This window comes from Centroberyx affinis, unplaced genomic scaffold (genome assembly GCF_046629955.1).
Source record: "Centroberyx affinis isolate AG114_WGS23_722 - 3 ecotype Tasmania unplaced genomic scaffold, CSIRO-AGI_Caff_v1 ptg000866l_1, whole genome shotgun sequence".
NCBI classification, from domain to species: domain Eukaryota; kingdom Metazoa; phylum Chordata; class Actinopteri; order Beryciformes; family Berycidae; genus Centroberyx; species Centroberyx affinis.
Window position 1 is genome coordinate 31818 of NW_027279460.1, and position 144179 is coordinate 175996.

Sequence of the window (144179 nt, forward strand, 5' to 3'; positions counted from 1 at the left end):
CACCAGGGGTCCTTGAGGGGGTTCCAGGGGGTCCCCAGCAAACTGATGAATTGTTAAACTTCATCATTAACACAGTTAGAGAATGTAGAAGAATGACTAATTTGATCATAGTTATCTCTTCAATATGGATAGTCATGGATATCTGGACATAATCATATCTGACAATAAAAATATTCTCAGATTTAGGTCTGAGAGACAAAATCTCATCAAATGGGGGTCTGTGGCTCTAGTGTGGACTGAATTAGGGTCCTTGATATGAAAAATGTTGGCCTTTAGGAACACACTGAAATAGAATAAAATGGGTATTTATAAGACAGTAGACACTATGTAGTGAAGGAAGGAAAATAATGATGTGACTGTCATTTCCTATGTTGCTTGTTGTTGCTGTGTTGCCCCATCCCCTGTTTCTCCCTCTATGCAGTTGTCTATAATAACATTAAATAAAAATGTTAAATATAATGTAAAAAAAAAAAAAAGAAAAACGACTTTGTTTAGTCAACTGTATTTTGCACAGTTGCATTGAAACAAAGGTTGCTTATTTAAGCATTAATTGGCGGTGTAGTGAGGAGTCAGCTGTCTTTCAAATCAGCTGAGCCAGGTAAATGTGATAAATGATTATTATAGATCACACACTTTTCAATCATATCGGCTTAATCACACCACTTCACAACAAATCTGATTTATGCCATCATTGTTATATTTAATGCGCATTTGCAAACACGGTAAAAACATGTATACAAGTCTAACACTACAGAGACATTACAAAAATGTGCTTACAAAAATGTAACCATGCAAATAACCAAACATAATACACTGACAGTATGTACTGAACATATCCCCCCCATACACACACACACACACACACACACACACGCACCTGTTCCAGGATAGAAATAAATACACATTAAAAAGAGAGAAGCATGTGGACGCCATCAATCCATATCAGTCCCTCAAAAAAAGTATTCATCCCAACACATTTTTGCACTTGGTAAAAAAAACAGCTTCAAATGCAGAACTGTTTTGTTTTTGGTCTGAGAATAAAAGCATCACTATCAAACTCCAAATCATATTCTGGACATTTCAGTGAGGCTGCACAATTCAAATCACAGACATATCAAGGTTGTATCATTTGGGCTAAATTGTCCGCTTCTAAATATGAAAAAAAATAACAAGTTCAACATCTGAAATCATATGAGAGCCAGTCTTATTTGTTGTAATTAGGGGTTTTCACTGGTCTTTTTTTCAAAATTTCTTGGTAACAAACCCAATATCAGGTCTATTTATTTGTACATTCACATAAGTGTCAGGCTGAAAAAAGGGAGTACTTTGCATAACTCTAAAATCCCAAACAAGAGCATTCTGATTAGTTTCTGAACTTCAAGCCATTGCATTTCGCCTACTGCTGTTGAGGCCAATAGTGAGTGTTATAAAGGGCACAAAATACCGCAGAGGGAAGCAATCTATAGTGCAAAGCATGCAAGCCAGTATGTTGCTTCTTACTCTCCCTCTGCATTAACTGAAGGAGTTTACATTGGAACACCTCGCCTCCCAGGTATGAAGCAGTTCATGTGGTGAGGAAAGAGAAACAAATCCAAATACCTTGTTTTTACTAAATTTACTCAAGAAATATAGAATTGCAGTCACTCTGTAAACTGAAAAGTACCACAACCCCCAACCTAATTTAAATTATTTGATTGTTGTTGTTTTTTTTATTTTTTTTAGGTCTGAACTACAAAGTACTCCTTTCTATCAAACTCAACAGAATCTCCTGAAATTTGTGTGAAGTTCCTTTTAAATAAGAGTAAAACTCTTGATGGGAGAAGTGTCAGTTGGCAGGTTTTTTGTTTGTTTCAAAAAAATGATCTTTTCAGATTTCATACACAGATTCATGTTTTCCTTTCAAACTTGTTGCAATTCTGCCTTTCTTGCCAAGACATCTAATATCAAGTGTCATCTCAGTAAGACAAAGGATAGTAAAAAATACAAAAACAAAAAATAGCAAATATCTCATAACATGATAAAAGTCCTAAAGTCCTGTCAGTCCTGAGTTGAAAATTAATGGTTGGAATATTTATCACTGATCCATCATCTCAGTCCATTCATTTCCGTTCAGTCAGAGAAGAAGACACATCAAGCCTTTTTCAGATGCTTTGCAGATAGTGTTCAATAAGGACTAGCTGATAATTCATATTTTCAAGATTGCTTTTCTGATAAAAAGGGCCACATATGAAAAATGTATTTGAGTTCTGAGTGTAAAGTCAGAATTCTTAGAATAAAGTCAGAATTATGGGATTAAAGTCAGAACTCAGAATTGTGACTTTAATCTCAGAATTCTTACTTTAAACTCAGAATTTTGACTTTTTCTCAGAATTCTTTCTTTATTCTCAGAATTTTTACTTTTTTCCTCAGAATTCTGACTTTAAACTCAGAATTTTTACATTTTCTCAGAATTCTTACTTCTCAGAATTTTGACTGTTTTTCTCAGAATTCTGACTTTAAACTGAGAATTCTAACTTTATTCTCAGAATCTCTGTTCACCCTGCACCTTATAATCTCAATGTGATGTATGGAAGAGACCCAATCTTGACTCATTCTGGCAAGAAAGAACTGCAGCAATTCTGACAGAGAACCATTAAAAGACCAAGGGAAAGTCTGGCATGAAATGTCGAGCAATGTTTTACTCTTGGGACAATTTAGAAGCATTTCACTTATAGATAAAGAGACAAAAAAAAACACCTACAAGTGCATTTTGAAATCCTTTAGTACTTCTTTGAGCGACTGTATCATCCATTTTAAAAGAACTGTATCATTACATTGGTTTAAAGTAAACAGAGCTTCCACACACAACTCTCACCAAAAAGACTACTGTATATTTCAATAGTGTGTACTGACTTGGGTGGTCAAGTGAGAACCAATTTGATCGTTTCACATTCAAAAAAGGAACTCGATGGCAGAAAAAGCAGACAGGGCAATTCATGATGTAGCTTTTAATGGCGCGTCCAGTTTCTAAAGGAGTGTTTATAAAAAGAACAGGCAGATTACAAAAAAATCTACTTAGATGTATTGCCCTGCAAATAGTGTCTGTTACCATTGAAGCATACATATGAAGGATCATATTTCACCCTGTTCATATGACATGTGTGTAGCATTTCATCACGTACACACACAGAATGCCTTCATATGAGGATGCATTAAACAATTAAAAATAAGCAAAAGTATCATTAACATATTTTCAGCCTTTAAACAGTTTGCAGAAATGACTTCTTGTCAGTTTCCGGACTGCGATAACACACAGCCAACATGTTATGAGCTTGTGAATAGATATTTCGGCAGTGATAAAGTTTACAAATATACATTTACATTCAAATTATAACCTAGACATATTCAAGCTATGACCGGTTTGCCACATAGATCATGTGATGTGTGCGCAATAAAATATAAATTAAGAAAAACAGATTTCCAATTAAACCCAGACCTGCTCCCAGTGTGAAACAGGGTTTAGAATGATTTTAGAAGCTGCATCACTTTTGTGTCGTTCATTCACACTACTTCTTCAGCTTGTTTTGTCACTGCGCTCATATGCTTTTGTTTTAATACTGTTAACAACACCTAGTTCCACCTCTAATGTTGTGCTCCCTTAATGCCATTTCTTGTGTTCATCTTAGCTTCCATACTTCTTGTAAAGAGAATTTTGCACAAGTGGTTTGACTGGGCGACTGCATTACACATTCCTATTCAGCAGTAAATGCAAGAAGCATATTAGCAATCATGATAAAATATATGCTGGGGGGCTAAGTACTGGTCAGTCTCCATGATACTTATGACTAAGGTGTAAACAGAGGAATACGCATCGAAAGAGCGACCATTAGATCTACCGAACCACCGAGGTGCCAGTAAATGAGAGAATTCGCTCTCTCTCGGCTGTATGCAGTTGCGATCATTTTACTGTGGCAGGCATATCTTTATTCATACTCTTAAAGGTCCCATATTCTACACTTTTCAGTGTTTTATTTTCTATCTTGAGGTCCATTAAAAGCTGTGTGTGTGGTGTCATGTACCAAAAACACTCTCAATCCATTTTTACACCTTCATTTTCCAGCATCTCTCTGAGCATTACCAAGAACAGGCTGTTTCTGTCGCTGTGTCTTTAAAGCTCATTAATATTAATGATCCCTCTGTTCTGATTGGCTAACCGTTTCGAGAGTGAAACGTGAGACGCCGCAGCCAGGCGGCTACAGGTAGGGAAAACTCTCCGGTAATAAACAATGACAACCGCTCAACCGCTTTGAAAAAAACACTTTGTTAGTCTATTATTTCTTACAAAAATGATAATGAGCGAACCTTTGTGACGCCACAAAGTTACAGAAGTCCAAACGGCTCGTTTAGAGGCTCGCTTTTCTAATATGGATTGTGTGGATTTAGTCGCCGACCGTGCGTTTTGATACTTTCACCATGTTTAGATAGACCATCCAACTCCTTTATCATCACAGAGGCAAGGGGAATCCTGCTTTACATGATATGGGACCTTTAATGTAAAATATGAACCAGAGAACCGCCTTGGGAACAGAACTGGCAACACATCATCACATCGATGTAACACTGGTCACATATTCCAGCGAACAATTAACCTTTAAACAAAGCACATGTGAATCCTTTGGCCAGGGTGAGCACAAGCGTTCAGTGTTAACCGAGGGTCGGAGAAAAATCTTTGTGAAACTTCCAATGACATTCCTTTCTTTCAATATTAATTATTCTGGTGCAGGTAATATGAATTTACTAGGAACTTAAATCAGGGGACAAAAGGCTTTCCAGACGTCCAAAAAATAATGCTGCTTATGGATACTCAATTCACTTAGCAATTTTACCGCTTCATTTACAGTAAATAGAAGGTCATTGAATGATCACAATATTCAACAGGCCAGTACTTCCACTTCATGTTTGTTTTCATCAAGACAGAAAATTCACCCAGAAATACTGTCTCCTCTGTCGCACATCATTATTAAACAGATAAGGCATAAACATTCCTTACATAAAAAAAAGTTTCAAATTCTAATATTTAAAAAAAAAAGATCCTAAAAGAACGAACATGCACTATTGCTCGATCCAATTCGACGTTTGCTCAATCTGATTAAATAATCGGTAGCAGTTAAGATTTCGGTTTACTTCTCGGCTCCGTTTTTGAAGATCTCAAGCATGTTTTGACGGTTTAATGGCAAATTAAGATGGGTAGTATAGGATTAATGTAGCTCCCTCTCCCTCAGATGTTCAGTGCAAACATCGATAGTGTGTGAGCACAGAAACTCTGTCTCCATGGGAGAGATGGCTGTGAGAGAAGGAGTTCGCCTTTTACTGTAATGCATCGAGAAGCAAGTGGCGTCTCCTCCTCCCTTCCAATAGCAAGGGTCGCACAGGATACCAGTTTCCATGGTAGTCCCCACTGATCGAACATCATACATCGAGTTAAAAAGAAGTATGCTGGGTTCCCCCCCCCCCGCCCCCACCAACAAGTCCGTCCAAGCTCTTCGTGGATCAAGTCCCTCCATCACACACATTTGACATTAAATGTTTTTTGAGCTCCCACCTACCAAATCTGAGCAGAGGAGGCAGGGGGAAATGAGTGAGCTGGTTACGAGTTGTCCTGCAGCTCTTTGGCCTTGGTCAAGATGGTGTGGACATCTGAGATGGGGTAGTCCTACAAGAACAGCAGAGAGATCAGATGAGCATGCAGACAATATAACCTCATGCAACGATTCCAGGTTTATGCTAAGATTGGCAAGCAGCTCTATGAAAACGTTCAAGGATTCAGTCATCTTTTGGACACCCTAGATTGGATTAGCATTAAACTGTGTCTATTCCGAGCAGAGGCACACACATGGACAGCTAAACATCTAACAAAGTGGAACAAAAAAATCTTTAAATTTCAAAGTTATTGTTAGCTGGGTATATTTTCCTCATGCTACTAAATGTTAGCAGTGGATTCCTGTAAGATGTCAGCAAAGGTGAGTCAAGAGTAGGTAGTCATAGTGTAAAATACTTAAATATTTGCATTGGATAATTGGAAATAAATGTTACATTTGTTCTAATAACATTTGTTGAATTTTAAGTTTATAATATACAACATATCCCACACTTCCCATTGCTGGAAAGACTTTACAGAATGATGTTTATCATGTTCAGGCGGTGCTGTTTGTCCACCATTTGTCCTCAACCAGTCCATCCTCCACCCGATTATATATATATAGATCAACACTGATTTTTGAGTTTGATTATGATATTGTTTATTTTTTGTTTTGGGTCGACATATTCTCCTACAGCTGGCTGCATGGTGGCGACATTTTCTACTGCTTCAGACTGCGTTCTTGGCTATTTTCTGATAAAAAAAAAAGCTATTTTTTTCTATTGTTATGTTATGTCATGTTATGGTATGAAAGCACGCCTTACCTGCAGTAACCTCATATTGATCGTGAAGTCTCCCGCCAGTAAGTGGTCGCGGATTAGTCTGTGAACAGAAGAAGCCCACGGCAATCATGATTGAAAATGACACGGCGGAGCTTTCTCCACTGCGGGCAAGTTAAAGGAGGACAAGGGGGAAAGCCTCACATGAGCATGGCGCAGCAGACCAGGATGAGGAAGTGGAAGCGGTCCTGGTCGGAAAACAAGGTGTCCCAGATGCGGATGACGTCCGGCAGGAGGAACTCCTGGGACAGCAACAGGGTCAGCCAGCGGAATGTGAAATACTGGGGTTTGATATTCTGCTCTTGCTGTTTGGAGAGAAAAAAACAGAAAGAGAATTAAAGAAATAGCCATATCAATGCAATGTTTTTTTGTTTTAGATGAAAGCAGTAAATGGGGATTTCGGGGTTTACTGCCATTTCTTGGTCCAGTTCCCATGTCTTTTATGGTTCATTAACAGTGAAAAAATGTTTTCTATTATATGAACACTTAGTATAAACTCTATAAAAACTATGATTAGCCTAATGCGTATAAATCACTATTAAGATTCACACTTCCTAGCAAGAAAGGTAAAATTAGAGTCAATTTGAAGAAAGTTCAGGAAACCACTTGGCTCAGTTTGCCATGTGTTCTGCACTTTCAGCTGCCAGGCTAGTAAGAAAGCATTTAAAGCAATATTCCACATTCCGCTTTTAAGACAATAAAGCAGTAATTGGTCACTTGTCAGTTGTCACTAAGTGGAGTATTGCTTTAAAAACTTGAGCGGAGTAAATGAGCCAAGAGTGAGCTGGATCTGGGCATCAAGACCTCAGCCTCCAGGTTTCTTACCAACTTGAGATAGAGCTCCATGTCCTTGTCTTTGAGCATGGAGTAGACGCTCTCCATCTTGTAGGTGATGCCGCACTGGGAGTCGTCCAGGCTCTTGATGAAGTTGTCTCTGTTCTCCGACATCAGGTTGGTGAAACAGAAGAACGTGTCCGCTTCAGCGTGCTCTGAAAGATCAACAGGCGAGCAGCACAGAGAGGAAAACATCCATCCTTATCAGAAGGGGCTTACATCAGTCTCCTCAAAATTCAACTGAAGTTGCAAAAAGTTTATTTTCCATGAACGCTGCCCGTCAAAAGTTTGGGGACACCTCATTTTTCTTTATTTTTACTATTTTCCACACTTTAGAATAACAGTAAAGACATCAAAACTATGAAATAACACAAATAGAATTATGCAGCGACCAGAAAAGTGTTAAAGAAATCAAAACTATCTTATATTTTAGATTCTTTAAAGTAGCCGCCCTTTGCTTTGATGGAAAGGCAAAGGCTTTGGAAAGAAATTCATACATAGGATCAACTTCACTATTTATATTTGTCTAAGAAACTAATTTCAAACTTTAAACATAAGACCTTTAAATCAAAATGGCTTTAAGAGAATGAAAAACATAGTATATTCAATCAGGTGTCCCAAACTTTTGACTGGTAGTGTATGTCAAACTCTTCAAACGTCTATTTGAATATAACCTGAAATCCTTTTCTATGGTTGATGGTTAATGCAGATGTAAGTTTCTGTCCGTCTGTGCATCTTTAGTGCAAATTGCATTTTAGGAACATTTAGAAATCACATCCAATGTATCTTGAATTCAGCAGAAAAAGTAGCGGGGAACAAGTTATCTTGCACCTTTCCATTGGTCGTTTGGGTCCGTGGCAAAGGTGTAGTAAATTGGCCCGACTATTTCGTTCATGCCCTGTACGTAGGCGATCCCGGGGTTGAGTTTGGCATAGATGAAGAGGATGCGCTCCACCACCTCCCAGTGCGCTTCGCTCCCGTTGGGCAGCACCTCGTATTCATTAGACGGATACAGGTTCAAAGCCTTTCCAGGGGAGCTGACCTGGGGAGGGGACAGGAGAGGAAGAGGAGGGGATGAACTGAAATAATGCAAAAGTGGAATCTTGGTGGGATACAACAATTAAATTCACAACATTTCTTAAGATGACCTTTTGTTTGACTTTTGCAGATGAGTAACAATCTTGTTAAGTCAGTCTCTCTTCACTGGCTCCCTATAAATGCACATATTGAATTTGAAGCCCTACTTCTACCTTAAAAGTAGGGATGGGACTAAATATTTAACCACTCAAACAGCTTGTTAATTCATATTTTTACCTCATTATTTGGATATGTGATCTTTGTTCTCTGCAAAATATTTTGTGATAAACTCAACATTTGTTAAAAGTGCTTTATTAATACATTGACTGAGCTATAGCCATTGACCTACATTAATGTTGGTGTTGGGGAAACACAGTATGGGAACATATAAAAATCACAACATTCCATACCGCCACGAGATTAATAACCACACCAAACTCAGTAGACACACCGCTCTGCTAACTCACCACTGCTTGGACACCAACAAAGAAGTGATTATACACCACAGAGGAAGAGCGCAGCAAGACGGTAAGGTTTAGACAGCGATTTGTATCGGATATTTTCACCTACGTTAGGTAAAGACAAACACAAGCAATGAGTCTGTGATCTGCTATGTGTTTTCCTATTGTCCTGAGTTCTTGGTATCTGAAATTAGAAAAAAATCCCTTCTGGAACACGGGCTTGTTCCACATCAAAATAAGCAGGAAGGAGACGTTTTTAAGGAGGAATTTAGCAGGTAAACACAGGTGGACATTTTTAAGGAGGAACTGAAAGACGCAGGAGAACAATAATCTGAATTAATGAGTTACATATCCAAAAAAGTGCTTAAAAGCTTAAATATAAGATCATTACAATAGATGCTAATGATAATAAATCAAAAACAGAGATAAAAACACATACTCCCAGATTAAACAAGGAAAAGACAACATCGCCGCTTGTGGCTATATTTTCTATTTTAGTTCTGTGTCAATTTATTTTATTTTATTTCCTTGTCATTTTTGCCTTTTGTTTCTCTCATTGCATTTTCCTTCTCATTGGGTTTTGCTGTCATTTCGTTTTTTTATCATTATAACTATGAGTCATTTGGAAGGAATTAGTGTTATGCATAATCGGTCCCTCTAATTAAAACACATAAATGGGACCCCACCCAAGTCTGAAAGCCCATGAGGAGACAACTAACAAATCCATGCTTCATTAATTCAAACGGGCAACTCTCTCTCCATCTTTCTCCCTCTTTCTCTCACACACTTTTTTTACCACAAACGAATAACACAAATGAACAAGCAGCACCATGAAGTGATGCAGTTATGAAAACGATGCTCGTGACCGCTGACAGAAAGAGAGAAAAGAAGGACAGAGAGAGAGAGAGAGAGAGAGAGAGACAGCAGCTGGATCATGTGGTTCTACACTCTGAGTTATGAACAGTTTCAACACAACCAAGTTTCTACTATGGAAGAAACAGGTTGCTCAGGAATTGTTTTTCTTTGCGGAGCTGGTTTGGAGTGATGGTGATGAGTTATTCTTCATTTGTCCTTGGGTTTGGTTTCATTTTGAAATGTTCTGTACTGACAGACAATGCCTACAACACTTGCAGCAATTAGGCACCGTTTTTCATAAAGCCAACTATTTCTATCAGCAAATAAATCTTTCACAATAACGTTTTAAATAGTAATTACCGTCTTGGTGAAATGCTTCAGTAAATATGGCAATGATAAAATGAAGCTAGACCTGAGATGGAGTGACAAAACGCATGAGAAGACGTGAGTGGAAATCAAACAAAAGACATCACCATATCCACCTAAGGCTATATCACTAACAAAGCCAGGAGTCCTTGTAGTGGCCGTGACCGGGTGTGGTTCGAGTCACACTGCCAATTCTGCATTGCGTTGGTCTCATTTCACTTGGCAGGAGCCTGTCTTTATCAGTGGAACCCTGCTTTCAGCTGTTCCCAACCTGTACGCTCAGTGTGGTTTTGTTGTGTCAGGCAGGCGGCCAACAGTCTCGCGCCCAGGAACGTCACACTGTGGCTTTCACATGTCACATGCTAAGCTGAGTACAATCATACTGGGCAACAGTATTGATACACAATTGATACACAATTAGACGCTTACATTAGTGACTCCGCTGCGGTTCCGATTGACAGTTTGTGCTTTAAGCGTGGTCTGTTCCACTCGCCGACGCAACGTCTCATAATCATTCTGAGGGTCCAGGATCAGTTGGCAAGGGTATTCTGTAGGACGCTGGAAGAAAGCCATGTCTGGGTACAGCCGCCTGGAAACATGCAAACACACATTTATCAAGTTATTTATTTGTTTTACCTATTTATTTATTACACTGTTTATTTGTTTGGCTATTGTTATCAGTTTGAAACCAAGTCATTTTCTTAATGAATGGCAGGAAGAATCTTGTTGACACACTCTGTTCCCTGTTTTTAGGCAGAAAGGATCAAGAGCAAATGATCACAGACCTTGAATAGCAAAAGAAAATTCCTACCTGACATCCTTATCAATCTGTAGCAGAACCTCATTATCTTTGAAGTAGGTATTCCACCTGCTGTCTGGGTTTGGATTTAGAGGCTGAAAATCAATAGAAGAAGAGCAGACCAAATTATTTGGAAGTTTTAAGCTTTGGGAGTTCCAAAATGCTTTTGGAGAAGATAAAAAATACTAAAATTTTTGACCATTTACATAAAGCCCAATTAGAGACTATGGTGGTAATAATTATATAATTACTAATACAAAATGGTCGAGCCAGATATAGGTGAGCCAAAGCAGTGTTTCCACATATTACCACTGATTGCTAAACTTCAAAGACCTCAAGGTGATGACTCCTCATCAACATGGAGTTAAGGGGTTCCATTTTATTTTGTGCCAGAAATATGTTAAAAGAAAGGTCATCTCTGCAAACCACTTCCAAAATGATGATGTGTACTTTCAGTGGGAGAGGAAAAGGCCCTTCAGTAGGTGGACCAATGTGCTACAAATGTATCCACAAGAAACCATATAATATTGTGGCATCTGTAGTAAATACACAACTCCTTCGTAAAGTAAGTAAAGGTGAACTTCCCAGGTAATTATTGTCACTTTGAGTGTGACTACTCATGTATAGAAGTGGGATCCACAAGGGTATAGAGTAGCCACCTAGGTGTAAACAGACACCGGCTACTAGGCTGCTGTCAATATACGTAAGTTCTGGGTCTTTCAAAAATCCAAAAAGACCTACAGTATATTTACACCATAATTTAGTGCAAATCTTAACTACAGCTGATTGATTTGCAACAAATAATGGTGTATAGGTCTTTTTGTTTTGGAACTCTAAAGAACAGGTCCCCATTGACTTCAGTTGTTTTGGAGAAGGCTGCTACCAAGTTGTGCTGGCAACCTCCCTGTGTGTTATATGGACTGACAAATTTCACCTGTGTTTCATTTGGCATGAGGGGGAGTAGATGATGACAGAATTTTCATTTTTGGGTGAACTATTCCTTTAAATTCCTTGAAAGGGGAACATGTCAGCCCACTCCATTTAACACCACAGACAAGGTAATACAGTAATCAACTTGTTTGCAAGGTAAACAACAGAGATGCCTATTCTGCTTTTTACCAATGGACCGTTTTCATAGCAGCCAGTTTGATGTGTCATAGCAGGGTAAACACAGGTGGAACTAATAACATTAATGATGGTTCCATTCCATTTAGGTGTTCCGGTGCCATTCCACAATACCAGGGCCTTGGCACTGGAACACCTAAATGGAATAGAACCATCATTAATGTTTTAGTTACACCGGTGCTTACCTGCTATGACATCAAAATGGCTGCTGTGAAAAGGGTCTATTGATCACCAGATAAAATGAATGAATCTTTAAGACTAATCCAGTAAGGACAGGCTGACTGAGACGCTTTCTGCTTGCTTCTGAACTGAATGAAAGCAGCCATTTTGAATAGCCAAACTGCTCATTCAGCATAAAGTCTTCTGACTTTTGTCACTTTTATTGAGATGTTATTTGTGCTTCAACAATGAAGAAATTGGTGTTGCAAAGTTCTGAACTTCACCTGCTAAATTATCATAATGAGCATGAGCATAAATTTACATATGCATAGTAGTATGGTCGCAATGATGGTGACATTTTTTCAGTGCAGGAAGAGGGAACTGTACAGCATTATCTGGTCATTTTGTGGTAGGCACAGTGTGTCCCATTATTGAATCGGGGCCTGAGCTTAGTTAATCACTGCTGCGGAAAGAGAAAACCAGAACAAAAGAGAGTTGACTCACATGGTCCTCCATAGTCACATCTTCTCTGGAAAGGCCCAAGTTGGCTTTGGCAATACCGGGCTGGATAATCATCTCTTTTAGGAACTGTGAATACACCTCCCTTTGGAGAAAAAGGGGGAAAAAATGGGAAATGGAAGTGAAAATCTGCAACCATATACAGTACATATTGAAAATGCTATTGAAATCTTGGAAATATTGGACAGTACAATCTAATAATGGGAAAAAAAAAAAAAAGAAAAAAAAAAGTAATCATTGTAACAGCATCTCCTAATACAGTCAGCTTCTATTTACCTCTGCTTTTTGAGAAAAGAGTCCCATAATGTCTGATCGAGAGGTAGATAATTAAGAAGGATCTGAAAAGAGGGCAGAACAATCAGTCGTTAAGGTGAAAGCACTGATCAGAACATTTTGCAAATCTACATAACCAAAAGTGCAACACCATAAACTTCATGTCCAATATGAGAAGCTGGAAGGCAGCTTAAAACCCCGATCTATACCACTATGACATTGTATGGCTTTATGGAAATCTTGAAAGGTTAAGTACTTATTTCTATATTAGTACTTTTTATAATATCATTTCTATATTTGTAGAGAGCTTTTGCCAAACACAAAAAAGACAAGAAATCTCCATGAATGGGAAATGAAATGGATGGAAGCTGTTAACCAGTTGTACTATAAACTGTAGCAGCTACTCAGTATTAGGCATAGGCAATATCAAAAATTTTATATCACAATACTGTCCCACCAAAATATCGCGATATACAATATTATTGCGGTTTTTTTTTTGGTTACATCAAATTTCTAGGCTATAATAATAACTATTATTAACAGCCTAGAAATTCAATCTTACTTTTCAAGCATTGGAGGAAACAACAGCCATTTGGAGATATTCCATATCGCAGGAAATATCACGCTATTCACAAAATATTGTGACATTCGATAATATTGCGTATCGGCCTGTTAGCTTTAGGTTGTAACCCTACTTCACTGAACATGGGTGGAGCCTCTTGCAATGCCCTGAGTTTGCAAACACGCCATCAGCTAATCATGGTGTGACGCAATGGAAGATGTCTTCAGCAGATCACCTTGGTCCAGCAGTGTTGAACTTTAGAGGGCTTAGCTTATGGTCATAGAAAGTAGGGTTACAAATGCAACCATTGTTCTATTTGACAAAGGCCGTTCCCTCTGACGTTCCTCACCGGTGAATTGAACAGCTTGAGAATTGTGCTTCATCAACCCTTCATCAACTTGACCACCAGGAATCGGCCTGAACGGCTGATCGTGACGTTGGTTCTTGAAATAACCCAACACCAACGTGATTTCACTCAACTGAACATCACCCTTCATCTTGATGTAGATTGGGAACCATGTCACCAAGTGCATGGACACAAGACCCAAAGAAGCCTTCGCTCCGCCTGAGCCCAGACTAGTAATTTGGCATGAGTGATGAGAAGCAAGTCTTCAATCAATCACTTGAGTGTCACCGTCAGGGCAAACATTCAAGATCCAGTGAGAGGACATCACCTAGAGCAGTGGTTCTCAACCTTTTTCATATCAAGGACCCTAATTTAGTCCACATTAGAGCCACGGACCCCCATTTGATGAGGTTTTGTCTCTCAGACCCAAAATAATCATTCTTCTACATTCGCTAATTCTGTAAACTTCTTGTAAATGAAGAAATGCTGAAGTTTAACAATTGATACATTTTCTGGGGACCCCCTGGAACCCCCTCAAGGACCCATGGTGGACCCCGGACCCACGTTGAGAACCACTGACCTAGAAGACAGCATATATGGTTGACGGACTCTTGAATGATAGAATTGACGGCTGTTGGCTAAAAATTAAAACCCAGATATCTGATGGCCCCCCTGACATTGATGTGGCAGTGGGTAACTGTCCCTTGTACTGGTTAATTGCCTGATGAGGGGGGGGGGCATCCTGGTGGCTCAGCTGGGTAACGCGCATGCCATGTAACCAGGACATCCTGGGTTTGAATCCGGCCTAGGACCTTTGTCCAATCATCCCCCTCTCTCTCCCTCAATCTTTCCTGTCTCTCTCTACTTTAGACTTTTAAAAAAAATTGCCTGATGAGAGGAAGATCTTGATGCCAAGTAAAGATTCAATAGCTTGGGCAGGCAGGAAACTTCCCAACATTATCGATACAGAATGGAAAACCATGTCTGCCTGATGTCTGTTCATCCCCTCGTGCCCCATTAAGTCATCTGAGCACTGAAGTGACAAACAGTTACTGGAGCCTGTGACGTGGATGGGTGAGATAAACTGTTTAGAGCTGCTGTCTCTGAATAGGAATTCCTCCAGTAAGGGTTTTCACATGACACAGCATCAGCAATTAAAGGTGGAACCAAAATAAAGTACACTGTGTCTGATACAAGAAATCCAAATGAATACAGGGGGAAACACCATTAGCAAGGTTTCTTAAGACTCACAAGTTTGGTTGAGAGTCTTAAGAGAGTAATATCTAAGGCAATAGCTAGGTCACACTGGATGAGTTTTACACTGATATGGGGTCCTGCAGATAATCCTGTACTGTAGAACTACTACTGGGTTCAAAACTCAACCAGTAAGAGCCAGATAAGATGTTTCCAAATGTGTCTGGTTTCATCAGTCCCAAGTCTGGGTGGACTGGTGTGGCGTGAAGCAGCCCAAGACTCGCCAAGACTGAAATCTAACAGCAAACCCTGGACATCAGAAATGGAGAAAAGGCTTTTTGAAATGAGACAGGAGCGTGACTCTTTATACCGCATCAGTAGTCTTGTGGTGCCAGACTTCCTTGAACCTGAGTGATTTTGTGAGATTTGTGAATTTTGAGACAACTACTACTTGTCTACAGACACGTTGATGAGAAGTGGAGTGCGATACACGAGATACATGTGACACTTGTTAGTGAAACCATACCGAGACGTGGGCAACTTACTTTCCAGCAAAGCGCGCGGATACCTCCTTCAAACGGGATTCCTGAGTTGAAGAGAGAAAAGATGCTCAAAGAAAAAATAAAAACACAAGCTCATTTTATCAGAACAAGAATGTCACGGTGTGAAACTTACCACTGAAGCACAGCTCCCGGAGTGCCTTCAAGTCTATGCTTTCTTCACTCAAGGCCACTTTGAATTCTTGTATTCTGAAATAAGAATCAAGCTGAGGTTAGAACCGATTATGTTATTGCATCAGAGCTCAGGGACAAAATGCTACTTACAATAACCTAGGGGTCACATTATGATAATGTTGTAATCTAATTTTTAAGTTCCCTCCACTTCAGCACTGCTGAGTAATGTGAGCAGCAGGGGATTTCACCATTTATACCTTCCCAGGGATCAACTTAGATTTTTCTGCTGTCAGTATTGCAAATAATAAGCTTGGTATCGACCATATTTCCCTCCTTTACCTGACCTGCCAAAAGCTTTTATGAACACACATAAAAATGGCAATTCAACCATTGTAGATGTGACATTTTAGACTTAATATGACAAAATGTAATGCATGTATCTGTCCGATCTTATGGCACTAGTCAAGGCATCACATCCAAAACTCCAATTTGGTCATAAGCCACAACACAATAAATGCCATGGAGTACAGATGAGATGGAAAATGGTAAGCTTTTTTGGAAGAGTTCATTAAAAAAACATCTGTGAATCTGGGGCTGTCCGACTTGTAAAGGCACTGACTTGCCTTACTCTCTACACAGATTTGCTTCATGTTTCTTGCAAAACATATGAAAGCATTATGAAAGTGACAATGTCCAATGTCTATGATGTCACTGATTTACTACAGATTTACTACAGCAATAAAGTAATTTTGTTGTTGCTCACTTGATGACATTTGATTGGATTTTTCATGTCACTTTTGGCATTCCTTATGAAGTGTACCCAGTATTGTTAAAATGGTCACAAATGGCACTGACTGCAGTGATGAGTTAGTAGGAAGTAGTGAACGATGTGTTAATTATTAGTGTAATGTTATTTTAATCAGATATAAACATGATGACAATTAAACAGAAAGCTACAGAAAATATCCTCTTCTAAAATTTCTTAACTAGATTCTATCGAAATGAACTACTAATCAAAAAAGAACAAGTGAAAACTAGCTTAGTGGTAGCTTCAAGCTCACCACCTGTTTTGTCTGTGAAGCTGACCAATATAACAGCTTACGCATCAGACCCAAGTATATTTATACATATATGATTCCAAGCAATGGGTATCACACAAATGACAAGAATCAAGACGAGCCACGGCAGCCTGCTTAGGCCTATAAATGAAATTAGTCCCAGAGGGGGTGAATGTTCAAAATAAAGCATCAACAAACTCTGTCTCTCCTTTCACACACACACACACACTCAGAAGGGTTAGATGCATACATAGACAAAGCTCCCCTTGAATGTCTCTCCACAGTTACTTCAGGCCTAACCGCCACTGATTGATGTGATTTTAACAAGGGGACAACTGGGTGCGCCGAAATTCACAAGCACAGCCATAGAAAAATATCCAAGAGAATTGAGTAGGAGAAGCCTGTAGTGTAATGGATAGGATCTGTGTCACACCAATTCCTTTCTCTTCTCTCGTGCCCGCCCTGTTCATTATGGCTTTCCTTGAAACTGCAAAATATCCAAAAGGTTGCATTACTCAAAGCTTTTTTTTTTTTTTATGTAATGTGTTCACTAGATACCATCCCTCAGTCATAGATCATTAACTGTTTACAGAAGAGCAAAGCACCTTTTCCTGGCTTTATTGTTAAAGCTTAACTTTAATTGCCTGTTGAGTAGAGGGAGTAATTCAGGGGATTCTGAACAGGCAAGCTCAAAAAGTTGATTCACATGTCTGGGCAACGCAACGTTTTAAATCCAGGCCTAGCTGTCATCCCAGTGGAGCTGACTATGTGACATAATGATTGGTTTAAAGAGTTTTCAAATTGGCAAACTGGATTATCCAAATTCCGCAAAACACCGATCCAAACACTGAACACAAACTGACCAATCTCCAACCAACCTCACACAATGCCAATGTTCGACTCCCAGAAACGGTCTAAAGCTTAGGAAGAGGGTATAATGCGACCCTTGAACCTGAGGAGCAGATTGAGGGTTTTAGTTAGGATCAGAGAAAGAGACTTGGAGTGTATGAAGTCATTGTTACTAAGTTACTAAGCTGGTGCAGCCATTGACAGTGTATGAGATACTCATGATGACAATTAGAGATATTATCTCAGCACCCTAAAATCCCACTCATATCTCACACAAGTTGAACCCCCCCCCATATGCTGCGCTTTCTCACAGCTCATTGCCTTGGTAACACAGATTACATTTGAAACACACTGAATAGCCAAAAAGAGGACAAAGTAGCCAGCTCCATGCGGCCCCAGGGAAAGTATTCTGATGAGAAATCTTTATTTTGGCGTCTTTCCATGCATTCTTAGACTTTCATTCCATTCAAAACAAGTGTCTTAATTATGAAAATTGAGTATTTTATGGTTTATCTTCAAATTTGATGAGTTGTAGTGTTGAAGACTGAGCATTGGTCGCCTATATAGAAACAGAATACTTTGCAGCTAAAATAACTATAAAATAAAGGCTATCGCCTATGCATTCAATGTATTTTAGTTAGCTCTTAGAATGTGTCACAATTAACAAGGTGTAGAGCATATTAGGTTTTGTACACAAAAAGAGAAAAACACCAGACGCCTGATATTACAAATATATACAGAGGAGCAGAAGCTAATTATATAGAAAATCAATGAAAAGACACCCAAAACGCCCTTCCCTGGTGTCTTTAAGGCTTAAAGGACCATACACAGTTACTATGGCCTATAGCTTATTTGTCATTAGCTAAGTTGACGTTAGGGCGGCTGTTTAATTAAGCAAATAACACGTCACATCTTTGTTTCCCCCCTTGCACTGACAGAAAAACACATCAATACTGTCAGCAAATACAGGTAGTTAGTGGACGGTGGTCAGGACTTGAGGAAGTATAGATGTGTCAGCTGATGTGCTAACGCTGAGCTAGCTTACTTTACACGAACAAGTTGATGTGTTAGCTTGCAAAGCACCCTGGAGGCTCACTGTCTTTAACTTTAAATGTTACGTTTAAACCCCTGTCAATCCAGTTTGCATGTACCACGCATATGTTTCTGTAATTCCCCGCAATACTGTCCCACTCACGTTTGGCTAGCTAACGCAATTTGCTGTGGCTCCCGGTGCTGCTGCTAATAGCTAAGGCACTGAAGTTGACGTTACTTTTGCAATGAGGTTGATAGCTGACAGAATAAATGATGTACCATCATTTTTTGCAACCTCATGCATCAACCAGCCCATGCAAGAATACATCTTTAGATTTGTCTCACCTGTTTCTGTACGAAGTAGACATGTCTGGGCAATGCCGTGCTGTTTTCCTTTTAACTGGAACCAAAGAGGAACGAAATGGCTAGAGGGAAACCCTGCGATCACTTCCGTTTTCACAACAAAACTGGTTGGGGCAGACCACGCCACTTGTGTTTTGTTTTGAGTGTCAAAAGCTGGGTCCAGTGTGCTTCATTTTGCGTTGGGAGTTTTAAATTACGTGGGAAAACAACTTTGTTTAGCATAATGTTCCACAAATTTGCAGTGACGTTGTTTGACTTGCTAATCAGCTAAAACAAACGCAAATGATAACTGCATTGTCCCAATATTGACCCAAATGTCTGGTCCAACGTTGGCCCACTAGACAAAATTACTTTTAATTCAGTTTCCTTTATATATAAATAATGTGTTCAATTCTGTGGCCACTTGTTTCATACATGAATGAAAACAACTTGTTTACATTTATGTTCATCTTTAAAAGATCCTCTTGTCCTTCACAACTGCAGAGGTTATTCTGCTGTGCAACTTTCAAGGTTCTCTTATTGCTTTGGCAAAGAGTTTGGTGCCCCTAGGCTTTATTCATCCCTGGGTGAAATTATTTGAGTCAAAATTTCTCAAGTTCAAATTAAAAAGGGCAAGAAGTGGGAAATATATTAGTAGAGTAGAATAATATCCAACGTAACAGTGCAAAATACAAATAAAATAATAATAGAAAATTCAATTCTAAAAAATACAGTAAAAGGCAAGGTTAATAAAAGGTTAAAATAAGGATAAAGTGACCAGTGTGACATTGGATAATGTAATACTATTGCACAACCATGAAGTCAGCAAAAATACACATTGCCCATAAGCAGGTGATTTTTGCAGTCAAAGTGCCCTCTACCTCCGACAGAAAGGAGAGGATAGTTGTATAACTTATAACACCACAGGGAGGAAGGATTTCCTGTGGCGCTCATGTGGTGCACTTCATGGTTATCTGTCTATTGCTGAGCTTGCTCCTCTGTCCCACCAGCGTGTCGTGGAGGGGGGTGGGGGGGGGGTGGGAGTCACGACGGCAAGGGTGTCGAGCTCCACTCCCAGAACAGAGCGGGGCCCTCCGGATAAGTTTGTTGATTCTGCTGGAGTCAGCGGCTTTTAGGCTACTGCCCCAGCACACAATTCCTGAAAAAAATCTGCTGCTGCTACTTTGGAATATGCACTATTAATAATATGCACTTTTATAGCATACATTGTTGCATCTTATTTATGAACCTCACCAGTAGTCAAGTATATCTTTTAGTCTCATTTCTCATTTAGTCACTCTTCTTCTTAGTCATCATAGCCTCTTGTGTTCTTATCTGTTGTGTTTTAATGTATCTTGTTATCTGTGTTTTAATGCATCGTGGCTGCTATGACAATTCAGTTCAGTGTTATCTGTCAGTAATTCATGTCTGAATGCCAGCGGGTGTGTTTTGTATTCAGGGGGCCCGTGTTAGGGTCCCCCCTGTCTGAAGTGGCCTGGATCTGGTATCTGAAGCCCCTGGATGCGGAAGATTGAGAAATACCAACTAGATATATGATGAATCTCAAATCCACGAATGCCAAGTCAATACTTATGTCCTGTGGAGAACAATCTATCCTAATTTGCAGTGAAGACACACAGCTGTTCATTCTCCCAGATAATTCAAATGCCTCTGTTCTAGACCAGTGGTTCTCAACCTTTTTCATATCATGGACCCCTAATTTAGACCCCCATTTGATGAGATTTAGTCTCTCTGACCCAAATCTGAGAATATTTTTATTGTCAGATATGATTTTGTCCAGAATTCCATGACTATCTGTATTGTAGGTAGAGAGATAACAGTGAAACTATGATCAAAACAGTCATTCTTCTACATTCTCTAATTGTGTTCACTTCTCGTAAATGAAACAGTGCTGAAGTTTAACAATTCATCCATTTGCTGGGGACCCCCTGGAACCCCCTCAAGGACCCCTGGTGGTCCCCGGACCCCAGGTTGAGAACCACTGCTATAGACGATTGCACTGTTTGGACATGATGCATCATTCTCGCAATGATCAAATCTTGGGGCTCCCCGTTTGTTCTCCATCCTCCATCCTCACATTCTGTTGTTTTAGTATCATACACTCAGCCATTAGATATTAGATATTATGTCAACTGCATCATGGAGGACACAAGAACACATTTTGAGGAAGACCCATGGTTGGACTCTTCTTGATAGGGGTGGTCCCAAAAAATTTGATGATCAGTTTAATTAAAAAAAAAAAAGAAAAGACTGCCACCCTCCCAAAATGCATGCATGAAGTCGCGGGACTGGAGACTTTAAATTGCCCATGGGTATGAATGTGAGTGCAGCCCAGGATGACTCGTATTTGCTGGGGCGTCAGCCAATGGGAAGCCTAATAAGGAAGAATATGTTTGCACCATGCCAAAAGCCACCTCATGTGTTTATTTTATTTATCTTTAGAACAGTAAGTTCATGGCACACTTCAGTAAAAGCTGTGCCACTGTTGTTATCACATTCACAACGCCATCCAAACACATTAACCCTATCACAGCTTATCACACTGAACGCAAACAGGGGAGAACATAAGATGTGAAACCAGCAGAAAAGGCACAACCTGCTGGGTACAGGATGAAATGCAGTAAAAAAATCAAAAATCATTTGCACTTGATTTGCAGTCATCCCATTTTAATAGACATTAAAATAAAAAAAATACATTCACATTCACAAAGAAATCTGTGCACACACAATCACATGAGTACAAGAAAATGTCCATAAAACTAAAAATCGATGACAAACATGAGCATAAACCCAAAATTACATAGTAGAGCTAATGTTAGTCATATTGTAATGCATTGCAAGTTACAACATATGAGACATTATTTATAGGCTAATTTAATAATTACAGAGAAACCATGTCAGAAAAGGCACATAGTAACTGTGTTTGGGACATTGCACTGAAATGGTGTTGCTGTGTTCACCTTATGAGATACGGCAAGCCAACTTGGACATAACTCATAAATATGTAGCACATGATCATTCCACAGGAGGCTCCACAGTAACCAGTACTGGTTGAGGCTAAACTCATGTATCCCAAACCTCACAGCAGAGATGGGGACTCGAGTCGCATGACTTGGACTCAAGTCCGACTCGAGTCACAATATTAATTGTTTGAGACTTGACTTGATGGATGAAGAGAAGACTTGAGACTTGACTTGACTTGTACTTTGATGACTTGAAAAGGTTTCTAAAGTCTTGACTTGACATCTTGTGTTTGTGTAAATGACTCATGATGCTCTTACCAAGTTGTTATCCTATTAAAACCATATTGCATTGAAAAGTCCTAGATATTTAGTTTTCTTTAAGATATTAAATTGATACTGGACTCTTGATTTGTTCTGACTTGACTTGCTGCTCTACATTTAGACTTGAGACTTGACATTAATGACATGGACTTGACTTGAGACTTGACTTGGTAATCTACATTTAGACTTGATACTTGACTTGTGCCTCAAGAATTGAGACTGACTTGGGACTCGAGCAAAGTGGACTTGGTCACACCTCTGCCTCACAGTGATGTGGTTTTTCCTCTGGAACATTTTCACCGGACCAGAAAATCACCAAGAGTTTCTAAGTTCATGTCATTCATTTGAAGAAAATTACAAGTAGGCCTGGTATATCTTTGACTTGATTTCCTACAGAGGAATCATATGGCAATTTCATTCTTTATTTTGTTATGAATGTAGCTCATCCTTTCAAAGTGCTATCACTAAAGAAGACTATGTTTCGTTCTTTTTTTCCAACTGTTCACAACATTTCTGTCTCTAGTCAGTCTTCAGTTAGCTCCTTGTTATTTATTTTTATGCAGTAAGTAAATGTGGATGTCCATGGTAGGGGTCTCTACGAACCAGTAATCCCTTAAAATAATCTTACATTTTCATTTACATTAATTCATCCCTTAATTCATGCAAAATCCCCTTAAAATTAATGGAGGAGATCCCATAGAATTCTCCTTAAACACCCCCTTAATCTTGGTTCCTTACTTTCTAATTTAGGGAAAAATGCAGGGAGGCAGGAACTTTTCCATTTATTTCTACTTAATAACCCTGTAAACCTGCACAAAAGGCATGAATAAATCTCTTATAAACCCATACATACATAATTAATACATACATAATTAATAGGGATTATTAGGAAAAAATGCATTTGGTCTTCAGAGCTTTACTCCCAGAAAAGAGAAAGAGAGAGAGAGAGGGGTAGATGTGTGTTTAATGTTTGGGTATTTTCATCTATACTGATGAACATACAATACTTTGGTGCCTTTATATCAGGGTGCCAGGTGTATATCTATTATATACAGTTGAAATTAATTCAAATTCATCTTATTTAGCCCCTCTTTAGGATGTGGTACAGTTTTGTCATTATATCTATTTGCAGTATTTCCCCTGTTGTTCCTGGCATGTTGTGCATACTCAGCTTTGCAGTGTTCTTAAATGAGCCGCATTTGCAGCCTCTGTGCTGTTTGATGGTTTTGGATGGTCCGGGATTCAGGTGACTTCTGTGAGACTTAAGGACGGAAAGCCAGCATGCTGCCCTCTGCTGGACATACATTCAAACTGGACAGAGACAGACATCAGACATCAAATGACAAAACTGGTACAGAGACCCTAACCTAACCCCAACCCAGGAAAAATGGAAAAGTAACAAAATGATTAGTGGATTAGAGTGGAATAATGCCGATGAAGCTTCCTTAACCTCAACACAACATTCCTGTCTCTGATGCTTTCTCGGTTTGATTGAAGATGTAAATGCTCCTATATTCCTCCTGCCTGAATCCATCCATCACTGTGTGTCTAATTAATGTCTTTGCCTCTCTTCCACTTGGCACTCATGCAGGCTAATTATGTCGGTGCAGAGCAGAGATAAACAGATGCCTGCTAGATACTCACCTTCCCCCCCCCTGCAGCCACACTGCATGCCACGCTGCCTGCATGCACATAGTGATGAATACATATATGTGAGGTATGTATGGCCTGCTGTCTGGCTGTGTCCCAATGCACTGAATGGGAGGTCCTCTGAGTTGCTGATATGTCCCTGCACCAAAGTGACCAAGATGAGTTTTTGTACTTTCATTGTATTTGGCAAATAAAGTGATTCTGGTCTTCAGATGACACTGAGAGGGGAATTTCTGTCATCCTAGACTCAAGTAAAGAGCCATAGAGTTGGAATACAGTGTAACAGGCTACTGGTTGTGCCACAGTACAGCAGACTATTTGCATAGGCAGTGAGTATAGAAAGATAGTAAAAGTGTAGGGTTGGTTAAGCCAGAGGAATTAATTTGATCTGAGGATAAGTTTGAAAAATTTCTGTACACTAACTAGTAACAACAACAACAATAACAACAATTATTATTATTATTGTTATATATATGTTATTATTTTACCAATAGCACTTATGAATATGATTACAACAATATGAAGTATAATATAAATATATGGGGAGGAAGGGACTGGAGCAGAGGAGGAGGAGTAGGAGAAGTAACGTTAGGAGAAGTAGGAGAAGGAGGAGGAGTCTGTTTGTTGACATCGGGCGAAAACGAAAATCAGATGAGTGAAGACTGGTGATAAAAATTCAATTAATCGCCCTCATCAAGACACCTAGCCTTGGCGAAAGCTAAGGTACAGCACTGACTGATGAGCTCTGCACTCCTACACCGCTGACCACTCTGTTCAGTCTACATTTCCACACAGAGCTGCTAGCTAGCCCCACTAGCTAACCTAATAGCAGGGAAAGTCATCGTTAGCTGCAAGCTAATTTATACGATGATAAGCACGGATGGAACTGTATCGGCAAGTTAAGGCTTAACTTAGAAGAACAAGTGGTGGTCTTCATTATTCTAGGTTGTTGCGAGTGAGTAGGCTAACGGCAACTGTCGGTTTACAAGCAGCTAGCCAGCGACAGTGTTGTTAAAGTAATTTATTCTACAGTCTAACGTTAGCTAGCTAGCTTGCTAAGTTAATAACAGTGCTGTCTCCCTCAGAATTGACTGCTCTTTGTGGCTAGCTACCAAACTAGTAATACCAACCTAAAGACAGAGCTAGCTACGTTGCTAACTTCAGCTTTTCTGCAGGTCTGATTCAGTATAATTAACAGATATATTTGCTACAATACTTTGAAAGCGCTGTGTTATGAAGTCTGAAACACGTTGTAAAGTAGCTAACGTTAGTTGCTAACAGTAGCCATCCATAGGCATGACAGCTAACTTAGCTAAGTATGCAAAGCTCATTCTGCGATGTTTGCAAAGTGTTGATCACCAAACTGTAAATTCAGGGTCTGTTTACAACGCTGTAGACCGTTTTGACAATAGCATGTTGATCGGTTTATTTGGTAAAGGTGGCATAGTAAGGGTTTGTAGATACATAAGTTAATTGTCATTTCTCACAGTGTCTGTAATCTTATTTCACCTTATTTATGAAGTGCTTTTCATTTCTTTCATTCCGAATTCAAAAATTCTGCACTTAGCCTTCTGTGCATTCAGTTACATTTTATTTCTTTTTATTTAATCAGAGCATGTCACATTGACATTTACAACTCTTTCAGGTGAGCTCACCTGATGCAAAACGTTTCACATAAAAACATTACTCATTAACCTAAAACATTCACAAACAACAACAATGAACTGAATGTAACAGAGAGCTGAAAAGTGGACCACAAACTTATGGAAGTATTCATTAAAACAATCATTGTGTCTTGTCCACTCTATTATTCACAGTTCTCAAAGATATGTTCTTGAAATCGTCAATTCCAAGTAGATGAGTATGCTGTTGATTCCACTAGAAGCAGCTTCTTGTGAAAAGAAGTGAGACCTAGCGGCTTCAGTGGGGTCTTGACCCTTGTGTGAAGCCGCTGCTCCCTGCCTGCCTAACCTGTGTGAGTTTGTCAATGCGTGCCCCCCCCCCCCTCCCCCCTCCCCTAAGGTCACCTGCACTGCCCTGTGTTTGATCTGAGCCAGAGACGGAGAGGCTAACATGGCAGCCAAAGCAGGAGACAACCCTGACAGCCTCATGACTCTGGCCACAGCCTTCTGTCTGAGGAACCTCAGGAAGACCATGTGCTACCAGGGATACAGGAACAAGCTCTGCCTGCGCTCCGACATCTTCCTCCCCAGCGAGATCTGCGACAAGTTGGTCAATACGTACGTGATAGAAGTCGTCCCGTTCCCTTTTTTATGTTCACCTAATGTTTAATCCTTAATCCTCGCTCCTTGTCCAATTGCCTGTACTTTAGGAATTCCGGCTGATTTTTATCCCCTTTACGATGAACAGATATATGGAGCTGGTCCACACAGACAGTAACTTTGAACCACAAGAGAGCTTCTTCCAGCTATTCTCAGACCCCCGGAGCACCAGGCTGACCCGGGTGCAGCTGAGAGAGGACTTTGTGCGCGACAGGGATCTGGAAGCCATCAGAAAACAGGTGAGACGCCGCATGTCGTTAAATCATAGGCTACCTGCACAGTCAGGCAACGACTCCTTTTTGCTTCTAACACATCCACAAACAAGGAAAGTAGATCTGGGTGATAGCGTTTCATTCTATGCTTTTTTCAAGAAGTAATTGTCCCAAATTACAACTTTTGATATCCGGACCTGGGAAGAAATGTCAGTTGTTAAAGGTGTTCCCCAACATTAATATGTTAAATATGGTATTTTGTATTGAGATTCACAAAACAAGCCTTTATGTTCCTTCTGTCTTAAATCTCTTCCTTAACAAAATAAAAGCACAAACATTTATTTAGCAATTATTAAAATTTTTTAGAAACACTGGTTAAAGTAGTGGTTGGATACCTGACACCTGACACCATAGTAATGCAGGATTTTCCCTTGCAAAGGAATCGTCAACACCTTGGAGCTGGGGGGGGGGGGGGGATTTGGTGTTTTGGTGTTTTGTTACCAGCTATTGGCACTTACGGAAATTAGTTACTAGCATTAGTTAGTGTCAGTCCCGTCCAACTTAAAATGTGTACATTCATTGTCAATGGGTTCCTTTTTCTTCCTGAAATTAATTGATGAATGGACTGAAAGTATGTGACATCATATTTTAGAGATAGGTGCAACCCACCGATTTCTGGCTATTAAAGTATGAATAAAGTTTATAATTTGTCACATTTATCTCACTCTAACAGTAATATTAAAATATTAATATCTGATAATAAAATCTCTTCAAAGCTTCCTCTCAAAGACAGATTGTCTCCACCACTCCTCACACACACGATCACAGAATATAATCTGGATGCTGCTATGGCAGACAGACATGTAAAATACAAGCAGATGCTGATAGAAATAACCTTACATCACCATGATAAAATGAATCATATCATGGAGAGAATTAACTGATGGTGAGCTTGGGAACACAGCTATGTGATAGTTGTGGAAATTGTGCACATTTTTAATTTGTGTAGACAAGAGGAACTTCCTCAGTAGGGCTGCAACTAACGATTATTTTCATTGTCGATTAATCTGTCGATTATTTTCTCGATTAATCAATTAGTTGTTTGGTCTATAAAATGTCAGAAAATGGTGAAAAATGTGGATCAGTGTTTCCCAAAGCCCAAGATGACGTCCTCAAATGTCTTGTTTTGTCCACAACCCAAAGATATTCAGTTTACTGTCATAGAGGAGTAAAGAAACCAGAAAATATTCACATTTAAGAAGCTGGAATCAGAGAAGTTTGACTTTATTTTTCTTAAAAAATTACTCAGACCGATTAATCAATTATCAAAATAGTTGGCGATTAATTTAATAGTTGACAACTAATCGATTCATCGTTGCAGCTCTATTCCTCAGAAACAAAAATTTTAAAGATGTGTGATTGTGCATAAGCAAGTTTCAAATGTATTGTTGAATGAGGTGGCAATGATGAAAATAGTGTTTCACTTCAAAATGCCCACACTAGCAAATCAGAGCATCACTCGCGCTCTGCCTCATTCATGCAGTGCCTGTCTTACTGTGCACTGTCAGCAGGCAGGACCGTCACATGCACTGGCGTGCATTTAGTCTGTTAGATCCGAGCTCTGAAAATTGCAGTAATAGATTGCTCTCAATAAATAATGACTTATTTGGGCCAATAAAGTGGCCAATAATATTACACAAATATACAAGGACAGACACTGAATTTTATGGTACCAGCACTAAGCAAGTGGTTAGTTTTGCTTGTTATTTATTTATTTTACAATTTTTAAAGAGGAAAGCCTTTGTGCTAGTCCTATTGGAACAGGTAACTTAATTTCCGGTGTATACTCTTCTGTTCAGGATAATGTAATGCAGTCTCTAAGATCATATTCCTCTTATTACGTCTCACTTAGTGTTTTTTTAGGCTGTGTTGACAGCCATAAGTTGCATGTGGAGCAGCAACAGTAATATGTCCTGTGTGCACAAATGTTTGTAATCAGGCTGCTGCTGAGAATAATTATTTGTGAAAATGATTGACATTGTAATGGTAGGTTAATACATCAATCTCGTTTATGTCAAAGCTGTATGCACCAGCTGTTGAAGGATAATCCAGTCATCCATCCTTGGATCATTTTTTAAGTGAAGGCCAAAGTGTGACATTGGGGTCAAAATCTCAAAATGATATGCTCAGGGCTGCGCAGTAACTATTCACTTTGTCCATTCTACCAGGACCTGATTGAGCTCCACCTCACCTACTGCAACAATCTGACGGCGCGCAGCCTGAAAACACTGACCTGCTTCCGCGAGACCTTGGTCTCTCTTTGCCTCTTCGGCAGCAAACAGATCTTCTACAGGATCGGCGGCGCCCCGCTCGCCTGCAACGAAGACAACGAGGAAGACGAGGAGGAGAGCCCCGTCTCTAGGCAAGCGCTAGAGAGAGACTTCAACTTCCAGGGGTTCAACCGCCTCCGGTTGCTCAACCTGGGCGGGCTGCCTGACGAGATGGATGCCGAGACCCTGCTCAAACCCCTGCAGTCCCTCACCTCGCTAGATCTGTCCGGCGTGCAATTGCTAAGAACATCTTTTCTGACCCAGTGGAAAGACAGACTGGCCTCTCTTGTTCTCTACAATGTGGACCTGTCAGAGGAGCTGGTCAATACTGTGGTGGAGCTGGGGAACCTCAGGTAAGGTCGGAAAGGAGATGTTCATTCTTGTGCTTCCGCCTCTTAATTATGGTCAGTATGCTCTTAATTCATTTCTTGGTACCACCATCCTCGTCTGTATTGCCAGTCGAGGGTTCCCGCTCTCATTGCCTTGACTTGTTTGGGTCTGTTGGGTCCCTATTCTGTAACGAAGCATTTTGCACACTCAGGGGGGCTCATGTTTAGACAACATAAGCGTACAACATGAAAAAGATATTACCTGGGTGTTTCCTATAATGGCTAGTTCTGCAACAATAACTGCATAACTACCATACTGTGGTATTCGAAGGCTTTCCATGTCTTGGGAATGTACCTCCATTACAGCTGTTTCCTTTTCATTTTATTCCTAGTTTCCTCATTTTTGTAGGTAAATATTAACACCAGCTGAATATTACCACATGAATTTAATCCAGTTTAATCATGAATGTTGTTTTGTTCTTCATCATTCTGTCTGCCACACTCCATTGAGACTCCTTTGCAAATTGCGCCATCAGCGATTTGGCAGCCTACCTCGTTGCGAAGTGGAGCAGGTGATAGGCTCAGCCCAAACAGAGGGTCTAGTTAGACAACGTTCAATCATAGAGTGTCAATAGACTTAATTGTGAGGCCAATCGGAAATACAGACAAAAGTCAACAGAAGCCAATTGCCTAAAAAGTTTTGTCCTAATTATTTTATTTTTCATGAACATTTCACTGTCACCATCGGCATATTAGAGCAGAATTTTGGACGGAATCTGGAAACACAAAATGAGAATACGGCTTATGCAGATTCTCCTCTTTATATAAATAGGGATAGTTATGGTTCGCAAAATCCTGCTGTACATACAGCTAATGTTAGAATGTAATATAGCATAATTAAAGTATATACACAAAAAGAATGATTGTTATAGTTTATAGTTTTGGGCCAAGTAACCTGAACCCTAAAGCCCCTTTCACACATAGAACCCGCAAGATTTCCGTGTTGACTTTTCCGGCATCGCTAGTGGTTTCCCGTGTTCACACTATTAACTATCCGTAAAGGTTTTGCGTAGAATGCCTTCACAAGAGACATGACGGTCCCCGATAGGTGAGGCAAGGCCAGAAGTTGCGTCGGAGTCTGTGACATTTTTGAAAACCAAAAGTCGCAGAATGGAATACACCACCCCAGAGTCTCTTGCGATTGATTCGATCGCTTTACGTGAAAGCGTAAAAGACTGACGTAACTTTTTGCTTGCTTGACCTGGGAATCTTATGGCTTTTTTTCACCCTAGTGTTGCAAAGGAAGAATTCCGGCAATTTCACTAGGTCTTGAGGAGGGAAATTGCCAGAGCAACTTTTGCGGAATATCAACTCCGGCTTACACATGACCCCAACATGATACATTTCTGGAAGATTTCTGGGCAAAGCTGCATGTGTGCTCAAATCAAAAAAGTTAACACAAATACCAGTTCCTTCAAACTACTGCCGTCTTATGTTAATAGAAGCAGTGTCTCCATTAATATGCAAATTATAATTTGGCGTCCTCCTCCAACAAGCCATTTGAAACCAGGAAAACTCCTGAATTAGCATCCAGTATTACACCTAAATCTCTTGCTTCTTCCTTTACCTAGACCATGGTTGAGGTGGGCAATGACTATTTCTGATTTGGTTTCAAAAAGTTGGAAATTCCGTGGCTGCCAGCACTTAAAGAGCAAATCAACACTAGATCACATAAGGCAGAACATATTTGCACTGCTCTCTATGGGTTGAAACGTCCACACCTCATCACTGATTGGGGTATGACCAGAAGTGTAATATGCTTGAAAGTCTCAGGTACCACTAGGTTGTATAGGCAGGTATAACTGTATGTATTGGCAGAAGAGTGATATAATATGTTGTGGATGACATGTTCAAGTGGAGGCATGTAAATGAAGAATAAGATGGGGCCTAAAATTGATCCCTGCGGGACCCCATTTGCAATGTCTGTTGAGAATGGGGATGAGTTGCCTATGGTGAATGAAGGCATTCTGTTGGAAAGGTAGGAGCTGAACTATTGAAGAGCTATGCTAAAACAAGCTCTGAAGTGCTGTGAAGTGCTCTAAATGCAGTTTGGAATTTCTAAAACATATTATTTTGACTAAAAATAATAAAATATCTTATTTTAAATGGCAGTTGGGGGCAGTTAAGTGGCACAAAGGGGTCCAGACTAGGCTTCTTCTCTTGTTTAGAACTGGAAGGGAAAATGCCAGAGGCCAGGTATTAAGAGAGGTAGATAATAGGTGAATCATTGACTGAATGAAATTCTCTTTAAGAACCTCAGTAGGGACAACATCTAGGGGACGGGTGTAGGACTTCTGTAAACTGAAGAACCCTTTTTGATGAAGAAGAAGAAGAAGAGTGGACAGTCCACTCGCCTCTAGCATTTCTTATTTACTCAGACAGTGTAAGCAGAGAGGGAGACCAGAGCAGGGAAGTAAGTAAGTTGAGAGTAAGTTCTTGCAGTATTTGATCCTAGGGCAGCAGTGATACACACGTGGCTCCATAGGCCACATAGTGGTAAAAATTCTTCACAGTTTTCTGGGGAGGCATCAGTGCTAAGAGTAGAAGGAGTTTATAACCTTGAAACAGACTCTAGTGTTGTGGCAGTTCTTTGAAATAAGGCCAGAGAAACATCTATAACTACAAAAAAATCCTTAACCACCTGACACTTGAACATGAATTCCTTCATTCTAGGACACTTGCAGTTTATTAGTCTTCTCGTTACGGCACCAGTTTTCATATTATGTGATTGTTCTCTTTCCAGTCCTCTTGCATTTCAGTGAATCTTAGTAGGAGTTAGGTGTGACTACGTTTGGCTTGAAAGTATGTAGAGGCGGTATAAATATACATGGTGGGATTTATTCAAGTATACAAGGGTCTAAAAGATAAAACATCATCCATGGTTTTCCCTGGGTTGCATGCACACAGTCAGAATTTTGGTGTCAGTGATCAATAGATAGGTTGTACTCCACAACTTTCTCTAAGGTGGGTAGGTAAAATCTGTCCCAGAACCTAAACAAAACAGAGCAGAAGTGACAACAATGTCTCAGCAGGTTCAGTCGCATTTTATGGAACAGTTCAACATGCACCTTTGGTGATCACATTGGCCTTGTTGCAGCAAATGTCACGTGATCCTAAGCAGGGCTGTAGCCAAACTGAAATTCTGAGTGAGTTCCCAAGATCCCAAACCTTGGGGGAGGAAGTTATGAGATTGGTTTGGATACGCTTCTGTTTTAATTTACCTTGTGTTTGTGTTTGTCACTTGACAATCTTAGGGGGTGGCCACACTGATCCATTGTGTGTATGTTCACTTCAGTTCATTTTCAATGAGAGCTGTCCGTTGTCCAGACAGAACTGATGATGCGTCCGTCTCAGTCAGATTTCAATCCATTTTGACGGACAGAAAGTGTTTCTGGACCGACAGAGTTATCACAATCCATTTAGCCAATCAGAGGCATTCCTACGTTCTTTTTGGAAAAAATAGCTGGAGCAGTTTATTCAGGAGATTAGTAAAATTCCACAATACTTATTAATGGCATCCAAAAGCTCATGCAGCAGCTTACAAGAGTATGAAATGTAAACCTTAAATGCAATACTTTTTCAACATGAAATCAAAATGTTTGTAACATCGTATGTGAATATGTTCGTCAGATAGATGCTTTACAGTAGCCAAATGAGCCCTGAAGTTTTGGATGATTATTTGTTGAACATTTATGAATATTTAGCTTCTTAACAAAGGCAGTTTCACTGGTGTCGCCTCCTTTTGCTGGTCAGCCACTTCAGGCTGCTGTTATCATGTGGGAGAAAAAGTGATATTTTTTCCACTCAGCCCCAGAGTTTTGGTATTTGGTGTTGGTCAAAAAAAATTCCTATGCAGGCAAAACCCTAGCTTCATCTTCCTCCCACTGTAGTTTCAAGATCAGCATTTACAACCGACACCACTGAATCCTTAGACCATTATGTTACTATCCAAATATTTATTAAGTTCCCATTATGTGCCACCAAATTATTTGAAAAGAATGACATTGCTAGGGGCTGTTTCACACTGTCAATAACATAATCCAATGCATTCTCCAGGCATCTTGATATCTCCCGGGAGAGCAGGCGCACCTCTAAGTTTAAGATGACCAGGAAGATCCTCACGGCCATCGTACAGCGTCTGGTCAATCTGGTGTCACTGGACATCTCAGGTCACATTATGCTGGACAACTGCACAGTGCCACACTTTGAAGATGCCATGGGGCGTCCCAGGTGAGCAACCAACCTGAGATCGTACACTGGATACGGAAAAAGACTATAATTCAGAATCTTTGGAAGTTTCATGTGGATGGATTCTTTAACAAGCCACATGTTTTTCACTTTCAGCATTGAGCCTTGCAAGAGCAGCATCTATCCTTTCCAGGAGCTGAAGAGGCCCCTACAGTTCCTGGGTTTATATGACACCACCCTTTGTAATGTGACACACATCCCGGCATATAAGGTAATGGTTCATCAGCAAGTGTGAAAATTCAAGATTCAGTATTTTATTGATTTGTGACGGTCAAGACGGTATCATAAACACTGCTCATTATACAGTTTACTTTACATAGTCAATCATCTGAGGGTTAAGAATTCAAGAGTTAAACTAGTTAAACTTGTTCAACTAGTAAACTTGCTACCTGCTTCTTCACTTGTCATTGTGGGACATGTAACCTTCAGCAGGAGAAAGTTAGACTGGTAACTGGTGACACTTCTCCGCTGGTACGGTTAGCTTAGCTGTTAGCATTTATGCATGGTGCTTTGGAAGTTTGTCCTTGGTAGGCCTCTGTAGTGCAGTGGCTTTGCTGTGTCTTATTTACAAATGTTTTGTTTTGTTGACAATTGTCACTTCAAAAAGTAAGAACCATTCAGAGGAATTTGGACTGTGATTTTGCTGGATTATTTCAATTTGGATTATCTGAATGGAATGCTGGCTGGATTTCATATCATACATTGTTTGGCACGGAACGCGTTGATGCTCGACACTACAAGAAAAATCAGGATACCAGGCAGGATAGAGCTATCGGTGCTTGGTCCTGCCGATCTTACTTGGGAATGTCCCATTGAATGTTAATGGCAGTTGTATGCTTTGGATTTTGTGGAATTGTGTTGAGTGTGGAGTCGAGGTGTTGTGACATACCTTTGTCAGTCTTGTTTTTGTATTGATTTGATGGATGAAAAGATGAATAACAATGATAATGTAACTGTTATAGATGGTTTTGCTATGTGATGATGCACATGAAATACATAGCTAGTAGTGTGATTTGCCACTTCCTTGAAGATGAAAGTAAACACATTTGTCTTGTTTTTTAGTTTCGCACTGTTTGATGAAATACCATGCAGCAGTGTATCGGTTTATCTTTGTCTTGGTTTTTGTTTATCCCCAGTTACCGAAGGGTACTATGGCAATTAAAAAAAAAGTGCATTTCATAATTAAAATGGAATGATTAAAAAACCAATCATGTATGCATACATGCAGGTCAAGACATGCAGGTCAGGTGAATTGAAGGCTCTAAATTGCCCATAGGTGTGTTTGTGTGTAGTATGGTATGATGTATATGCTGTAGTACATAATGTAGTATACGATGTATAGTATGTATATGGTGTAGTGAACAGTGTATATGAAGTATGTATATGACCTAGTATAGGATGTGTATGATGTGTATATATGATGTAGTATAGCAGTGGTTCTCAACGTGGGGTCCGGGGACCACCAGGGGTCCTTGAGGGAGTTCCAGGGGGTCCCCAGTAAATTGATGAATTGTTAAACTTCACCATTATTTCATTTAAGTTAACACAATTAGAGCATGTATACAGAATGACTGTTTTGATCATAGTTTCTCTGTTATCTCTCTACCTACAATACAGATAGTCATGGAATCCTGGACAAAATCAAATCTAACAATACAAACATCCTCAGTTTTGGGTCCGGGAGACAAAATCTCATCGGGGGTCTGTAGCTCTAATGTGGACTAAATTAGGCGTCCTTGATATGAAAATGGTTGAGAATCACTGTAGTATAGTATATGATGGTATGTTAAGCCCTTCGAGACGTACTGTGAGTTATATTTATGTGTTGCGGGTTTTTTTCCCAGGTGACCGGCTCCAAGAACGAAGACCAGGTCCTGAACGCGATTGAGGCTTACACCGAGTTTCGCCCCGAGCTCGCCCACAGAGCCATCAACCAGCTGTTCGACATCGCCAGGATACAACACTGCAGCCAGCTGCTCCGAGCTCTGCAGGTAAGGATGCTTTACAAAGTTCCGCTGCTCTTTGGAGAGATGGGTACCTACGACTTTTTAATAAATATTTGGGCTGTAGTTCTTATTCATTCTACTCCTCATATCCGTCCTATAACCCTTCTGTCCTTCTCTCAGCTTGTGATAGCGGCTCTGAAGTGCCACAAATACGACAAGAGCATCCAGGTGACGGGCAGCGCCGCCCTTTTCTACCTGACCAACACCGAGTACCGCAGCGACCAGAGCGTGCGGCTGCGCAGGGAAGTCATCCAGGTGGTGCTGAACGGAATGGAGCAGTACCAGGAGGTCACTGTAAGTCTTAATCCACGGCCTCATCCCCATCTTAGAGAAAGGACAGAAAAAAAATCGACTTGTTCAATAAATTTTTTACCAGCAAGGCCATTTAAAGGGATGAAACAAGGAGGAATACTTGATGGACTGACATACACAACCAGCAACCAATGAAAAACTTGATTTCCTGCATTTACTATTCAAAGGTCAACACTAGCAGTTAAATTGTAAAGGCTCACGGTATATCAAAATGACAAGTCTTAACATAAACATATAACATAACATAAACAGCAGATAATCAGTTACACTACTACCACTACATTACTGCTACACCCACCGCTCAAATTTTAGCCTCTTGCGATTTGGAAATAATTTTTGATGATGCCAAAATATATATACAGTACTGTGCAAAAGTCTTAGGCACATGTAAAAGAAAAAAAATAAAGTGAAGATGCTTTCAAAAATAATTAAATGAAAAGTTTCTAAATATCAAAAAATTTACAATAAAGAGCAGTCTATTGACACACTAATGCAGAAAAAAATGAATAAACATCTAAGACAAAATTCATATAAAAACTCTTGGGTGCCTAAGAGTTTTGCACAGTACTGTATAAACAAAAAATTAGCCTGATATCATATTCAATATAGGCAACCTCAAATTATAGCAATTGAAATCAAATAAAATGAAGTACAGGCCTATTGAATGAACAATGCAATTGTAACACCTGTTGCCTCTTAGCAGTTTCTCCAAATGCAGGTCCTGGACTCCATAAGGGAAACAACCAATCAGAGATATCAAAAATAGTCATCTTTATTCACAATTAGTGCAACATTTTAGAAGGCAAGAGGCAAGTTGAATGTAGAGAAGAAATTACAGGGAAAGCTTCACCCAGCAGCTCATTGTATCCTGATGTAAATTTCCGTTCCTTCAATACACAGGGCTTGACGTTCCCCTTAAGATGTCCAAGTAAGCAAGGTGGAAAAACAGAACCCAGACTATCTTTGGGAGTGCTTCAGTGCCTTTGGCTCGCAGAGTGTCCCAATAGACCCGACTGGTTGAAATGCAGCAGGACTGCAGAAAGACTAACGTTTGAAAAAGACTAGCATTTGAAACCCTACAACTGACTGAGACTAAAGTTGACTAAAGCAGTGACTCCCACACCTGTGTGGACAACAGAATAAAAACACATTTGGAAATGATAGGATAGGATACAGCTATACACCAGGCACAAAGTATTCAAAATGCATCACATTTTCCCTTGTTTAACCCATGGCATATGTTAGTTCTCTGTTATGCTTTTAAGGCTGGGTATTGGCAAGGACCTCACGATACGTATCACGATACATGGGTCACGATACGATACGTATCACGATACATGGGTCACGATACGATTGTATCACGATACATTGTGATACGATACATATTGCGATACATTGCAATACTCCTACTACTACATAATTTACTGAAAATTTAAAATTAGAGCTGAAAATACAACTTGCTGTGTACCACCTGGGTAGTCTAATATGTACATCACATTATATTGATAACTCAGCGGACAAACTGAGTCAAAACTATTTAATTCAAAGGGATTTGAGGGAAATTTAAGGACATTTTAAACCCGTTTAAAACATGAATAATTTAATTTTTTTTAATGTATCGATACGAGGGGCTGGAAAATTGATACATCTTCCTGTATCCCGCTCTTGTTTTTCCCCACGCTAGGTCCAGAGGAACTGCTGCTTGACGCTGTGCAACTTCAGCATTCCCGAGGAGCTGGAGTTCCAGTACAGTCGGGTCAACCTGCTGCTGCTGAAAATCCTGGAGCCGGCCAGGCAAGACGAGTCGATCCAGCGAATCGCCGTGCACCTCTGCAACGCCTTGGTCTGCCAGGTGGACAACCATCACAAGGAAGCCGTGGGGAAGATGGGTTTCGTCAAGGTAGGGATAACATCAAAGGCCAGGGGATTTTTTTTTTTATTCTTACCCGTGTACACATTTTCACACTGGTACCTATTCTGTTTCTTATGCCAAGAGCTGAACTGATTTGTTATGTCTGAAGTTTGGATAAATCCCTTTGTCATCTTTTTCTTCTTCTCTCAGACAATGCTGAATTTGATTCAGAAGAAGCTACAGGACAGAATGGTGAGTCTTGAGTTTTATCCTTCCTGGATCTTTGCATCTGTCAAAATGTGGTAGATTTACAGTTGTTTATGGAACGGCCCAAGGCATCTGTTATTCTGCTGACTCAGCGAAATCTCCGTTTCCATGCAGTGTGACCAGGTGATGGAGTTTTCCTGGAGCGCCCTGTGGAACATCACCGACGAGACGCCCGACAACTGTCAGATGTTCCTCAACTGTCGGGGCATGAGCCTCTTTCTGGAGTGTCTACAAGTTAGTACACAGATATAATAATTTGTACCAGATTGAATATGATATCTTTGGACTATTAAGGCAGTAATTTCCGGACAGACTTGTAGATTCAGATTTGACATTTCTTGTACAAATTATGCACCTGTATTGCTGTCCCATGTAATTTTTCAACATTACGATCCCCTGAGAATCCTCTCACTGCCAAATTTGTCTGGGATAGCCAAGTCGGGGCTACATCTGATCATATAAATCATAAGCTCCGGAAGTTGATGAAGTTGATGCCTATGTATGAATTTCTTTCCAAAGCCTTTGCCTTTCCATCAAGGCAAAGGGCAGCTACTTTAAAGAATCTAAAATATAAGATAGTTTTGATTTGTTTAACACTTTTTTGGTCACTGCATAATTCCATTTGTGTTATTTCATCGTTTTTGTGTCTTTACTGTTATTCTAAAATGTGGAAAATAGGAAAAATAAAGAAAAATGTGGTGTTTGACGGGCAGTGGATGTAAATGTAATAAAACTTCAGACTGTCATAGGACCAGTTTCTGAGTCTTAAACACTGAGAAGCACTACCAGATTGTTGCAAAAACCTAAGAATAACAAGGTGTCAGAAAATAACACGAGCACCATCTCTTGTACTTCATATCTTTTCCGCGACCGTCTCTCTCTCTGTAGGAGTTTCCAGACAAGCAAGAGCTCCACCGGAACATGCTGGGGCTTCTGGGAAATGTTGCCGAGGTCAAAGCTCTGAGGCCACAACTGCTCACCCCACAGTTCATCTCTGTGTTCAGGTTAGAAAATTGGTTTCCGGGATCTTCTTGAAAGCAGGCTTACTCCAAAGGTCAATGTGAGCTTGTATATTTTTCAAAGTGAGATGATATCCAAACCCTGTATCATGCTGATTGACCTAAGACAGATGGTAAAATTAATTAAAGGTTAAAAGTTGCTAGTAAATCTTGGAACTATGATGATTCTTAGAATTAGGCTTGGACGATATCCAAAAAGTTATATCGCGATACTGTCGCGATACTGTTTTTTTTTTTGGGAGGGGGTTATTTATATTCTATTTCTTCCAAATTATAAAATTATATCAGATTTCTAGGCTATAATAATACTAACAATTATCATTATTATTAACAACCTACCACTAGTCGATTATAGGTTTATAAGTTTAAAAGCTTGTATAATTGGGATCTAAGCAACACATGGTGCCATGGCCGGGAGGGGTGGGGAACGTTTTTGGGAGGGGGTGGGGGGGTATTCGATATCACAGGAAATAATAATATTCGATAATATGGAATATCGGCCCAAGCCTAATGTCTCAGAAAACACACAGCGGAGAAAAAGCTACTGGCCGTTTGGCCCAGTAGTGCGGTGTAAAGAAAGTGTCAGCAAGACTAAAGAATTACAAAAAACAGCCTCAGGTCCTGCATAGTGACTACTTACAAGAGTATTAAAGGAGGAGGTTCACTTACAGTTTTATTATCTCATATCTTTGGCAGTAACCTGCTCGACAGTAAGGCAGATGGGATCGAGGTCTCCTACAACGCGTGCGGGGTCCTGTCACACATCATGTTCGACGGGCCGGAGGTTTGGTCCATGGAGGACCCGCGAAGAGACACGGTGATGGACAAGATGTGGGACGCCATCCAAAGCTGGGACGTCAGCTCTCGCCGGAACATAAACTACAGGTGATGACGACCATATCAGCCATGACACCTGACTGTGAATTGTAAATAGATAGAACGTTGGTATCGAAAATGTGAGTATTACAATACATAAAACGAACATAAATAACAATTTCCACCAGTAGAAATTAATCAATTCAACTGCTAATATAATAACTGCTGGATAATGTTAACCAGCAATTCTTACTTCATATGGGGTGTACCATATTTTGACTGATAACTACTTACTAAATAATATATAGTTATTACATTATTGGTCAATACTGTTATTACACAACACCTCTTATGATAAGCTTGGCAATTTATTACTTTTTTTTTATTTATTTTTTTTTTATTTAGCACAAAAGAGTAATTCAAACAAAATATCCATAATGTATACCAACATCGTAAAGAGCATGTGCAACGAAGACCAAAGAAACCCGAGGGGCTTATGGAGTGTCTCCCAGTCTCTAACAATCATACATAATTACAATATAGTGTAATAAAACCCCCAAAAAGTTTAAAAAATTAACAAGTTTAATTACATTTCCAACCCATTTAGAAAGACTTACATTTTGACCAATTGTAATATTATTCGGTACCTAATCAGTTGCTGCATGCTTGTTCAGGTAGATCTAAAGTGTCAGTGTGGGGACAGTGAAAATAAAATTCTCAACATTGACGCAAGAGATACATTTAACTCCTAATAAAAACCAGATCCAGGTCAAGGTGAGGTCAGCAGCATATGTGGAGCCTTAGCTGTGCAGCACACCTGTCACTGAGGCGTCGTCTTTTTGAATTTTTAAATTGCGTCTCTCTCTCCTCAGGTCATTCGAGCCTATCCTCCGACTGTTGCCCCAGGGCATCTCCCCTGTCAGTCAGCACTGGGCTACATGGGCTCTCTTCAACCTAGTATCAGTTTACGGTGAGTATTCGGTACATTGTGGAGTGCCTTTGCCAGAACATTTATTGTTTTCGGCACTTGTATCCTCTGAGGCGCTGCTGAGTCAGCACCAAAACCAGTAATCTGTGGTAATGTCACTAACTTTTGATGGTACGCACTCATGGGTTGCTCATATTGTACTTTCTATTACATACACCAGCAGAGAGGTCAAACATATACTAAGCAGATGGAAAAAAAAAAAGATAAATACATATATTGCTCATTGTCTGTATTGTAATATTCAAGTAAGTAGTAATAAAGACACCAGAAAAAATGTGTTAATTAATGTGTTAAAGTGACAGCAGCTAAATATTGAAAAATGAAAGTGAAATATAAACAATTTAAAGATAAATTTAATTGATTTTGTCAGAAAAGTTGTTTTGAATATAATAATGTAATAATGTAGTTTCTAAATTGATCCATCCCCTTCATGTTTAATATCTTGCCACACAACAATTGATGAGTTATGCACTGATACTGAAGAAAGTCAGGGAAAGCGCTGTTTTAGTTTAAAAATGCAATGAATCCACGCGCATATCTTACCATGGGCCATCACCTGTTTAAATAATCTGAAGAAATTAAGAAAGAAATGTTAATATAAAGATGGATACATATGCATGGGTCAGAGGTGTCCATTATGGGGTCTGCAATTGACCAGTCACATAAAGTGTGTGGTGTGATTTGGGGAAGAAACATGCATCATGTTTGACAGTCATCCATTCAAATTATTTTGCATAGTTGCAAGGGCATTTGACTCATTTTGTTTAGCATAAATCTTCTATCCCTAGCCTCTGTCATAGATTAAATACACATCTCTTTAAGGTGCACATTGCTCTCATCTCTTCCCATACCACGTCTTCTACCTACATTTAGTTCACATTTACTTCCTAATAAGTCCTTCTTTTCTAGTTCCTAGCATTGCATTTTCTCTTGCAGTTGTTCTTCACCAGGCTGCTCATGATTGTGCGATTCACACATGCTGTCTTTCTTTACTGCTGCAGTTACTGTAAATGCTTAAATTGTAATCGTAATATATGCAATAATATACAGGAACATTGTTCTACTTTTCTATCTTCAGCGAGCAAGTATTGTCCCTTGCTGATAAAGGAAGGAGGAATCACCCTGTTGGAGAAGGTTCTGGAACTGGATAGCTCTCAAGAGGAGACCAAGGACATGGCAAGGTAGGACCAAACTTTTGTTAGCGTAGGTCTTCTTTACAAACACTTAATGACACATTTGCAACAGAAGCTTTTACCATATACAAAAATAACTCTGTAGAAAATACCAAAAAAAAGGTAGACTATGATTTTAGATTTTTCCGGTTATTTTTAACCTGGGCCTTATTTTCCTAGTTCCTAGTTTTTGCCATCTTGACTGTTGATTATGATCAAAATTTCATCACTTACTTCACTGTAGAGCTGCAGGAAGCGCTGCTCTCCAATAAACACCCATAGGGCCTATGTGAACTGCAACAGTCAAACCCCAAAAGCACATTTTTGTAAGAAATGCTTCTCTTCACATTTTATAAATCAACATAATTGGTGTGAATATTTTAGGTTACTTTTGTTGCTGTCTGGCTGAATTCCAAGGGGAGATTACTCAAGTGACTGGTGGTGGGGTCATACATTTGCTAAAAAAGACAACTACACAACATATTTGATTTAATGAAATAAAAAGGTAATTACATATTTGGGCAAAGGTGTACAATTAAACTAAAATATGTTTTAAATTAAAAGTATTCCTTTGGCCTTCATTAAATTAAATTCATATATTAAAAAAAATTAGATCATGATAATTGCCTCAGGCAAAAATAGCTTAATTTCGCAATCAACTATGAAAAGTTCTACAGAAAAAACTACCCTGGGGAGTAAGGGAGGAGGTTAGGATGATCACCCCAGCTGGTTGGAGCTACAGAAACAACCCATGCCAATGTGATATGTACAACAAGTGTGGAATGTGTGTGTGGCAAACTCTGCAAAGACCCACGTGATCCGAAGATCCACCAGACCAGGATGAAATGCTTGAATGGGAGCAAATAGCCGAGGACCGTCCCATGGTGAGACCCAGAAAGATCCAGGCCTGGAGCAACGTACGCACTACAGCTGGTGAGACCCAGAAAGATCCAGGCCTGGAGCAACGTACGCACTACAGCTAAATACGGTCGTCACCCCTCATTGGAGTACTTAATCCTGTAAAGTTCACACACAGTTCGAAACTCACACGAATTTGAGAGCGGATTCGGTTAGTTCCGAGTAGCGTGAACCAGAACCGGACTGGACAACCGGTCGGTAAGGCGCGACACCCGTTACGTTACGCAACATTCTCGTCGTTAATTTGAAAGAGACGGAGGTAAGTGTTGCGAGACATTCTCAAATTCTCTATCCACTCTGTTTCCTCAACATCGTGTTTGCTCCTACCAGTTCTGCGGTCTTGGGGCGAGTCGAATGTTGCGTCCACAGAGAGCGCGTCGCTTAAAAGTATCAAGGTCATGCGGCGGGAAAAGGAGAATACTGTGAAAATTGGTATCACACCTTTATATCAGACCATTTCTTTTTCTCTTATTTTTTATTTTTATAAAGCATTAACTGCTGCTGTGACATGTTGTCACTCAACAAAGTTTTTTTTTCGTTGGTGATGCCCGAACTGAGGCCACTGAGAAATTTCTTGCACATGCACATCAGTGTTCATTCAGGGCGTTTCATGAACCATCTATGGTTAATTGTGGGAGTTAGATAGAGCTCAGAGGGTTATTGTGCTGATTACGATGCAGCACCACAGCAGAGTAATTTATTTATTTATTTTTTCAGTTTCAGAGTTTTGTCGATCGAGGCGGGACGAATTGTACGCAGGAAAATCCCTGAGTAAACGTTGGTTATAACTATGGTTACAGACATTATTTACAGCCATCGTGAGATCGGAGGAGCAAAGTGACTCCCTTTACCCACACAAACAGTCTAGTTACTTTGCTTTTCTCTGCTCCAATGTGTACCATACACAGAATTCATTCTCACTCAAGTTTGGTTGTCACTTCCAAATTCTGGCAGTGTGTACATAGCCAGTAAGACCTGGACCCAGGGCCCCAAACAGAGTAACGGACCATCACTGGCCTCCAGCCAGCTGTCAGAAAGGGTGGCTCCAGTTCACCAAGAATTCAGTTGAGAACAAAGGGCGATGCAGACCCAAGACTTCAGACAAATGTTGGCAGCCAGTGCCAGCCTTGCTGCCAAGTCGGTTTGGTACACAGTGGAGAACAGAGCGACCAGAACCTCCCATGTGTTGAACCGAAGTAGGCGAGAGAGGAAGAGTTATGTTCTGCCTCAGCTGGCTCAGCCTGAAGAAGAAGCTTAAACTTGGAAGAGTGATGTAGGAAAAAGGGGAGAGAGTGAGTGAGAGACTGTGAAGCAGCCAGTGCCCATTTGGTTTGACCAAACAGCTGCTTCTATAGAAACACGGTAGACAACTTCCTTGTTCCAAATAGGAGAGTCACCATCACTTCCATTGAAATCTATAGTGTATGTAATTTTTGAAAGATGTAAGATCGAATGGCCTTATACAGTACAATGGGGCAGAGCAATCAACCAAGCACAATTTTTTTTTTTAAGCAAGCCACTTTGTAGATACTAGTGGCTGCTTCTATAAGTCTGTCGGGTGCATGTCGTCTTTTTTGGGGGGCAAAGTTTTCCCATCAAGTTTGGCTGTCATCGTCCAATCTCAATTGGGATTGGCCAGCATGCACCGGGTTGGCTGTCAATCAGCCAATTTAAATGCCTTGTTGTTGTTGGCTGCTTGAGAGATGGGAGGGAATTAGTGACACTAAAGTTTCTGGTAGACTGAAGTTTAGGGAAACCAAAGTGAAACCTAAAATTCTACAATTTGCTCCAACCTTGCATGTGTTTGTAACGATACAGTAACCTGACACTTTTTAGTTATCGGAGATGAGTAAAACTACCCAACACTCAGAGAGTTAACATGAGTGCAGTGCGAAGACAATTGCCCCAGCTCACCATTGGATTCCACTGGACACACTGCTTTCACTGTGGGTAGGGACAAGTAATTAATCCATAATCCACGATAGCCCTTGATATATTGAAGTTAAAGTTAAAGCACAATTAAGGTGCGTTGTCTGCAGCTTTTTGTTAAGTCATTACAAACTGAATTCCAGTGTAGTGATAAATTAGCAGAGTTTAGATTTGTAACTCCAATCTTCTGAGACTGAGGGTTTGGTCTACATGCTGTAATGTACTATTTGCATTAATCTACCTAACTTGTAGTCATCTGCTTAATACCTATATATCAACAACAACTCATTATTATTCAACCGGTTATTATGTTGAAAAGACGTGTTTTAATCGCTTTGTGGTTCAGCCGTTGCCCTGTATGTGTGTATTGGAGAATAGCGCTCCTGGTTATCTGAAGCTACATCATGCTCTACAGTGAAGTAAGTGATGACATTTTTAACACATGATGGCAAAAACTAGGAAAATATGGTCCAGGTTGAAAATAACCAGAATTATCCTTTAAGACGGCATTGTGTAAATAAGGAAAAGAAAATAATTCACAAAAATCGTATTTAATTATTAGATATTACTTAAGTTAATATTTATTGAATAGATAATTAAATAAAAATAATACTTAAATGGTGTTCTTCCACTAAGCAATGTAAATCTTAAACAGTACCCAAACAAAATGATTCCCAAGCAACACGTAAGTAACAGTGGTGATTTTGGGTTGGCATATTAATATTTGTAATTAACTTTTTACGTGGTCACAGTTGTGTTTATATGTTATAATATTAATAACTGTAATGCAGTGACAGGTGTGCTTTTATCAGGTTTTTTACATTTGAATGTGCCAATTTGTTTTATTCATATTTGACTCTTTGGTAATTCTAAATACATATTTTAGTAAGTAATTTCTATGGCACCCATACTTAAATAACCTCATAGTGATGAGTACAGAGCTAGAATGTACTTTCCAAATACCTGAGCTCGCTGTGTAGAACCCCCCCCCATGTATCTAAACTGTAAATTAAGGACTGAAGTGTTTTTTTTCCAATGTTTTCCCAGGAAAGTAATGGAGCAGTGTGAAAACTTCAAGGAAGACCCCATGGAAATTAATCTCGGACAAGAGGTAAACCAGGGACAAAGAGGTTGACATCACAAGAAGCAATCTTTCCCAGCAAACATCAAGCAAACCAACATAAGGCCCTTTCTACTATCATCACCACAAGGGTCAATTGTGTGCATTTTTTCTTTTTTTGTAGAGCAGAACTGTGTCTCTGGCCTCCTTCAAGGCGATTTGGACAGAACCTTAATATGTGACACTTAGGAGTTAAGATGTGGTGCATGGTGTTTTTGTGAGGGTGCTTACTTTTTGCTGCACATAAGCATCTCTTCAGTCGGGAGTGTGTGGGGGTGGGTGACTGTGTATTTCTGTGTGTGTGTGTGTGTGTGTGTGTGTGGGTGTGTGTATCAAAGAGTTAATGACAGAACAAAATATCTGGAGTGATGCTCGATTCTCAATGAAAGGAAACTAAAACGGATGCTTTCCTTGGCTCACTACCATTTAACTGTGTAATATTGGATCAAAGGCTAAATGCTATTTATATGCACCATCGTCAGAGGTTTCAGCCACTCCAACATGCTCTCTCAGAATTGGTTATGCTTCTGGTCAGGATGTGCAGGGCACTGAGCTGTGGACAGTTGTACAGTGAAAATTAGCCATTATCTGTGGAGGCTGTAGTGGAGCATCGCGATGATGCTGACGGGAGGGAAGTCTTCCCAGATCTTGTGGCACAATGATGAACCTCTTTGTTATATATGTAAATATTCCATGTCTTGTCTCATCCTTTTACTGTGTGTATGTTTTATAATATAACTGTAAACACTCATGATTTCTCTCTGTATTTAAATTTGTTTAGGTTTGACTGACACGTGGTCAGTGCTAAGAAACTATATACAGAATACCCAATTATGTAAATGTAGTCTAGCAACCCTAGATACTCGTGGTTCTTTAAAGGATAATTTTGATTTAGTTCAACCTTGCCTCAGTTTTTTCGATTATCTGGCATTGCACCTTTTGATTCTGTTGGAAATCTTGTTACTGGAAGCAGTATTGAGCTTGAGCTTGGATAGCTGCTCCAGGCGTTGATGCGTAACAGTGAGAGAAATCACTTCAAAAACACCCAAAACATGTTAAAATTGAGACACTGACTTTACTGACAGATGCCTGAAAATACACATTAAAACTGATCACAAACTGAGCCTTCTTCATACCATTAGTTCTTACAAGCCTTGGGCTCTTCTGCCAAACTTCTGTGCTTCCCAGTAGCTGCTACTGTGCATACATGGGGAGTGTGGTTCTATCTCACCCTAGTTAGCAAGAATGCCATGGATCCCTTTCAGACTGAACTGAAATCCTGTGTTTTTACAGGAATTGCCTTTGTTCTGAATAGGTCTGTGGCTCAAAATCCTGGAATATCGGTCCAATCTTCCTAGGCATTGGCACAGTAATTTCTTGGACTTGGGTCAGTCTGAATACATCTCACAGCAACCAATGAACATCCAAAATCCAATCGGTTGTAGTGTTTCTAATTTTGTTTGACTTTAAACTTTTTAATTGTTAGAAGTGGCAGGATGCTGAAATCGGAGAACTTCTCCTCGTTCATGCGGAAGAGGAGATTTGTAAGGAAATTTCTGGAACGCTGCAGTCTATAGTAATAAAGCGGGGAAGCCACAATACAAAATCCCAGGTGCATAGCAAATTCAGCTGGCTTAAAAAGAGATTCAGTGCAGTGCACGACAACAATAACAACAACAAGAGAAGTGGGAGAATAAAAACTACTGGCAAAATATGAAAAAAAGGATCAGATCGAAATAATAAAGTTCACCTGCCATTTTTACAAATTCAGTGTAAACAAGGAGGTGACGTTACAGAAGTGATCATAGGACAGAAAGTGGTCTGACGTAACCAAAATCCATGGATTTGGTCAGTGTGTCTGAATAGGACCTTTCCAAGGGGCTGATCAACAAACCAGGAATCCAGGAAAATTCCAGGATTTCAGTCTAAAAGAGGTATAAATAACATTTGCTGAATATCTGCCTCATTCTGAGAATGGGGAAGAAGCATTTGACTTTGATGGCCAGTCATATGAATATGAGCTGAAACGGGCAAATGAAGAGCTCCAGTAAAAGGAGGAGAGACTGGACAACGAGAGGCAGCAGGCTGAGGGAGAAGTGGCTGCTGGTGGAGACTGGTGGTGTTCCCATGGCCAATTTATTCCCACAGTGGAGGAAGTCTTATGGTGTAACCTGCTGCCCCCGGACATCAAGGGTCTGGATGTGTCCAGCAATGAAACGACAGAAATGACAGAATGATGTGTCACCAACTCAGAAGGTTTGCCACCCCTCGTCTAAAGAGCCGTCTTGAAGATCCTAACATTTCCCCAACCCCAAAATAATCTGGGAGGCAGACCAAATGGATTGTACTGGACAACTGGCTATTGAGTAAGTAATTTGCCAAATAATTATCTACCCCGTTGCTTTGCAGAACAAATGATTTTCTTTTGGTCTGTTACTTTATCTCCTTTGCATCAACGATCCATTGTCTTTGTCTTTACTTGGTGGATGCAGAGTTGTGGCCTACTGGTTGGTGCTGGGCACTGAAGGGGGGACAAGTCTGTCGGGGCAACAGACGGGTGCAGCTAAATTGCATTGGTCAGTCTATCAGACACAAATGCCCCTATGCCCCTGGTGAAAAGTAGGGTACTGAACTGGCCATCTGCTATTGGCTGATCTTTAGTGCCAGGTGCTGTCACCACCTGTTGTACTCTATAGAAGGTGACATCGCCTGGCACCAAAGACCAGCCAATAGCAGATTGCCAGTGCAGTACCCTACTTTTCACCATTAGATGTCAGGCTTCACCACAGATTTGGGTTTTGGGTTCAGTTACTCTATAACATCTTGGACAATGACCGCACAAAATTCATTTAATAGCCAGCCAGCCAAAGTATGTGAATCAGTGTATTAAGTTGCTAGCTCACTTAGATATTTTGTTGGGAGAGATCACAACCTTGAATCACACAGTTTGCTGTGACTGCTGTAAATGCTGGAACATAGAGTGCAATTTATGGTATGCATTCATACCATACCACCTTAAGTAGTTCAGCATTCTTAAATGTCTGTCCATGGATGGGTAACAACACCGGGAGCGTCCTGAAGCAGTATCCAGTGTTTTGCAAGCTCAACAGTGCGTCCAGTAGCAAAGTCTCTATCAGAAATGTAAAGTATGATGCCAGATGATGAAAAAAAATTCTGTCTAGGTTGAAAAAAACAATTGTCCTTTAACAATACCCAATGGCCCATCATCTTTACTGGTTGGTCAACATGCTGCTAAAGTGGTTGTTTCACTTAAATCTAACACTTTTGTCTTGAACAATTGATGGGAGAAAGATATTATGGTGCATTCACATGGATGTTTAAAGTTGGAACTGGGATGATCTGTTAGGGGAGCAATGTCTGGTTCCAATAACAAGGTTTGAACATCAGAAGGGAGTGTGGACTTTTGGACTGTGAATACAAAGAAAGCGAGTTTGATCCCCACCTCTGCTGAAGGTTTTGCTAACATTTTAACTAATGCTAAAGCTATCCCACCCCTTACCCCAACCTTAACTAACTCATTCATCTTGACTCAACTTGACTCAACCGTTTTCTACCCCTAACCAAAGCCGAACTCTGATCTTATGATGACCCTACTAACTGGTTTCTTTGCTGATGTTTTTCACCGCACGGTGCTCTTAGCATGTTCTGGCAGTCGTGTGTTTCGGAGATTAGAGGCCATCAACATCACTTGAGAAAGTGTCCATTTGTCTTGGTGAGGATGTTGGGCAAATGAAGCTGTGACTGGAATCTGACTATATAATAATATCCATTACAGGAGTTTTATAATTAGAGGATAATGGTAATCATAATTCCAAAAATGGAAGTTGAGCACACAAAAATGGATTCACATTGAAAGAATAAAGTAAGGTAGGTCTCTAATTGTCTTTCATTTTTTTTTTATTTTGCCTTGTATCAGTGAGTGGGAAAATTATTCAAATGTACCTTTTTACATTTTCACCTTTTTATTTGCATGATTGACCCCCACCTCGTTATCTGACCTTGATCCTGATTTTAACCTGATTTTAATTCGTAGCATACATATTAAGTAATATCAGACTGATTATTATAAGAATTTATATTGTATGAATGTCTGGTCTTTTCAAGAAAAATTCAATGAATGCTTTTATTAAAATATAATAGATTTTTTTTTTTTTTATATTGGTGGTTGTATGCTTTATAATGATCACCAAATAGAGATACCCATCATTTTTAATTCACCACCACATCACGTCTCCAGCCCAGTGAGGATATTAACATAATACTAAATTTTGCTAGAAATTACAGCCGTTTTTGCAGTTGTCTGCCTATGATATGTAACCATATTAGTCCTAGTTCCTAGTTCTGATTAAATGAAAATATAAAAAAAAATCAACATCTGTAATGTATATTCATTTGATCAAATTACTTAATTTAGCATTAGCATTAATTTTGAATCCACAAAGACAAATATCTTAAATACATTCCAGATGTTTTTTTTCAGCATTAAAAGTAGTACAAAAATCAAATAAATTGCAAAGTAGAGTGTATTCTATTCTCTATACTCTATTTACAGTAGTGACTAGTACTGAATAAAGCCAAGCGGTTTTCTGCTGAACAGGATGCAGTGGTTTTATTTTTTGCAGTGCGCTGGCTGACATGAACTAAGATTTCTACACAGCAGATGTGGTGATCTGAAAATGTAATCTAGGAACCTGTTTTCTCACTATTCCGCTAACAGAGTAATACAATGTTGTCACTGGCACTGTCTTGGCACTAGAGTGAAATTTCAATTATGCTGGAAGAAGTATTAATAATAGGTCAGTTCTTTGTTTTTGATGCAATTACTTTGAGTTTGAGAATCAGATGCAGAAGAAGTAGTAGTTGAGAATAGATGCAATGCAAATAGATGCAAATTCTCAAAACATCTGTTTCCATTGTAGTTTTGTTGGACTATGACAAAAGCCTTATGTCTGAATGACTTCAGACAGAAAATACTACTACAACACTGATACTTCATGGCCAATCCATTATACAATGTTTGTTAAATACGACTGTTTTTGGTTTTTGTTTTTGTGGTCAAAGTTACTAAGAGGGATTAAAGAACTACACTGCAAAAACTGACAAACAACTGTCTCCAGACTTATCAAGTTTATTTTAGGATTTTTTTTAGTGAAATCATCTTACTGCACCGTCAGATAATTTTACCGGTTTCAACAAATTTTACTCTTTTTTTTTTCCAGGTGAATGTAACTTGTTTCAGGACATTTACTTATTGGCATACTGACATGAATCAAGTGAAATGTATTAAAACCAGCAAGATTATCTGCCAGTGCAGTGAGATAATTTGACTAAAAATATCATGAAATAAGCTTGATAGGTCTGGAATCGAGTGAAAATCACTTGACAGCTTGTCATTTTTTGCAGTGTACTTCATCTACAGTATAAATGCCTTTGCGAACCGGCCTTGTGAATTAAGTGCTGAAATTGATAATTGTATTTGGATTTTGGGTTTGGGTGTTCAAGCAACAGTTTTGTGAGCAAAATCGGAAAGAATCTCGAGCAAAAATAGCAAAAATCGGACATTGCGATCCTAATTTCTTTTTTCCCAGTGATTCCCAGTACAACAACATCCATGCCATGAAGGAACATATACATCAGCAGTTAAAGCGCTTATCTATTTTTTAAGAATTCTCTCCTCCAAGTATATAATGTGTTGGTTTAGATGTATCGGGACAGACGTATTGCACAGTCCTCTTAATATGTGGCACCACAGTGTGTGTGTAGCTTGAGGTTATTTCCAATATCAGTCTCTCCATGTCATTTTGAGTTCCATCATAACCCATGCAAACATAAATAGCGGTAAGGATTATGTTCATGAGTGATGCCTAACTGATATTTGAATTCAGCTATTTCATATCAGGTGTTGGGTTTACTTACTGGCTTGATTTCCCTGTTTTTATGTACAGCTTTTCTTTGTGTGTGATTTATGGAAGTATGATTGGTACAACTATATTTATATTGCTACTTCACATTTATGATGGGAATTAATGTTCTAATGGGAGATCATAGGCAATGGTGGCGTGAACTGAAAAGCTTTATTACTGTTAGAAACTCACTTTGGTTTTCCTCTGGCATTCATTGGTGTGGATATTAAAAGTTTTTTACTATGCGTTCACATAACGGTCAACAGGAACGTTGTGATGTTTTAGTTGTTAACAATCATACAGTGTTTTGATTAACGATCCTGGTAGAAGTGTGCAATTCTCTATAGAAAAAGTAGATGAGCTCCTTTTGGACGTCTTCATTACGATATCTACTTGGTACTTTTTAACTTCCACCATATGACTTCAGTGAATAGGTGAAGCGGTATTTTACTTTTGCAGAATATTTTACACTTCAAATCAAGTCAAATCCTACTTTAAACAAAATCTACACTGATAAAAATAAGGTTGTTGTATTTACTTTAAAAAATTGTGTATATTGGTTCCATATAATTGAAATGTGTTAAGTCAACACAAATGATTTGCTTTGGTTTGAATTCATTGTAATTGATTGCATAGTGTAAAGAGTAGAAACATAATTTCTTTGAGTAAAAGGAACATATTATGATTTTGTAAATCTGACAACCAATCCTTCCCTGTTTTTTCAGTGTACAAAACAGGACGATGTAATTCACTGAATATATTTAAAGTCATGTGTTTATGCTTTTCAAGAAGAGACTTTGCAGTTATTGAGAGTTGAAAAAATACTTGGATGTCAGTGACAGCAGATAGTTGACTGTTCCTGACCAGTGATAGGGATGTAAGCACTAAAAATTAAAATAATAATAATCTGCTCGAGTGAAATATCGCTTCAAGAGAACTGCTGTGTCACCAACGGTTTCAAATTCCATAGACTAATTTCATAATGTTTTTGCAGTCTGTCAATATTCTGTTAACGGTTTCTTTTATAACTGCTGATAAGTGTAATCCCAAATTTGAGTGAAGAACATCTGATCCAAGCAGTATGGAATTACAGTTTTTCCTCATCTGGATAGTACCAGGCCAATTAGTGTAAAGATAATGAATAAGCAATAAAGATGGAGTGATAAAATGGGTATCTTGTATTATTCATATTTCGTCTACTTGGAACACCCACTGTTTATAAATCAGTCTTTATATAACTTATTGTGTCGTCACCATATCAGAAATACATGTTAAAGGAATAGCTCACTCAAAAATGAAAATTCAATTATTATAGTTATATAGACTAACAAACTTCACCAGAGTTTCAACTGGCATGGGTGTGAGTATAATGACTGAATTTTCATTTTTGGGTGAACTATTCCTTTAATAACATCAAACCTAAATGCCTATTACCATAGACTTAGCTAATTACCCTAAGTACTACAGTGGAATAAATTGATAGTTACTGATATTTTACTATTTACTCCTCTTTGAGTAATACTGCAGGTATTTATAAATAATAAAACAGGAGATATTACACCTGGTTTAGTGTCTTCATTAATTTATCCATATTGCTATGGAGATAAAACATACAATCTAACAGTCAGACACAATAACAATTTAGGGAAAGCAAACAAATCTTATTGGCAAATGATTAAGTATGTTCTGATTGCTTCTTCACATATATGACTGGTTCAAGCTTTAATGTTTAATGTTTGAACTCATGGCGTGTTTTGAATGCAAGACTTTTTCTTCGAAGTAACCATATCCATCCATCATGGAGAAACCTGTGTGAAGCCTGTATAAGACACTGGATTGCCCCCTTGAAGGAGACGCCATCTATTCAGGCAAGTAGTCCGCAGCTTGGGTCTGTCTGCACCGTGACCAGGGGCCGGACTCACAAAACCTCCTTAGGAAAAAAAAAATCTTTAGTGCTATTATTTTTCATAACCTTAGTCTCAAGAATAAAGTTAAGAAAAGTTTGATATGAAAATAGTTCTTATTTCCTTCTTCAGTTCTCAAATTTGTTTACATTTTTTGTTACCTTTAGGAAAACACTTCCAAAGGTAAGCCTCTGAATTCATTTATTTAAACATATTTTAGACAATTATATTGTAGGGCAGTGGTTCTCAACGTGGGGTCCGGGGACCACCAGGGGTCCTTGAGGGGGTTCCAGGGGGTCCCCAGCAAATTGATGAATTGTTAAACTTCACAATTATTTCATTCACAAGAAGTGAACACAGTTAGAGAATGTAGATGAATGATTATTTTGATCATAGTTTCTCTGTTATCTCTCTACCTTCAATACAGACAGTCATGGGATTCTGGACAAAATCATATCTATCAATACAAATATTCTCAGATTTGGGTCAGAGAGACAAAATCTCATCAAATGGGGGTCCATGGCCCTAAAGTGGACTAAATTAGTGGTCCTTGATATGAAAAAGGTTGAGAATCACTTGTAGGGTATGTCACAGCATCAATAACTTAGTATCTTGTATCTTACATTTTATACTTAACATTTTATTGTTGTTGTTTATTGTAAGCTTAGCTTAGGTTAGTGTGAGTGTGTGTATATTTGTTGTATAGGCCTATGTGTGTTTATATGAAAAATTTAGACATATCCAGCAGCAGACCAGCATGACCAGTTCCAATGCACAAAAAAATCAATGGTTTTATTCATTTGTTTGTTTGTTCTCAATTCTGTTTATGTATCTACTGATCAATCAGTCGATGGTGAAGCAAGACAAGGGTGCCCTGTTCCCAGCTGCTCCACAAAACCAGGTCAACTGTTGTTCTTCACAACAAATAAATCTGCTGTTCTATTCAGTCTCTCATTCCCCATGGGGGGTCCTTATGTCATATTTTTTGGTCACTGTATTAAACAAGAGTCGCTCTGCTCAAGCCGGTTTAAAGCCAGCAGAGAATAGCAAGAGTAAGTTTTATGCATTTTTTGTCTTCAAAATAAAAGCATCAAAAACTGTACAACTTTGAAAATAAGCATGTGCTGGGGTGGACAGGACAACAAAATACTGACACTGAAAACCTAATGGAAGATCTGAAATAGAGACAAAAGACAATGGATGGAGTTATCTTGATTATTATGTATTCCTAATTAAAATAGGACCTTATGTGAGGATAACTTAAAGGCTAAAAAAAAAATATATAAAACCCATGATAACTGTGGCAAAATTATTGCCTTAGTTATAGATTTCAATTTACTTTTTCTTTTAATTGAAGACATCGTTTCAAGTTGTCTGGTATGTGTTTTGAGTCATACTTTTTCTCAGTTCTTTTCCACATATATAGAAAATCATGCTGTCTTTCTCACTGGCTACTCAAGACTCCATTATATAATAAGCACATATAGTGATAGCTATTGGATTATTTTTTTTAAAAGAACATCTTTTTTGCAGGTGGCAGACATTCCTCCAAGTTGTAAAAATGTTGTAATACTAAATTGGCGAATAACCCCTTTTAATGTTAATTTCCCTTCACGGCTGTTGTGGATTATATTATTGCCACATATGAATGTCTTCCCTCCCAATGAACCTCTAGAGAGACCAGGGCCGGAAGGCACTTCTTTAACTGGAGATAAATGTAAGCGACCTCATCATTCTCTTCTGTTCCTTTCCTTTCAATCTGGTCTTCTCTGCACAACGAATCGAATAGCTGTGTGAATAATAAATCGAATATTAAGAAAGGACCTAAAGGATTAAGTAAACCTTATTGAAATGGAGAATTGCAAATGCTGTGGGATGATTTAAGTGTTGCAGAAAAAAGATTTCTAAAGTGTAAAAACAAGCAGAGAAAGTCGTACGAGTTTAAATTATGTCAATATAGATTTGATAGAAAACTGCTCAGTAAAGCGCAGATTTAACAGAGGACATGCTCTGAACAGCAAACACATGACCCAAGGAAATTCTGGTATGAAATTAATAAATTAGGTTAAACTGTACAGCCTATCCTAATGAAATTGTGACTTTATGACACTGCTAGTCTGTTCAAAGCATGAAATTTAAGAATTTACAGTTAATGAATTGGGACATTTTGGACCAACCAAAAGAATAACAAGAGACATTGTGGGTCTACAAAATACTAGCCCCATTCATTGTGTATGGCTGCTTCAGATTTTACATGTTAGTGACATCCCAGCTTCAAGTTAAAGTCCTGTGTGTCTAGCTTCAGGAACATTGGTCACAAATTGGACTGTCCTAAACAACAGGAAGAATATGAATACTAGAACTGAATGGGCTAGACCACAGGAAATTGTTCTTAAATATAGCTTCCTAGTACAAGTGTCCTTAATTTCTCCATAAACATTAATTATTAAAAAATAACACAGCTTTAAAAAAAAAAAAAAAAAAAAAAAAAAAAGGAAGGTTAGTATTATGGGTTTAAATGGGATTTGTTCATGGGTTGATTCACAGACACTAGTAGGGATTTTTCATGCTGTGTGTGTTGCCATAGGCCCGTGCCTCCTGTCAGTGTGATGGACACAGAGGTTATCTGGGGGTTGCGGTGTGTGGAGTCGTGACTTGCCGCTTGGTGCAGAGGTCTCTTTAAAGGCAGGACGCATAGTCGATTTCCGATCCTCCGTGGAGCGGATCAGTGATTAGAGCGTCCAGCCTGCGTTCACTGCTACATCATCTCAGCTGATCCGGAGGATTCCCTCTGCAGGGGAAACAACAAGCCCTGCCTATGCACAGGACCGCGCCATGGATTTCAATGTCAAGAAACTCGCCTCCGACGCGGGGGTCTTCTTCACCCGCGCAGTGCAGGTAAGGCGCGGGTCATTTATCGAACATCCCCGCAGTAATTAACGTTATGGATTGATTGATGCACGCCCGTCGCCGCATCCTACACGGGTTTACAGTTGTTGTGGGAGGCGGAGTTTGTTTTTTTACAAACCACACATAATCACATTGTCGTGTACAAGTTATTTTGTGAAGGAGAAACCGAGTAGCGCCGTGGGTTTGAGCAGCACAGCCAACGCTGTAAGCCGATAAAGGTTTGTTAAGCCTTGATCCATTATTGATGGCTGTTGTCTAGTGTACCGCCCATGTGACACCAGGAGACTGCTCCTCTGCTCCTCTGCTCCTCTCCTCTCCTCCTCCTCTCCTCGGAGCAGTAACAGCAGGAGCACCCTGGGTATAGCCAGAGCTCGGTTGCTTATACCGGTTTTGCATTTTCCCACCGGGAATTTGTCGGTGTATTCTATTTTTCTGTATTTTCCATGCATGAATACAGCCTCTATACGCCCCGCTCTCTCTTGGCACGAGAGAAACCGTTACACTAAACATTCAAATTCAAAATGTAGCAGCTAGCTAAACGCTGCCTGCCTTCCTTATCGACAAATTAACACGGCTGTGACATGACTCGAGACCGCTCGAGACTTTTGATGAATCGTTAGTGTCCACTGATAAATTCGATAAATAGGCTACACTGAATACATTTTAAACTTTTAGAATGTATTTGCTTGTTATTCCTACCACCTCCTCTCCCAAAAATACACACTATATGAGTATTTTATGCCGAATATATTTAAAGACCCTAAACATTCGTAAATGGTCGTAAGTCGTGTTCCACCAGGTGTGTACTTTTGCTGATAATCAAGGTAAGATATTTCCATAATAGAGAGAAGTGCATGCGTTGGGGCAAGGTGACCATTTTCCTTCCCACTGACAGGCCACATGCATTTGACAGCCTACATTGTATGAATATGTGATAGCATTAAGACAACTAACTACATCATTTTGATCTGAAGTAGGGCTGTACAGGTAGGTAATCAGTAAAATAACAGCAATGTCTATAGGCTACCTCAAGAGAGTTTTCACTGATTTGGAGTTTCAAGCAATCTACATGGTTTAACCAGAATCTGCTGGTTTTAAAGGCATATTGACTTGACCCACCTTTGATTGAAAGCAACAAGTTCTCGGGGGTTGTTGAAAGGCATTCTGGGAAATGTAGGAAATCACTAACTGAAGTAGAAGTAGACGAGGCAGGTTGAGGCAAAGTGGAAGTAGATTCCAATTCCTTCATCACAAAATAACTCCTGGGATGCATTGAACATCATAAATTGATGATTTATAACAGTGGAGGAGGGTGTGAGAGGGGAGTTCATTGGCCCTGGTGGTCAATAATTATGTGTGTGTGTGTGTGTTGGGGGATAGGGACTGTTGTTTGGCCAATGGAAGCCAATTTTCTCTCAACATCATGGTTTTGCAGTATGCCTGAGAATGTCCTCTGGTAAAACAGCCTGACTGGAGAAGCTGATAGCAGATGGCTTCACAGAAAGGTCTTAGGTTTATTCTGTAGCACTCGCTCAGATCACAGGCCTTGGTCTCATAACTCTCATCCAATAAATATATATATAGTATATAAAGATGGACTCTGGTTCCCTCTCATATGGTCCTCTCTGAAGATGGTGCACAACAGAGAGACTTTGAGAACTGAGAAGACCTGACATCCTCTTTTATCTTATCCACAAGGCTTTTCATAGCCAAGGGTATTGTGCCGCTGCAATATGGCAGTAATGCTGATTCCCTCAATCATTCCTCTGTCTTTTCAGTCCAGCTGGCTGCTTCTCTCTGTCAATCAGACTTGACAGCAGGCAACGCAGTTAGCTGAAGAAAGCAGAAGTTGGTCAGCGCTGCCTGTTACCACAGATGGTGGATGTACATATTTTTGGCCTCAGTTCTAAAAAAAAAAAAAAATAGTCACTGTTGCTGTCTGCACACGTGGGCGTCCTTTCTCCATGAGCATGAGAAGCTTGTTTTTCTCCAACAATATTGCACAAACATGATTCTAGTGCTGCTTGTGGAGAATGTGGCCCAATTGAACCTCACTTTTTACTTACAGACTTGACTTTGACTGGTGCTTTGATGACTTGAAAAGGTTTCTAAAGTCTTGACTTGAGATCTTGTGTTTGTGTAAATGACTCAGATTGAAAGTGATGAGATTTGTTCCAGCAGACGACTGAATTGAAATTCTGTTTTCTGAATTTGTATGGAATGATTGAATTTATTGAAGTTGAAACTGAGTATAGAAATCAAACTCATGATGCTCTTACCAAGTTTTTATCCCATTAAAAACATATTGCATTGAAAAGTCCTAGATATTTAGTTTTCTTTAAGATATTAAATTGATACTGGACTCTTGATTTGTTCTGACTTGACTTGCTGCTCTACATTTAGACTTGAGACCTGACATTAATGACATGGACTTGATTTGGTAATCTACATTCAGACTTGAGACTTGACTTGAGACTTGTGCCTCAAGACTTGAGACCGACTTGGGACTCGAGCAAAGCTGACTTGGTCACACCTCTGGTATTTACTGATATATATTGACTGGGATGTGCATTTAGGATTCTTAATATGTCTCCTAGTTCACAGAGGAGAAGTTGGGCCAGGCAGAAAAGACAGAGCTGGATGCTCATTTAGAAAACCTGATCGCCCGGGCCGACTGCACCAAGAACTGGACTGAGAAGATCTTCCGACAAACAGAGGTGCTCCTGCAACCTAACCCAAGTAAGTTCTTCACCCTATCTAGAAAATTTCTCTACGAACCACTAATCCCTTAAAGTACTCTCACATTTACATTAATTCACCCCTTAATTCATGCAAAATCCCCTTGAGTTAAGGGAGTTATTAATGGAGGAAACCCCCATCAAAACCTCCTTAAACTTCCCTTAATGTTTGACTCCTTATGTTCTAATTTAATGTAAAATTCAGGGAGACAGGGACTTTCCATTAATAACTCATTAATAACCCTGCAAAAAAGTCCCTTAATTTTTTGTGTCTCCACAAACCAACCCATGAATACCTCCCTTAAAAACTCATGATACTAACCTTACTTTTTTTTAAAGCTGTTATTTTTAATGGATAATTAGTGTTTATATAATGAGAAATTAAGGACATTTCAGGGATAAAATTAAGGGGTTTGGTTTCTGTAGTGATTAGTCAACAAATTTTGCATCCGGACTAGAAGTTCATGTTTTTTAAAACTTTTCCTCACTGCTACAGTAAATGTTGTCTGAGACCATGAAGTTTTTCCTTTTTTTTTATTTTCAAATTAACTGTAGGAGGTACATATATATAAATATGTCATGGCAATTTCTGTTTAGCTTGTTTTCAAAATCAGCAACCTATATTGATATGTGATATGTTATTTTAGTCTCCACATTGAGTAACATTTATCATTTTGCCACACACTTGGACGTAATCGTTCCACTCTGACAGATGGTGTTTTGTGTACGTTTTTTAGCCCGGTGTCTCTATTTTGTTAGACTTGATGAGTGAATCCTGGTAGTAATGTCTAACCCTTGTTGTTTTCTGATTCTCCACACTGCAGTTGATCATACTGGTAAGTCTTTGTCTCGTTTCCCAGTGTGCTGTAGTGAGGAAGCCTGTCTGAACGTGTGCGTGTGTCCTCTTTTTTTCATTTTGACTTTGAATAGGTAGATAGATGGTTACTTACTGTGTCATAGAAGTGTAACCTATTACATGTGGAAACTGAAATGAAAAGCTGTCAATTCTGAGAGGGATCGCACTGTGGCTTTGAATCAGTTTGCAGTGTACTGTAACTTCCTGGTTCAAGCTGTGTGCTGAGGTGGAGTCGATGTACAGACTGGTGTTGAATTACTAATAAACTGCCAGGCAGCAAGACGCCACCCAGCACTTGTTCCATTGTATAAGACCTACGCTGTGTTCAGGTGTATATAGTAAAGACATCAAAACTATGAAATAACACAAATGGAATTATACAGCGACCAAAAAAGTGTTAAACAAATCAAAACTATCTTTAATATTTAGATTCTTTAAATTAGCCGCCCTTTGCCTTGATGGAAAGGCAAAGGCTTTGGAAAGAAATTCATACATAGGCATAAACTTCATTATTTATATTTGTCTAAGAAACACATTTCAAGTGTTTAAGCAGAAGCCTTTTGATCAAAATGGCTTTAAGAGAATGAAAAACATAGTACATTCAGTGAAGTGTCCCCAAACTTTTGACAGGCAGTGTATACTATATTATTGTCAGCTGAACTGTGATGGTGGCAGTGAGGACTGCACTATAGTCGTTAGCTGCTTCCAACAGAATATTTTATTATTTCCCCATCTTTACTGTTTTTCCAAAGTTTTCATATCAAACCAAGACCACAAACACCCAAACTGGACCAAACTGAAGCACATAGCAGAACACTGAAGATAATGTTTGCTACGGCAAGAGTAACTTCACATGCTTCATCACAGATTTGGTTATTACACTAACAAAATCCACTTAGCATCATTAATCAGTCTCTCCAGGATTTCATGGTTTTTGTGATTATTGTGACCAAAAATACTTGAGTTTACAGCAGGTTTTTCTCAAAAACCCTGTGTGGAGTTTCAGGCCGTTTTTTTCAGTCAAGGAAAAATGTACTAAAGTGGTTGTAAACAACAGACCCAAAATGGGACTTTTATAATTACCTCTCATTAAGAAAGAGTCAGATATAATCAATAATACAATTCTTGTGATAATAAGCATTCTGTCGGCCTCCTGCATATCACAGAAACTACTAGAAATGTCTTTAGTTTGGTTGGACCATTTTATACCAAAACGTGAGATGATTTGGTCATTTCATGCCAAAAAATTTGCAGTGATATTGCAAAATTGCATTTTTTTTGCAAATATTGTGGTTGGTATTGGTTGAGTTTGCATTAATTATTGCGATTGCAAAATAGCATATTCCTGGAGGGAATGATTAACATGCTTAAATTAATACAAAAGAGGGTAGTTCTTTACATGAACTGTGTATATATGACATAATATTGTCGTGATATATACCACATGTATATCACAAGAGCTTCATAACACCCATTCTTTATCATTAATTCAATCCTTTATTGGATATTCATGTAATATGTAGATTCCATAACAAAATTTCTGGCGCTTGCCATTTTTAAATGAAAAACATGAGTTTATGAGTTGGCGAGGCCTCTAAAGAACATGGTGTGTTATGGTTTATGAACCATTTTCATAAAGTCATTCATCTTTCAGTTTGTTTTAATTTAAAAGTAATACACAGACATACATGCAGGATATTGTGTAATTCCCTGCTGTTGTGCAGGTGCGCGTATAGAGGAGTTCCTCTATGAGAAGCTGGACAAGAAGCTCCCGTCCAGGACGACCAACGCGGAGCTGCTGGGCCAGTACATGCTGGATGCTGCCAAGGACTTCGGCCCCGGGACTCCATACGGTCAGTGGAGCTGTGGAGATGTTTGCACTGGACGAAATGAGATCCTCTAGCCGCTGAATTCCTGGCCCTGCACTTTTTACTGTGACAGCATATTAACAAGATATTATCCCATCCCAGGCCTGGGCGATATCCCAAATTTAATATCACGATACTGTCCCACCAAAATATCGTGATATACGATATTAGCGGGGTGGTGTTTTTTGGGGAGGGTGTTTTTCAGGTTTTTTTCCCTGGGTTTTTTTGGGGGGATATTTGATTTTATGTCTTCCAAATTACATACAATTTCTAGGCTATAATTATAATAATAATAGAAATAATTAAAAAAAATAATAACAATAATAATAATAGTAATACTAATTATGATCATCATCATCATCATCATCATCATGATTATTATTGTTATTAACAGCCTAGAAACAATAGGGGGGATATCACAGGAAAATATTGCGATGTTTTTGAAATATCGTGATATTTTATATTATCGAATATCGGCCCAAGCCTACTGCTGTCTTTACCGTAACAGGCACTCAGCTGCCTGTGAGGGGGGATTTATTATTGAATAGTTTCCAACCATGTCCTTTTTCTGATATCGCAATAAAGTCCGCAGCCCACCCGTAGCTTTGTACAGTTTTTGGATTCCACATTGCATGTAACACCGGCCTGCATGTGTGCATCTGTGTGGCTTCTAGGCAGCACCCTGATCACAGTAGGAGAGTACCAGAAGACTCTGGGCGGGGCGGAGCGCGAGTTCCTCCAGACCTCGTCGGTCAGCTTCCTCACTCCTCTACGCAACTTCCTGGAAGGAGACTGGAGGACTATCTCAGTAAGTCTGACTCACTTTAGGTGTTCTGATCAGCAGAGGCTCATGGTATACAGGACATGATGGACATTATGTTGTCATGGTGATAACAGTCTGTCTGTCTGTGTAGACTCATTCTTCTGAACATAATACCTCAATAAATACATAGATATAAACTTTACACTTCCACCACAGGTATAGAGGAGATGATCTGATTAGATTTTGGAGCACTTAATTTTGTTTCTTCAAACTACTGTAACTCCTTCATGCTTTAAGATATGGAGTTAATATTCATACCACACATTTGTTATGTGAAGGCAAATATGTTGACATAGAAATATTTGCTAATGAATGCATTGATTAGCAAATGAATTAGCTCATTAGCATAACTGGTTATGTTTAATATATCAGTGATTATGGCGGGACATTAGGCAGCTCAAGTGGCTCTTGTTCACATATTTAAATGCATTCAGAGATACAATTTTGAATTTATTTGAACATCTACATTTAGGGTATACTGACATCTGACATATCATGGATATGTGGATATGGATTTGTGTAATATCTTTCTGTATATGGGAGAGGGACATAAGGCGTTCACTGTGATTCATACGGTGTTAGATCAATATGTCAGGTAAATATAAAGTGCGGGGGGAGGGGGGAATATAATGTTTTAATTTTTTGTTAGCTTTTATAGCATTTCTCTGTTCTTGCCATTTTTTTAGATGAACAAAATAGCATTGTTAACCCATCATAACTGAAAATACAGTGGACACTTTACAGAAACAACCCATGTGGAACATCTTATTCCACTTAAAGCCGCTGTAGGCAATGTTGGAGAAATGAGCAAGAATTTGAAAGCACACAACAAAAGTCAAAAGTCTATTGGACTGTTTGGGTTGATTTTTTTTCCCTTCATTCCACTTTGGCCCATTCCTCTCTGCAGTTAGCATGGCAGAGAGTCAGAGATCATCAGCGACACCTTGTTCCATAGTGTGTCAGTGTGCCACCAGCTGGATATTAGTCTGGAGTTTGGAGGTTTGTTTCCTGCAGCAGACCCCCTGCTGATTTCATCCCTCTTGTTCTTGGTAGAAAGAGAAGCGACTTCTGGAGAACCGACGCCTGGACCTTGACATCTGTAAAGCACGTCTGAAAAAAGCCAAGCAGGCGGAAGCCAAAGCAGCGGTGAGATTCATGTCGCTTCATGTTGCCAAAGCTTTGTGGGGTTTTTTTATTCCCTTCATTCCCGTTATTCTTTTATTCTCTGTATACTTTCTAAATTTAAAACCACTGTGAAACAGGATATTGGTAATGATCTCCTGATGGACTGAATTAGCAGAGAATGTGTTGCCGTGATCTTGAACTTGTTGTGTTTGTAGCCTCGCCAGACAAATTGCTTTGTGAGTTGATCACACCACTGGCTTCCCGGTCTATTTAAACTGGCATCACCTGGCTTGCATTACACTAAATGATCAAACCAGTTAGTGTGCATCATCTATGTTTGCACCAGCTCTTTTCTACCACATCTGTGTGAAGCTGCAAGATTGAAAAAGCTCAATAAAGGTAACTAAATATAAAATATTTGCAGGTGAAATTCCAAGTTAGTATTGACCAGCTTGTAGCTGATATAAAACATTCTGCGAACATGTCAGTTTAAGGTTCTTGTTGTCTTTGTAAGGAGAATTTGTGCAGTCACTTTTGTTCTTTTATTGCAAGCCCCCTGCTTCCTAAGATGTTATGGCTGCACTGACCTAATTAACACTAAGGTAAACTAAAAGGTAATCTAAAAGCCCTTTAGGTGCGCTGTTAGCTGCCATTATTGTGTGATTCTGCAGCGCCTGTTGCTTGCATCTCAAACAGAAACACTCGTTAAGATCAGCCTCTAAAGCTGACTGGACTTCAGGAGCCGTAGTCCTGGTTTCCAAGGCGACAGGGTGGTCAGATGGGTCTTGGCTGTGATCAACTTGTGAGACGGTGTGGCTGGCGAGTTTGCCATTTTGATTTTTATTTCCTTCCCTCAAACGCAGCACATTGCTTCTATATATAAAGTCCCTCTTCATTTGCCTCAAAGCTCAAATGTGTCCAAAATAGATGTTGTATCCAGTTAGTGTTTATCATTCTACCATGGTAACACAATATCCATGCTACAACTACAGTGATAATGTGACTGATACAAGCTGTTTCATCTAAAATGTCACAAAAGGACAAAATTATTGATGGACTTTTTTGGCTTAGACAGTGTGAGCCTTGTCTGGTAAGTGTGAGCCCACATTTATTGAAAAATGTGCCATCCATTGTGACAAAATGATTGCTAACAAAACTAGTAAAACTCTATGGATTATTACTTAGAACATCATCAGATATCCTGAGGCCTTTAACTGCAAAATAGCAACTTTTTAGAGAATGTAAGAATTTGCTTTTTTTTCTTTGATAAAAATATAGTGTTTTGGAATGAAACCCTTCATATGTTTAGTATTTTGAGCCAACTCAAGCCAAGACATTTTATAATCTAACACAGTCAAACTGTTCCCCTTAACTGGACTACGTCAAATAATTTGTTCAAAATCTCAACTTTTTCAAAAGCATAGGAAGTGTGTTACCATTCACTCTCAACATTGTAATAGAGGCTCTGTGTGGCAGACACTACAAAACAGTTATTCTTTTTTATGATGACTTCCTTTCAGATAACATATCCTACATACTGGTGCTAAATTTCACATGCAAAAAGGGAAAACAAACACAACCTTGTTTCAGCATCCTGGCTGCCTCCCAATCGTTTTAAACAACCTCAACAAACAGCAATAGATATGGGACAAAACTAGAGTTATTCCCCCCCAAGCACCACAGCTGCATCAAATTATAGAGGAAACTCTGCATCAACTTGCTTGCAACACAGCGACTTGATGACCACTTATAGGACAGATCATTAGAGAACTGTTTCTGTGAGCATATCTGATCTTTTAATTCATTATGTGTCATTATGCAGTTGATTGGAATTTATGGACTAATAGATAAGGCAGAAAATTCTGTCTGAAGTGATTTTGTTAGAATTATGACGTCTTATGACAAGGTTAACCCCTAGACAGACCTTGGATCAGCTGTTACATGAATCCATTCAGCTAATGGCAGCACAGAGGCCCTGCAGGTGCTCTCCCGATGATGCTCAGTCAAAACATAACACACATTCGTGCAGCTACAATATAATTAATAATAATATTTTGAAAGATTTTCAATGCCGGCTCGTTTTGCATGCAATGCATGACTACCCAGTTGTGTGTTAAACGTCTAGTTTAACACGTAACTGGGTAATATTTAGGCTACTGGTGGATATTCACAAAGCAACCAAAACTGTATTCATATTTTTTAAACACATTAATGCACCAGAAAGACAGATACATGTGTAGCAGTGTAAATGTGTAGCAAATTGTGAAAAACAAAGGCCAAACACATTTTAACTTCTCTAAGCTTGTATGGGTTGTGATGGGTTTTCATAAATAACAACTACTACTACAAAGGTGGTTTTAGTAACATTAAAAACAATTCAAAGTCTATACATTTGAATGTGTTTAAACATCATCAGCTTCATCTCTACTCAATTTCAAATTCCCAGGATCAACATTAAAGCCGGGTATTAAAGCGGTCTAAAACTGCTGGCTGCTCCTAGCAGAGTTAAGACACCTCCCAAGCTCTGTGGAATAATTCAGGGGATGAGAGTATTTAGAAGATTTAAAAGGGCATTAAGTGATCTGTTGGCGAGGTTGGGAGTGTGTTGAAATGCCACAAGGGCTCTTGGAGGGGTGGGGGTTTTGTCCAAAACAGAATATGGTCCAGAATGTGAGTTCTGAAACTCAGAAATCTTACTTGTTGCTCATGTAATCAGTTGTTAGACCTACTTTCTTTTATACTTTGGGCAGAAATGGGAGTTACAGGCCTATACTGTTCAGAATGGAAAGGTGAAAAATGTCAACTGTTCACCGGGCTTCAGATCAACGCCTCACCTCCCTCACAAGGCTCTTCTGCTTGGACTCGCTCTGAATGACTCGCTCTTCTGTTGCTTCTTGTCCCTCTGCTTTTCCTTTACCTGCTCGCCGCTCACGTTCTGCTTGTGGAAGCTGCTTTCATGATTGTAAATGCATGATTGTGCCAACATTTGTTTCCTCCCCCCCCCTGCTGTCGTTCGTAGGCCGCACCCGATTTTCAGGAGACACGGCCTCGAAATTATGTTCTCTCTGCCAGTGCATCAGCGGTAAGAGCCCAATGGCGAGCGAGAGAAATGGCACACACGCAGGGCACACACACACACACACACACACACACACCAGTAAAGGGCCAACATCACTGGACATGTATGCTGGCATGCGAATGGGCATACAGCAGTAGTTGACACACAGTGCATGTTCAGTTTTCTCGATGATGTGGAAGTCAACTAAGTTCTTCACACATTTTGCAGACATCTTTCATCAGTGATTACAGGTGTGGAGGTCTATTGTGCTTACTGTCAAATCATTAAAGTCACATTTTACACATTTACAATATCAAAAAGTCCTATCACTCAAACCATAAAAAACAAAGTAATAAGAGACTAATATGCACATTTCACGGTGTTGAGGACAATGATTCAAACTGACAGATCCACCAGTCAAAGTAGAATCCACAATGACCCATTTCATATGCATCCATATCAATACACATAGACTAGATATCCCAAAGCACCTGGAACCAGCCTGTAAGAATAGATTGCTGTGGTACACCTCATTGCAATGCATTAATTATTCATTCGGACCCATAACCTAAACAGCTAGACAGCGGCTGGGAGAGTTGGGATGTAGCGGCGGATCCCAGTGTGTCAGAACAGAGGAAGGTTGGAAACCATAAGTATAATGTGTGAACAACAGTAACATAGCCCTAGCGCCTAGTCATGTTGTTTTCTGTGACTTAGTCGTGTGACATGGTGTGAATTAGACTCTCCAGTGCTTTTAGAAGGTGTGTGTTTTGTGGTGAAGACTATCAGAAAGTGCTTACAGAACAATTTTCATTTTGTCATGGCAAGAAAATGATGAGTAAATGGTAAATACAACTGCATTTAGCTTTACCCTCTAGTCCATCCTGCTACTCAGGGAGCTGTTAAACATTTTTCCCTAAAATGGAGTTTAACACGCATCTGTGCCATGGAACTACTTTACTAATGCCTCATTATCTACCTCATTCTCCCTGCATTCCTAGTTCAAGTTTATTTGCGACTTGTACTAAAAAAGCACGCCATGGTATTTTTGCATGCCAAGCTTCTACAATAGGAAAGGTGAATGTGCAATGTAACCTACAAATGTGTAACACAAGAGGGCGCAATACAACAATAATTTAGCATAACTCTTCAATATGAGGAGAGATTACTCCACTTGTTTCCAATGCAGCTTCACTTGTTTCAGGGATTTTCCAGAAATGAGTGTCAGTCTGTTGAAACCAGTCAGAATAAGGCAGATCACTGCACTGCTGTCAAGAAAATGACAATTGATTCTACTAAATTCTTGAAACAAGTTAATTTGCATTGGAAACAAGTGAAATTATCTCAACCCCATTGGCAGATTATTTTTTCCCCCTTATTTTAAGAAAATTATGATTTCAGGACTCATTAATAGACTAAATGACTTGTTAAGATGGAGATTATTTGCAGTGAAATAGGTGCAATAACATAGGATTCAGGTTAGTGACCAGCAACAGCAGCTATCAGAAACAAGTAATCTACCACAAGTGCATACAAATGTATTACACACATTCATTTTAAATGCACACCTCACTGATATACTTGTACTCAGTCAGCTTTTAGGTAGTTGCCTTATTACTGTCTGATCATTCACAATATATAGAGCATAAAGATGGTTATTTCCCTTCTTTGGTGTCTATATTTAATCATATTCTTTGGATATAATCACAATTACAAAAGATGCAGTTAGTAATTTGAGCATTGACTGTATGGATAATACTGTAATATCATTTCAGCAAAATATTTCCATTGGTTACCAAGCCAAAATCCTGCATGGGACTGTTCTGATGGCTCACTGTGCTCCCTGTGCTCCCTCCCTAGTCGTCCAGTGACCTCAGAGTGATATGAATGAACCACACGAATGCCCAGATGTGCTAACTTGAGGCACAAGCACAGCTTATAGTTGCGTGTGATGTCAACATTGTGTGATGTTTTGGTCTGAGAATGGCTCTTGACTGCTTTTTCTGTTGTCATGCTGCTTCGCTCAGCTGTTGAGTGAGGAAGTGGACAAAGTAAGTATCCCCTAGGCTAGTTCGCCTGCCAAGACCACATCAGTGGACAGTGCGTGAAGTCTGTGTGTGTGTGTGTGTGTGTGGCTGTGTGGGTATCTGTGTTTGTGTGCTAATTGTTTACCGAAAAGCCTGATGTGTTCTACAACCGCATTAATGATGCCGTCTGCCTCCATCCCTCCTCTCTCTGTCCTTGTTCCCTCTGGCAGGCGGAGCATGAGCTTCGCGTCGCTCAGACAGAGTTTGACCGGCAAGCAGAAGTCACCAGACTGCTGCTGGAAGGCATCAGCAGCACACATGTGAGTGTGTGTGTGTCTCCTCATATCTATCCAGTGATCCAGCAGTACTGGACACAGTTGTCTGCCAGCACACGCTTGCTGTCTAGACTCGTGACGTCACGTCTGATGAGCCAGCCACAGAAACTATTACAGTAAAGAATATTGGGCAACTTTGATATTCAGGGGTGGGAATTAAACAATGACAACTGTTTTCATGACTATTTCTGTGTTTCCTTGTCTCGCTATTGTCTCACCGCAGTGAATTTTCCTGTGTGGGCTAATAACACTTATCTAATCTAATCCTTCCTACCCTGTTTGGTTGTACAATCACAAGCATCTTGGTGCTGATCAACCTTTCGCAAGGTGCAGCAAGACAGGTGGCCACATGAGGAGCCTATGCTCAGAAAAAATTTAAAAATGATTGAATGAATCATCACACTATCTAAAATCCATACTGGATCTTAATGACTTGTAAATCTCTCAATTTACAAGCGTACCCGTTGATGCAAGTGAAACATGGGGGGGGGGGGGAACAACCCACAAATACAAAAACAAACATTTGATTTGGAACATTTGATTGAATTAATCTTTATTAAAATAAGCAGATTCACATATTCACTTCATGAGGTTAACACAATAGTGCTATAACCACTGAATTTACCTATGATAATCAATCATCTATTAGTATCAAGGGGTGCGAGTGTGCATGACGTTATATGATAAATTCCACCAATAGTCATTTTAATACCATTTGTGATGAGTGACAAGCTGAGGGTTAACATGCCATCTGAACAGACTGACATTGACTGAAATTACATACCCAAAATGTTAGAATGAGAGATGAGATTATGATTAATAACAATGTATTGATGGTTAGTGTTTTCTGGCACATATTCCAGTGTTCACACGTTCTAATGGTTTGCTGCTGTCACGAATTATGAATGAATTATGCAGGGAGTTCCGCTCTTTGTGGAGGTTAACCCTTTCCCTTTTCTCCCCGCAGTTGAACCACCTGCGTTGTTTGCATGATTTTGCGGAGGCTCAGGCCACGTACTACGCCCAGTGTCACCAGTACATGCAGGACCTCCAGAAAGAACTCCACAGGTGAGGATTTACTGTTCACTTGTTGAGCCGGCTGTGCTGTATAAATAAAAGTTTAACAGAGTATGATAAGCGCTGCTATTACCTTTTTATGGCAGAGATTTAGATTAGGATGATGTGTTTGGAGTCCAGCCACTCGTTTCAGAATGGGAATGGGGATTTGGGATAGGATGAAGGGAGTTTGGAATGATAACGCTGATTGTTAAAGATGCCGTAGGCGATGGTAAACACTGCACTTTAAGGGTTTCCCCGTGGGCAGCGACTTCCAGAGAGGGAAACCCTGCGAAACCTTTGTGTTTTCAGGACATCGTCCAGATCCAGCACTCTGCAAGAGAGCAAAAGGATATCGTTTCACCAACTTATTCTTCTGTGTTGTAGAGTGCTAATTTAATGAACTTGGATGGATTTATTCTATAGTTTCTAGTTTTTCATATGGATCCCATTCCTTTTATTTCTCCCCAGTGTTGTCTTGTCCTCAGGCTGTGTTGCATTTTGACATAAGCTGAGGTTATGAGTCGCATGACCACAACATGGGGCTGAGCTTCTGCACTTGGAACACTAAGTGAAGTGTAACCCCGTTGGGACGGCGTTCCATTTAAAAAAAAAAAAAAAAAAAAAACTGTCTATCCCATCATTCATTAGTCAATGTTTCCAGAGCTTTCTGATGTCCTTGAACCCTTTTCTTGTCCTAGCTGTTTTCATATGGATGTCTTCCACATTATTTGGGAAGAAAAGCATACTAAATTCTTATAAAATATAACATTGCTAATAAATGCTAATAATGTTGAACAATATCAAAAATAAATAATGCTGGACCAAGATCACTGACTAACCTACCCTTGACTGCCTCAGTAATTGGACCTGTATTGCTGATTTGAAGTAGATTTTGGATGAGCTGACTGTAACCATCTGATGTTTCCAATGATCTGAAAAGCAAACTGATCCCCAGGCAGCGCTGCTATTTTTAGCCATTTGATAAACTTTTCAGAGCAGAGTTTCAGCCTTTAGCGGAAGGACAGAGCTTTAGGTTTATTAGAGGATAATAAACCAAAGATAGGATCTTTGGTTTATAGTTTCGCTAACTGTTTTTGGGTTTGGCAGCTCACACAGCTGAAAGTGCTTGATCCTGTATCCAAGTCCATACAAGGTTTAGAGTGAAGCAGAGTGATTAAGCTGCGGTTTCCTTTAGACTCTTAACATTAACATTTCACAGATCGTGTGCTGGTGTGTACTCATTCAGTTGAATCATATGTTATTCCTATGGTGTGGAATGCTCCAGTGAACTCCAAGTGGCCTTTCTGGAAAGCATGAACAACCTGAGGCTGGGCTGATTCAGGATTTGTTTTGAGATAATCCATTTGCTGCAGTGGTTCTGTCAAATAGTCTGATAGGCTATCTAAGAGGAAAGATACAACTGTTGCTTGGGGATTGCCAGGAACTGCACTGGAAAAAAAGTGGAACTGGAAGTGGACTGGAACAAAATAGATGTTATCACCACAAATGTGTGTCTCCAGGCATAAGAAATCCAAGTGCTCATGTGGGTTTGAATGAATCACTGACTACCGGTTTCTATGGCGACCCATATGGTGTAAAACAGGATTTCCCTTGCCTCTTTGATTATGAAGGAGTTGGATGTGCTATCTAAACATAGTGAGTATCAAAAAAAGTAAAAAGTATCAAAATTGTTTATTACCGGAGAGTTTTCCCTACCTGTAGCTGCCGGGCTGTGGCGTCTCACGTTTCACTCTTGAAACGGTTAGCCAATAAGAACAGAGGGTCGTTAATATTAATGAGCCTTAAAGACACAGCGACAGAAACAGCCTGTTCTTGGTAAGGCTCAGAGAGATGCTGGAAAATGAACGTGTAAAAATGGATTGAGAGTGTTTTTGACAGTAGTGAACCGTGACTCTTAAACCTTGGCCCTCTGACCCCCCTTCCCCCGTCGGGAAAAAAGCAAACCACTAGCTTAGCTTACTGGGTCCTCTCCTATAGTACTGCAAAAGTGACCTATGACAATTCCAGCTCTGAAACAAAAATGAAGACGCTAGTCCAGCCTTAGCAATGCAACGAGCAAACAGCACGGAGTGAGTGAGTTAGCATCAAAACAAAAAACAGCTCATCTCTTAAGCAAAATGCAAATCCTCCTGACAAATAATCGCATCATCACACAAGCTGTGTGTGCACTTCAGCGGAATATGACAACGGGCCGGGGTGCAAAACGCATGACAGCAGACAGCCACCCCCTCCTACCACACAACACCAACAAAATTTCATGTAAGCCAAGCCTATAGCCTACATCATGATGACAGCGCACACACAGCCAAGCAACCATCAGCGACAGACACTTCACAACCATGGACAGTGAGCACTCCATGGTTCTGACGTGTCTGTCGCTGCTGTGTGCGCGCTGTCATGATGTGGACTGTTGTGGATCCAGAAGGGCCAGGAACGCCAGCTTTTTGTGGTCACTAAAGCGGTTGGCAATCTGGGTTAGGAGGCTGTCAATTACGCCGCAGTAGAGCTCTCTGTACCGTGCGCAAACGTCTCCTCGAGCCCCACGGAGGGCCAACCAAAGCCTTCTTCGTAGACCCTGTCGAACTTCTCTCTCTCCTTTTCAGTTGTTCTGTGAAGCTCATCCACTCTGGCCAGGCAGAACTGGATATCGAAAACCTTTGTTTTGGAGAATTTCAAAGACAACATCCGAGTACGAGAAGATGGCGTGGAAGGTTTTCAACCAAAAACAGAAATCGAAGCTGGCAAGGAGGGTGACGTATCCATCAGCGCAGTGGACAGTGTCATCATCAAACTCTGTGTGGTGGTCTACGATGTGCTCGAACACCTAGGAGAGTTACATGGCTTTTATCTTATGGAAGCAACTTACAGTCAGCCACTCGTGGAAGCCTCCGCTGGCAAATATCATCCAGCAGCTTGGCGTGCTTTGCTGAGCGGCTGAAAAAGGCAGCCAAGCCGGAGAGGTGTGAAAAGAAGACCTTGCACTCTCTTCTCTTGGAGACTCCCTGTGCCATGACAAGGTTTAGAGTGTGGGCATAGCAGTGAACGAAGAGGGCCTGTGGAATGGTTTCAAACCAGATGCCATAACGGCCGCTCCATCATAGCACTGAGCGACCACTTTGTCAACACAGCCAAAACCCTGCAAGAACTCCAGCAGCCGTGTAGCTATGGCCTGTGCTCGTTTGTCCTCTGTCACATCTTCATACTTGAAAAAACGCTCTTTCACCCCATCTTCAGTGACATAACGAAGCACATATGACATCTGGGCCACGTTGCAAAAGTCTGTTGTTTCATCCAACATGATAGCCACAAAAGATGCCTTCCTCGCCTCCTCCTTCATGCTCTCTGTCATGACGCTAGCAACGGCGCTGAGCAGGTCATTCTGAATCTTCGATGATGTGCCACTGAACACCGTTGATGTGGCGAGGTGAGTGCGCAGGTCACTGTCATACTCCACTAAATCCAGCAACTCCAGGTAATTCCCCTTGTTTGCCGAGCCTGCTCCTTCATCGTGACCTCGGAATGGCAACTCCTGCTTGCCCAAGAACACCACGCAGTTAATGAGACGTTTCAAAATGTCCCGGTTCCTCCTAACCTTCTCATTATGAGCAAAGACATCCCGGCGTTGTTGCTCATCCAGCTGGAGCTCTATCCTGGTGCCCCAAAATGTTTTAAGGCGAATAGTAGCTTTCAGATGACTTGAAGCGCTTTGATGGCGATGGGCTGACTTAGATAAACCTCCTAAATCAGAAAATCCATCTTTGGCCCAGGACCCACTCTCCACGCCAAAAAGCAAACAATCCCAGCAGTAAAGCTTTTGCTCCTTGGTTGATCCTGTCATCCACGGGTATCGCGTATAATTGCTGGAGTTGAAATGCCTTTCAAAAGTTTTGGTTTTCTGCACCAAATTAAGCTCTGGTGTGGGTCTTCCTCTTCCGATTAACTCCAACTTTTCATTAAAAGTTAACCTTGAAAACGGCATCAATAATAAATCCGAAACAATGTCCTCCTCGCTAGCGGCAACGTTACTCGCGGCTGCCATCGTGAAGTAAACCAACAGGCTAGCTAGCTAGTTTTGTGATTCGTGTCCCTCACAGCAGGCGGAACTTGTCATAAAGTTAGCGATAACAAAGCCCACCCATTTAGAGGGAAGATATGATTGGTCAATTTTACTGTCATTTGAAATTAGTCTCTCATTGAATTACTATTACTTCGCCCTCCGTGAAATTATAGCGGGACCACCAATCACAGAGCTGCATAGCATTTTCTTCCCAACAACGGAGTGAGCAAAATTCTGATAAGGTGACAAAGGAGCTTCTTTCATTTAACCCTTCACAAACTGAATAGGCAGGTTTGAAGGGTTTATTTCCTCAGAAACATTTTGTTTAGATGTTGATTGTCAAATTATGAATTAATAAAATAAAATTAGAACAGATGACTTTTTAAATATTATTTTTTAGAATATCTTAGTATTTTAATATCTAGAGGGCCCTGACGGTTCCCCTCTGGTTTTTGGTACATGACACCAAACACACAGCTTTGAATGGACCTCAAGACAGAAAATAAAACACTGGAGAGTGGAGAATATGGGACCTTTAATCTTTCAGTCAATAAAGATTTTTTAAAATTTCCCTCTTGGTACTTTTCATATAAAGGCACCATATAGTATGAGAATACTCTGAGAGGTGTCAAGCTTTGAAAGATTGTTTTTTGAAAGACAACATGATCAAGTCCAAATTACATTTTGCAGTGTTGCATTGATGTTAAACAGGTGTGAAAGTGGGTCATATGAACAATCAGAGGCAATTTTAGCATAGTCATTCTTTTGTGTGTCACCCTGATGAAGGCGAAAGCTGATAACGCATGGGTGTTTATGTTCCAGACCTTTTTTTTTTTTTTTTTTAAACTTATTTTTTATTTGATTATTTCTCACATCCCCTTTTACATCAAAAATATTTCAACATAGGTTGACAGTTTCCTTTACAATGGGTTACAATTGAGATAATGAAAATAATAATAATAACAATACTGAAAAATAACTAACGTAAATAACACAAACATATCAAAACAAAACTAAAGATGGGCTATATACAAGTTCCCCTTACATAGACACACATATTCAGTCCAATATACAGAAAGATATCCATATTATTTATCTAAAAATATAAGTATATGGTCGTTCCATTATCAATCCCAATGGTCCCCTATTGCCTCCATTAATGGTGTCCATCTTTCTATAAAAATGTCCCTCTGTAATCTTAGCATATATGTAATTTTTTCCATTGTATAAAGGTTTCTTAGAATTGTTAACCACTCATCATAGATGGGGGGGGGGGGGTCCTTTTTAAGCCATCTTATTGTAATTGCTTTCTTGGCTGCTGTTAGTAATATCTGTAAGAGATACATCCTTTTCCTACTATGAATTACATCCGGTTTCATCCCAAGAATTGCTATCAGAGGGTCTCTTACCAATTCAACATCCAATACTTTGTTCACAGTGGTAAAAATTGATTTCCAAAAGTTATCTAACAATGGGCATTGCCAAAATATATGCAAATGGGTAGCCATGGTCTCTCCACATCCCCTCCAACATCTACTTGACTGGTTTGAATTCATCTTTACCACAATTTGTGGTGTTCTGAAAAATCTGTTGATTATCTTCCATTGAAATTCTCTCCACGAATTGGCATTGGTGACTGTATGGGCCTTGAGATGAGACGGTCTATAAGGGCAAACATAGATTTAGGAGGGGCAATTGGTAAAGTCTGGAAAAGAAAAAGAAAGGAGAAGTGTAGCCCAACGACTTAAATCTCTCTTAATTTTTTCTACTAATTTTATATAATTAGCTTGATATAGACTAAGGTCAGGGGGTATATTTATTCCCAAATACCTGATGCCTTCCCTGGGCCATCTAAATGAGAATAAGGATTTCAATTGAGGGGAGATCAAATTGTTCATGGGGAGTGCTTCTGTTTTGGTCACATTTATTTTGTAACCTGAGTAAAGTCCAAAAGTCTCAAGGCACTTCATAAGATTTGGGATAGACTTTGCAGGGTCAGAGATATATACAACTATGTCGTCTGCATATAGCGACAACCTGTGCTCCTCTCCATTCACCTCAATACCACTACTATCTGTGCTATCCCTTATTAGCTGTGCGAGGGGTTCTATACTGAGGGCAAATAAAAGAGGCGAGAGAGGGTCCCCCTGCCTACAACCCCTCCTCAGCTGGAACTTCTGCGAGAAACACCCATTTGCCCTCACCGACACCTGTGGAGATGAGCATAAAAGCTGAACCCATTTAACAAAGCCATTCCCTAGACCAAATCTCCTCAATACTTTTGAAAAGGAAAGGCCAGGAGACACGGTCAAATGCCTTTTCGGCATCTAAAGCCAACGCCATACATGGTACTGGGATTGATTTGGCATGAGACATAACATTTAGTATCCTGCGAATATTATCAGACAGTTGGTGACCGACAATGAAGCCTGTCTGATCTGGTTCCAGACCATTCTGATAAAGGCTTCTTGAAGTTTTTGAAGTGCCTGGCCAGTGCGCTTCTGTTACCTTTTTTCCGTAGCCTAAGAGTGAAAGATGGTCATCTCTGGACTGTGGCCAAATCTGGATACAAACTCTTTGATGCGTTTTCCAGTCGTTTGATTTCACAGCAACTGCCTTTTCATCATGAAAATGTGTACTAAGAAAGTAAACCACATCAAAGAGCATGTGTTTGGGTTTGGGCGCTGTTCCGCTGTTCTTTTGAAGCTGCCTTTTCGCGAATATGACGCAGCACAACCTAATCCATATTTATTGTAAAAAGGGATAGTGATGGGAAATCCACCTCGACAACTGCAAGGGTGACGGGCTTACTCACACACTGCCATTTCCCCCTGTTTGTCTACCCACCTTTACCCCCAGGTGTGCTAATGCCGCCGGCGCCCCCCACCCCTCCACCTCCGCAGTCTGCCCCAACCCCGTCTCCTCCGCTTTCCTGTCCGGACCGTCGTCCCCCGGAGCCGCGGCGTCCTCCTCAGCGTCTTCGGCCACCCAAAGGCCCGGCACGTTGGCGATGGAGGACCTGCAGCTCCCCGTCACCGGCACCCGGAAGGCCAAGGTCCTGTACGACTACGACGCCCATGATGCCAGCGAGCTCTCCCTCTTGGCTGACGAGGTAGGACATGGAGGGATGGAGCTTATCTTGTCTGCTGCTGCATGTAAACTCAGCTCTTTTATACCGTACCGTATCTATTCTATACTGTATCTACTACTGTACTGTAACAAGGTTTAAGGCTTAATATCAAATATCTAAGTTTCTATTTTTTTTACTGCCTTTAGACTGACAATGAAAGCCAACTAAATGAGACTTTATTTCACTTTTCATTTGGATGTATTAACCAGCAAAATCAACCTAAAAATGAAAAGCTTCTCATTTATGATAATGTAATGAAAATGGAAAAGGATGGGGTCACATGTCATAGTAAATGCCCCATCAATAGTACACAAAAGCTTATAACTCTAGAAATTAGTTTTTGTTTTAAATTATGATTTTGTTGCTAAATTTATCATAATTAGTCATGATTAACATAATGGTAAGAATTTTTAGTGAAGTTAATGCTGGGTGTCTGATGCTGAGCTATACAACAGGAAAACTGAATGAAAGTTAACTGAAGTTTTAACTGAAAGTTAAAAGGGGCATTTCACCAATAATGCATTCAATATGTTCTGTCTGCACAAAGACTTGTATAGTGATCTGCAGTGTGTTGAATTTTTTCTTTCTACTGCTTTGTTTTGATTCTCTATAAAGTCCTATTAATGTTCTATGTATATAAAACAACTGTAAAACTATTTTTTTCCAACAGCATGTCTCAGTTTGTTTGGGGCTATGCTGTATTTTTAATTTCCAGAATTTCATTTTTAAATAAAGTATTGATTGGAAAACTAAACAAAGTTGTGCAAGACTTTGCCGTTTTGGGATGTGTGTGACATTATTTATAAAATATAGGATATCAGCTTTTTTGGTGAAGTGTCCCTTTAATAAAGAGGCTGAAATGCTTAACTTTTTATGAACTTTTTAATATTTTTTGCTAATTTGATTTAGTGGCGGGAAGTGACTGACTCTTTTGCCTTTTCCTTTTTCAGCTTATTACCGTATACACCGTACCCGGTATGGACCCTGACTGGTTGATTGGAGAACGGGGAAACCAAAAGGGCAAGGTCCCCGTCACCTACCTTGAACTGCTGAGCTAATGGACCAAACAGGACACACACACACACACACACACACACACACACACACACACACACACATACACACACACACACACACAAACACACACAAACACACACACTTGCATAAACCTCAACCTAATGGCACATGTGTGCGTCCAGCACACCTACTGCATATTGATCCTTGGCTATCCCGAAAACATATACAAAATTGCCCATCAGCTAAGTGAAGTTTCCCTCTAAATATGGATGACTAAAATGGGGAAATGGCAGCAAACATATCTGTGTGTAGTAGACCAGCAATAAAGGTTTTGATGAGGCCACATGGGTCAGGAACGACTTCCAGGACCCTCCTTCTATTCTAGTAAAGTGTCAGTAGGTCCATAATGTGAGGGAACCACAATTAAACCACAGTTTAGGGTCAGTGATGATTAAAGTGAACATCTATTCACACCCTGTCAAAACACTGCAAGATTTTTGGCAGAATATTGTTTATCACAGTAGTAGGCATGGAGCATGCAGAGACGATCTCATGTAATATGTGTAAAATCACTCAAGCAGGCCTGTGCATACACATTGACTCTAGCCTTGTGAGTTATTGATATGAACAGTAGTGTAAGATTTGATGAATTACATCGAATCCGTCTTGTGCTGGTCTGCCCCCTCTCTCTCCAGTCCACTTTCAGCTCCATGCTCACTGGCCACAGTTGCAGTACTGTCTGCAGTCTAAAGCTAATCTGTCTTCATAACAATACGACCTAGCAACAATATAATAACATAACTACTTCTATCATCTAGTGTAAAGTGACGCAAGAAAAACTAATTTCTCTCTGAAATTAAATAATAAGAGGAATTCTGGATTTGTTAAGATTTATGTCAAACACTCTTACTAACTATGAAAACGTTATAGATGATGTGTCGGGGTCCAGAAGTAAATTTCCCGTTCATTTTTCCCATAGGGAATTTGATTATTAAACATAACAGGCTCTATTTTTGTGAATCAGTAGCGCATGTCGCAAAGTGCAGTCAATGGTGCATTGTGTTGGCGCACAGGGTGTGGCAACTGAAGCATGGTGCACCTGCAGCACAGTTGGAAACAGGGTTGGATTAGAAAGAATACATTATTAGTAGATGCCTGCTGACATCATGACCAGTCAAATCACCTCTTTTCCCTTCAATTGAAGTGTGCTTTGCCCCAACATTTTAGTGATGTAGAGTCTGGAGTGGATCCTTCACAAAAGCTTCTCCCAAGAGGAAACTGATGTCCTTGTGTGTCCTGCTTTGTTGTCTTAAAAGCAGGATCTGTTGTTGAATCTGTTCACCAACGTGTTAAATGTCAGTTTTCAGTCTGTTTTCTCATTCAAATGAATGGGAAGTAAAAACACTACAAACTCGTCCAACTGCATCTGATCTTGGTGAGTAGTTTACATTCATTAACCGCCTTCTTCTTGGCGGTTAAGTTCCAAATAACCCCCATGTTAACACTAAGTGGAATATTGCTTTAAGCTAAATTAGCTTGGCAGGAAATAACACATTAACTGCAGAGGCAAACCGCAGAGACAGTTTGGCAAGTCAGCCAAATACCAGACGGGCACAGGCTCCAGACTGTGATATGACAATATAAAGTATGTTCCGGTGGAAGCCATATATCCATCTGATTTCAATTTTGTTGGTAAGAGTTTCTTGTGAAATACTGCACTACTCACAAGCTTTAGACGTTGCTGTTACCATAAAAATGTTGGCACCATGGGTTTCCTGTCATACATCATGTCTTTCTTTTTTAGGGATAAGAAGAAAAATAAACATTCATTCAACCAAATCATGACAAACATCAGTACAGGAAAAGGGAATTAATGACTTGCAGTGCTGTAGGGGATGAGTAAATCATTCCCTCTTAAAAAAACATGTGCATGTGGATCCATGCCAGATTTTTTTCTGATTCTGTTATAAGCTGGTTGGTTCAGTTAAAATCATAATATGGGGATTTTGAAATGTCTATGGAGAAAATGAAAGAGAAATTTACTTCATGAACAAGGAGCAGGTACCGCTCCCTCTGAAATTTAACAAGAGGTCACATGTCAGTACGAGACTTTGTAAGAAAATTGAATTTAAAGGCAAAAGTCAGATGGATTTATCAGGATTATGACAAAGCAGCAGTAATAATTGCCACAGCGGCTAAAAAAAACAAACCCTAACACTTTCACTTCTGCGCAAAACCTAGCTATGCAACGCAGACGGAGGACAGAAGCACTGCCATATTATAGTTTTTGTGCAACTGCCTCAGAATAAATGTGGCAAAAGAAAAAACTTAAGGATATAGCCTTCCGCCATTTGGAGTATTTTGGAGACACGGGTGGAGCATGAATCACGGATTTGTCTCAGTGGACAGTTTGGCTCCCAGTATAGGTCAGATAGAAACACACCAGTCTGCACGTTACCCTCTCACAAAGACTCATCAGCCATAAATCGGTTGCAGAGCCGATGACATGCGCTCCCTTATGGTTCATTCATAATGCGGGATTGCATCACTGAGGATCTTAGTCACGGAGGTTACTCAGCATCCTGTGACATTTAAAGGAAGGTTTGTTTGGCTTTGCACAGCTGTTTGGTGTTACGCTCAACCGCAGATGACTGGTTTGATTATTTTGTTGCATTGCCCCGGCACTGGTAGTGTGACAGTGACTCACAGACTCTAGTGATGTGTAAGTGCATCTGTGTTTAATGTTGACAAACCGATTTAAAGTCTTAAGAAAACTTCACATTTAAGCAAAGGAAATGGATTGTTAACATTCAAGCGTGCCACCGGAAGGTCATGCATCACACCAACATGCTAATAAGATAGGTGATAAGTAGTGTATGTTTTGCCCAATGCTGTTGCACATTTAAATGCATTTGCGCATCATAAATGTATTACAAAATATTACAACCTCATAAAATTATGATTAAATGAATAGGGGATAGTGAGGCTATGATAACAGTGTCCTTAGCCCTCCTCCATCTTTTTGGCGTGGTTTATTTTTCATAACTTATTCTAACCCTTATTTGAATAAAATATGTTCTTATTCTGACAGGCTGACTGACAAGGAACATATTCTTGTTTAAAGGAATAGTTCACCCAAAAATGAAAATTCAGTCGTTATCTATTCACCCCCCATGCCAGTAGAAAATCGGGTAAAGTTTGTTAGTCCATAAAACCCGGAGTTAGTCCATAAGTCCCTTGTGACTGAAAAGACATTTACACCATTATTTTCGATACGTTTAGCCTTCAAAATAAAAGCGCAAGATTTGAAAATGGGTAGAAATACTGTTTTAAACCAATTACTTTGTATTTAATCATCAAATTCAATACGCCAGCACTGGCATGGGGGTGAGTAGATAACGACTGAATTTTCATTTTTGGGTGAACTATCCCTTTAACCTGGTCAGTAAGAACTAAGAAGTATGCAGACTTTCCTATTTACCACAGGAACTAATCTATTATTGAGTCACATATGATTGGATATGTGTGTGGGTGAGTATGTGTGAGTATGCACGTTTATGTGGAATTATTTGGCAAATATGACCCATTTACTGTAACCGTGTGTGTGTGTCAGGATTTTTCATTTAAGTGGGTATTGTTTTTGTGAGCTGTGATTCCCTTAGCTGTCCCTTGACTTTGTACATGTTTTGAATTGAGTGTAGTGATGTTACATGTCCAGACACAGGTAAATCATCTTTTTATTTTTTTTTATTTTTAAATCTCCTGACCTTTTATTGTGATCACAACTATACAGAAAGGCAGAGCCTTTTGTATATTTGTTACCAGCAGTCTAATCATTTCAGCGGGGATGCGCATTTGCTCTTCACTGTATGTCCCAGAAGCTTTGTTCCTATTGATAAGTATACATTATGTCTGTTCCCTGAGAAAATTATCAATATTGTTATATGGCGGACATTTGGATCTGATTCAAATATGTTTTGGTTTTATGTAAAATGATGAAAACACTATCTATTAGTCCTGACTTATGGCCACCTCATACTATTTCTGGTTTGATGTGCAATAAAAACTGCATGTGTGATACTGCATCATTAGAAATAGTCTGGTTCTTGATACATGAAAACAATGACTATCCACTAACACAACACAGATAATACTGAGTCTTCTTGTTTTTTCTATCCTATGGCGCGTGTGTTCGATTCAATTCAATGCACTGAAGCATTACAACACGGTTATTGCTTAAATAATTCCATAGCTACTTTCACTCTTCTAGGCTGGGCTGCTTAAAGGCCATCGGTCAGCAGTCATCATGAACAAATATGTGAATCAGCCATTACCTCTATAATATTCACTGAGACGTAGTGGAGTGACTAATTCACTGGGTGAAAAGCATAGCACACGCAAAAATATTAAGGCACACTTCAACTGAAAAACGTAAGTTTCCCAGAAACTTACACGGACAATCAATCACAAGTGTAGTGGGTGTTACGTATTGATGGTGTCTGATATCAAACAATTTAGAATTAGTTCAATAGAATTTAAAGAATGGGGCACCAGATAACAGACAAATCAATTAGTCTCATTTGAAGGAATGAATTCCGAGCTTGCTTGAATTTAAACCCAGACAATAAACACAAGAGAGAACTTTATGTGAAAGAATATGTTTATTTCTACTAAAGCACACTCAATAAACAGTGAAATCAATAAAGGCATATGAGGTAGATACAAGTGAAATGTGGTGAATGAGTAATATGAATAAATGCGTTTATAATAGTAATGAGGTAATCAACACACAATGGTATAAATTGAACGCTGGAGGATATGACCCAGCTAAGAAGTGGGACCAAAGGCAATAATACCTGAACACTGAACAAGCTGAATAATCAATAACGGAGGTATATCTGATTATGCACAGACTTGCAGAGCGCTGAGTTACGAATCATAGGGAGACACTAAGTGGATGAAGTGGAGTGTCATGTAATGGAATAACTATGTGTAGTGCATGCGTGATGCCCAGCGGACAATGATCATACATACGCCACAACCGGGGACTGGAGGAGGAGGAGGCACGTAGAGTCTGGGAGGCTGTGAAGAATCTCAGCTCAACGGGCCTGGTAGGTGATGAAGATCCAACGAAGATTCTGAGTTGAACTCGGCAGGGTCACAGCGGGGCGGAGCAGGCTGCACACTCGGCGAGTTGGTGGTGTGTGGGTCTCTCAAGGCTGACCCACTCGAGGTTCTGGACGAATGACGTGCTGGTCTCTCAAGGCTCTCGCCGACCAGCGGATCCGATGATTGTCAGATTTGCGTTTTAGCTGAATAGCGATGTCGCAGCAGACGCAGGACACACACGCTGAATAGGCGTTTGTGTGTGTGTTTGTCAGGCAGATGCGGCAGACTCACTTCACCAGTTGGAGGGTGAAGCAGGTTCTTCTTCTTGGCTCGTGGAGCTGATGTTGAGTCGAATCTCGGAGACAAAGTCTCAGAGACAAAGTTTAAGGCAAAGTTGTGTAGATTCACTGTAACGTGTTCATGACCACGTAGGCGTGAAATCCGCGTTGGGCTTGTGTGCATGTGGTTTTGTTGTGATGTGTGAGGGGGCGTGTGTGTGGGCTAGTGTGTGTAGTGTTACAGCGGGAAAAATCTCATTTCATATGCATAAAACTTAGGTTTTGTCTCCCAGCTCTATGCAATATACTTTACCGTCATAACATTAACCTGATTGCATTCAGCGCACATTACTGAGTATTTTAATATCAAACATGGCCATCTAAGCCCCATGTAAAGATGCACAACACGAATACCAGGAATAACTATCATATAAAACATCACAGTTACACACAAAATTACAGACATACATTAAAGTCCATCACAATGTGATATCCAAATTTTCATTAGTCTGTATCACAGATTCCTTCTTATTTTGGCAACATTCCAATGGGTGTCATTTCAGACTCTCTGGAGCCTAGGGGCTTACCAGAGACAGGCTGTGTGTTGGTGTTTTATGGTTGTTTACTGAGTCTGTTTCTTGGTATCATCCATGAAGAGTGAAAATGGAGTGATTTACCAAGAGGTCAGTGACCTCCTTTACGATCCAACCACATTCCTGATCTGTTATCAGGGAAGAGATTCACACAGGATGCGAGGCCCTTCCAGATGTGTGATGATGATGATGATGATGAAGGTGCATCCACTACACAAGCACAATTTCAAAAGACAGACAGATAAACAAAACATTACAGAAGGTTACACAACTTTGTGAAGTTGTGAAGATCAAACATGCAGTGTATTAGTTATGGCTTAACACCAGCTTTTGTCTTGGCCTGTGACTCCTGTCAAGTTAATTGCAACCACATTGTTGGAGTTGTTCACAATAGCCAAACTTTCTATGACGTGTTCTTGATGACTACTGACTTTGGAAAGAACAAGTCTGGATTTGAAATGCTGATGCTTTACCTACTGAGCCAAACACCTGTTATAGGTTTAGTGAGGAGACCCACTGAGCAATTTTGCGTTGACTAGACGTTTAAAACACGTCTAAATGGTCATAGCCGTCTAGGCTAAATTAAGTTTAAATGGGGTTGAAAAGTGAAAGTTTATTAGATGTCTATACATAGACAAAATGATCCTAGGCTATATGAGAGCTACGCATAGACGCAATGTTGAAATTACTTCTTGTGCTCGGATAATTATCTTGTAGGCTAGTCTACAGGACTTCTCTGGTGCATATTTATGGTATTTACAGATGTTTATTCATTGTAATAATGTATTTACTGCTTGGTCTAAAATAGGTCTATACATAGCCGTAATGATCCTGGGCTATATAAGAGCTAAAGCACAGATGCAACATTGAAATCACGTCTTTTGCTCAGTGGGGAAGCTAACTAAAGGGAGAAGTATTGTGCAGCCTATGATTGACAGTGTTTACTTTTACTTTTCATGAAACTTCAAAAAGGTCACAGTTCATCAGGGACTTGAACTCACAACCTTGTGCTCCAAAGACCTGAGCTTTACCACTCTGCCAACTCCCACTTCAGTGTGTACCTGTTTTCTGTTGGACAGGTAGCTACCAGTTAGCTATCAGCTTTTCTACCACAACGAAGCTATGCCAACAACAGTAGCCGGCTGCCAGCTAATGACACACACTAGCTCTGACCACAACTCCACTTACTCTAAGCATGCTTGCATTCTTATGATTTAATGTGTTTTTATGTGCCATCTGAAATCCTTGGTAATGTAGGCTGATCTGTCTTTGCACATGTAGGCCTATAGCACCTGGCTCGCTACGCTAGGCTTAACACCCATATGCCAGTTCTCAGGATGTACATGGATGCGGAGCGAGACATGAGGACAGACCTCAGGATGTCAAGACAGGCCTTCAACGGGCTACTAAACACCCTGCATCAGGAGAGGGATCATGGGTGGGGACATCACCTCGAAGTCCTTATTCTTGTTCTTTGTCTGGCCCATGGGGCGTCTTACCGGCTGACGGCACGGGCATTTGATGTGCCAAAATCCACCATTTTTAGAATTGTCCACACTAACGCTTCGGAAATCAGACAAAATAAAGCAATGGTCGTCTTCTTCCCCAGTCCCAACACCTTGGGAGGAATATGGCAGAGGATTTGGACAGCTTGCACAACAATGAGGCCTTCAATAAGGCTGTGGGATGGGGGGGGGGGCTGTCACATTAGAATAAAACCAACTAAACATCATCAGTTAGAATACTTCAACTACAGTTTCACTGCATACAACTGCAAGCCATCTGTGACTCTGTTGGGAATTTTTTTTTTGTTGACATTTTTGGATATGGAGGTTGATGACACAAAGAGTTTTGAGAGAACAGCCCTGTTTATTTAAACTCCAGCAACGGATGAGGCATCCATCTCCTGCTGCTGCTCCTCCTCCCTCTCTGTGTGTTCCTTTAGGAATTCCACTACCTCATTTTTCTTATGTCTGGTTTTTGGGGCTTTTAGAAGCTGCAGAGAGTTTCCATATGGCCCTCATCCTGCTCCCCTGCTACCTCTTCTACATCAGAGTCCACCGCTGTGGCTATGAGGTTTAGAGGTCTGATGGAGTCCCTCTGCCCCAGAGCCTTGTGCATCTCCTCGAGGTATGGCCAGTTTCCAGCTGTCATCTCGCCGCTCTCCGTCCCTCATCCCGTCCGTGGTAGCATCAGATCCTGTGTAAAGGATATAAGAAACACAAGGTTTAATTAACACATTACATGTTTTGATCAAATCTGACTGTAAAGTAGAACCATCAACCCACATAGCCTATGTGTAATCCAGTGGCTCGTTTGGCAGGAGTGAGAGTGAGTTACTATGGTTACGGGGACGCTCTGTGCACAGAGATATAACAAGTGTAAGTATAACACAAGTGTTTTCTATAGTACTTGTATAGTACTCAGTACTGCGCCGATTTTTTTTTTTATTAATTGCAGGCTATTTCTGCCAAGACGCTCCTTAATGATGGAAGTGACACATATTGGCGCGTGGTGGCAGACAGAGAGGACATTCATTTGCATATCTGTATAGGCTACTGTGGATTTTAAGTTGATTCAAGTGTAGAGATGGTTGTTTTTACTGTAGTAGTCTACATGTTTACATGATGGCATGTATAGAAATGATTTCTTTATGGATTGTAATAAAGTAAAAAAAAAAAACACTGACCACTTAACGGCATTACATTTGTCTTTTATTGTATATTTTATCTGGGTGTATTGTTAGCTGTGTTTCAGTGTTGGTATTTAATTGCTGCCAACATCTGTCTATTGCTACAACAACAGATCATTTGGGGGTTTTACATGAAAAATAAGCAGATTTTCATATATACTCTTAATACAACTACTCAGTACCAAAGAGTACCAAAGAAATCTCAGAATTATAAAGTCTTCTTGAAAAAAGGATTCATAGTTTCTGTAAAGTAAATGCAGCATTAAAATACTTCCAGAAGATAATCTTTATGATTTAAAAGATAATCTTTATGATTTAAAACATAATTACTTCACATAGTTTCGCTATTTTTATCTACAAACTACAAAAAATGCTTGTTTGGTTCCATTTCAGACAGTCACAGTTGTCTTGCATACAGTGAGCTAAATAAAAAGTAGTAATGATGTCTCAATAAAAAAATATTAGCATTATAATGGCAGCATAAGGCACTATCACCATTGATTCCAATTACAGTCAGCTGAGCAGTTGACCCAGGAAAGATGGCTGCCATATGGTCCCATTCCAGAATAGGAATTCTCTATGACAGGTCCCCTCTACTGTTTTATCTCTATGGCTCTGTGTCTTCGTATGCCTATGCAAAATCATGAATGTAAGCACCTCAATGCTGAAATCTAGTAATATAACATAATTTTATATTTTTGGTTAACATTATACAGGGTTGCTGTTTCTTGACTTAATCCAGAGGTCAGGTGGTGTAGAAATGCAGGAAATTTGTTTTAAATTTTGTTTGTTTGTTTAAAATTTGTTTTAAATTACTAGACAAATCTCACTCCAAGCTGAAGTCAAAACTTGGCAGCCCTGAGTATAAAAGAGTAAACAGGTTTACTTGGGTTCTGCCACTTTTTAATGATGATGAGCTTTAAGCTCGTTCTCCATACTCATCTCTTTTATAAAGAAAGCTAGAAAGCTGTATGTATGACACACACACACACACACACACACACACACACACAAAGGCTTACTCATTGATAGCAGAATTTATAGCTGTTGTGTTTATTGTGTGTGCTGACTCACTCAGAACCTTGGGCAGAGGCATTCCTGTGTCTGGTGAAGTGACCTTCGTACTCTACACATTGCAGGGTTTGTTGGTCACTCCCTGTTAAGCAGAACAGTAATGTTGTGGGATCAAATAAAATGAAAACATGCCTGTGTGTCATAGGACAAACATCTACACAGTGCCTACTAATCACTAATCATTGGGCCAATGACAAACTGGGCCCACTCTATCAGTAACCACTTAAAATATCCTTACATTTTCATTAATTTGCATTAATTCACCCCTTAATTCATGCAAAATCCACTTAAAATTAGTTAAGGGAGTGATTAATGGAGGAGACTTCATTAAAACCACCAACTTCCCCTTAATCTTGACTGCTTACGTTCTAATTTAATGAAAACTTCAGTCAGACAGGAACTTTACATTAATAACTAATTAATAACCCTGTAAACCTGCACAGAAGGCATGAAAAATCCCTTAATCTTACTAGTGTCTCCACGAATCAACCCAGGCCCCGCCCCCTTCCAAGATGGCAGCTTGTGAGTCTTTGTCTCTAGTCCTGTGTTTGCCTTCTCAGTTTGAATATTTCTCCTTTAAACCTTGTTTTCTACACTTTTATGAACCGACTGACCTTTTTATATTGGTAACAGGAGGAAAACCTTTTAACCTGTGGACATATCTTTGTTTCTTATGGGTGTGGCTACCTTGGACCTGGATATAAACTTGAAGGATCCAGATTCCACCTGTGTGTTGGATCTGGATTGGCCTTGGATACATACTTGATGGACTCAGCTTCTACCTGTGTGTGTGGCCTCGTCGAGCCCAAGGGCTCCTGCTGCTGGAGAGCCATCTTTTCACCCGGCCTGGTCTGATCTGCATTACTCTATTTCTGCTCCTGATGGTATTTGTGCCACTTCGACTTTATTTCCATTTACCTGCTCATTTTGTGGCCTAGGAACTCCCCTGCTTTGATGCTGTTCTTGTTACTTGCCTACTACTAAACACTTGCCAGATAAATTCGTACCTACCTCTTGTAAGCCACCCTCACTTAGTGTGTGGGTTTCTGCCTGCTCGCTGGATGATGTGGACCCAGCTTTCCACTTTGGTAAGTCTTCAGCTGTTCTCTCCATGTTGGATTCGCTGGTGAGTCGTAGCTTGCTTGTGTGTTATTACATTCCATCTGTGGCTTGGTGTTTATTTAGTAGTGAGTTCGCACTATTTCCTGACATCCACAGCTATTTCATCCTGCATTCACTAGTCTGTGTTAGATAGCTGGTTACCTGTATTGGACTTTGAACATTGACTTCCTGGATCTGGACTTACCAGCTACCAAGCCAACTGGAACTGTGACTTTTCAGCTCCCAAGCAAATTGACCTGTGACAACATGTCCGTGTTTCTGCTTCTCTTACTCATGTTAATGAACTCTAATACAAACTGCAATTCAAATGATAAGTGCCACAGATCTACTAAACAGCTCGACTGGAAACCTGCCTACCTATGTCTCAATCTCTTTGGAAATATTTGGTCAGATCACTGGACTGTATTCACCTGCAGAAATTTACCTTACTTAAGTTATTTGTGTGCACTGACTCTCAAGCAAACCAATCTCTGCCAACTCTAAGTCAATGTCTCGCTGAATTATCCTGCTGCTCTTGTTTCTCTCTGGCAATCTCCAGCTCAATCCTGGGCCCGGTGTGTGTTGTTTAGCCAATCCTGCTGACTTTGCCATGAGAAATGTTATTGGTATTCTCCACTTGTACATTAGAAGTCTATTGCCTAAATTAGATTTACAAATTAGATAGACAAACATGCCCCCTTGAAAAGATTCAGGATTAAAGGGAGAGACAGTCCATGGTTCTCCCAAGACCTTGCCGATATGCTACGTCTTCGAAACTAATTCCCCTTCTGATTGGCTAAACGTTCGTACAGCTAGAAATATAAAAGCTTGCGTCTTATTCGGAAATCTAAATCCAGTCAAGGCCCTCTGTGCCATTGATGGTGGCAAATCCTCTGGTGCTGACATGCTTAAACCATGTCTGTTAAAAACTGCGGCTGATCTAATTGCAATGCCGCTAACTCACATTTTAAATTTTTCAATCGAAACAAACACGATGCCTTCTATCTGGAAAATGGCTCACGTTCTACCACTGCACAAAGGTGGCGATCCTTCTAATTTGAATAACTGCAGACACATTTCTAAATTACCTGCCCTGGCAAAAATGAAAATAATGTTCTCAATAAGCACCAATCAGGTTTTAGAGCGGGCCACAGCACCACCTCAGCTATTATGAACGTTGTTAATGATGTGACAAACACCTTGGACAGTAAACAGCACTGTGCTTGTCTCTTTGTTGACCTGTCCAAGGCTTTTGACACTGTTGACCATCAAACTCTCTTCAATAGACTGTATGATGTCGAGTTCCAGTGTGGTTGGCTGGTTTAAATAATATCTTTCTAACAGGAAGCAGTGTGTCTCCGTGTTGGGTTGCTGGGTGAAACCCACTGCCTAGGATGGCATCTGCTTTCCACAAAGTGATGAAGTGCAGAAGAAAACAGCATGGAGCAATGTTCAGGTTTCAAAGCGCTTTGATTTACTGAAGATTTTTTAAGTGAACAGGCAACAGTTCCATACAACAAGAATAATCCAGACAATTGAGAAAAATACACAAGAAGAGAATGGACAAACCAAGATGTTAGGGGTTCCCCTACCCCCAGCCAAGCGCCTGCCCTTATCCAAATGCTAGGCTTAAATACTCTCTGGACTTTTCCATTACCTTTAGCTGCAGGGGAGTTTTCAGTTAACATCTTAACAGTCATTTCACCGGTAGTGGCCTAATAAACATTATCATCAATATTGTGTCCAACATCTAATCACAGGCGGTAAATACACTACTGCCTACATAGGAAGAACAAAAGAAAGAAACTACATAAAGAAAACCCATTCCAACCCCCCTCCCCAATTCAGTCCACTTGATATAGTCCAATGAGGTTAATCAGCAGCAGCATTCCCACATTGCGCGCTAGGGTGATTACACTGCCACTCATCTAGGCCTCAACCAGGGAGTGTACCTCAAAGGAGAATAGGGTTAGAAACAAACCACAACCATACACAGAAAACAGTCCATGAACCTATATGACAAAATAAAGTGGATGGCTCAACTGAAATGGGCCCCTTCCAGTAGAGAAACACTTAAAGAATAACAAGTCAAACCATAATAATTATTAAACTACATATACTGTACAAACATAAAGTGTGCTCAGTAAATGTATGAGGGCCGTTCACCTGACAGTTGAGGGAGCAGATTCTTCTCCCTCACATTTCCTTCCCCCTTAGAATGGCTCGCCATCAGGGATGCGAGACAGGAAGTCGGCAACCACATTCTTTTTCCCTGGCAGGTATTTTATGGTGAAGCGATATGGCTGCAGGGACAGGAACCAGCGAGTGACTCTTGAGTTGGTGTCTTTCATGGTGGAAAACCATTGAAGACCCCGGTGATCAGTCTCCAAGATGAAATCTCGCCCAAGTAAGTAGTATTTGAAGCAGTCAATGGACCACTTAATGGCGAGACACTCTAGCTCCACTGCTGAATAGCGGGTTTCCCTTGGGAACAGTTTTCGACTGATGTAAGCCACCGGCTTCTGGTCTTCCCCTTCTCCCTGCAAGAGGACTCCACCAATACCCCGACCAGAGGCATCAGTCTGAACAGTGAAGGGCAAGTTGAAGTTGGGACTTCTCAGGACAGGCTCATGGCAAAGGGCATCCCTCAGATCCTGGAATGCCTTCTCCTGTTCTTCACCCCATACAAACTTTGTCTGAGACTTTGTGAGGTCAGACAAAGGGGCTGCTCTGGCTGAAAAGTTGCGGACAAACCGTCGATACCATCCGGCAAGCCCCAGAAAGGACTTGACCTGTGTTCTTGTGGTGGGCTGCTTCCAGGCTCTGATAGCCTGCACTTTGTTTTGCTGTGGCCTAATGACCCCATTTCCCAGTACATATCCAAGGTACTGGGCTTCCTTCTTTGCCAGGGCACATTTCTTTGGGTTGATTGTGAGACCGGCGTGCCTGATGCGCTGCAAAACCTCCCTGAGATGAGTTAGGTGATCCTGCCATGATTCGCTGTAGATAACAATGTCATCTAAATAAGCTGCAGCATAGCCATCCGTGCCCTCCAGGACTTGGTTCATCAGCCTTTGGAAGGTTGCTGGAGCTCCCTGCAGGCCAAAAGGCATCTTTGTGAACTGCCAAAGTCCCTGTGGTGTACGGAAGGCGGTGAGGGGCTTTGCAGCTTCTGTCAAAGGCACCTGCCAGTAGCCTTTACACAAGTCGAGTGTACTGATGTACTGGGCTGGACCTACTCTCTCAATCAGGTCTTCCAGACGGGCCATAGGGTAGGCATCGAATTCTGACTGGCCATTCACTTTGCGAAAGTCAATACAAAAGCGGATACTACCATCCTTCTTAATCACAAGGACAATAGGGCTGCTCCATTCGCTCGTCGAGGGTTCGATGACTCCCAGGTTGATCATCACCTGGATCTCCTCCTGCAGTACCGGCACCATCCGTTCTGGGATCCTGTACATCCGTTGCCGAACAGGGGTGTGGTCTTTCAGCCGAATGTCATGCTGTACCAGAGTGGTGGCTCCAGGTCTGTCCACGAACAGGTCCGGTGGGATAATGGCCTCCAACTGTTCCTTCTGGACTGGAGAAAGGTGAGAAAGATCAAGAGTGACATTCGATTGGTCATTAGGCATGAACTCACCCACAACATCCTCCTCTTCTTCCACCGCTCGGACAAACAGTTGTTGACTGATTAGGGGCTCTCTGGTCTTCCAGGGTTTGAGCAGGTTGATATGAAATGCCTGCTTTGGATTCCTCCTCTCCGGCATCTCTATCAGGTAGGTGGTGGACCCCATCTTCTTGAGGACTGTATATGGGCCCTGCCATTTCGCCAGCAACTTGTTCTCGGTAGATGGTAGCAACAACAGCACTTTTTGACCTGGCTCAAAGGATCTCTCCCGGGCTGACCGGTCATACCAGGTTTTGTGGCTCCTCTGGACCTTCTCCATGTGTCTGTGGACTAGGTTGGTGGCCTGCTCCATCCTCTGTCTCATCTGAAGCACATAAGAGAGCACACTGGTCGCCTTCTTCTCCTGTGGTCCTTCCCAGGTCTCTCGGAGGACATCCAGTGGTCCTCTCACCTGCCTGCCATAGAGAAGCTCAAAGGGTGTAAATCCTGTTGATGCCTGGGGGACTTCACGGTAGGCAAACAGGAGGTAAGGGAGCCATCTGTCCCAATCTTTGCCATTTGCCGAGATGTACTTTTTGAGCATGCTCTTGAGAGTTCGATTATATCTCTCCACAAGGCCATCGGTCTGTGGGTGATAGGGGGTGGTCCGAATACCCTTAATTCCCAGTAACCTGTACACTTGCCTGAGGGTGTTCGACATGAAATTAGTACCCTGATCTGTCAATATTTCTGAGGGAATTCCCACCCTGGAGAACAGTTGCAAAAGGGCATATGCTACCTGCCTAGCACTTATGTCCTTCAAGGGAAAAGCCTCAGGGTAGCGAGTGGCATAGTCACAGATTACCAAAATGAACCTATTTCCTGCCTGTGTCCTCTCAAGAGGACCCACAATATCCATTGCGATGCGGCTGAAAGGTACATCTATGATGGGAAGTGGCTGAAGGGGAAACTTGGGGATGTTTTTATTTCCTGAGAGCTGGCAAACTGGGCATGCCTGGCAGTAATCCTGCACCTGTGTAAGCAATCCTGGCCAATAAAACCTGCTCACAATCCTGTCATGGGTTTTCTTGGCTCCTAGATGTCCTGCCCAAGGAACACTGTGGCCTAATTCCAAGACCTGCTCCCTGAGACCCTGGGGAACCACTAACTGGTCTGCCTCACCCTCTTCACATCTGTGGTACACTAACCCATCTTTAAGGAAGTAAGGCCCCTCTGTCCCTGACAGTGCCTTCTCTCTCACCCCCTGCAAAGTGTCATCCTGCATCTGCAGCTGTGCTAAATCACCTGGTAGTTCAATAGACAGACCCCTTTCTGGTTCTGGTGACCCCTCTGGCATAACTCTGACTGTCCCTGTCATCTTCTCCTGCCTTCTCTTCCGTCTGCTTTTCCGGACCTTAGCTGGGCAATCAAAAGACAACTCTTCCCCAAAGAAAGGAAATGCTGACATATCCTCCTGCATTACCCACTCTGTACACTGGCCTATCTGCCTCACTGCCGAGTTTTCTGGCTCACACTGCCCCTTAGCTTCATCCTCTGCTTCAACCTGCACCTGAGCCATCCCCTTAGATCTGGTGACCACATTGACCGGCGCACATGACTGAACCAAATCCAGTAGAATGGGGATATCATGACCTAAGATCACCTGATGTGCTAGGCTACCTACCACCCCCACTGACACCAGAAAGGTATGTCCTTCAACCTCTATGTACACTTCTGCTCTAGGATAGGCATGCTGGTCACCATGGACACAAGAAATGCTAAGTCCGGGGCCTCCCAACTGCAAACCCCCCTGCAAAACAGATGGATGAATCAAAGTCTGATGGCTGCCAGTGTCTAAGAGAGCCTGCGCAGGTATGCCATTGACTCTCACTGAGGTAACCTGCTGCTTGCCCACTACATTCTTTAGCCTATGACTGGGCCTCGGTAGGGTACAAAGATAGGCTGCCTTTGCCTTCCTGGCGGGACAAACGGGCTTAATGTGGCCCTCCTGGCCGCAATAGTAACATGTAGGCTTTGACCTAGACTGACTGGGAGTTGCCCCTTTCTCTACTGCCTTGACCTGTGCTGAACCAGCATCACTGACCCCCAGACTAGGACCACCCCCCGTGATGGAGCCCCCAGGCTTACCCCTTGATGCCGAAGACTTTAGCTGGGCTTCATGGCGGAAAGTCCTTGGTCCTCGCCTAGCAGCGAGAAAAGTCTCCACCAGCTGGGCTGCTTGCTGGGCTGTCCCTGGGTCATGCTCTTTCACCCAGACTCGGACCTCTGTAGACAGGCACCGGTAGAATTGCTCCAGGATGAGAACTTCTCCAATCTGCTCTCTTGTCTTCTCTCCTGGTCGGACCCATTTTTGATACAGGTCACTCAGTCTATTGTACAGCTCGCGGGGTGTTTCACCCTGCCGGATGTCTGGTTCTCGAAACCTCTGACGATAGACCTCCTCGTTGATTTCAAACTTGGTAAGAATCGCTTCTTTCACTCTCCTGTAAATCAGGGCATCACCAGCAGCCATGGACACATATGCACTGCGGGCCTTACCAGTGAGATATGGCACCAACCTCACTGCCCACTCCTCCTCTGGCCACTGGTATGCCGTCGCCAGCCGCTCAAAGGTAGTCAGGTACTGCTCAATATCGTCATTTTCCTCCAGCCTGGGCACTGCCGACTGGGACCAACCCCTCCCGGTGAGCTCACTCCGGGCAGGGGACTGGAGAGCAGAGTTCTCCTGAGGTGGAGGTACTGGTGGTGACTCGGGGTGGGGTTCCTGTCTTGGTTGCTGTTCAAAGTCCTCTCTTATGTTGTTCAGCTGCACTTGCATCTGACGCCAGCGCATGTCCTGTTTAACAGACTCTTTGTCCCATCGTTCACTCATCTCCATCTGGAACTTCAGGCACTGTTGTAGCATGGTGGTGACGGAGGCCATGTCCTCTGGCCCCTGGGATACCTCATGGAGCGGCCCGGGCGTAGGAAACCCTCCTACAGCCCCGTCTTCCTGTTCCTCCCCCTGAGGCTCCTCTGCGATCCTGGCATGTCTGGACTGTACCTTCGGCCCCATGCCTGCTGTCCTCCACGTTGCAAACTACTCCACCCTCGCAGAATGCCGGCGCCGAATCCCACTTCTGACACCACGTTGTTGGGTTGCTGGGTGAAACCCACTGCCTAGGATGGCATCTGCTTTCCACAAAGTGATGAAGTGCAGAAGAAAACAGCATGGAGCAATGTTCAGGTTTCAAAGCGCTTTGATTTACTGAAGATTTTTTAAGTGAACAGGCAACAGTTCCATACAACAAGAATAATCCAGACAATTGAGAAAAATACACAAGAAGAGAATGGACAAACCAAGATGTTAGGGGTTCCCCTACCCCCAGCCAAGCGCCTGCCCTTATCCAAATGCTAGGCTTAAATACTCTCTGGACTTTTCCATTACCTTTAGCTGCAGGGGAGTTTTCAGTTAACATCTTAACAGTCATTTCACCGGTAGTGGCCTAATAAACATTATCATCAATATTGTGTCCAACATCTAATCACAGGCGGTAAATACACTACTGCCTACATAGGAAGAACAAAAGAAAGAAACTACATAAAGAAAACCCATTCCAACCCCCCTCCCCAATTCAGTCCACTTGATATAGTCCAATGAGGTTAATCAGCAGCAGCATTCCCACATTGCGCGCTAGGGTGATTACACTGCCACTCATCTAGGCCTCAACCAGGGAGTGTACCTCAAAGGAGAATAGGGTTAGAAACAAACCACAACCATACACAGAAAACAGTCCATGAACCTATATGACAAAATAAAGTGGATGGCTCAACTGAAATGGGCCCCTTCCAGTAGAGAAACACTTAAAGAATAACAAGTCAAACCATAATAATTATTAAACTACATATACTGTACAAACATAAAGTGTGCTCAGTAAATGTATGAGGGCCGTTCACCTGACAGTTGAGGGAGCAGATTCTTCTCCCTCACACTCCGTCAATGATCTGAAATCCACTTTTTTTAAACGCACAGTATGTAATTTCTGCCGCTAGGGGTCTCTCAATCAAAACAATAAGAAAAGACGTAGTTTGATGACATAGCGTGGGATCATGGGAGTTTTTTTAACGGGGACAGCTTCGGCGACAGAACGCGCAGCAAACGGGAATGAATAATCGTGATCCGTCACGAGTGAGCGATAAAAACAATAGATTGAAAAAAACAACAGAGCGGCTAGAGCGGCTAGCTAGTTGGCCAACTTCCTTCCTCACTCTATGACATATGATCTGGTGTTTCCTGTGTTTCCCCTGGACGCCATTGACAGGCGACCAACTGAAACGCAGCGTTACCTTGAATAAAATTAGGGATTTCTCTGGGTTTGAACATTGTTGGAAACATTTGGGATAATGTAAGTACACAGCTCAAAAAGATATATAACATAGGTCTAGTCGTTTTTAGATATTTTAATGCGGAAATGTTACATATTATACATTTAAATGTTAAGAATGGTGTTCCCCAGGGCTCGATCCTGGTTCCCATCCTCTTCAGTATTTATATCACATCAACAATCTTGATGGCGGCATTGCGGACACAAAAGCTCATTTTTATGCAGATGACGCTGTTCTTTATTCTGTTTCCCCCTCTTTAGACAGCACTCTAAACTCCAGTCTGCTTTTAACACACTGCAGGAAAATTTAATTCAACTCCGACTGAATTCTGACGAGACCAAACTTATGACTTTTTCCCGCACTAAATCTCTTACTCCCACAACTCACCCCATTATGGCTGCAAATTGAACAAGTTACAACTACCTGGGAGTCTGGCTGGATAAGGATCTTATTTTCAAAGAGCACATCAGCAAATTGACAAAAAAAACCTCAAACTCTTGATTCCCTCTACCACTCAGCTTTATGCTTCATCACTAACCTCAGGCCATGCACTCTGACTCACTCGCCACCACATGACTGATAAACTGGTTTGTTTTCATTTATAAAGCCATTATCGGAAAACTGCCCTCTCACTTGACCACACTCCATTTGCCAGCAACCACTTTATTCCCCTAAATCAGTTCAGTCTTATGCAAGATGCATACTCCTGTTTCTGATCTAAATTGTGACTTTTTTTTATTTTACATGTTTTAGTATTTTTCTCTTTCTGTACTGTTTGTGTATGTTTTATTGTGTAACCCCTGCTGCCATTTCTTGGCCAGGTCTCCCTTGGAAAAGAGATTTTTAATCTCAGTGGGACTTCCTGGTAATAAATAAAAATTAAAAAAAATTGTAAATGAATAAATCCCTTAAAATCCCATGATACTAACCTTCCTTTATTAAAGCTATGTTATTTTTAATGAATGGTTCATGTTTATATAATGGAAAAATGAAGGGGGTCAAATTTTACACAGGTCATGCTGATTCATTCAGTCATTCCCATTTGTCCAGAACAGTTCACTGAAAGGCAATTATTTCAATATGTGACCACTGGTTAAGTTGCTTAACCAATTTCAGGGATTTGCAAAGTTTGCCAAGTAGTGCATTTTCTATACAGCTACATGCTGAATAAACCGTAATGTTAGGTTTCCTATTTAATTTACACTGGCCTGTATTATACAGGAACAATCTATTTGCTTCAGTTGGTAGGCAAGGCATGCAGGTGAGAGGCACAAATGAGCGCTGTTCATATCTCACAGTGTTTCAAAGTATGCGAGTGGCATCATACATACTTGGATTTTATTCTGTACTTTCAGACGCCATTTATTTGTTATTCCATGGTGAACACCTCTGAGCCATTGCTGGGGCTTTACCTGGATGGTGTGGAGGATCTGAAGAGGGATTTTAGGCTGGACCATGACTACTTATGACATGTAGTCATGTACATTTACCTGCATATGTTGACATTGCACATGTAGTTTAAAAAACGTGTTTCATACTGTGCTACAAGTAAGACACACAGATGTATGCAAAACATTTTTCTCAACTTTAAACTTACTCACTTGTTCAGTTAACTCAATATTAATTTGTTCTTGTATAATGGCAATAAAGTACTGTATGATCCAGTTCAAAAAGATACATTTGACAATCCTAATATTTTGAGCATGTTTATAGTAAAAAAAATAGCCTCGAGCTTATAGATTCAAATGGATAGTGTTCCAAGTATTCCAAAATTAATGTTTCATTAGTGAAAATATTCATGCTACTAATATATCATGTATCATCTCACTGGAAATTGTGGGTGGAGAATTAAAGAATACAATGCATCAGTTAGAGTGCTTTTGGATGAAAGTGCTTTTCAGAGGAGGACAGTGTAGAGTTTGTGGTTTACTCACAATGATCAGTGACAGTGAGTGATTGTCTCAGTAATCTGGAGAGTGTCCGGGTGAGTCATATGCTGTAATTATTAATCACCGCTCTGATTGCGCTTGTAAACACCAGTTTCCGTCTGATTTGATAAGCCCATGACCATGATAAACATAGAGCTGACCGTGAGATCATGCTCATACACACTTTGCCTCATTACCTCTGTTGCCTGCCGGTTCCTTGATAGATGAAGTCTTCTCACTTCCCGAGTCACGTAGTATGATACCAATCCCGTATGATCTCATTATATCTTCTGGGACTCCCTCTCTTTCTGTGACTAAGGATAGCTGGGAGGGAGAACTTGGGCTTGACCTTACGGATGAATAGTGGGAGACAGCTCTTGATAGGGTAAACCAAAGCCAAACTCTGTAAACTGTTTCCAGGCACGAGTGATACATGTGATAGGTGCTCTTCATCAGTTGCTGATCATACTCACATGGTTTACTCCTGTTCAAAATTAGCTGGGTTTTGGTCTGTCTTTTTCGATACTTTGTCTAAAGCTCTCAATATTACACTCATATTACTTCAGTGGAAATGTCCAACCCCACCCTCTGCATCTTCCTGGTTGGAAGATTCGATGTCTTTTCTTCATGTAGAAAAAGTGAAATACACCTTAAGAGGCTCAACTGACAATTTCCATAAGAGATGGAATTCTGTACTTACTTATATCAATTCACTCACTTCCCTGGACTGTGCTTGATAAGTCTGTATATATAATCCATTGTGCAGTGGAGCAGTGTGTGATGAGCATCAAGCAATTGTATATGTGTTCATCTTATTTTATTTTACTCTATTTTAATTATTTTTTTGGTTCATTAGGGGGAGGGTTTTTTATTTATTTTTTCTTTTTGTTTATTTTTGGTCTTGTTTCTTTACTCTGTCTAAAAAAAGAAAATGGATCACATGTTTTTATGACGGCTACTACGGTATTGTTTTGCAATAAAAATACTTATGGAAAAAAAAAAAAAAAGAGATGACCATAGGCATGTCCCATAAACTTTTTAGCAGGTTCTGTAGTGTAGTAAAGCTAAAGCAATAAATACATTTAAGAAAGAGAACGCTGCACATTGCTGCCAATGCTCCCATATATTACAAAGCTTTATACTGTAGGTCTTCATCAGGTCACGATCACCACCAGACAATTTAGATTTTCAGTAAGTGACATCATAAACATTCGGTCCTATGATTAATTATCATTGGAAACGTGAAAATGTTTAATAAGGAGGAGGAGGAGGTTTAGCTGCCCATTGACACACAGGGGACAGGCGTTGCATATGTAAAGCTTAATTAACATGTTGCTTTTGATTGGCTGTCACCTGGGCTACAGAATTACGCATGCGATACGCTTCCATACAGCTGAGGATAACACAGCGGTAATGTGGCTCCGTCACAGTTTTCACGGGTGTGGTAGATTTATGAATCAGGGAAATTGACCGTGGTGCAGATTTTGCGTCACTATTCTGTGACCGCAGAGTTTTGTGAATTAGCCCCTAAGTGCGTAGGGTGTGTTCTATTTATAACTCCCTCCTGGGCTTGCTTCCATCCTACTTGTGTAAATGTCTCTCCAGGGGCCAAAAGTCATTACGGCCTGTGCTCACAAGATGTTTTCCAGTTAACCGTGAAGACAGAGCTGGGGAAAAAACTTTTCCCCTCCACATGGAATGCTTTTTATGCTGTCCTTGTATGTACCTCGGTTGTTTTTCTCTTTTTATTATGGATATCTTGGATGTTTTGTCTGTTCTTATGCTGCCCTCTTGGCCAGGTCTCTCGTGTAAAAGAGGTTTTTAAATCTCAATGACACTTTTTACCGGGTTAAATAAAGGTTAAATAAATAAAAATAACATTAAACACAAAAATACAGCAATGTCAGGTAAAATGACATTATCAACGAAAGAAAGAAAGTAAGAAAGAACATGTAGCAGGCCACAGTGGGAGCACATCTCAGTGCATCTGGAAGTTTATTCCAGTAATTGGGAGCATAATTGCTACAAGCAGCTTCACCTGATTTAGTTTTCACCCTGGGAACAACTAACAGACCGGTCCCAGAGGACCTCAGAGGTTTGACTGACGGAAGCCAATGCAGTGAACTGAGAACTGGCGTAACGTGTTTTGTTTTCTTAGTGTTAGTCAGAACTCTGGCAGCAGCATTCTGAATGAGCTGTAACCGCCCCGGAGTGTTTTTTTTGGGAGACCTTGCAATATTATAATATTATATTGCTTTATTGCTGAGCTTTCGGCCTTACCGCAGGGGCAGGTAATCATATAAGTTACATTTATAGATGTATGTGATTACATCTTTTATCGCATATTGTTTTTTGGAAATAGGGTGAATGAAAGTGGAAGGTTTTTTTTTTAGTATGGTGGCATTGAGCACAGTGCCCACAAGGGTTGAACCATTGATATTGTTAAGCAAAAACTTTTAATGAACAAGCCTTTTTAAATGATCTCTGTCATAGTGATATTCATCTTTCATCTGAAATTCCGGACATTGAGCTGGCTTTGGACTATTTCATCAAGACCTTCCTTTCAGTCATAGACAAGCATGCACCCTTTAAAAAGCACAAAGTAAAAACTAGATCAAACCTCTGGTTTACAAATGATCTGTCTGACTTGTTAATGGAAAGAAACAAAGCTTGGTCCCTTGTGAGAAACTCTGGAAGTTTCCCATTGGAAACACTGCTTCCAAACAACTCAGAAACAGATGCACATTCATGGTGAGGAAAGCCAAATCAGAGTATTTTCTGGATTTAATCACTAGCTCTTACTCAACTCTGGCAAATTTCTGGAAGGCTGTAAATTCCAATAAAAATAACTTTTCCTCAGTTCATACTCAGGTCAAGGTTAATGACTGTTTATTGTCTGACCATAAAGAGATTAGTTTAGCTTTTAATAAACATTTTGTAGCAGCTGGTCACCTTTTTGAGGATGGGGGATTAGATCCCTCTCCTACTGATGACAGTTTACTCTCTGTTTCTGACAGCCCTCTGTTTACCCTCGTTCCTGTTTCTTCAAATGTAGTCAGAGATGCTCTCCTTGCCATCGATCCCAGGAAGTGTACTGGAGAGGACAATTTATCTCTAAATAACTCATATTTTCAACCTTTCTATTTCCTCCGGCATAGTTCCAAGACTATGATGACCTTAATATTTCTACTTCACATGGACTTATGATTGAGAGAGTCACAGAATATAAATATCTCGGCATCTGGTTTGATGAAAACCAGATGTAATCACTTTCAAATTTCACATAGATAATCTTGTGTGCCGACTCATAGCCAACCTTTTGCCTATTTCTACAGAAATAAAACCGTTTTTCTCACATTCTGTAGAAAATGAGTTGTTGAGGCAGTTTTCATGTGATGTGATTTACAGACACACATCCTCTTCCATTCTTAAACCTTTGGACTCTGTCTATCACTCTGCCTTGAGATTTATTACTGGTGATGCTTATGGTACACATCATTGTATTTTATATGATAGGGTTGGGTGGTCCTCTCTTCAAGAGAGACATGATACTCACTGGTATCTTTTTATCTATAAAGCCCTTATTGGAAAACGACCATATTACCTTTCAGAATGACTTTGTTACTCAGATGGGCTCTATCAGACCGGCTCTACTGACCGGCTCTATCAGACCCGCTCTACTGACCGGCTCTACTGACTGGCTCTATCAGACCCGCTCTACTGACCGGCTCTTGCTTCATGTTCTAGGTCTGAACTTGGAAAGCTTTTCATTTTAGTGCACCTGATTCCTGGAACAAATTACAGCACCTCCTCAAAATCAACACACTCATGCCTGGGGATGTGTGCTAACATGTGAGCTGCTCCACGCCTCCAGCTGTTTGACCGTGGTTGTGTGTGAGAGTTGTCTGCCTGCTTACTCATAGATAAATAAAGACATCCCTAGCCTGCGTGAGGATATGAGAAAGAAGGATGAACTATTCATGCACATGTCCACTCTCGCCACCGCCCAGGCTAAATAAACATTACCCTGCTCCGTGTCTTCAGCCGTGACCCCACTGCAGTCCCGACACCACCCTGCCTTGGCCCGGGTCCGTTCTCGCTGTGGGTGAGTTAGGCCCAGGGCTGCCAAGTTTTGACTTCAGCTTGGAGTGAGATTTGTCTAGTACTTTAAAACAAATTTTGAACAAACAAACAAAATTTAAAACACATTTCCTGCATTTCTACACCACCTGACCTCTGGATTAAGTCAAGAAACAGCAACCCTGTATAATGTTAACCAAAAATATAAAATTATGTTATATTACTAGATTTCAGCATTGAGGTGCTTACATTCATGATTTTGCATAGGCATACGAAGACACAGAGCCATAGAGATAAAACAGTAGAGGGGACCTGTCATAGAGAATTCCTATTGTGGAATGGGACCATATGGCAGCCATCTTACCTGGGTCACCTGCTCAGCTGACTGTCATTGGAATCAATGGTGATAGTACCTTATGCTGCCATTATAATGCTAATATTTTTTTATTGAGACATCATTACTACTTTTTATTTAGCTCACTGTATGCAAGACAACTGTGACTGTCTGAAATGGAACCAAACAAGCATTTTTTGTAGTTTGTAGATAAAAATAGCGAAACTATGTTAAGTAGTTATGTTTTAAATCATAAAGATTATCTTCTGGAAGTATTTTAATGCTGCATTTACTTTACAGAAACTATGAATCCTTTTTTCAAGAAGACTTTATAATTCTGAGATTTCTTTGGTACTCTTTGGTACTGAGTAGTTGTATTAAGAGTATATATGAAAATCTGCTTATTTTTCATGTAAAACCCCCAAATGATCTGTTGTTGTAGCAATAGACAGATGTTGGCAGCAATTAAATACCAACACTGAAACACAGCTAACAATACACCCAGATAAAATATACAATAAAAGACAAATGTAATGCCGTTAAGTGGTCAGTGTGACAGCTTTAAGCCAATTTAAGCAGGTAATAATGGACATAAGCCCTCACATTTTTTTTTTTTACTTTATTACAATCCATAAAGAAATAATTTCTATACATGCCATCATGTAAACAAGTAGACTACTACAGTAAAAACAACCATCTCTACACTTGAATCAACTTAAAATCCACAGTAGCCTATACAGATATGCAAATCAATGTCCTCTCTGTCTGCCACCACGCGCCACTATGTGTCACTTCCATCATTAAGGAGCATCTTGGCAGAAATAGCCTGCAATTACTTTAAAAAAAAAACGGCGCAGTACTGAGTACTATACAAGTACTATACAAATACTATAGAAAACACTTGTGTTATACTTACACTTGTGTTATATCTCTTGCAATGAATGATCCACACTACAATCTGGAAATGCAGAAGAGGCTAAAATGATCACGAAACATCTGGAAATGAATGTTGACAATGTTTAATTAAAGTGTTCAAGTAAAGGGAAATTCACACTACAGACGCCATTGAAATATAATCATGACCAAATATGGGAGCAATAGGTTGATTTTGTGTGTGTGTGTGTGTGTGTGTGTGTGTGTGTGTTGATTATCCATGGAGAGGGCAGTGTTTGGTCAGGGTTCAACTATGTCCATGTAGACTCACTGAAATGACATGAATTAGCCTACATGAATGTTGACAATACACCATCATATGCCAAAATGCACGAAAAAATAATGTAGTAAAATGATATACACCTTCTTTATTTCATCTTTGTGTTTGAGTTTGCATCATTTTGGATTTATAGAAATGTGTCTCAAACAGTACATAAACGTAAGCAAAATGTGTGTTATACAATAATATATTTATACAAAAATACTATATTATTACAATATATGCAAGGTGTTTGTGTTGTTGTTACATTGAGCCTTTAGGTTCCACTGTAATTACCAAAGAACATCTCTGTGGTAATGACATTGTTTGAATTGGATCAGGTCAGTTTGTGTTTGTGTTGAACAGCACAGGGACATAATACTAATCCTACCCTGGGAACGGTGGGCAGTACCCGCTCTTCCTCTCTCATCTCCATCACCTTCTCTCTTTCTTTTTCTCTCAGTCTCCTCATCTTATCCCGTATCTCTTCCCTTCCCTTCCTCGTCCAGCTGGAGAACAAGTTTCAAGCCCTGGAGTCCACAATCGATGCCCTCGATGAGCAGGATTTCCATTTGTTTTATGTCTTGTATCCTGTATCTTTTATTATCTGTTCATACATACTTGTTTTAATTGATTGTTTTTTGTATCTTGTATCTTTTATAAACTGTACTGGTAACACTTTACAATAAGGGTACATTAATTAAGGGTTAGTTAAAGCTTAATAAGCATTAACTAACCCTTAATTAACAGTCATCTTTATAAACTATTAAATAATGTATAAATTAATAGGAAAGAGGCATCCTCTTGGGTCGATTTCTGGAACTATATTAAATTGACAGACTTATAATATGCCTTATGTCCAAATTCCCTTCCTATTCATTTATTTACTTGTTTAGTTGCTTTCTATTTTTATTTTTTTTTAGATCTATGCCATTTGGAATTTTCATTTGTCATGTAAGCCACAAAGGAATGTATAACTACACTGTCATGTACCATACAGGTTGAAACAATAAAAATTTGAATTACAAAAAAACAAAAACAATGAATGAGCAATGATAGGTTGTACTTCTGAATAATTTTATCTAGTAGAAGCATGAATAGACATAACAAAGGGGGTCTATGTGGTTGATAGGTATGCAGGTGTTGCTGGTTCGATTTCCCTCCTTGTTCTCTTATTTAGGGAGTACCTGTCCATCGGAGACGGCGTGAAGCTGTAGTCTGTGAAACACGACATGAGTCATAAAGGATTGTGATATGATCTTTTTTTTTTTTTTTTTTGGCCAACAGCCTAGCCACAGGGTTCTGTAGTTGTAGTTGTACAATAGTCCAGTTGGGAGGATATTACAGTTTCCATTTTTTTTTATTGTCAAGACACATTTCTTGAAATTATGCTCCATTTGCTCAAACTCTAAACACAAATGCATAACTGCACACTCATCTTCACAAACTTCAAACTTCCATGTCAAAACCAGACTCTCCACTCAAAACCATGTAATCTTACATCTAAAGCCGAACTTTGCCTTCAGGACATCACACAAAAGCCATCAAATACACACACACTACAAAGTAGCCATTACACACTGGTAAGATCAAGTCAAAACACTACTGTAAAGACCTGTTACTGCAAGTGATAATGGCACTTATGGTTTTCCCCCAGAACAACCTCTTTACATGATGAACACAATATAAAGACACAACACATGTATACATTTTCAACATTTTTAATTCCGCTATGTACTGTTAGAAAATAAACTGAAATTGAGTTAAAAGTAATGTACCGCAAAAATATGCAGACTGATAAAGAACGTAGAATACAGTAAAATAATTTCCATGTATTTACCAATATAAACCAATGAAAAAAAAAACCCAGTTTGTACATAAAGAAAGAAATCACATTTATTCTGCCTCAGCATCCCGTCTCTGTCTGGGTCATCCCATGGCCCATTTTATCTATCTATCCTGAGGTGTGTGAACAATTTGACTCTTAGTGTTTGCACCTGGGGAATTGTGTGTCAATTGGGTTTGAGCTGTGATGACTTGAGTTAATGATATGAATGCCAGTGCTTTCTAAATGAGCACATGGTGCAGCCAGTGATATATGAAGGGATTTGTGTGTAGAGTTTTTCACAAAAAGTTCAACAAATCTGAATCATGTGTGAAAACAGGGGATAGTGTTTATAGTTTTGGGAAATGGGTCTGCCTTTTGGTAGATGGTGTCATGGTTTGGGATGTTTAGTTAACAGGCCCAGTTATAGTGTGGAAGCGATCAAAAAAAGAGAAAAACTGTAACGCAAGAATTATTCTTTTCAGGTCTGAGGAGGACAGAAAGAGCCTGATTTTGGAGATAATCTTGGAAGAAACTAGATTTCACAACTGAGCTGATCTGTATCACCCCTACGTTTTTGGCATTCAGGTGGATAGCTGATCAGTCTTATGTTCATTCAGTTGGAGAAAGTTGCGTCATCCAGGATTTAATGTCCTTTAGGCATTCGATCAGTATAAATAATAAGTACGCCAGCCTGGTTATCAGATTTAAGCAGGAGCTGTAAATCACGAGCATAACAATGAATGAACAAAGATAGGTTGTACTTCTGAATAATTTTACCTAGTAGAAGCATGAATAAAGAGAACAAAGGGGGCCTATGGGGTTGATTACCTTGAGTTGAGTCCCTGTCCATCAGGTCTGTGGAACACGACATGAGTCATAATTTCGAGAAAACATTTCCGATACATATCTACCGAAGAGACTGGAGCTATTGTGAACGTTGACGACGACGGGCGAAGGGTGTGCCTGTCCTGACTATACTGATTGTTTTGATTTGATTGTTTTCAATCTGAAGCTGTTGGACGTCAACTGTCTCCGGTCTGGCTGTCCCAGTCCACTCGGACGCCGGTGGTCATTAAAGGAGCGGGACTACACTGGACTGAAACTTTTTTTTTTTTTTTTTTTAAATTGAGCAATTTTTTTACTACACAGTCTTTCATCACCCGTGACATAAAATTGAACCGTGGGAACCCCACAAGTAAATACAGGCAGGGGTGGAAGATGACTTACCCACAGAGACAGTGAAACTCCGGTTAGAAATATAGGAGCGGAGCCAATTGAGAGGTGATGCAGATTGTGAAAGACGTCTCTCCATATTGCACTGTATTTTTCAGAAAGTGAGGGAAGAGATAGGGTGACCGGCTACAATAAAGTGTCGCGCTATAGGGGATTTCTCGTCCTCCTTTACGTGCATCGAGTACACACCCTGCTCCTCTCAAAAGAGCATGACCGTACACACAATTTCTGAAACTGAAACGTATTCGCACAAATCCTGAGGTCTTTGAGACTTTAATGTGAACAATCGCAGTAAGAAAGTAAAGAAATCGCAGTCTTGTTTGCACTACGATTAAAGTCAGAATTCTGAGTTTAAAGTCAGATCTGACTTTTTTCTCAGAATTCTGACTTTAAACTCAGAGCTCAAATACATTTTTCACATGTGGCCCTAATCCTCTTCCGTACACTACGATGTCTTCTGAGATTTAAAAAAAAAAAATAGCAAGAAACACTGGAATGTTACAGATTACAGGCCTATGTCAGGGTTTACCTCGTCGGATGTTCATGGTGTGCTTTGCTCTTCTTGGAACCATACGCACCTAAGGTACAAAAACATATGAGGAGTATGCAGAGAGTGCAGATATTTTTCCTATTTGTCTGATATTAAACTAGTAATCAAATGACGAATCAAAAGGGTGATTCTAGCTCTTGAGACAAAAGGGCAGGTGATGCAGCGTAGGTGGCACCGCATGCCGCTGTAGGGTTGGGTCTGGTTTGTCTGGTTCTGGTCTTTGTCAGGGATATGGCAGCTGTAGTCATGCGTGAATTTTGGATTTGCCTTTAATCTCCAGTGTCATTCAGAAAAACAGTGGGGACATTGTTTGCCATTGGTGTTCAGCAATGGCAAACAATTCAGAATTCAGCAGGGAATCCATCAGGTCCGAAGATTTGTTTGTAGGCATTTGTTTGAGAGCTCGATAAAGTTCTTCTGGTGTTAGTGGTGCGTCTAAAGTCTCAACTTGTTCTCTGGTCAGTTTTAGTAGTTGTTTGTTAGAAAAGATTGTATTTCTGTCTCACAGATGTCACAATGTAGTTATGTAGCACTATATAGCACTTTTCAAAACAGTGAAAATGTGTGTAAAATGGGGGTATTATAAAAGGTGCATTTGCATTTTGTAGGCATTTATCTGACTTACTTATCCAGAAGGACTTACACTGAGCAAACTGGTCTGGTTTAGTGACTCTTGGCTGCCACATCGCCTCCATCATACCAGATGATACCTTCGCATTCATTTAGTCTTCATGCATTACTCAGCGGCTAGGTTATTGCCAAACTGGGCCTGTATGGTAGGGATTGTCAAGTGAGAAAGGAAGGCTTTCTATAAGCTGGTAAAAACATGTCTGAACAAGCTTTTTATACAGTAAGTTGCTCAAGGAGCAGTAAATTCTTGATAGTGTACAGGCACGGAGTTAGAGGATAAAGAGAGAGGTTTATAGAGAAAAACTATATATATTCTAAAGCTTTGTAGAGATATGTTTCATGTATGGCCAATAACCCGGTATACTCTTCTTGAGGATCAATAAAGTTCATCTTATCCTAATGTAGAGAATATCCTCACACATGGGTAATATTAATGTAAAGAATATGGATTCTTTATCCGCTGTGGCAATGATTATGAAGAAATATTAAGGTAAATACATTTATATTTATGTAATTTTAACATGAATTGTTTGTGTACTAATTGCAGCTTTATCTTTAGTAATGATGGTGTAACGTTTAAGATGGTATGGGCCATCCTCAATTAGGAGGATGGCAAGCAGTTCTGGGTGCATGTCACATGGCCAGGAGCATGTATGGCGGAACATACTTATTATAACATTATTTTTGACAGCAAAAGGCATGTATCGGCATATACTGTACAGGTATATGGTAAGAGGGACTCACCATTAACTTTTAGCATAGGGGTGACAATTGTCAAAAAGACTATGAACAAATAAAGCTACATTAAGCAGGTAAACTTTAACAAATAGTAACACATTTAACATTATATGAGTGTTTTCACACTACTATTAAAAAGCATCAAACTAGGGCTGGAGGAACAAAACAACAAACCAGAACCACACTCTGATCCACTTGGTAGACCCATAGTATACCCCATTTACCAACTGACTGACAAGCAGCAGCGTGGTGTTGGAGTTCTCACATGTGCACACTTATGGTGGCGTGCAAAGTATTGATCCAGTATAAAACAGGGTTGCCTTAGGCTCATAACAGGTGTTGTATAAAAGTCCATGTGTTGCACTTCATCAAACAAGCACTCAGAAGTAGGCTACTAAAAATACAGTTTACGTGGGTTTGTTTGGACATCACTAACCACAATCCAATCCTTTTTCAAAGATGTGTCATCTCCTAGAAGATTTTCCTCTCACTGGTAGGAATTGCCAAGTCAGTTGCACAAATGTCTATTTTAGGCTCTTCCTGTTTCGGAACATCATGGTAAACAGCACAAAACATCCACCCACCAAGTTTGGTTTCATTCAGATCACAAAAGGTATCAAGCTTACTCTCAGTCTCTTTCCCAATCCTTATTCAAGTCTTGTCATGTTGATGATTACACAAAGTCAGAGGAGTTTCCTTAACTCTCCTGAGAATTCCCCAGATCCCCCAGTGCTAGTTGCATCATTCTCACTGGGAAATCCAAGGATTGATAAACGAAAATGACAAATCAGCAGCAGCAAGTTACAGTAGTATGCACCCATATAGGGCCATGTTTAAAGCAGTCTGATTGCACCTATCTGCATTAGACATTCATGTAAAAATAGTTATTTCCTTCATCCACCTTTATCCACTATTGAATCCATATCAATTAGCATTGGCCTGCCACTTGCCACTTGTTAATGAGTGACAGTATAAATACTTTTGATTTATCGAATACTCATTTTTAGTTGGGGAGTACATTGGCGGCAGAATGTTTGATATATGTATTGTCCCTTTATACACACATGCAGACATGTAGATATTGTATAAAAAAAAAAAAAAAAAAAAATTTGTGTGTAATTTTTTGAAGTGCATTTGCACACAAATTTTAAATATACTTGAGTGACACCTCAAATTAGGAATTTCAAGGCAGCTTGAAAACATTTAAAGGAATAGTTCACCCAAAAATGAAAATTCTGTCATCATCTCCTCCCCCCTCATGCCAGTTGAAACACAGGTGAAGTTTGTCCATATAACACACAGGGAGGCTGCCAGCACAACTCCATAGCAGCCTTCTCCAAAACAACTGAAGTCAGTGGGGACCAGTTCTTCAGAGTTGTAGATGATGACAGAATTTTCATTTTTGGGTGAACTATTCCTTTAGTTATTCATTCATGTTAGTCAAGGTAATTTAGATAAGCAAGCCCTTTTACTGTCCTATAATATCTTCTGAAAGCTAAGAGGTGGAACACATTTAGGCTACAGCAAGTAATAACCCACCTACAACTTGCCACTAAGCATTAAGGCTTCTGCAAGAATCGATCACTGAGGAATGATTTTACAACCACAGCGAAATTAAACAAAGTTATTATTATTATAACTAAGGTTCGGGAACAAAGACCACGCCTCAAACACACATTCAATTTCCTGTTCCACCCTATTTAAATGTGCCTAACCATTACCCTTCCTCTCTGGTAGGTCTCAGTTCTCAGATTCCCCCCCCCACCCCTTTTTTCTCTCTGCCGTTCGCACTCTTCTCTCTCACTACAGGAACCACAGGGGGGATGATGGAGCCAGAAGACTTCCCATGATTCCCCTGATTCATCCCTCCACCCTCAACCCTCATTTCACCCCTCCATTCTCGACCCCTCATTTGCTCAATAAATTGTCTTTTTTTAATATATATATATGTGTTTATTGATTTTCGATTCAGAAAACATTACGATTGCATCGAAGCAACACACATCAACAAAAACAACAATTAAAAGAGGGACAAAATCAAAACAAAACAGAACATCTCGGCTCACAGACTCACACATTCAAACAGGCAAGTGACTCAGGAATTACATAAAATAAAAATAAGAATAACAAATAGCTAAATAGCAGGTATCACACAGGTCCATACTACATAAACCCTCTTGTAAGAATAGCAGAGATATCTAAACCAATATATGACATAAAAGGCTCCCATGTTCTACAGAATACATTGTCTTTGCGATGTCAAACAGTCCAGTGATACATATTCAAGTATGACCTTATGCCAATATGTTTTAGATGGAACTTTGTCTGTTATCCAGTTCAAAAGAATGCATTTTCTTGCACAGAATGTTAGCATTTTGTAGAGTTTCCATTTATATTTATCAGTAATATCAATAAATTGTCTAAATATAACTCATTGTGGTGTGATCTTTGTTAGTTGAAACTAAACTTGGGCTAGGTGCACTATAGTTGAAACTGAGTGTTTTGTACTGTATAAGAGATGGGAGGGATGTATGAAAGAGAAACTGTAAGACTTGCATCATTGTGATTAATGTGGCAATAAAGCCTCTGGAGTCCTACGTTATAAATCAATTGTTTCACATGCATGAGTAACAGGCAGGTCTCATCTTGTCTAATTTAATGATCTAATCATTTAACTGTGGCCAAACCTGAAACTAGATGTGACCACCATAAAACCATAAAACCACCTACGTGCCTGAGACATTGTATGGATTCCCATCTATAATATAGCCTCCAGGGTCTCAGTATTGATCACATTGTGCAGACTATCTTTCTTTACTGTTCTACTGAGACCCTGATAAAAATGTAAGCCAGTGACTGTCTGCATTACTTCAACCGTAAAAACATGAAAGCTACAACAAAATGTTATGTTTAGCTAGTGAAATTGAAATAGCAAGACGAGATAATCTGGAAGAGCAGCCATTCCTGGGTACTTTCCAGTATCTATGAAAAAGAAAAGTAGATGAATATTGAGTTGCACAACCCCTGGGTTGTGCCAGGAGCTGTTGTGCAAGAATTAAGTAGACAGACAAGGTTGTAAACATCCATCCAAGCGGCCAAAACACAGGTGAATCAATAAGGAAATGTCGGCAGGTGGCACGTCCGCTCTGGCTCCACAAAAAGTCAACATGGCGGCAAGTGCAAGAATGGCAGGGTTGTCTGAAGACTTGAAGTAGACTTGGTCGGTGTTGGGCTCATTTGTGTGTACTGTACAGGAAGGGGCTTAGCACGCAGGCCTTGGGGGGGGGGGGTTGTGAGAAAACTGTGCATCCAGTGAATGAGATACAAAGGGACATTGAGGTTACAGAGCTTTATGATTACCTGGTGACACTGGATGGTGTTGAAAGCTGAGCTGAAATCGACGAAGAGCATCCTGGTGTGATTGCCAGGTGTGTCCAGGTGGGCCAGCAGGGTGTAGAGATGGCATGCAACAGCATGAATCTATTGCAGCTGAATCTATTGCGGTCTATGTGTGGTTTAACATTGGACTGGAGATGATGTCGGATGTTACTCATACATGTGAAACAACTGATTTATAACGTAGGACTCCAGAGGTTTTATTGCCACATTAATCACAATGATGCTCCGGGGCACATTGCGTAACCCATTCACATTGCCTAAATTTAATAATAAATAATAATAATAATGCATTTTATTTGTACTGCACTTTTCATTCATAGTGAATCTCAAAGTGCTACAGAGTTAAAAACATAAAAATAAAAACGAAGAGAAAAAAAAAAAGAGATTGCTAACAAAAGTTAACACGAAAAAGCCTTCCTGAATAAAAAGGTTTTTAGGCCTGTCTTAAAAGAGTCCAGGGTCTGCGCTGCCCTTAGATGGTTAGGAAGGCTGTTCCACAAGCGCGGTGCAGCTGAGCAGAAGGCCCGATCCCCCATGGTGTGGAGCTTGGCACTGGGGGCCCGGAGGAGCAAGCTGTTGGTAGATATGAGAGTGCGGATGGTGGTTTGTGGGGTGAGGCGCATGTCTGTTAATGCATTTGTAGGTGAGTAGCAGGACTTTGTAGTCGACCCTGAAGGAGACAGGGAGCCGGTGCAATGAAAACAGAGTTGGTGTTATGTGTTCGCATTTTCGCACTCTCATCAGGATCCTGGCTGCGCTGTTCTGAATACACTGGAGCTTCTGGATGCTCCTGCCAGGGATCCCAGTGAAGAGTGCATTGCAGTAGTCCAGTCTTGAGGAGATAAAAGCATGGACAAGCTTCTCTGCATCTGACAGGGTTAGAGTGGGGCGGAGTTTGGAAATGTTTTTGAGATGGTAGAAAGAGGTCTTGCACAGATGTTTTATATGGTCATGAAAAGTCAGGTGAGGGTCAAACCTAACACCCAGATTAGTGACTGAGGAGGAGAGGGGGATGCCCTGGCCGTCAAAGGTGAGATGAGGTATGGGGGGTGAGTGAACCTGGTGTGGAGTGCCAACAAGGAGAGCTTCAGTGTTGCTGCTGTCAGGTCTTGCTGTCAGGTCTTTATCTCCTTAAGGCAGGTGCTGACAGGTTGACAGCTTGGGTGATCAAGGGGCTGAGAATGGGGATGTATGACTTGAGCAAAGCTGTAGGAATGGGGTCCAGGGCACAACAAGTGCAGGGTTTCATTTTCCTGAGGATTTCCTCAATGTGGCTCTGCCGGACACCAGTGAAACGGAGGAGAGACGGCAAGCTCCCAGACATGGGGTCGATGACAGGAGGAGGCAGAGAGGAAGAGCTGGACATCAGAGAACGGATGTTGTTGACCTTGGCTCTGAAAAAGTCAATGAAGCTGTTACATCGCTCTTCTGTAGCCTCAATTGGGGAAGATGATTGTGGCTTCAGGAGATGGTTTATGGTGGAGAAAAGATGCTTAGAGTTGCCAGGATTGTTATTGATTAGGTTGGAGTAGAACTGCGACCGAGCATCTTTAAAGGACTTGGACTAAGCCCTTTGATGTTCACGGAAGGCCAGTTTATGGACAGTGAGCCCAGAATGTCTGAGGCGTCGTTCCAGGACACGCCCAGCTGTTTTTATTTTCCGCAGTTCATGTGTGAGCCAGGGGGCAGAGCGTGAAAAACTGAGAGCTCTACTAATTCATCCACTGATGCAGAGGCTGGGCAGGTGATGTGCTGGAGGTCCATAGTCATGATGGCTGGGTCAATGCTTTTCCAGTTCCGGAAAAACATTTGACGCTTAGGTTTAGTAGGGGGCGACAGGAATGTCAAGGCCATTGAGACCACCTTGTGGTCAGACACACCCAGATCATAGACCTGTAGGTTATTGATGGGGGCGGAGTGAGTGATGACCAGGTCAAGTGTGTGCCCCCTGGTGTGAGCAGGAACATCGACATGCTGCTTCAGGCCAAGACACTCAATCAGACTCAGGAACTCTGCTGCAAAATGACAGGAGGGGTTGTCGACATGAATATTCAAATCACCAACAATGACAATGTTGGTTGACATGGAGCAGAGTGAGGTGACTAGGTCGTGTATCTCAGGGAGGAAGGATGAGTTTGGTTTGGGGGGGGGCGGTAGATGAGAAGCACTGTCATGGAGTATGGAGGTTTACATTTTAGAGCAAGGCATTCAATGGAAGAAAGATCAGGCATCGGCAGGGGAGACAGTTTCAGTTTAGCCCGGTGTATGATTGCTAAACCACCACCACGGCCAGAGCTGCAGGCTTTTTCCATGTACCTATAGCCAGGAGGGCAGGCCAATTTAGTATGTTAAGGAAAACGGTAACCCTTCCTGTTACAGTCCCCTAATTAATAAGTATTTACCCGGTAAATATATGGTAAATTATAGTATATTATTGGGTAATTACCACTGTAAATAAGTAGGTAAATACAGAGAAACTACAGCTGAAATACTAAGAAAAACCTCCACTATTACCCATCAACTCAACTAAGTACCGTGTAGTTGTGACCGTTTTAGGTTGGTAATAACTCAGATATAATTGCGTACTTCCTAGAGGAAAACTGTTGGTGATGATGGTGGGAGATATAGGGCCCTGCCCACCTCACACCCTGTGGTCTGCTTGTGAGAAAACTGTGCACCCAGTGAATGAGATACAGAGGGACATTGCAACAGCATGAATCTATTGTGGCTGAATCTATTGCGGTCTACGTGTGGTTTAAAATTGGACAGGAGATGATGTCGGATGTTACTCATGTATGTGAAACAATTAATTTATAACGTAAAACTCCAGAGGTTTTATTGCCACATTAATCACAATGATGCTCCGGGGCACAGTGAGTAACCCATTGTCCTAATTTTCTATTTGGTGGGGGGGGTAGGTTATCTTTTCCAGAGGCATGCAGCTACTCACTTCTGAGAGCCACAATCCAACTGGCAATGGGAGATTTGACTTCCATTTCACTGCAACACATTTTTTGGCAATGGCCAGTAGGATTTCTGTAAGCTTGATGGAATAACTATGTGTAAGATTAGAATTTGAGAAGTTGCCCAAAAGGCATATCTCAGGATCCATTGGAAAAGTAACTCCATGAATTGTGGATAAAGCATCACAGATCCCCAGCCAGAAACCTTGTAGTTTACTACACTGCCAAGTGGAATGAAGGAAAGTGCCCTCTACTAGACCACATCTAAAACAAAGGGGTGAGAGGTTGGGGTTAAACCCATGTAGCTTGGAGGGGGTAAAATAAATCTGTTGCAAAAAATTAAACTGAATCAATCTATATCTTGAATTTAGTGTACATGTAACACCATCAACACACAGGTCCTCCCACAGTTCTGGATCAATCTCTGTACCTAACTCCCTCTCCCACCTAAGTCTAGATCTTTCCGGTTCACGGATTGACAGAAAAGGTAACAGGGCATCATAAACCTTAGAGATGTTTCTGACCATTGGTTGGCCGTCATGAAAAAGGACTTCAATGGGTGACATCTTGGGTAGCTTCCGCTGTCCCTGAAGATTAACCCTTACAAAATTTCTTAACTGTAGGTATTTTAAAAAATCTTTGTCAGGTAGTTGATATTTCTGCTTTAATTGCTGGAAGGACATAAAAGTTCCGTCCATATAACAATGCTTCATGCGGGTGATACCCTTTTCAGGCCAAGACTCAAAGTTTCTATTCTGGTACAAGATAGGAATAAGCCTATTTCCCCACAAGGGAGTCTTGGGGGACAGAAAACCATCTCGCCCAAACATCTTATGTATTTTGAACCAAATTTGGACTGAGTGAACTATGAAGGGGTTATAGGTAATAGTTCTGATTGACTTTACATCCCATTTGTATAGGATATCAAACGGAATGATCTCATTAATTTCTAGTCTCTCAATGTCCAACCATGAGGTTGGGGGGTCCCCATCAAATAGTTGAGCCAAAAATCTAGATTGTGCGGCTAAATAGTACAGTCTAAAATTAGGAAGCTTCAACCCTCCCTTTGGGTAATCTAGGGTAAATTTGTCTAAAGCGATCCTTGCGGATTTACCTCGCCAAATAAACCGTCTGATCAGCTTGTCCAGTGAAGAAAAAAAAGCAGAAGGGACATAAATTGGAAGGGATTGAAACATATACAAAATTTAGGCAAAACATTCATTTTTATAACATTAATTTGGCCTAGTAAAGTAAGAGGGAGGTTCATCCACTTATTCAAGTCATCCTCCACTCTCTGTAACAAATTCAACAGGTTGAGCCTATATAAATTCTTTAGATCCTTATCCACCAATATACCCAGGTATTTAAGCCCGCTGGGTGACCACTTGAAGGGAAAATTGGGTTGAATAGTGTCATAGTTAAACTCCAATAGGGGTAGTATTTCACTCTTGTCGAGGTTAATCTTATAACCAGAAAAGGAGCTGTACAAGTTCAACATATCTACTAAATGAGAGAGGGAGCTTTTAACATTTGTTAAAAAAAGAAGAATATCGTTGGCAAAAAGTGATATTTTGTGTGTGAGAGGTCCGATTTCAAAGCTGCATATATTAGGGTCCACTCTGATAGCCTCAGCCAGAGGTTCTAGAGCGAGTGTAAAGAGGGCAGGACTAAGCGGGCATCCCTGTCTGTTGCCCCTAAAGATGGGGAAATAGTCTGAAGTAATCCCATTGACCGCTATCCTAGCTTTGGGGGACCTATACAGTGATTTTATTAAATCAACAAATTGACTATCAAAACCAAATTTTTCGAGAACTCTAAAAAGATATGGCCATTCTAGCCGGTCAAAAGCCTTTTCGGCGTCAAGGGAGAGTGCAATGCTGGGTATGTTATTTTCCTGTGCAAAATGGATAATATTAAAAAAAAAACGTCTTAGGTTATTAGAAGAAAGCCTGTTAATTATAAATCCAGTTTGGTCAGAATTGACAAGACAGGGAAGAAATGTCTCCAACCTCTTGGAGATTATTTTAGTTACTAGTTTATAATCAGTATTCAAAAGGGAAATTGGCCTATAAGAGGCGCACTTTAGTGGGTCTTTCCCTGTTTTGTGAATAACTGATACAATGGCCTGAGAGAATGATTCAGGGAATCGTTTTTCTTCCCTAGCTAAATTGAGGACTTCCATTAAGTGTGGAATTAGGAGATCTTTAAATTCCTTATAAAACTCGGGGGGCAAACCATCCTTATTTGAGGGTAACAATTTAATAGCTTCAGTTAATTCAGATATTGAGAATGGTTCACTCATGAATTCACTGTCTTCTTCAGATAAACATGGAAGATTAAGTGGGGAAAGAAAATAATCTATGATTGACATGTCACCACTTGGCTGAGCAGTATACAAGTCACTATAATATTTTTTAAAAGCATCATTAATTTCAGTGGGGTTATTAGAGATTCTGCCAGTGGTTACTTCAATTCCATTAACTGCCCTCTTGCTTTCTTCTGTTTTTAACTGCCATGCCAGCACTTTACTAGCTTTCTCTCCTAGTTCATAGTATTTTTGTTTCGACCTTATGATGGATTTCTCTGTTTGGTATGTATTCAAATTATTATATTTGATTTTTTTGTTTACCAAAGTTCTATACAAGTCTTTGGTGTTCTCTGATACGTTTTCTCAAGCGCTTGAATTTCAGACTCAGTAGAGTCAAGTTCAGCATAGTATTTCTTTTTCAATCCTTTCGTATAAGAGATAATTTGCCCCCTTAAATATGCCTTGAGCGCATCCCAGAAAATGAAGCTATTAGGGGCGGAGTGTCTGTTTGTTAGTGTAAAAAAAATAATCTGTTCTCTAATAAAGGAGCAAAAGTCTGGTTGTTTGAGGAGTGTGGGGTTAAGCCTCCATCTATAGGATGCTTTTACCTTATTTGGCATGGAAATAGACAAAACCAAGGGGGAATGATCCCTCAATAACTGAGCAAGGTATTGAGTGTCCAACACTCTATGGCACTGATGGGTAGATAACAAAAAATTATCTATACGCGTGTGGGAGCCATGAGGGTGTGAATTGAAAGAATAGTCCCTGTCTCCTGGGTGTAACCACCTCCAAACATCTGTCAAATTGAAGTCCCCCATGAAAGAAATTAATTTAGCTGCCTTGGTAAGAGAAAGTGGCTTATCAGAGGATCTATCAAGAACCGTGTCCAGACAAAAATTGAAATCCCCTCCAATTAGAAGCACACCAGACGTTTGTGCTATATGGAGAAAAATATTTTGAATAAATGCAGGGTCATCGAAGTTAGGAGCATAGATGTTCAGTAGTGACCAACATTCTGAGTACATATGCCCCTCAACGAACACAAACCTACCCATGGGGTCAAGAGTCGTCTTAGTAACGATAAAAGGGATGTTCCTATTAATAAGTATTGCAGTTGCTCTTGATTTGGTATTAAAGGAGGAAGCAAACACCTGACCTACCCACTCCCTCTTTAGTTTCTTATGTTCATTATCAGAGAGGTGTGTTTCTTGTAAGTACACAATATCTGCATTGAGTTTTTTCAGGTATGAATAGACCCTTTTCCTTTTGATTGGGCTATTCAAGCCCTTGGTGTTGAATGTTATAAATGTAACCGGATTCATCCTTGGATATGTGTAGAGTCGTGCTGTAATCTTCTCTATCACACCACAAATCTATGATTGACATATACTTCAATAAAGTGTGATGACTTTGATATCTCTCAAAATGAAAAATTACACAAATAACTGTGGTACAAACAAAAGTACACATAGAATAGTACATATAAACATTTACCCCTAAGCTTGCCTCCCCAACTGAGGCAAGCTGTAAGATCCCATGTTGACAGTATGTCTTCCGATTGTGCAACCTCACAATTAACCTACTTACAGAGGTTCCTGTTTTTCTTTTGTTATGCACATCTTATCAGTGCTTTAACCGAAACTGTTGCCGAGGAGAGCGAGCAATAGAACAGGGGTAGCCTACCCGAGTGACCTACACTGAATTGTACAATATCCTATGGGAGTGGATCTTTGAAAATATAAACAGCAAGAACAACAACAGACCCATGTACAATAAAATAGCTGGACTGATAGCAGCAACCTAGCTTGTAGGACCAAAATTATATCAAAAATTTGAAATTTAAAGAGAACGGAAAACTGAACAATGGTGTCGCAAAACATTGTTCGTGTGCGGTATGTAGCCATTACAGTAAAATAAACAATCATACAAGAGCTTCATTGGCTATTCATTGGCTATTCTTGCTAAATCAATTGTGCCAAGGGCCTGGTATAGAGCAGAACCACAGTAAAATAAATTCACATAATCCATGGTTATATTGAGGTATTAGCCGTACCTCTGTTACTATAGGCCAATGGCAGTCTGATAACCTGGGCTTAATTGTGAAAGAAAATAAAAACTTCCTACGGATGTGTCTATAGTCAGGGATATTGTTATATAACAACAGAAATACCTTGGATTTATAGACCGCAGCTGAGTAGAAGCGCCCAGGTGTAGGCGATAGCCATATCAGCTGATCCCAGAATCGAGAAAATGGAAAACAAAAAAGAGCCGGTAGAAATCACCAATGTAGCAGGGAGTCCTTTTGGCAAGCAGGCTAAGAAGAAAATAGCCTCATTAAACTAAAAATGATATTGCTTTAACAGTAGTCCATTTTAACCATTCCGTGTAGAGTGCCTTGGTATCTTGTGTGTTGAAAGTTAAAAGTTTCTCCAAGGTGCAGGGGTCCACAGCAGTGTAGCAAGGTGTCCTAAAGGCGAACAGGCTACGTGGAAAGTAGTCTATTTAAACCGTTCAGTGTAGAATGCCTTGGCTTCTGCAGGTGTGCTGAAGGTTAGATTTTCTCCATCTTCGAGTGTGACACGGAGGCGGGCAGGGTGCAGGAGTCTGAAGCGCACGCCTTTGCGGTACAGCATAGCTTTAACCTCATTAAACGTGGCGTGTTTCTTTGACAAGGCTGCACTGAAATCAGGGTACAATCTCAAGATGTTGTCCCGGTAGTGGAGCTTGTGTTGTCTGGCCCAGCGCAGCGCTCGCTCCTTGTCTTGGTACCGGTGAAAACAAACTATGATGGTTCTGGGAGCGGCTCCACCTTTGGGTTTGGGAAGGAGAGAGCGGTGGGCTCTCTCAAGTTCCGGGGGCTTGTCAAACACTTCTGGGCCCATGATTTCCATCAGCATTTTCGAGACAAATTGAACAGGGTCTTCTCCGGTCTCACTGCCTTCGGGCACATTTATTATCCGTAGATTGGTTCGTCTTGACCGGTTTTCTAGATCGTCAACCCGGTCCAGGAGGTTTGCATTGTCTGTCTCCAGTTTACGAATGACTGCCTCTGCTTTGGCGAGATTTTCAAAGTTTTCTCCCGCAGTGCTTTTGCGACTCTGGTGAGGCGTCTCTGGAAAGAGTTAACCGTCTCGTGGAGTGCATCCACTGATGCCTGCAGAGGTGTGACAGAGTCCTGAATTGGTTGACATATCTTCATTGAGACTAGAACGCTGTTTAGCCAACTCTGCGACCAGCTTATCCATGGAGAGGTCGCCGCTGTTGTTCTCAGACAGCTCCGGCTTGGCACTGTTAGCGGCCGCCATTGCGGCTAGCTTGCTGCTAATTGAACTAGCCCTTGTGGATGGTGGTGGCTGTACGGTCGTGTGTTTTTGTTTAGAGTTGCTCATTTCCTTTTTGACGTTGTACTTAAGTTGTAAGAATTTCGGCTTAGCTGAGGGGTTTTATCGATGTGAAAAAGTAGTAGTTATCAACGTGAAACAGGAGAGCCCTCTTCCTTGTGTCTCTCTCCTACGCTGCCATAACCGGAAGTCCTAGATAGCCGTGTTTAATGCTCAAGAATTGCTCTGCCAGTGCCTGGAAGTTTCCCAGTTTGAGAGGCAGTTTTGGGCCTCGCTCCAAACTTGTGCCAGGGGTTTTCCACAGCTGACGTGGCATTGGACAGCGGTATCTCAGGAGAGTCACGTCCAAATCAGGAATCGAGGTTCATGGTTCAAACAACGCGTCAATAAGCTGCTTATCTTGTCATAGTGTGTTTCCTCCAGTCTCCTGTTGCAGGTGCGCTTCCTGCTAGCCGACGTTCGAGTCTGCATTGATGCAGACTCGCTATCGGAGGATTTAACAGTCCACTTACACTCCCCGCTAATTGGTTTGGGACGGCCCTGAATATGGCAAATCCTCCATGTGAATGTGCAAACGGAGGGGGGATGGATAGGGCGAGGGGTTAGGGGCTGGTTTGGGATTGGGCCTCTATTGCAGGCCGGTGGCACGGGGAAGCGGCAGCTGCAATCAATTACCAATCAACCCTCCAGTATATAAGCCATGCTCTTTCTCCCAGTCTCTGCCAGATCGTTGACTTCAGTCTTCGCTTCTAAGCCTTTGGCTCAGTACTCTAACCAGTACCTGCAATATTTATCTGCCATACTTTGCCTTACCTGCTCTACACTGCTCTTTATCTGCCGAATCTGCCTGCTTACCTGAACCTGCTTCCACCTTATCCCATCTAACTCCGCTCTCCTGTCTATAGACCAAGGAATAATTGCCAGCTACCCCATACTTAACCAGCTGTTCACTTTACCTGCCCGGCCAGTTACCTGCCACTCAGCTCCCTCAGCCGTCTCCTCCGTTGGGTCTCACCAATGGCCAAGTCATCACCTCATCTGTCAGCCGGACCATTGCCTTTGTCTTGTTGCTATTGAGATTCAGTAAAGACCTTTAAACTTGCCTGAGCCAAGGCAATTCATAGGGTGTGAATTTCACAGTCAGCAGCGCAATTCACAAGGCTCTTATGACATAGCAGGTACACATTAACCTATTTGACTATTTGATCTATAAATAATGTAGACCCTATGACGTATACTGTTGTATATTAGATGAGATAAGATAGACTTTATTGTCCCGAAGGAAATGTGTCTTGGACACATACAGGACACAAATGCAGCCTACTCCTTTCCCCAGAGTGATCGGTGCCATAGATTGCACCCACATTCCCCTCTCCGCAGGTCTGGGTGAGAATGAAGCCCATTATGTGAAACACAAGTCATTCCACAGTCTCAACGTTCAGGTAAATCTTGCAATGGTCATTTGCAATGCACAATGCACATTTTACATTCAATTTGCACATTAATAGCAATATCTTGCTACATGTGTCTTTTGTCATTTCATCATGTATGTGATAGCCGCTGTAAATCTAAACTTTCCCTTTGGGAATAAATTCATTCAACCTTTATTTATACTCGAGAGAATCATTTAGGGAGACACTCATTTACAATGATTTCGAGTCAAATTACATAAACAAAGAAAAACAAAACAACAGCAAGGAGATACACCAACAGAGAAAAGGCAATACCACAATTAACTAATAAAAAGCCATTAAAACGTACCAATTAGGGAAGAAAAGATAGATTAAGATAATTAAAATAAAATAATTGTTAGGGCTTGAACCTGTGACCTTTAGGTTACATGATGCCCAAATTGATTAAAATAATTTGTAAAATATGTAAAATAAAATACAGTTATGTAAAACAATTGCAAGTAGAGGTTGGGAGGTTTAAGATCGAGTTTCTAAAATGTCCAAAAGGTATGAGTGTATTGATTTTGAGGAGGTGCTGTAATTTGTTCCAGGAATCAGGTGCACTAAAATTAAAAGAAGTCTTTCCAAGTTCAGACCTGGAACATGAAGCAAGAGCCGGTCAGTAGAGCGGGTCTGATAGAGCCGGTCAGTAGAGCCGGTCTGATAGAGCCGGTCTGATAGAGCCGGTCTGATAGAGCCGGTCAGTAGAGCGGGTCAGTAGAGCCGGTCAGTAGAGCCAGTCAGTAGAGCCGGTCTGATAGAGCCGGTCAGTAGAGCCGGTCTGATAGAGCCAGTCAGTAGAGCCGGTCTGATAGAGCCAGTCAGTAGAGCCGGTCTGATAGAGCCGGTCAGTAGAGCCGGTCAGTAGAGCCGGTCAGTAGAGCGGGTCTGATGAGCCGGTCAGTAGAGCCGGTCCGTAGAGCGGGTCTGATAGAGCCGGTCAGTAGAGCCGGTCTGATAGAGCCGGTCAGTAGAGCCGGTCTGATAGAGCCAGTCAGTAGAGCTGGTCTGATAGAGCCGGTCTGATAGAGCCGGTCAGTAGAGCCGGTCTGATAGAGCCGGTCAGTAGAGCGGGTCTGATGAGCCGGTCAGTAGAGCCGGCCTGATAGAGCCAGTCAGTAGAGCCGGTCAGTAGAGCCGGTCTGATAGAGCCGGTCAGTAGAGCGGGTCTGATAGAGCCGGTCAGTAGAGCCGGTCAGTAGAGCGGGTCTGATAGAGCCGGTCTGATAGAGCCGGTCAGTAGAGCCGGTCTGATAGAGCCGGTCAGTAGAGCCGGTCTGATGAGCCGGTCAGTAGAGCCGGTCTGATAGAGCCGGTCAGTAGAGCGGGTCAGTAGAGCTGGTCAGTAGAGCCGGTCTGATAGAGCCCATCTGAGCAACAAAGTCATTCTGAAAGGTAATATGGTCGTTTTCCATTGAGGGCTTTATAGATAAAAAGATACCAGTGAGTATCACGTCTCTCTTGAAGAGAAGACCACCCAACCCTATCATATAAAATACAATGATGTGTACCATAAGCATCACCAGTAATAAATCTCAAGGCAGAGTGATAGACAGAGTCCAAAGGTTTAAGAGTGGAAGAGGATGTGTGTCTGTAAATCACATCACATGAAAACTGCCTCAACAACTCTTTTTCTACAGAATGTGGGAAAAATTGTTTTATTTCTGTAGAAATAGCCAACCTGTTGCCTGAGTCAGCACACAAGATTATCTATGTGAAATTTGAAAGTGAGTTTTTCATCAAACCAGATGCCGAGATATTTATATTCTGTGACTCTCTCAATCATAAGTTCATTTGAAGTAGAAATATTAAGGTCATCATAGTCTATAGCTCTGGCTCTTGAAAATAGCATGAACTTTGTTTTATCAACATTCAGTACGGTCTTAGGTCTTTAAGAACACCTTGCGGAGCGCTGTAAGTCCTCGACTGCTAGATGAACAGTGTCAGCGACACAATACAGCACTGTGTCATCCGCCTACAGATGGGCATGACAGTTTGTCAAACATGAAACAATATTGTTGATATAAACAGTGAAAAGAACGGGGCCTAAAATTTTACCCAGTGGAACACCTTTTGTTACTGATAAAACTCAGAATGGAAGCTTCCTAATTTAACAGATTGTTGTCTCTCTGATTGGTCCCTGAACCAATCACATGCATTGATATCAAATCCAATGTTACGCAGCCTCTGCAAGAGCAGACAGTGGTCTACGGTATCAAAAGCTTTGGATAAGTCAACAAAAAGTGCCGCACAGTGCTTTTTTTTTTTTATCCAAAGCTGACACAACGTCATTTAGGACCATAGCAGCAGCAGTTACAGTACTGTGCCCCGCTCTAAAACCAGACTGAAATGGGTTCAAGATGGAAGCTCCGGACAAAAATACCTTCAATTGATCATTAACTAAAGATTCAAGGACCTTTGCCAGGCAAGGCAGTTTAGCTATTGGTCTGTAGTTGTTAAGACTGCTCTTGTCACCTTCCTTATGTAGGGGAATCACATGAGCCATTTTCCAAACTCTGGGAACTATGCCGGAGGCAATAGAAAGGTTGAAAATATGAGTTATTTGTTCTGAGATAATTTGCGCCGAGAGGAAAAAAGGGATCCAAATTGTCCAAATTGATAAGACAGCTAACATAATAATGCAAAAGAAGTGAAAGAAAATTAAATAAATAAATGAGCACAAAAAAAAAGAAAATAAGAGGGAAAAGGAAAGTTTTGGAAAAGTCAAGGGTTGGCAGGGGAAATTCTAGGAGAAGGCGATAGGGAATCTGGGGATCAGGCCTTTTCCATAGCAGTAAGTAAACTGTGGAATAGTCTCCCTGAATACATTAGATCTGCTGAGTCAGTCGGTTCGTTTAAGAATTGTCTTAAAACCCACTTCTACACTCTAGCTTTTTGTTTTGATTGATCAGATGTCCGTGGATGTATGCATACTCATGGCTGTGTGCATGTCTACTTAATTTCATTTTTCTGCTCTTATGAGTTTTTATTCTTCTTGCATTTTTATTCTTGTCTTGTTTTATTCCTTGTTTTTTTTTTTACATCTTGTCTTTTATAACCAATTTCTGTAAAGCACCTTGGTTCAAACCTTTTTGTTTTTTAAAGCGCTGTATAAATAAACTTGAACAATCTGAATGTAGATGGATTTATTATTTGAAGACTTTGCATCCATTAGGACTTAATGAAGAGATGACATTTACTGTTTTTTTGTAATGTACAGTATATTTATTTATAAACGTTTCTCTTTTCTCTGTAGGCCCAGTACTGCTGTTGCCATAGGACTTCTGTGTCATGAATTTTTCTCACCATGGAGCACTTTTTGTATTAAATCTTTCATCGGTAAGGCTCCCTTGTGGACATTCCCTCATTTAATCAGTGTGCAAGTTCCTATAACTCATACGAATTTAAAATCAACCATAAACGAACAACCGCAGTATTTCTCAGTTTCACAGAGTGCGGTTGATTATATTAGTGTGAATATAACTGATAATTGTAATGTTTCCCCATTTAAATTAGCAACCATCTACCATTTATTTTCAATTTTATAGTATAAAATTGACATGGATTGACATATATTCCATTGTTTTCTTTATATATGGTCCTGTAGATTCACTGATTCAGTGTATCAATGACTTAATGACTGGATGTGTCAAAACTTTCTTCAGCTAAATAAGGAAAACTGAGAAGAGGCAGAAAATTAGGGCTCACCTTGACACCCTGTCTCTCAAGAGTAAAGACCAAGCTAGGAATCTTGGTGTCATTGTGGATTCCGATCTCAATTTTAACAACAATATCAGTGGTTCAACCCTTGTGGGCACTGTGCTCAATGCCACCATACTAAAAACAACTTCCACTTTCATTCACCCTATTTCCAAAAAACAATATGCGATAAAAGATGTAATCACATACATCTATAAATGTAACTTATATGATTACCTGCCCCTGCGGTATGGCCTATATAGGCAAAAACTCCTGTGAACACAAAAACAGTATTCACAGAAGTGACCGTACCTATCCAGTAGCAGTCCATTTTAATGATTTCAAACATGACTTGGAAGACATTTCACTTTTTTGGCATTGTGTGAATTTCTCCTCAATGTAATGTAGACCTTCAATTTTTGTATGTTATCTCGGTAACCAATATTTACGACTCGAAAGATGATGCTGTGATTGGTTATTTGGATAAACATTTTGACTCTCTTCTTAAATACTCAATATAATATTGTAGACTCTTATATTGCTGTATGGTATCTGTAACCAATATTAATGATTCGAAAGATGATCTTGCGATTGGTTATTTTGATGTGTACTTCTATGCTGTGATTGGTTAATTGAGCTAATGAACTCATTGTATCCACCTGTGTAGTGGTTCTTTTGTTCTGTGTTTGTTGCACCGCTCACTTTGCTCTGATGATGGCCCAAGGCCGAAAGCTCAGCAATAAAGCAATGTAATATTATAATATTGCAAGGTCTCCCAAAAAAAACACTCCGGGGCGGTTACAGCTCATTCAGAATGCTGCTGCCAGAGTTCTGACTAACACTAAGAAAACAAAACACGTTACGCCAGTTCTCAGTTCACTGCATTGGCTTCCGTCAGTCAAACCTCTGAGGTCCTCTGGGACCGGTCTGTTAGTTGTTCCCAGGGTGAAAACTAAATCAGAAGCTGCTTGTAGCAATTATGCTCCCAATTACTGGAATAAACTTCCAGATGCACTGAGATGTGCTCCCACTGTGGCCTGCTAAATGTTCTTTCTTACTTTCTTTCTTTCGTTGATAATGTCATTTTATCTGACATGCTGTATTTTTGTGTTTAATGTTATTTTTATTTATTTAACCTTTATTTAACCCGGTAAAAAGTGTCATTGAGATTTAAAAACCTCTTTTACACGAGAGACCTGGCCAAGAGGGCAGCATAAGAACAGACAAAACATCCAAGATATCCATAATAAAAAGAGAAAAACAACCGAGGTACATACAAGGACAGCATAAAAAGCGTTCCATGTGGAAGGGAAAAGTTTTTTCCCCAGCTCTGTCCTAACTTCACGGTTAACTGGAAAACATCTTGTGAGCACAGGCCGTAATGACTTTTGGCCCCTGGAGAGACATTTACACAAGTAGGATGGAAGCAAGCCCAGGAGGGAGTTATAAATAGAACACACCCTACGCACTTAGGGGCTAATTCACAAAACTCTGCGGTCACAGAATAGTGACGCAAAATCTGCACCACGGTCAATTTCCCTGATTCATAAATCTACCACACCCGTGAAAACTGTGACGGAGCCACATTACCGCTGTGTTATCCTCAGCTGTATGGAAGCGTATCGCATGCGTAATTCTGTAGCCCAGGTGACAGCCAATCAAAAGCAACATGTTAATTAAGCTTTACATATGCAACGCCTGTCCCCTGTGTGTCAATGGGCAGCAGAGAGCGTTAGAGCGGCAGATAAACCTCCTCCTCCTCCTTATTAAACATTTTCACGTTTCCAATGATAATTAATCATAGGACCGAATGTTTATGATGTCACTTACTGAAAATCTAAATTGTCTGGTGGTGATCGTGACCTGATGGTGACCGAAACGTTGGAAGACAAGTATATGGGAGCATTGGCAGCAGCAGTGTTCTCTTTCTTACATAGGCTACTTTAGCTCTGCTACACTCCAGCACCTGCTCAGAAGTTTATGGGACATGCGTAGGGAAACTGGCGTTTACAACCGCAATCACTGCTGTGATTGTGACCTGATGAAGACCTACAGTATAAAGCTTTGTAATATATGGGAGCATTGGCAGCAATGTGTAGCGTTCTCTTTCTTAAATGTATTTATTGCTTTAGCTTTACTACACTACAGAACCTGCTAAAAAGTTTATGGGACATGCCTATGGTCATCTCTTTTTTTTTTTTCCATAAGTATTTTTATTGGAAAACATGCAAAACAATACCGTAGTAGCCGTCATAAAAACATGTGATCCATTTTCTTTTTTTAGACAGAGTAAAGAAACAACAACACAAAAACAAACAAAAGAAAAAATAAATAAAAAACCCTCCCACTAATGAACCAAAAAAATAATTAAAATAGAGTAAAATAAAATAAGATGAACACATATACAATTGCTTGATGCTCATCACACACTGCTCCACTGCACAATGGATTATATATACAGACTTATCAAGCACAGTCCAGGGAAGTGAGTGAATTGATATAAGTAAGTACAGAATTCCATCTCTTATGGAAATTGTCAGTTGAGCCTCTTGAGGTGTATTTCACTTTTTCTACATGAAGAAAAGACATCGAATCTTCCAACCAGGAAGATGCAGAGGGTGGGGTTGGACATTTCCACTGAAGTAATATGCGTCGGTAACCCTTCCTTTTACAGTCCCCTAATTAATAAGTATTTACCCGGTAAATATATGATAAATTATAGTATATTATTGGGTAATTACCATTGTAAATAAGTAGGTAAATACAGAGAAACTACAGCTAAAATACTAAGAAAAATCTCCACTATTACCCATCAACTCAACTAAGTACTGTGTAGTTGTGACCGTTTTAGGTTGGTAATAACTCAGATATAATTGTGTACTTCCTAGGAAAGTAGGCAACCAATTCTTAGAAACACCTCCTCTATTACCCATCAATTCAAGTTACAATTGTAGTTATCCAAGGTTTATGTTGGTAACAGCCCAAGTTTAATTATGCACTATCTAGAAATTAAGATAGTACTTTCCAATAAATTACTTTTTCTTATATAGTTATTGTTCATGGCTACACCCATTTATAAAGGGTTTATTAGATACACCTTAGAAACTACGGAATTGTTTTTATTTAAGTTAAAAATTACATCAGTACTTACCTGGTAACAACCTCCGCAGGAACAGTTTTCCTCTAGTGTCATGGTACATGACATGGTATGTGCCTGGAATCTGTTTCCCGGTTTGAGAGGCAGTTTTTTTTTTTGGGGGGGGGGGGGGGCAGCTGCAATCAATTACCAATCAACCCTCCAGTATATAAACCATGCTCATTCTCCCAGTCTCTGCCAGATACTCTAACCAGTACCTGCAATATTTATCTGCCATATTTGCCTTGCTCTGCTCTACACTGCTCTTTATCTGCCTGCTCACCTGAACCTGCTTCCACCTTCTCCCATCTAACTCCGCTCTCCTGTCTATAGACCAAGGAATAATTGCCAGCTACCCCATACTTAACCAGCCGTTCACTTTACCTGCCCGGCCAGTTACCTGCCACTCAGCTCCCTCAGCCGTCTCCTCCGTTGGGTCTCACCAATGGCCAAGTCATCACCTCATCTGTCAGCCGGACCATTGCCTTTGTCTTGTTGCTATTGAGATTCAGTAAAGACCTTTAAACTTGCCTGAGCCAAGGCAATTCATAGGGTGTGAATTTCACAGTCAGCAGCGCAATTCACAAGGCTCTTATGACATAGCAGGTACACATTAACCTATTTGACTATTTGATCTATAAATAATGTAGACCCTATGATGTATATTGTTGTATATTAGATAAGATAAGATAGGCTTGTCCCGAAGGAAATGTGTCTTGGACACATACAGGACACAAATGCAGCCTACTCCTTTCCCCAGAGTGATCGGTGCCATAGATTGCACCCACACTCCCCTCTCCGCAGGTCTGGGTGAGAATGAAGCCCATTATGTGAATCACAAGTCATTCCACAGCCTCAACGTTCAGGTAAATCTTGCAATGGTCATTTGCAATGCACAATGCACATTTTACATTCAATTTGCACATTAATAGCAATATCTTGCCTTGCGTTTGAATTTGTATTCTACTTTGTTTTTATTCTACTTATCTTCATTTAGTATAGCACTTTTATTTTTTATATACACACACACACACAGTGTATATATATATATGGTAATTCACACACACACACACACACACCTCATTGTGTGTGTTTTTGTTTTGCTACATGTGTCTTTTGTCATTTCATCATGTATGTGATAGCCGCTGTAACTCTAAACTTTCCCTTTGGGAATAAATTCATTCAACCTTTATTTATACTCGAGAGAATCATTTATGGAGACCCTCATTTACAATGATTTTGAGTCAAATTACATAAACAAAGAAAAATAAAACAGCAAGGAGATACACCAACAGAGAAAAGGCAATACCACAATTAACTAATAAAAAGCCATTAAAACGTACCGATTAGGGAAGAAAAGATAGATTAAGATAATTAAAATAAAAGAATTGTTAGGGCTTGAACCTGTGACCTTTAGGTTACATGATGCCCAAATTGATTAAAATAATTTGTAAAATATAATACAGTTATGTAAAACAATTGCAAGTAGAGGTTGGGAGGTTTAAGATCGAGTTTCTAAAATGTCCAAACAGTATGAGTGTATTGATTTTGAGGAGGTGCTGTAATTTGTTCCAGGAATCAGGTGCACTAAAATTAAAAGAAGTCTTTCCAAGTTCAGACCTGGAACATGAAGCAGGAGCCGGTCAGTAGAGCTGTCACGGGGGTAAAGGTGAGGACCCAGATGCAGACAGGCAGGCAGAGGCTTTACCAAGTTTAAGAGTTTTTTAATGAAGAACTAAGGTAAAAGTACAAAACCAAAAAACACAAAAGGCACAGGCTGGCAACAGGCAAAAGGGGAACAAAGGAATACAAAAACCAACCTGGCCGGAAACAAGGCAAGACGTAGAAACTGGTGAAAAGGCAGGATAACAGGAGGACAGGAACACTGGGAACAGGAACGGAGCAGGAACAAAGCAGGTAGACAAAACAGACGAACTGACAAAGAGTGGGTGAAAAACCAGGGTAAATATACTGTGGGGATGGGTGATTAGTGATGAAGTCCAGGTGTGTAGGTGAAGCAGGAGCTGGGGGAGAAAGGGAGCCACACTCACACTAGAAACTGACAGACCAGGAGGCGGAGACACAAGGGAGGCAGGGAACACAGAGAAACACAAAGGAACTCAAAGGCAGGTCATGGCCGAACCATGACAAGAGCGGGTCTGATAGAGCCGGTCAGTAGAGCGGGTCAGTAGAGCCGGTCAGTAGAGCAGGTCTGATAGAGTGGGTCAGTAGAGCCGGTCAGTAGAGCCGGTCTGATAGAGCCGGTCAGTAGAGTGGGTCTGATAGAGCCGGTCAGTAGAGCCGGTCAGTAGAGCCGGTCTGATAGAGCCCATCTGAGTAACAAAGTAATTCTGAAAGGTAATATGGTCGTTTTCCAATAAGGGCTTTATAGATAAAAAGATACCAGTGAGTATCACGTCTCTCTTGAAGAGAAGACCACCCAACCCTATCATATAAACATCGAACAAAAAGTTCGGAAATTTGTGTTTGGTAGATTATTTCTCTGTTGTAACAATGCTTCTTGGCAATACATTTTATACCGTTGGAAAGTCTGTTCATTTCCCTTTTAAATGGTGCCCCATTTGTAAGGAACATGCATTTGTGGGATGAGCAGCACAGCTGAGTATGTGGGTTGCGCTCATGAAAAATTTGTCAAATCTTCTCTGCCAATGCCAAACAGCTTATTCTGCTGTTGCTATCGACTCTTGTTTTGAGCTTCCGGTACCCCCAGATGCTGACAATCAGGTACCTGATTGGCACCTGATTGGCAGCACCTGTGAGCATGGGCCCTGCTACAGTGGTCAATTGGTGTCTGCTCCAAGAATCGGCATGCCACGTTTGTCTGATCTCGATAAGGCCTGTGCGATAGGGCGACTTCAAGCTGGTGTTCCACAAAAGCAAGTTGCGGCATTATTTGGAGTGAGCCATAGTACCATCTCCAAACTGAAGGCCAAGTTCCATGAAACGGGGGATGTCAGAGACAGACCGCGAAGTGGGCATCCCAAGAAGACGACACCCCAAGAAGACCGGTTCCTCACCCTTTCAGCACTTAGGAACTGTAGGCTGTCTTCTACAGATTTGCAGTCAAGGTTTGCAGGACGATATGGCACACGGCTCTCGGCCCAGACGATCCGGAACAGACTGCACGCAGCCAATCTCCGGGCTCATAGGGCTGCCAGGAGGCCCGCCATGACTGCCCTTCACCGTCAGGCCCGTTTGCACTGGTGTCGGCAACACCTGCACTGGAACCTGAACATGTGGAGGAACGTTATGTTCAGTGATGAGTCCAGATTCTGCCTATGGAAGTTGGATCGTAGGGTCAGAGTGTGGAGAAGACGGGGAGAACGCTATGCTGATTGCTGCACCGATAGAGTAACACCTTTTGGTGGAGGCGGTGTGATGGTGTGGGGCGGCATCTCCATCACTGGAAAAACGAGGCTTGTCATCATTGGAGGCAATCTCAATGCAGAGAGATATCGAGATGAGATTCTGCAACCAGTGGCAATCCCATATCTCCACAGTCTGGGACCAAACTCCATCCTCCAAGATAACAACGCTCGCCCCCACAGAGCGGGGTTTATCAGAGACTACCTCCAGAATTTGGGAGTAGAGAGAATCGAATGGCCTGCCAACAGTCCTGACCTCAACCCAATTGAACACTTATGGGATCAGCTTGGGCGTGCTGTTCGTGCTAGAGTGACCAACACAACCACGTTGGCTGACTTGTGACAAATCCTGGTTGAGGAGTGGAATGCCATCCCACAGCAGTGTGTGACCAGGCTGGTGACCAGCATGAGGAGGAGGTGCCAGGCTGTTGTGGCTGTGTATGGTTCTTCCACACGCTACTGAGGTTTGTTAAATGAATAAATTGTAAAATTTCCAATATGTCTTGTTTCTTCCTTGTTACTGATAGACTTCAATCATCCAATCCACCAAACAACACCAAACAAGAGTCAATAGCAACAGCAGAATAAGCTGTTTGGCATTGGCAGAGAAGATTTGGCAAATTTTACATGAGCGCAACCCACATACTCAGCTGTGCTGCTCATCCCACAAATGCATGTTCCTTACAAATGAGGCACCATTTAAAAGGGAAATAAACAGGCTTTCCAACGGTATAAAATGTATTGCCAAGAAGCATTGTTATAACAGAGAAATAATCTACCAAACACAAATTTCCGAACATTTTGTTCGATGTTTAAAATACAATGATGTGTACCATAAGCATCACCAGTAATAAATCTCAAGGCAGAGTGACAGAGTCCAAAGGTTTAAGAGTGGAAGAGGATGCGTGTCTGTAAATCAAAGTGGTCTACGGTATCAAAAGCTTTGGATAAGTCAACAAAAAGTGCCGCACAGTGCTTTTTTTTAATCCAAAGCTGACACAACATCATTTAGGACCATAGCAGCAGCAGTTACAGTACTGTGCCCCGCTCTAAAACCAGACTGAAATGGGTTCAAGATGGAAGCTCTGGACAAAAATACCTTCAATTGATCATTAACTAAAGATTCAAGGACCTTTGCCAGGCAAGGCAGTTTAGATATTGGTCTGTAGTTAAGATTGCTCGTCACCTTCCTTATGTAGGGGATTCACATGAGCCATTGAGTTATTTGTTCTGAGATAATTTGTGCCAACAGCTTAAGAAAAAAGGGATCCAAATTGTCCTCTCCAGTACACTTCCTGGGATCGATGGCAAGGAGAGCATCTCTGACTACATTTGAAGAAACAGGAACGAGGGTAAACAGAGGGCTGTCAGAAACAGAGAGTAAACTGTCATCAGTAGGAGAGGGATCTAATCCCCCATCCTCAAAAAGGTGACCAGCTGCTACAAAATGTTTATTAAAAGCTAAACTAATCTCTTTATGGTCAGACAATAAACAGTCATTAACCTTGACCTGAGTATGAACTGAGGAAAAGTTATTTTTATTGGAATTTACAGCCTTCCAGAAATTTGCCAGAGTTGTGTAAGAGCTAGTGATTAAATCCAGAAAATACTCTGATTTGGCTTTCCTCACCATGAATGTGCATCTGTTTCTGAGTTGTTTGGAAGCAGTGTTTCCAATGGGAAACACTTCCAGAGTTTCTCACAAGGGACCAAGCTTTGTTTCTTTCCATTAACAAGTCAGACAGATCATTTGTAAACCAGAGGTTTGATCTAGTTTTTACTTTGTGCTTTTTAAAGGGTGCATGCTTGTCTATGACTGAAAGGAAGGTCTTGATGAAATAGTCCAAAGCCAGCTCAATGTCCGGAATTTCAGAAAATCACTATTTTTAAGTGACGCTTAACAATAATTTGGGATTGCGATCTCTTTAAGCGTGTGCTCCTGATACAGGCCACCGGACAGTGATCACTGACTCCAAGATCAAATACACCAGCAGAAACAATTTTATTTCTCCTATTTGATAAGATTAAATCAACTAGCGTTGAGTTCAAAGGGTTTTTTAGATTAGGTTTAGTAGGTTCAGTGATTAGCTGTGACAGATTAAGACTGCAACAGATCTCTTTAAAGTAATCAGAGGTGTCAGAAAGCCAATCAATGTGAAAATCACCCATGACAATTACCTCACTACCTAGAGAGTATATCTGCCAGATCATTAATGGAGCTAGTGACTTCTGATGTTGGAGCAGACTTCTGATATTTAAATGTAGAAATCCCAAACCTTTCCTAGATTTGAGATTGCGGTGCATTTAGACTAAACAATGTAGGGTTCACAGCAGCAGGAGGAGACTCTGGGGCAACATAGATAAGATTATTAAAATTGATACTCCTGCCAGTATGGGACATATTGTTCCTGGAGTTCCGCCGGGACGGGCGCCTAAGAGGCTCACAAACAATGATTACATGGGTTTATGGGTTTAAAGTCCTGGCCAAGAGCCACATTGATGCTACATTGACTTTAATGCTGTTATCTTGTGGAAGTATTGTTAACCCCAAATGCTTTTGCAGATGACTTGTGACCATCACTGCATGGTCACCAGCGTTGAGGCAAAGTGGCCTGGGTCAGTCCATGACTCCCGGATCTTCAGGGAGTCTGCACTCATCTAGGACAGGGGTGTCAAACTCAAATACACCGTGGGCCAAAATTAAAAAATCGGTACAAGTCGAGGGCCGGACTGGTTCAGTGTTTATTGCAAAACTTATTGAAATTAACTTATTGCACATATTGAACCTGGAACTAACAAAGCTTAAGTTATTGCCTATAAAAACAACATTAAACATGAAATAAATGAAAAATCTGTTTTAATTTCTTATGGCTCTATCTGCAGCTTTTCCAGAGTAATTTCTAATGAAAACATTTTTCCACAGGCCAACTTCTACCTTCTGGAGCCTCTGTTTCATGTCCAGATGCTTGTACCTGTCGTGGTGTTTCGTTTCATAGTGTCGTCTTACGTTATATTCTTTAATTACAGCCACACCGTCTCCGCACACAAGACAAACAGGTTTGCCCTTTATATCCGCGAACATATACTCTGCCTCCCACCTGCCTTGAAAACCCCTGTTTTCAAAGTCTACCTTTCGTTTAGCCATTTTTTGGGGAGGGGGATAGCTGAAAGTTGGCCACAGGTGACTAGCTCCATAAAGCTGCTGATGAGCGAGTGGTGTAAGGGCTCGCGCTTGCGGGCCCTCACGTGCCAACGCACTGGCAGTGCATTGTGGGATTTGTAGTATTAGTGGTGCATGCAATATACGGGTGGGCCAGCTCTAATAGTAATTAGATATTATCCTACGGGCCAAAGATAATTTCACCGCGGGCCGGATTTGACATATGTGATCTAGGACCTCCACCTGAGAAAATAAGACATGTAAATGGTTTATTTGATCCATGATCAGCAACCACAGATGACATGCCAGTGTATATGACAGGTTGCTTTCACTGTTACCTCTGTATGGGACAGTGTGTAAGCAACACCAATGCCTCCCCATCAACTGTAGAGAAAGTAAATACATGTTACTTACTCCCACAATAATTAGTATATTATATAATTGTGTTTCATTAGCAACCCAGTAGTTTAACATTGACTCATTGACACATACCCTGTACAAATGTGGCCTGTTGGGAGCTGCCACTTCCACCAGGGTCTGATGAGACACCCCCTTCACCCCCTTCCACCCCTTCCACCAAGGGGCGACCCTGATTATTGGAGAGGGCCAGCTCCTCAGCAGGAGTGTACTCCCATGTAGGAGGGCCCGCTCCTGTCTTCTTCATCTCATTTTTTTTCTCCTGTTGGTTGCAAGCAATGTCAAAGCCATTTCATTGTGCTTTTCTATACCGATATCATCCTAAAACAGAGACTGTGTTCCTCACAGTCACTCCATGACATCAATATGGAGATTACCAGGAGCTGCTCCGTCCACCTGGCACACCACACAAACATTGGAACTTGGGACTTATATGATGGACTGCATCTGAACAGGAATGTAGTCAGAGTGTTTGCTAAAACTCTGAAAGATGTTGCGCTTGGACGAGACCCCAACCCCACCACAACACCAGGCCAGTACAAAGCCCCACGACGCCCAGGAAGAGGAGTGCCACAGCTCAACACCCGTCACCCTACTCCTCCTTACCGTACCCATCCACAGCCTCCTGCACCACCCATCCAGAAAGCCCCTCCTAACAACAGAGCCCCCCTTCCTCCACAGGAGCGCACCTATGCTGCTGCTGTGGCCAGACCTGCTCTTCTGCCCCCCCCCCCTAACACACAACAGAGTTGGGAGAGATCAAGGAGATGCTACATATTCTGTGCAGTAGACTCTTAATCAACTAGTTGGTAGGATAGGTAGATGATAGACCTTATCAGTCTTCCATTCCAATGTAAATGTTATGTATTTATTTTATTAACACTCTAATCTTAACACAATATAATCCAAAGCATTTTTTCAGAGTAGACATCCTTATTTCTGAAAATGCTTCCAAATATTTCAAATCAATAGGTTAATTGGGATACCTGTGTAAAAAAGTTGTTCTTTGAATTTGTTCCGCTTTGCTTTATCTCCTGTTGGGAAAGTTAATGTTTTCATTTCAAATCAGTTGCTGGAATATCCAGGGTCTTTACTCCTCAGTATTTGGTCTGAAGGGTAAAAACCCTGACTTTGTAAATAGAGTCAGTAATATTGATATTATAATTTTATCAGAAACATAGAGCTGATGCCCCCACCCACTGCCCTCCAAATTACAGGGAAATTATTGCCCCTTCACAGAAACTAAGCCATCAGGGAAGAGACTCGGGGCGACTTATTGTCTGGTATAAGTCCAAACTACAAAATTCACTTCAAATTCTGAAAATTGGAAAAAAACAAGTTTGGCTGAAAATAAAGAAAGAACTAATCCCCAAAGAGAGAGATTTGTATCTATGTGCAATTTACATCCCCCCCTCTGACTCCCGCTACATATTTTCTTTCTTCTCTTGAAACAGAGATATCTCATTTCCAGAGGTAGGGGAATGTCATCATCAGTGGTGATCTAAATGCCGACCTGCTACAGCTCTGCCGCACCCTAAGTCTGTAATTCATTAAAAGCACTGTAGATTACATGATCACAGACATGGACCCATTCTCTTTCAGTTCATTCACAGTCAAACCCCCAAAACCCCTTTATCAGACCACAACCAAATTACTCTCTCCCTCAAAAAGACAAGTGTCTCACCCACAGAGCCCATCTGAAGCTGTCCAAAATCTTACTTTAATCTATGAGAGAACTGAGAGAACTAAGAGAACTACAAAAGCAAAACTGAAAATTTGTAAAAATAAAAATAAAAGAAAACTCAAAAAGAATAACTGGTTTGACAAAGATTGTCAAAATCTTAGAAAACAAATGAGAAGGCTATCAAACCTGTAACACAGAGACCCAGGAAATGAGATACACCTTCAGTACTGTGAGACACTAAAACAATACAAAAGTACAATTAGAAACGTAAAGATAAATCACACAGAAAGCCAACTCAGTATAACTGAAGAAAGCATACAATCAAACTCATTCTGGGAACAGTGGAAGTCTCTCTGTAAGTCAGAGCCTGAGGGGCTGGTTATTCAAAATGGAGAAATATGGAGTAAACACTTCCAGACCTTATTCGGACCAACACCATAAAGTGATGACTCAGACACCACACAAATTGTGAAAGAAATAGAGCAAATGGAATTGATCATCAAAGATAACCAAAACCTGTTAGATTAGAGGGGTGTGTGTCACTAGTGTTATAGGAAAACTGCTTTGCAGTATCACCAGTTCCCGAATTACGAAATTCCTCACAGACCACAATGTTCCTTATAAAAGCCAAACTGGATTCATGCCCAAACATCACACAACTGACCATATTTTCACCCTCGCCACTCTGATCAACACTCATGTACACCAGAACAAAAGCTAAATATATTCATGCTTTATAGATTTCAAGAAGGCCTTTGCCTCTATTTGGCATGAGGGGCTTAATTGGCATAGGAGGTAAGATATATGTTTTAATTAAAACAATGTACATGAATAACAAATATGCAATTAAAATTGGAAGTAACAGAACCAACTATTTCAAACAGTGGCGTGGAGTGAGACAGGGCTGCAGTCTGAGCCCAACGCTTTTTTAAATGAACTAGCAGAGCAACTGCAAAAGTCCTCAGCCCCTGGGGTCAGTCTGCAGGACACAGAGGTCAAATGCCTGATGTATGCAGATGACCTTGTTCTTCTTTCTCCCTCCAAAGAGGGATTACAGCAGAGCCTGGACGTCCTCTCCAGGTTCAGTGAAACATGGGCATTGACTGTTAATTTGAAAAAGACCAAAATCCTGACGTTCCAGTTCTCAGAAACACAGATTTACACTAGGAAATGCAGAAATTGAACACACAAAAAATTTGAACTATTTAGGTTTGATTATCAATTCCACAGGACGTTTTAACTTGGCTGTGAATGACCTGAAGGAGAAAGCAAGAAGAGCTTTCTACGCCATCAAAAGAAAAAATTCCAATTGACATCCCAATTAGGACCTGGCTCAAAATTCCAAATTCAGTAATACATCCAATTATGCTATATGGTAGTGAAGTGTGGGGTCCTCTAGCCAATCAAGATTTCTCAAAATGGGAAAAACACCCACTGGAAGTCCTGCATGCAGAGCTGTGCAAATCATCCTGGGAGTCCAGACAACATAGTTCAAACTCAGTTACTATGACAACTTATGCTGGGAAACTAACCTGGTCCGGGGCAGGCTAACTGTCAGGTAACTGGGATAACTGTTTTACCACTGACTTTCTGGCGTGCTGCCATATTATTTTAATTTATTAACCACTATCAGTCAAAAAATTTAAGTTAATAGAAAATCAACTTAAATAAATAATAAATTAAATAAATTATACAATGATAAATGATAAGATATAGACCTTCATGTTTAATTATATGGTATGTTATATCAAACATTTAGGCTTATGCTACATAAAATATGTCTTAATCTAAATTACCCCAATAGAATGACAATAGCTACATAAATAGTAAACAGTACAATTGCAAAAAATTATATTGACCAGAAATGTAGTATCTAAATCCATATGCCTCTATCCTCTATTTGCCCAATAGGAAACCATGTTTAAAAATGTATTGGTTAATGTATTAATTAATATTTTTATATTTAGTTTTCACCTGCTGCTACATTCTTTTCTCCCCACTCAAGTTGTTGCTGTTTAAAAAGTGCCCCCCCCCCCCAGTAAAAAGGTTTAATTTGTTGAAATCATTCATCAAATATACATTCTATATATGTATATATTAAACGAGTGAACAAGATATTTCAATAACCTACAGGTTTTCTGTTCTTACTAACTGTTTGAATGTATTGTGCCCAAGATTTAATTTGGTTCTATCAAAATATTTTATTACATTTTAACTTAGTTGCTACTTACGCATTCAATCGATCAGCAATTTCTTGCCAGGCTTTCTCTCTTGTTTTGTTTATGGCAGCTGTATTACCTTTTTTGGCTATTATATGTTTCATTTCTTCATATATTTCTACTAATAAGCATCGCTGCTCTCTCTTTCCCATTGCTTTTTGCCATGGTGTATCGATGTAAACCGGTCTCGAATTAGTCTGATTGCGTGAACTTGAACTGACCTTTATGGAACCGCTTTAGCCCCAACTGATTTGTTAGGTTCATTCAAGTCAGGTTTTGGACTTTAATCCCCACTTTTTTTTAGCGCTTTATGGAACGGGCCTCTGGCAACCCAGGGAGAGCAGGTTGTGTTTATTCTGCTGTCAGGGAGAGACAGAGACAGAAAGTCACTTCCTGTTAACACTGTGACAGATACAAACATGTGAGACAGACTTATTTTGAGAGGATAGGCAGAATTTACCCAGAGTTCAACCATCTGCCTAATCTTCTCAAACTGCCCTACCTGTGTGGGGAGAAAAGTCAGTGTGCAGCATTAGCTGCTAAATTTGTAGATTGCTGTCACACTTAAAGGGAAGAGGGACACACAGTTGAATGAGAAATGTGAAGAATAATATGAATGTATGTGAAAAGTTCTGTTTTTTAATTGGCTAAGGTGATATTTTGCTGGTTTATGTTTCCTCAGAAACACCCAGGCACACACACACACACACACAAGCACAGATTAAGAATGCAGAGGCCCCTGGGCACAAACTCTTGGAGCCCCCCCCCCAGTAGTACTATCTGGAAATACCTGTAGCTTATACAGGATTTACACTGACAGGCTACAGCCTTTGATCACAACCTTAAGGACAATATCAACACCTGTAGATATCTTCTATCATACAGGATTTACACCACATGATTGCAACAATACTTTCCTGGGCCAGCGGCAACAATATTAACGAATTACCCTACAGTGTGCAGCTCAATGGCATACGCAAGCACATACTGCCCCACCTCCACCAATACAGTTCTATGATTCAGATTATTCCACCAATCACACACACACACACACACACACACAGAGCGATCGATTCATACTGCTCTGCGTATAGACCTATAGCAAATAATAATATATGTAACCTGTACTTCCTTGACTGTTGAACCAATCCTCCTGCATTGGTGATCCATGCTTAGGTCCTGGCTGCGGTTTGTCAAGTTCAAGTTGAGGTGGGGCTGCTAAACTGGGACCCGCCACCGGGTCTCTGCCATCCGCTTCGGTGTCGGGCTGGGCCTCCGCGTCGGTGTAGAAGGGCTCAAGTGGAGATGGGGATGGGGCAGTTGAACAGGTGGCTGTCGCAGGGCTCTGGTTCTCTGCCTCAGTGTCATGCTGATGGTCAGGTCCAGTGGCGTAAGGTAGTTACGACGGGCCCCAGTGCGAGCTATTATGACGGGCCCTAGTGCACGCTAGTTACTGGTTATGAAGCGCGCACACACACACACACCATTAGGCGTATATATATTTTACCAACAATGTGTTGGATTTTACAGTCGAATGAGTTACTTAGGCTATTGTATTGGAAAAGTAGAGAGGTCAAAGAGAAAGCTATCAGAACCATGGATAGGGCTCTGACACGCGGTAACGTAAACAGACGGTCAAAGTGCTGAAACGTGAAAACAAGCATCAGCGCCTCAGAGCAGAGGAGCTGTGCAATAACTTCACGAGTGCACTCCTATTTGATATATCTAGCTTGCTATCCTAACATTACCTGCTGCATGGTTGTTGACACCACTGAGGGCAGCGATGCTGATTCCCAGCCCAGCTGCTGCTTCTAATCTAATTTAGGGAGCTTTGCTACCTTCTCCTCCTGTTCTTTTCTCTCTTGTCTTTTCTTACTGCCGCTTTTATGTATGAAAGGCATGACTGCTCACTCGGCTTGTAGATGTGCTCAGCTTGTCAGTCTTGACGTTCAGATTTTGTGCCTAAACTAGCTATATCGTATCGTCTCGTCACATGATCAAATAGAGACTTGACATTGGACAACAACATACATATTACCCAGCAATCATCATTGCATATCTGTATATGACAAAAATACCAAAGAAAATAAGAAATTATTAATTTAATTGAATCTGGGTTTTTTTAATAGTTTTTATAGTTTATGTAGAATAAGCATATAATTTTGTTATAGATTTCTACTGACATGATGGAGATGGGTTTGCCTTTTTGAGGGCATATATAGCAAATTGCACCATTTTTAATTTAATGTGAGTTCTTCTTTTAACACAGGCGTATTTCCGAAGTGGCAATCTGAATCACTCGCAAGGGCCCGTTCTCTGCCCAACACATTGTTGGAGGGCCCGCTCTCTCTACGGGCCCCCCTACCCCACGGGCCCCAGTGCAACCGCACTGCCTGCACTGTCTATATTTACGCCCCTGGTCAGGTCCTCTTGGATGCTGGTCTGGTTCAAGTCGAGGTGGGACAGCTGAACTAGGAGTGGCTGCTGGGTTACAGTCCTCCTCTTCGATATCAATGTTAGCATCGTCCTCGTCAGGCTCTTTGCTAGCGAGCCGACTTTTGAAAAGAGTTGAGATAGTCTGTATGTTTTTCCGAAGTAGCCTACAATGTCTCTGCTATCCTTTTGTTTTTCAGCCTTTCGCTTTGCTGCTCCACTGTTTTTTATCCAGGTTTGTTACTTAGCAGCTAACTTTAACGTCGTCTGTTCTGTTTTAGCTAAGATTCCCACGCTCACGTGTCACCGGCTCTCGTCATCGTCATCATCATGATACAGACACAGCCAGCAAACCAATCATAATATTTTTTTTATTTGCAAATAAAGTAACTCTGCATTAATTGGTTCGTATTTCAGTGGATAATCCGTGGCTGCACACACACACACACACACAATAATACATGGGAGGGGATGGAATTATTTTTCTGTTACTTAATTTTTTTTTTTTTTGTGTTATTTAATAATTTAATTGATGAATTATCTCTTGTTACATGCTTTGGCAATATTGTTTGTTTG

At 40.6% G+C, this 144179-nt stretch overlaps 3 protein-coding genes across 5 annotated transcripts; 2 read left to right on the forward strand and 1 right to left on the reverse strand.

Annotated features, from left to right (window-relative positions):
• Positions 1 to 5530: 5530 nt before the first annotated feature.
• tbc1d13 (TBC1 domain family, member 13) lies at positions 5531 to 22272 on the reverse strand. 3 transcript variants are annotated; one of them, XM_071521187.1, is made up of 12 exons: positions 22242 to 22272; positions 15702 to 15767; positions 15572 to 15612; positions 12928 to 12989; positions 12637 to 12736; positions 10861 to 10943; positions 10479 to 10638; positions 8122 to 8332; positions 7282 to 7445; positions 6601 to 6761; positions 6442 to 6499; positions 5531 to 5692 (listed from the first exon to the last, which is right to left on the reverse strand). In XM_071521187.1, exons 1-12 carry the CDS (start codon positions 22270 to 22272, stop codon positions 5627 to 5629), a joined length of 1203 nt encoding a protein of 400 aa, XP_071377288.1. In that variant the 3' UTR covers positions 5531 to 5626. The 3 variants fall into 3 exon arrangements, with proteins under 3 accessions (XP_071377288.1, XP_071377287.1, XP_071377289.1); XM_071521186.1 differs by lacking the exon at positions 22242 to 22272 and adding an exon at positions 18985 to 19049 and having other exon boundaries at positions 15702 to 15775; XM_071521188.1 differs by lacking the exons at positions 7282 to 7445; positions 8122 to 8332.
• A 2279-nt stretch (positions 22273 to 24551) lies between these two features.
• On the forward strand, positions 24552 to 46966 carry zer1 (zyg-11 related, cell cycle regulator). Its single transcript, XM_071521176.1, has 16 exons — positions 24552 to 24659; positions 25959 to 26176; positions 26307 to 26457; positions 28659 to 29113; positions 33206 to 33379; positions 33494 to 33608; positions 35242 to 35388; positions 35524 to 35697; positions 37400 to 37615; positions 37778 to 37819; positions 37949 to 38068; positions 38723 to 38838; positions 39550 to 39738; positions 40542 to 40643; positions 41740 to 41838; positions 45724 to 46966. Exons 2-16 carry the CDS (start codon positions 26010 to 26012, stop codon positions 45809 to 45811), a joined length of 2355 nt encoding a protein of 784 aa, XP_071377277.1. The 5' UTR covers positions 24552 to 24659; positions 25959 to 26009; the 3' UTR covers positions 45812 to 46966.
• Positions 46967 to 56414: 9448 nt separating this feature from the next.
• On the forward strand, positions 56415 to 78709 carry sh3glb2b (SH3-domain GRB2-like endophilin B2b). The gene is made up of 11 exons (XM_071521174.1): positions 56415 to 56522; positions 59132 to 59273; positions 61853 to 61981; positions 62671 to 62804; positions 63873 to 63965; positions 66964 to 67026; positions 69030 to 69053; positions 69260 to 69349; positions 70332 to 70432; positions 77361 to 77613; positions 78582 to 78709. The coding sequence occupies exons 1-11, from the start codon at positions 56460 to 56462 to the stop codon at positions 78687 to 78689; spliced, it is 1200 nt and encodes a 399-aa protein (XP_071377275.1). The 5' UTR covers positions 56415 to 56459; the 3' UTR covers positions 78690 to 78709.
• Positions 78710 to 144179: the final 65470 nt, after the last annotated feature.

What these genes read in the sequence shown, in the direction of transcription:
- tbc1d13 (XM_071521187.1), bottom strand. Translation starts at nt 22,272, where the DNA reads ATGAGTCATTTACACAAACACAAGATGTCAA. An exon ending in CAGATTGATAAGGATGTCAG is followed by an intron (nt 10,639 to 10,860) that starts GTAGGAATTTTC and finishes GCATGTTTCCAG; the next exon opens with GCGGCTGTACCCAGACATGG. An exon ending in TGGAGCTCTATCTCAAGTTG is followed by an intron (nt 6,762 to 7,281) that starts GTAAGAAACCTG and finishes CTCTCCAAACAG; the next exon opens with CAAGAGCAGAATATCAAACC.
- zer1 (XM_071521176.1), top strand. Translation starts at nt 26,010, where the DNA reads ATGGCAGCCAAAGCAGGAGACAACCCTGACAGCCTCATGACTCTGGCC. An exon ending in TGGAAGCCATCAGAAAACAG is followed by an intron (nt 26,458 to 28,658) that starts GTGAGACGCCGC and finishes CCATTCTACCAG; the next exon opens with GACCTGATTGAGCTCCACCT. An exon ending in CACACATCCCGGCATATAAG is followed by an intron (nt 33,609 to 35,241) that starts GTAATGGTTCAT and finishes TTTTTTTCCCAG; the next exon opens with GTGACCGGCTCCAAGAACGA.
- sh3glb2b (XM_071521174.1), top strand. Translation starts at nt 56,460, where the DNA reads ATGGATTTCAATGTCAAGAAACTCGCCTCCGACGCGGGGGTCTTCTTC. An exon ending in TCTTCACCCGCGCAGTGCAG is followed by an intron (nt 56,523 to 59,131) that starts GTAAGGCGCGGG and finishes TATGTCTCCTAG; the next exon opens with TTCACAGAGGAGAAGTTGGG. An exon ending in CTCCAGAAAGAACTCCACAG is followed by an intron (nt 70,433 to 77,360) that starts GTGAGGATTTAC and finishes CTTTACCCCCAG; the next exon opens with GTGTGCTAATGCCGCCGGCG.